The sequence below is a fragment of the Phoenix dactylifera genome, unplaced genomic scaffold, assembly GCF_009389715.1.
Source record: "Phoenix dactylifera cultivar Barhee BC4 unplaced genomic scaffold, palm_55x_up_171113_PBpolish2nd_filt_p 000241F, whole genome shotgun sequence".
In the NCBI taxonomy this organism is placed as follows: domain Eukaryota; kingdom Viridiplantae; phylum Streptophyta; class Magnoliopsida; order Arecales; family Arecaceae; genus Phoenix; species Phoenix dactylifera.
The window spans coordinates 540,397-652,253 of NW_024067738.1; the positions used below are offsets into that span (position 1 = coordinate 540,397).

Genomic DNA, 111,857 nt, shown 5'->3' on the forward strand with positions numbered 1-111,857 from the left:
CCACTCTCCAATCTCTCTCTGATACCATGTAGAATGGCACGCTACATAGAGTAGATCGACTGTGCCAGCCCATGATCTAGAACAAATACCAAATAAAAAATAAAAAAGAGATGCTGGAAGAAAAATAATTAAGAGAAAAAAATATTCTATTAAAAAATTGAGCCGCTCGAAAAAGCTCTCTCATGCCTTACTAAGCAGGACAACTCTTACTCTCTCTCACTCTTTTCTTATGTCACATGGGTGGGTTATTTGATTCCTACGTAAATTTAAAAACCAGCATCCACTAAATGATAAGACTTGATAACCACCAAAGGATTAAGGATAACTATTCTAGAAAGAATATCTAAATAGAATAAAATTAGAAATAAAATTAGATTCATTGTCAAGTCCAATGAATCTCAACACCAATTTTCATTCCAACGGTAGAATATGCTCTGCATGTTTCAAAAGTATGGAGAGTCTGATTGACAAAGAAATGATCTACAGGATGAAGCATGTATGGCACAATAAGAATAAATTGAGGATTTTGGTTCCTTTTTGATATGAATTGTTTGATATGGGTTGCGTCCAAGCCCGAATCCGTTTGAAGCCTAAGGCCCTGTTTGGGGAGCTTTTGGAGGGCCAAAAAGCACTTTCTAGCCCTCCAAAATTACTTTTAGATAAAAAATGGTGTTTGGTAAAATTTTTGGAAAGCTGTTTCAGCTTTTGCGGGAAGCTGAAAACAGCTTTTGGGGAGAAGCTCCAATTTGGAGCTTTCCGAAAATGTTGTTTTCAGCTTTGTCGGGAAGCTCTATTTTTAACCAAAATACCCCCATTTTAAAAATAAATTTTCTCCCCAAAACCTCATCTCACCGCCTGTTCCTCTCCCACCCACGCCCCCACCCCACCCCCCATCCCCCCCCCCGCTGCAGCACCGCACCCCCTCCCTCTCCCCCGCCACCGCAGCCCCTTCCTCTCCCCCGCCACTGCAATGCCGCACCCCCTCCCTCTCCCTCGCCGCTGCAGTGCCACACCCCCTCCCTCTCCCTCGTCACCGCAGTGCCACACCCCATCCGGCACTGTCGGCCACGTGGGAGAAGAACCCTTCCCAGGGGGCCAATCGCGGCCGCCGAGACTGCCGCAAGCGCCGCCGGCCATGGCCCGGCCCCCTCCCGCGGCCGCCGTGGCCTGGCCCCCTTCCGGCATTGCCGACCGCGCGGGAGGAGAAGAATGGAGAAGGGGGGAGAGGAAGGAAGGAGAAGAAGAGAAGAAAAAAAAGAAAAGAAAAAGAAAAAAAAAAGAAGAAAAGAAAAGAAAAAAAAGAGAGAAGAAAAGAAAAGGAAAGAAAAGAAAAGAAAAGAATAAATAAATAAATGCATAAATAAATATTTATATAAATGAATGAATGAATGATAAAATAAATAAGATAATAAATAAATACATTTCAATGAATAAATATTTATATCATAATATATTAATATGTTATTTTAAATAATTTAATATTATGTTATATTATGAGAAATTAATTAATACTAATAATTATAATATTTTATATCTTTATTATTGTATTATACTATAAATATAATATATATTACATTATATCATAATATATTAATATGTTACGTTAAATAATTTAATATTATGTTATATTATAGAAAATTAATTTACTCTAACAATTATATTACCATTATGCTATGCTATGCAATGTCATATTACTATATTATAATAATAGTATTTTATATTACAGTAATATTATACTATATCGTATATTATGTATTAATATATGTTCTATTTTATTATGCTCTATTGTATAATACTATGCAATGTCCTTTATAGTAATTTTGTCATATAAAAGTACTTTCTCAGTTTGTTTACCAAATATATGTTAAAGTGCCACAACACTTTAAAAATATAGTTACCAAACAGTAAACAATTTTTTATAACAGCTCTACTTCAAACAGCTCTACTTCCAACAGCTCTACTGCCAACAGCTCCCCCAAACAGGGCCTAAGACTGGTTGGTGCGCTAGATTTATGGTCCCACATTGGATGTTGAAAAATTTTAATGCTTAATTTATTTTTGTTCAGGAGGAGCGGGCTACTCTGTACCAACATTGTCCTTTCGCCTCTAGTTTTTTTTTCTGTAATTTATTATTGGGAGTTCTTGTTATTTTTGTGAATTCTTGTTGTATATATCACTTGAAATTTTCTATTCCCTATCCTCCGTTATTGATTCGGATTCTAGAACTCTGATGTTCGTAGGAAAATAACCTTTTTTGATAATTGCTTGATGCTAAATCAGGTGGATGATTATTTGACGGGACTCCTAAAATTTTGATGTTTGTAGAAGATTTTTTTTTTTTTTTTTGTAATTTGTTGGCGTTGGTTCATGTGGATGACCGATATAGCTGAATGAATCATGATAAATTTTATTTCTGAAATCGTTTCCTCCATACATTCCAATGTTTGAAAGCTATCATCATCTCTGTATAAGTATTTGAACCATAATAACATTCATTTTTCATAACAGAACGCTTGAAAAACCACCTTTATAACATTCAATAAGTAAGATAAAAAAACATTATACACAAAAGTGATACATGTACTTAAGAATATCGTTTCTCAGTCCCCAAAAGTGAAAGTTTTCTCTAACAGGCACTCTCCCTGCTCGTCAACCCTCTTGTGCTTTCACTCCATTTAGCGTCGCATGCATCATATGTATGCAAACGGGTTCACTGCTCGTTGAAGGTCTTGCTTCAGGAACCACTTCTCCAAGCCTGTGTAAATTCAAGGTTCCTCCTCCTCCCTAACATCTCAACTAGGCAGAAGCATCCCAAAGCCGTAGGCTTCGCACTCACGATCCATAGTGTAACAATCCATGACCTCACCTAAAAAAGTTAGCCGAAAGATATTATTTGAATTCTATATAAATACTTAAGATCTATACAGTGAATAACCGATGTGAGATTAAATACACGCTCGTATGGATTATGACATACTCCTCTCGTTTAAGCCCTAGCGTCCTCATCAAGCTAAAGATTTAAATCCATTCAAATCTAATTGCAAACAGATCAGCTCATAGTCACCTTAAAAATACCCATACTGCAGTATCCACTAGTCTACATAGGTCACGAGCCAGATTTGCTCTGATACCATTTGTAACAACCCATGATCTCATCCAAAAAAGCTTGTCGGAAAGCATTATTTGAGTGTTTTGATCTCCAGTGAATAACTGATATGAGACTAGATAGACATCCGCATGGGTCCTTGCACATAGGTAATGGCATCCACACATCTGTTTTCTTTGTTGCGAAGCCTTGCAAATCCAATATCTGCAACCTTGGGAGAGAAGTTTGCAGTGAGAAGAACATCACCTGGCTTTATGTCATAATGAACTATCTTTTGTTGACACTCCTGCCAGCATCCAAATCCTATAGCTATCCCGATTGCAATCTCATGTAATTTTTTCCCCATTCAATCTTGTGGATCTCATCAAATAAGCATTGCTCAAGGTGATCGCTTCTTTGACGAGTAAATGGTGATTTTGAAATACTGGAAAATTTATTTGACGAGCACTCCTTGCTTATAATGGGAGTAATGCATGGATATCGGTTCTAGAGTACGACTCAATGTGCACAATTCAGCCAGATGATTTAAACTAGCTCGGAAAGCTGGGTAGTATACCTTCCATGTAGAAATGGTCATGGATTTAAATCCAAGCAGCATCCCTACTGTATTTTTAAAAAATAAATAAAATAAAATATTATATGGCATTTCAATTTTCGAGCCTTTACTTTGGCGTCAAGGAACACCCACCTTGACTTTTAAACTTGCATGCTTTTATTACATGCTATTTCAAAGCATCGGGAGGATCGATTCAAACATAAAAACATTCTAGCAAAAGGAAAAGTCAAGTTTAGAAATTTCGTACATCTCTCTTGTGCACCATGTTGACATGGTAATGCCAATATTTTTTGGGGCTAAAAATTATACTCAATTTCATTTGTGGCAATTTTGCCAAGATCTTTTCCTCAATTAAAAGAAAAATCAGCACGAATCAAATTATTTGAGAAATGTATCGAGAGCAAAATTGATATATTTATCGTACCATACCGACTCTAGAACCCTGATTCTTCTCAGAATATGTGCTCTTTTTTGAAGCTTAAAAGGGTTATGGACAATATATAGAATGACCTAGTATCTTATCCGGAAAAGGCTGGCCAGAAGTATTACTTGGTTGTTTAGTTTTGTGCGAGTACCGAAAATCTTCTCCTGACTTCCCCAGGTGCTTGGGGACTAAATGCTTCCATTCAAAACATCTAAGAAGTTCCTGAAGTGTCTCTTTCCGCCCCCGCTTTCCCGACTCTGAAACATGACCCCGCCCCACCACCAGCCGTCCACAGAAAAAGAAAGATAAAATATTAAATTACTGAAAAACAGTCCTGCAAATCCCATGTAGGATAGGAGGCTGTCCACTTTACAAACAGTTAATCATGTTGCCTAGACGAGGGCTTGGCTTTGCACATAGTTGTTTTCATTATAAGATTATACATATACATATATTAATTACAGAGAGGATTGATTGATGGATCACTGACATAGTATTTGATTTGGCTGGATGGTGGAGCTGAAGAAAATTTCTTTTAAAACAGTAGTGTAAATCCATGTTCTATCATCTAAGTTCATTGATTTAGCTTGTGTTGCTGGAAATTGGACCCGGGGGCTACCGCGAAGCCGGGGAAGGAGGAGCTTCGCTGCAGGGACAGTGGTCGGCGGCGCGCCGACTGGTGACGTCCTCCTGGAGGGGTGTAAGTCCTGCAAAAAGCCGGTGGCCGGGCTCCCCGGCGCCGGCCCTCCGATGCTTAAGTCAGAGGGGGCAGATATGTGGAGAGAGCAAGGAAGAGAGTATATGGAGAAGACAGCAGGAATATTTGGATAAGGTGAAGAAGATGAAGAGGATGATATCCTCCATTGTGTCTGTGCTGTTTGCTTCTTTTCACCCGGTCCAGGAGGGTTCTGTCCGGGGCCCCCCCTTCCCTTCTCCCAGGTTTCCTTTTATAGAAGGGGATTATGTTACCTGGGAGGTGGCAGGGAAATTTGTCTCTTTTCGTCATAATTGGGCACGATTTGGCCCATTGATGGCGTAGTGGAGAACGGGACCAAATCAGACCGGAACCAGGGAGTTGTCACGGTCGATCGGACCTGTTGGAGTGGTTGAACCGCCGGCCGTGATGGGCCTGGGGTCCGTGGATGGTAAGTGCATTTATTACCGAATGAACCGACGGTCAGGGAGAGCCATACGCTTTGATGGTTCAGTGATCCGGAGATCGTCTTGAGCCGTGTTCATTAAATGACTGAGTGCATTGGAGACTTGAGGGAGTCTCATGCATTAATGGCAGGTCGTGCCGAATACCTGCGGAGATCTTATGCCTTGATGGCTCGGAGATAGTGGCAGGTTGTAGTAGAGTCGCGTGTATAGCCGCCGGACCTTTCGAGAAAGCTAGGCGGGGAGGAGTATTAGTTAAAGGCATTGGCTCGGCAAGAGTGCCGAGCCGAGCCGGTCGCCCAGAGGGGCGCCCTGTGGCGGGGTTGCTTCTAGTACTTCTGGTCGACGCCCTTTGGGCGAGCACCTTCTAGCCGAGCGCCTCTATTTGGCGGTCTCTGGTCGGCGCTTCCTAGTTCGAGCGCTTCTCTGGTCGGCGTTCTTCTGGTCGGCTCTTTCTAGCCGAGCATCCCTACTTGGGACGTGTTGGTTGGTCCGAGCGCCTCTTGGCGCTCCGGTCGGCACTCTTGGGCCGAGCATCTTTTCGGATTGGCGCTCTCTAGCCGAGCACCCCTCTGGTTGGTGCTCTCTGGTCGGCACTCTTTGGCCGAGCACCTTTCCGGTCGGCGCTTTTTGGCCGAGCGCCTCCGTGGTGGTATGACTTGGGATTTTTCCCCCAACACTACCCCCCGACTTCCGAGTTCCAGTTGGCTACCAGCTGGAGCGCGGGAAGTAGCTTCAGTTGGGCCGTACGAATTCCGAAAATTTTTAATTTATTGCGCATTTTGAATTATCGGAGGCTTCGAGGTGCCTTTAATAGGCGGCGTCTCTTCTTTTCCGAAAAGCCTCATTATTGGGGCACCTTTCGCGAAGCGTCCTCGCGTCGTGGGCTCATGATGGGGCCACACGATCTTCGATTGCGGACGCCTTTCCGCACGATCCGATGGGGCGCTTCAATGTTCGAAGCGTTAGCCCTAATTAAATGCGTCGTTCTGTCTTTTGGACCGAGACGTGTGGTCATCTTAACGGGGTACGGTTTTTCTTTTTGCCGATCGGGGCCGTTGGGGAGGTTTATATAAACTCTCCCCTGGCCCTTCGTCCCCTTCCTATTGCCTTCTGCTTCCAACTTTTCTTCCCCCAGCTTTTCACAGTCCGAAGTTCTTTTCTCCGGCGTCTTCCCCAGGTCGTCCTTCTTTTTTGATTTCTTTTTCTTTTTTGCAATGGGTTCTCTTCCCAGTGAGGTCGAGTCCACCATGAGCATCCTGGAGGTCGAAATGACCGAAGAGTGGTTTTTCCCTCTTCAGGGGTTCCGTTTGGAGCCCGCCAGGCGGAGGGATCGGATAACCGATCCTCCGGTAGGCCGGATTGGAGTGCACCTGGAATCACTCTGGGCCGGCCTCCGATTTCCTCTTCACGGCTTCGTGAATGAGTTGCTGACGGTATGCCAGTTGGTTCCGGCGCAACTCACTCCGAATGCCTGGAGGACAGTGATGGGCTTCCTGTCACTGTGTTTACTGCAGGGGATTCCGACCTCTGTCAACGTTTTCCGGCAACTTTTTATCTTTAAGTCGAATCCGGGAGACGGGGAGTGGCTTTACATCGCCCTTCGGGCGGGTCGGCCACTCTTTCATGGTGCCCCCTCGTCCATTCATGGCTGGAAGGAGAAATTCTTCTTCCTTGGTTCTGCACAGTCCTGGGGGTTTGACCCCCGGTGGGGACCGGCTCAGCTCAAGTCCATCAACAAACCCCCCAGACTTTCTCCACGTGAGCAGGGGATCCTCGACGCCATCCGCAGCCTTGGGGACGGCATCTTACTGAACGGCCTCATATGTGAGGACGCTTTGGTGAACGTGGGCTTGAGCTCGGCACGTCCCCACGGTAAGGGTAGTTACAGTGTCTCTTTTTATTTCCTTACTGTTCTAATGTTCTAATCCTGTTCGCCTTTGCAGATATCGCAAAGATGGTGACGAAAAGCGAAGTCCTCTACGCCCGCTTCCAGAAGAGGGCAGCCGAGCTCTCGGGCGAGCCCACTGAGCCGAGAAAGAAACAGAAGGTCTCGGCGACCCCAGCGCCCCCGGCGCCAGCAGTGACCGAGGCGGGTCCTTCTCGCCCCGCGCACTCCGAGGCGGGGCCTTCTCGCCCCGCGCACCCCGGTGCTGGTCAGAGGGAGGGCACGGATTCCAGGGGCTCGGGCTCCCGGGGAGCTTCAGCAGTGCTCCCATGCCCGGTGCCCCTGGCACAAGTTCCTGGTCGGCAGGACGCTCCAGTTGCCGACCAGGGGAGGAGTCCTGTGGGTCCCGCGCCTGCGCATCCCGCCTCCGTCGTGCGGCAGTCAGATCGGCCGCTTGTCCGACCCCAGCCCCCTAGCTCCGAGCCGGGGAGCAGTCACGGAGCCTCGGGGTCGGCTCCGCCTAGGCCAGCCGATGCTGGCCTTCCGGGCCCATCGGGCTCGGAGGAGCGAGTGCCTCTGGCACTCAACTGGTCGGTGTTCGAGGGCGATTCAGCCCTCGAAAACCCTCGAGTGGCGCGTGAAATTTTTCGGGTCGCGCTGCTCCCGGCCGACCGGGCCCTGATACAGTCCATGAGCTATAATGCTTTCATGGACTCTACCCGCTGCAGCGCCGTCCGGGTATGTAGAATTCATCTGTGTAATCTGTAAAATTTTTACTCGCAGCGTCTTATGTTTTTCTTTTCGTCTCTTTTACAGCATTTGCACGAGACGGAGATGCTGATGCACATCACCCACGACTATCGGGAGCGGGCCCGGAGGTATCAGCGTGGGTATGACGAGGTCCAGGCGAGGTACCTGGCCGCCGAGGCGAGGTACCAGGCTTCCGAGGCCGAACGTCAGGTGCTCCAGGAAAAAGTAGGAGCATCCGAGGAAAGGGTTCGAGCTCTCACCGCCGAGCTCGACGAAGAAAAAGGCGCGCATACGTTGACGAGATCCGAACTGCGCGCCGCGGAAGCTCGTCTGGCTGCCGCCGAGCTGGCGCTGGCCTCCCGTGAGCAGGAGGTGGAGAACGCCCGCCTTCGCCACTTAAAGCTCGAGCGGGGATTGAATAACCTCGAGCGGAAGGCCGCATATCATGAGGCTCGGGAGCTCGAGGCCCGGGAGCAAGCTCAGAACGCGGTGATGCTCTTCCGCGAGTCGGAGGAGTTTCACGACCTCCTAGCAGAGGAGGGCGTGAATGGGCTAATCCAAGGCTTCCGGGATTTCCGCAACCAATTGCGGCGGCTCCTTCCGGATTTTGACGTGAACCTGCTTCAACCGGGAGCAGGGGTCGAGAGGGGTGATGCGGCCGAGGCGATCCCCGAGGTCACCAAGGTCGCCTTCGAGGTCGCTCCTGCTGCTGCCGAGGCCGCCGAAGAGGCCCCGACTGGTGAGCCAGCTACTCCTGGTGCTGCTGGAGCCGAAGTAGTCGAGCTCGAGCCTTAATGTAATTTTTGTTATTTTGTAAAGTCGGGATGGCCCCCCATACTTGTAAGGGCCGAACCCGAATTTTTGTACTCAGCCTATGGGCTTTTTGAAATGAATATACTTTTTTTGGAAACTCGTCTGTTAATAGTCCAAGTTTCTCTGCTCGGATCCATTTTAGGTTCCCAGGATATGGGCTCTAGGGCCTCAGCTTTACCCGCCACAGGGTTTGGTTTTAGGTTCGGCTTGCCGAGCTCCATTACTCGGTCCTTCGACCAGTGGTAAAGCAACGCTTGTGCTCAAAGGATTTGGGCTCGGAGAGTCCTTCCGAGCCTAGCCCAGATTTCGACCAAGCCCTAAAGCGGTCACTGGGACTTAAACTTTTTAGCAAAGTTAGTAAACTTTGGGTCCGAGCCCCACATTGCCGGGGCGGGTCGGATTCTTTTCCAATGAACGGGTTGAATACTCGTCAGCTCGTGACGGGGATTCACCGGGCTTAGTATAATTGTGCTGGTGTCGTGAGTGTTTTCACGCCGAGGCGACTAAAACATTCTGCTCGGAGTCCACTCTTTGAGGACGTCGGCAGAGAAATCCAAAACATAATGTAGAAACATTAAATGAATGGGTACCTTGTACCGTGTGCGTCCTTGCGCCGAGGCGACTGAAGACGCTCCTCTGCTCGGGGTCCGTTCTTTGAGGACATCGGCAGAGATCCAAGAATGGATAAGATAATGTAAAAAATATTAAATAAATGGGTACCTTGTACCGTATGCGTCCTTGCGCCGAGGCGACTAAAGACGCTTCTCTGCTCGAACTCCGTTCTTTGGGGACATCGGCAGAGAAATCCAAAACATAATGTAGAAACATTAAATGAATGGGTACCTTGTACCGTGTGCGTCCTTGCGCCAAGGCGACTGAAGACGCTCCTCTGCTCGGGGTCCGTTCTTTGAGGACGTCGGCAGAGATCCAAGAATGGATAATATAATGTAAAAAATATTAAATAAATGGGTACCTTGTACCGTATGCGTCCTTGCGCCGAGGCGACTGAAGACGCTTCTCTGCTCGGACTCCGTTCTTTGGGGACATCGGCAGAGAAATCCAAAACATAATGTAGAAACATTAAATGAATGGGTACCTTGTACCGTGTGCGTCCTTGCGCCGAGGCGACTGAAGACGCTCCTCTGCTCGGGGGTCCGTTCTTTGAGGACATCGGCAGAGATCCAAGAATGGATAAGATAATGTAAAAAATATTAAATAAATGGGTACCTGGTACCGTATGCGTCCTTGCGCCGAGGCGACTGAAGACGCTTCTCTGCTCGGACTCCGTTCTTTGAGGACATCGCAGAGAAATCCGGCGATGGAGAACGAGCCGAGCTCGTCGGCTGAAGCCGGCGGACAGCGAGCCGAGCTCGTCTTGGTCAATGAAGACCGCATCCCAACGCATTGGGGCATCCCGATAAACCGGGGCATCTCGACGTCTCGAGGCATCCCGGCCGAGGTCGGGGTAGGAGCACGAGCCGAGCTCGTCCGGTCAGAGAGGACCGCTACTCATAGTCGATGGAGCACGAGCCGAGCTCGTCCGGTCAGAGAGGACCGCTACTCATGGTCGATGGAGCACGAGCCGAGCTCGTCCGGTCAGAGAGGACCGCTACTCATGGTCGATGGAGCACGAGCCGAGCTCGTCCGGTCAGAGAGGACCGCTACTCATGGTCGATGGAGCACGAGCCGAGCCCGTCCGGTCAGAGAGGACCGCTACTCATGGTCGATGGAGCACGAGCCGAGCCCGTCCGGTCAGAGAGGACCGCTACTCATGGTCGATGGAGCACGAGCCGAGCCCGTCCGGTCAGAGAGGACCGCTACTCATGGTCGATGGAGCACGAGCCGAGCCCGTCCGGTCAGAGAGGACCGCTACTCATGGTCGATGGAGCACGAGCCGAGCCCGTCCGGTCAGAGAGGACCGCTACTCATGGTCGATGGAGCACGAGCCGAGCTCGTCCGGTCAGAGAGGACCGCTACTCATAGTCGATGGAGCACGAGCCGAGCTCGTCCGGTCAGAGAGGACCGCTACTCATGGTCGATGGAGCACGAGCCGAGCTCGTCCGGTCAGAGAGGACCGCTACTCATGGTCGATGGAGCACGAGCCGAGCTCGTCCGGTCACTTAAGACCGCACTCCGACGTCTCGGGCCATCCCGACGAATCGGGGCATCCCGTTGTGGCGGGGCATCCTGACCGTGGTCAGGGTAGGAGAACGAGCCGAGCTCGTTGCCGGTGGGAGAGCGCGCCACGAACTCACGAACATCTTCAGGGAGCCCGCGTAGGTACTCCATCATCCCGAGGACCGGGGCATCCCAACCGTGGTCAGGGAAGAATAAACCTGATGGCATGAGATAATCAGGAGAATTGGTAAGCTCGGAATAAGCACGCAAACCATCAGTTTATTGTGAAATGAAATTCATAGAATGAAATTCAATGGTTGAATAATGGGGAACCCCTTAGGGTTCTACTGGTGGTACACGTGGAGATTTTCAGAGCTCCAACTCCGCGGAATGGGAGTCCCGTCTAGGGACTCTAGCTTATAAGTCCCGGGTCGGCGGATGCGTGTGACTCGGTATGGTCCTTCCCAATTCGGGGCCAGCTTTCCCTGCTCAGTTGGTCGGGAGGCTTCAGCTCTTCTGAGGACAAGGTCTCCTGGTCTGAAAGATTTGACTTTGACCCTGGCGTTGTAGTACTGAGCTTGTCTTTTGCTGGTACCTTGCCATACGCACTCGGGCGGCCTCCCTTGTTTCCTCGATCAGGTCGAGGTTGCCTCTGAGCTGCAAAGAGTTGGAGCCGGCGTCGTGATGCTCGACTCTTGGAGAAGGAATCCCAATCTCCAGTGGGATGACAGCCTCCGTCCCGTATGTCAGGTTGAAGGGAGTCTCGCCGGTGGGGAGGCGGAACGTGGTCCGGTAAGCCCACAGGACATTGTATAGGTCTTCGACCCATTGTCCTTTGGATTTGTCGAGCCTGGCTTTGAGACCCTGCAAAATAGTACGGTTTGTTACCTCGGTTTCTCCGTTCGTCTGAGGGTGCGCGACAGAGGTGAAGCGATGGTCAATGCCAAGCTCGGAGCAGAACTCCCTGAAGTGGATGTTGTCGAACTGGCGACCGTTGTCAGAGATAAGGATGCGGGGAAGCCCGAATCTGCAGATAATGGATTTCCAGACGAAATCCCGCATCTTCTGCTCGGTGATCCGGGCGAGGGGCTCAGCTTCCACCCACTTTGTGAAATAGTCGATGGAGACGACCAGGAACTTCCTTTGCCCGGTGGCCAGTGGAAATGGCCCGAGGATGTCAATTCCCCACTGGGCAAAAGGCCAAGGGGAGCTGATAGAAGTCAAAGGAGCCGAGGGCCGGCGCTGAACATTGGCGTTCCTTTGGCACTGGTCACATCTTTGGACGAAGCCCATAGCATCCTTCTGGAGTGTCGGCCAATAATATCCTTGGCGCAGAATTTTATGGGCCAATGCTCGCCCTCCCAGATGGTTTCTACAAATCCCTTCGTGGACTTCGCGCAGGGCATAATTAGCCTCCGTTGGGCGAAGACATCTGAGGAGGGGAGAGGTGAAGAATCTCCGATAGAGCTTTCCCTTGTATAGTGTGTACCGGGTGGCGAGGCGCTTGATTCGGCGAGCCTCTCATTCACCAGCGGGGAGGGTTTCGTCTTGCAGATAGCTGATGAGTTCATCCATCCAGCTTGGCTCGAACTCAGTGCAGAGGGTCTGCTCGGGCTCGTCTGTACTGGGCTTTTGGAGATATTCCAGTACTGCCTCTTTGAGAAGCTCGCTCATGCGAGAGGATGCCAGCTTTGATAGCTGGTCGGCCCTGAGATTCTCTGACCTGGCAACATGTTGAATATGAAAGGATTCCAAGATCGAGACGAGATCCCGTACCTTCTGAAGATACTTCTGCATGGTCGGGTCTCTGGCTTCGAAGCCGCCCATAATTTGGTTGACGACGAGCTGAGAATCACTGAAGGCCTTCAAGTCCTTCACTCCTAGCTCTTTGGCTAGCTTAAGCCCGGCGACAAGTGCCTCATACTCTGCCATGTTATTTGAAGCAGGAAATTCGAGGCGCAAGGCTTGCTCGGCAACCACCCCCTCCGGGCTGGTGAGGATAAGTCCCGCTCCGCTACCCCCCAAGTTTGAAGAGCCATCGACATACAGAGTCCATGTCAAACTCGGGGTCAGCTCCACCGGTGGCTCAGGTTCAGGCTCGACCTCATCCGGTATGGTTGCACTCGACTATAAAGTCTGCGAGTGCTTGTGCTTTGATCGCCGGTCTGGGCCGGTACTCGATGTCGAATTCCCCGAGCTCAATGGCCCATTTAGTGATCCGACCCGCACGATCTGATCTCTGCAGGATCTGCTTGACCGGCTGGTCAGTCAGCACAGCCACTGTATGAGCTTGGAAGTAGGGTCGGAGCCTCCGAGCCGAGATGACCAAAGCATAGGCGGTCTTCTCAAGCTTGGAGTATCGGGTCTCGGCGTCCCTTAAGACCCGACTGGTATAATATACTGGCTTCTGGAGTTTGCCCTGCTCTCGGACCAGGACCGAGCTTACTGCTACAGGGGAGACAGCTAGATACAAGTAGAGGAGTTCACCCTGTTGAGGCTTTATGAGCAGGGGAGGGGAAGCCAGTAGGTGCTTGAGCTCTTCAAAAGATTGCTGGCACTTGTCCGACCACAAAAAGTTCTTCGGCTTCTTGAGGGCTGCAAAGAATGGAAGGCAGCGCTCGGCCGAGTGGGAGATGAATCTCCCGAGGGCTGCCACTCGGCCCGTGAGCCGCTGTACCTCTTTGACCGTCCTGGGAGGTGTCATCTCTTGGAGGGCTCGGATCTTTTCTGGATTGGCCTCAATTCCTCGTTGTGTAATGATGAAGCCGAGAAATTTGCCGGAGGTGACCCCGAATGCGCATTTAGCTGGGTTGAGCTTCATCTGGTACTTTCGGAGTGTGGAGAATGCTTCATTGAGGTCGGCTATTTGGTCTTGCGCCACCTTGCTTTTCACCAGCATGTCATCCACGTAGACCTTCATGTTTCGGCCTATTTGGTCTTTGAAGATCCGGCTGACCAGCCTTTGATAAGTTGCCCCGGCGTTTTTCAGGCCGAATGGCATCACTTTATAGCAGTAGGTTCTCCCGTCGGTGATGAAGGCTGTCTTTTCCTCATCTTCTGGCGCCATGCGGATCTGGTTGTATCCGGAAAAAGCGTCCATGAATGCCAGCAGCTCGTGACCCGAGGTGGAGTCCACGAGCTGGTCGATGCTGGGAAGTGGAAAGCTGTCCTTCGGGCAGGCTTTATTCAGGTCGGTGTAGTCCACGCACATACGCCACTTCCTGCTGGCTTTCTTGACGAGGACCACATTGGCGAGCCATTCTGGGTAGGATATCTCCCGGATGAAGCTGGCTTCAAGGAGCTTGCCGACCTCCTCGGCTGCTGCTCGTTGTCGTTCAGGGGCGGCGCCTCGCTTCTTTTGTCGCACGGGCTTGCAGGTCGGCTTCACCTGAAGCCGGTGGACCATGACCTCCGGATCTATCCCTGGCATGTCTACAGGCGACCATGCGAAGACATCCATATTGTCCCGTAGGAAGTTGACGAGGCGACTCCTCTCGTGTTCGCCAAGGCCAGAGCCGACCTGCACGGTTAGCTCGGGAAAGTCTTCTCGTAAGGGAACTTGAATTAACAACTCACCAGGCTCTACCCGCTCTTTCTGGGGGTTGACCCGTGCCTCCATAACTTCAGTTGAGGGCTGGTCAGTCGTTGGGGCAGGCACCTCGGCTGGTTGTCTTGCTTCGTGGGTCGCTAGATAGCATCGTCTTGCCACCATTTGGTCCCCTCGAACTTCACCGACTCCCTGGCTGGTAGGGAATCGCATCAGCAGGTGGTGAGTTGAGACCGCTGCTCGGAGGGCGTTGAGTCCTGGCCTTCCGAGGATGGCGTTGTAAACCGAGGGCAGGCGTATTACAAGGAAGCTCATACCCACGGTACTTTCACGAGGGGCGAGCCCGGCTGTGACCAGAAGGTCGATCTCGCCCTCTACTGGGACTGAATCCCCAGTGAATCCAACTAGCGGAGCATTCATCCTCCGTAGCTGTTCTTTTGTCATCCCCATTTTTACAATAAGCACCAAAATACAAAACATTCGCCGAGCTTCCATTATCAACCAGGATGCGTTTTACATCAAATTTATTTATGATCATGGAGATGACCACGGCATCATCATGGGGAGTTTCGACTCCCTCTAGATCATCATCTGAGAAGGAGATGGCTTCAGAGGTGCGCGGGCGCTTCGAGGAGGCTTCTTCCCCTGAGGCTTCCCCAGCCGAGGTCCCGCCTCGGATAGTGTTGATGACGCCGGCGATGGGCTTGTTGGCATTTGAACCTTCAGGCTGTGCTGCTCCTTCGGCTGGCTTCTTCCCTTCACGCCGGCCTTGCACAAACCGATCGAGCACCCCTCGGCGAATGAGTGCTTCGATCTCATTTCGGAGCTGATAACAATCCTCGGTATCATGGCCGTGATCCCGGTGGAAACGGCAATACTTCCGGACATCACGCCGGATTCTGGTGTCTGGCTTCGGAGGTGGGAGCCGGATGCAATTCCGACTCTCAATCTCCATGAGGATTTCAGCCCGAGGAGCATTGAGGGGAGTATACTTTTCATACCTCCCTTCAGGTGCACGGGCCTGCAGTGAGAACCTCGGGCGGAGTGGTGACCTCTGCTGTGGCGGTCCTCTCAACCGGGGTGGACTCTTCGGGCGGGGCGGATTCTTAGCTCGTCGCGGAGACGGGCTTCTGGGCCGGCCGCGCTCCTCGCGGCGTCTTTTCTTGGGGTTCTGCTCGGTCCCACCCCGCCTAACCGCCACGGCCTCTTCTGCCTTGGCATACTTCCGCGCCCGAGCGAACATTTCGGTAAGGTCCGTGGGGAAATTCTTCTTGATCGAGAAGAGGAATCTGTAGGACCGGGCTCCAGTCTTCAATGCCGACATGGCGATTGACTGGTCAAGCTCCCGGACCTCCCATGTTGCGGCGGTGAACCGGTCCAAGTACTCCTTGAAGGATTCTCCCTCCGTTTGTTTGATATCAAGGAGGGAGTCGGATGTCCGCCGCTGGGGCTGGCTGGCGGCAAAGTTGCCAGCAAATTGTCTGCCGAGCTGCTCAAAGGAAGAGACAGTACTCGGCTTCAGCCCGGTGAACCAAAGCCGGGCTGGTCCTCGGAGTGTCGCCGGGAAAGCTTTGCACATCATGGCCTCCGAGGCTCCTTGTAGGGCCATTAAGACCCGGTAACTCTCCAGGTGGTCAAGGGGATCGGCCTTGCCGTTGTAGGGCTCCACCTGGGGCATCTTGAACCGTAGCGGAACCGGTTCATCTTCAATCTCCGGGGAGAAGGGCGACTTCGTAGTAAACTCAAAGTCGCCATCGCGCCCCGATTTCCTGCCATGGAGTGCCTGGATTTGGCGCTCCAGCTTCTCGACCTCCTGTCGAGTTCATCGTTCTGGAGGATTGCTGCAGCGGTTCGCTCGGGTGCAGGTTGCCCTGGAACCGACTCAGCTTCTGAAGGTTGTGGCCAGCCTCCATGGCCTCTGACGGGGTGCTCTCTCCAGAGGGAGGGCCTGGACTTGAGAGTCCTGACCTCGAAGGGGAAGTCCGCTTGCAGGAGGCTCCGGTTGGACTGGAGCCGGAGAAGGCGGTGCCGTTGGGATGCCCCTGGGTTGCAGGCTTTGGACAGCGGTGGCCAAGGCCTGCACCTGTTGCACCAGGGCATCGAATTGCTCCGGCCGAACTTGATGAACTGACTCAGCCGGAGGTGGTGAGTTCCGGACGGAATGCTCAGGACTGGGTGGAGGACGTCGAGAGGCGTTGGAAGCCCCTTTGCTTCTTAGCTTCATGGCAGCGAACTCGGGCCCTTCCTCTAGCGCCAATTTGTTGCAGGAAATTGGACCCGGGGGCTACCGCGAAGCCGGGAAAGGAGGAGCTTCGCTGCAGGGACGGTGGTCGGCGGCGCGCCGACTGGTGACGTCCTCCTGGAGGGGTGTAAGTCCTGCAAAAAAGCTGGTGGCCGGGCTCCCCGGCGCCGGCCCTCCGATGCTTAAGTCAGAGGGGGCAGATATGTGGAGAGAGCAAGGAAGAGAGTATATGGAGAAGACAGCAGGAATATTTGGATAAGGTGAAGAAGATGAAGAGGATGATATCCTCCATTGTGTCTGTGCTGTTTGCTTCTTTTCACCCGGTCCAGGAGGGTTCTGTCCGGGGGGCCCCCCTTCCCTTCTCCCAGGTTTCTTTTTATAGAAGGGGATTACGTTACCTGGGAGGTGGCAGGGGAATTTGTCTCTTTTCGTCATAATTGGGCACGATTTGGCCCATTGATGGCGTAGTGGAGAACGGGACCAAATCAGACCGGAACCAGGGAGTTGTCACGGTCGATCGGACCTGTTGGAGTGGTTGAACCGCCGGCCGTGATGGGCCTGGGGTCCGTGGATGGTAAGTGCATTTATTACCGAATGAACCGACGGTCAGGGAGAGTGATACGCTTTGATGGTTTAGTGATCCGGAGATCGTCTTGAGCCGTGTTTATTAAATGACTGAGTGCATTGGAGACTTGAGGGAGTCTCATGCATTAATGGCAGGTCGTGCCGAAATACCTGCGGAGATCTTATGCCTTGATGGCTCGGAGATAGTGGCAGGTTGTAGTAGAGTCGCGTGTATAGCCGCCGGACCTTTCGAGAAAGCTAGGCGGGGAGGAGTATTAGTTAAAGGCATCGGCTCGGCAAGAGTGCCGAGCCGAGCCGGTCGCCCAGAGGGGCGCCCTGTGGCGGAGTTGCTTCTAGTACTTCTGGTCGACGCCCTTTGGGCGAGCACCTTCTAGCCGAGCGCCTTTATTTGGCGGTCTCTGGTCGGCGCTTCCTAGTTCGAGCGCTTCTCTGGTCGGCGTTCTTCTGGTCGGCTCTTTCTAGCCGAGCATCCTACTTGGGACGTGTTGGTTGGTCCGAGCGCCTCTTGGCGCTCCGGTCGGCACTCTTGGGCCGAGCATCTTTTTCGGATTGGCGCTCTCTAGCCGAGCACCCCTCTGGTTGGTGCTCTCTGGTCGGCACTCTTTGGCCGAGCACCTTTCCGGTCGGCGCTTTTTGGCCGAGCGCCTCCGTGGTGGTATGACTTGGGGTTTTTCCCCCAACAGCTTGCATTTATAATTAATTGAATTTTCTATAGAAATGGGACTCTACATGTTGGTTTTGGTCCATCGCCTTGTGGCTAACCTCTATCCGATCGTACTCACCCCCACCATCCCAAACAAAAATCATATGAGGTAGGCATCGGAGAAAGAAATATGGAACCAGCTTCTTATTTTGAAACGTTTCCTCTGGTACCTATCTTCGAGAATAAATCTAAATGTCAAAGACTTTTTCCTATTGGAGCCACCAATCTCGTGATTAAAAGAAAGTGTGGCATCCTCCTTCTTCTTCCTTTTCATATCGTGTTTTCAGCCTCTTTATTCCTCGTTTTTAGAACGTGGTTTCATCCTCTTTCTTCCTCGTTTTCAAAATGTGCATTTTATCGGTATGTTCTACATTTTCAAGTGATACACACCCGATAATTAGTTATCTAGTAAGTTAATACGTATCTCTAGATATATCAATACATAATTTTCAGAATATGATATTTACTAGCACACATAGTATACGACCAAGTGATATACGCTTAGTAAATTAAGTAAAACTCAAAAACTTCTCTTATACATAATATGAATCGAGTCAGTTCAGAAATTCTAGCTTCAACCAACCTGAGGAAGAAGCAAAGAAAGAGGAAGAAGGCACATCCATGTTGCAGCACTAACGACAGGCAACGTGATCCTCTTTGCCATTCTCTTTAATTCTCCATCCAGATTATCTTCACCTGAATAATCTATCTAACAGGAATAAGTGTCAATGATGCACCAACCTGGTCAATTTGGAGTTATTTCAAAGCAATAGCAGCGAGAACACTTTTAGAGCAATTGATGGATGGTGGATCTAGTAATGACTTGGATTAAGGGACTGTTAGGCTTTTTTATACTAGATATATACCTTCCAGAGACTTAGGTCCAAACATCATCAAAAGAAACAATTCCCTGGTTTTTCTCCAAAATTGCGATCTTTGGGCCAAACATGTAGCAGCCCATGAAAATAGTTCTCATTATCCTCCTACAATAAATCCATCAATCTCCCATTTCCATACCTCTGCAGTATTCTTCGCCATTAGGTACTCCATAACCCAATTGATTGGGTAATAGAAGAGAAAATCAACCAACCAAAATAATTTCCAAGACTATAGATGTGGGCCACAGGTATGGGATCATCCAAGCAAAACTATATAAGCATATATTCTTCCCATTAGAGAGACGTAGGAGATGGTATGTAACACCCTGAACCAGGGTTAGGGTGGCTTAAGTAATTTTTACCAGTTATTAAGCATCTTCATGATTTTAACCTAGTTTATTATGAGAATCCGAATGCACATGAAAGGTGAGGGAATATCAAAATTTTATGATGCAAATTGGATGGAAATTTTTCAGGAAGTTTGATTCAAAATCAATTCAAAAGGTTTGGAATTTCAGCTGTTACAGAAAATTTTACGGTTCCACGGATTGAGAGTGCAATAACTCTGGATATAGTCCATGAATTTAGGTAAAATTTTAAACACATAATCTACATTGAGTGAGGATTTACTGTTGGAATTTCAGCTCAAATGGATTAGCCTACAGCCTGGAACAAAACAAGTTAGGTGAGTTCCTCGGAAGCCTGTCATTACAGAAAACTGCAAGACCTAGATTTGTCCAAAATTTCTGTGAAAAGTAGGGAAGCATGACGTGGCCTGAAACCTAGTTTTTAAAACCCCTGGGAACCACTCTTTTGACACGTTAGGTATCTGGGAAGCTAACGTGTCAAAAGGAAGGGGGGGGGGGGGGGGGGGGTCTAGCAAGTTTTCAGCAGGCAGCAACTTGTGCTGCTGCTGTTCAACCGTTAGGAGAAGTTCAATTGTTGGTTGTAGGTGCCAGCCCAAATCAGGCCAAAAAAAGCTCCAGAGAGGGAGAGAGGAAGCTAGGGAAGAGAGAGAGATACTTAGAGAATCCAAAGAATTTGTGGAAGAAGGTTTAAAGTAAAGAGGAAGAGCAACTTGCTGTTGGGCTGCAGAACAGAAATACAGAAATTTCTGGCGCACCCAGGCTTCCCAGCGAATTTCAGGTGAGTTTTCCAAACTTTTTAGTGTTTCTAATTGTAGTCCCACCACTACAGGAAAATAGGTCTTTCCCGACGCTTTTTTCCCGACGCTAGGGAGAAGCGTCGGGAAAAACAGGAACGCCGCTGACATTTACCGACGCTTTAATTAAGCGTCGGTAATTCTTAAGAATAGCCGACGCTAATAAGCGTCGTCGTACTCACAGTCTAAGACGACGCTTATAAGCATCGTCCAAAGTCAAATTTACAACCAAAACCAAGCGGCCGGCCCCCTTCTCCTCATTTTGCATTCCGACCGATCGATCAAGCCCTAGCCCCTTCTCCTCCTCCCTTCTCTCCGACGACGAGCGAGCGGCCCTTGTCCTCTCCGACGACGAGCGAGCGGCCCTTGTCCTCTCCGGCGCCGAGCGACGTACGACGGCAAGCTCCTCTCCTCCTCCCTCCTCTCTGGCACCGAGCGACCGTCCGCGTCCTCCTCTCCTCCTTCCTCCTCTGCGGCGCCGACCGGCCGGCCCCATCTCCCTCCGCCTGAGAAAGAGGTAATTCAATAGATTTTTGAGGTAATTTTGGTAATCCACGCCAATCGACTTGGATTTTAGGGTTCTTTCCTGCATTGATGAATTGAGTAGATAACTTTCATTTTAGGGTTCTCCCCGCCACCACGACCTCATCCTCCGGGCTTTCGCCGAGATCTGGGACGAGGTCTTCTCCGGCTACGAGGACACCCCCCGATCTCCTCCGCCGTACCTACTCCTGCTTCTCCCAACCTCGCACTTCTAATAATCATACGTAAATATCCCCCGCTCCTTATCTCTTGCTCTTCTTCTTCTTCTTCTTCTTCTTCTTCTTGGTAAATGATGCTCTTCTTCTTCTGTATTGCTCTTTCCATGAATGAATTCATAGATGGAAGCTATCAATGCTATACTTTGGCTTCTTTTTTTCTTTTGTGTGTATTAATTCTGAAGTCAAATTCTGATGAACATGGATGGGTGGTATCTGGGAAAGTTGGAGTCTTGATGGGGGCAAAGATTTTCTGCTAATTTTGATGCTCAACGTAGGAATTTTGAAGTACTTGGTGGCCATAGTTGGGCAATTGCAGCCGCTGGATCTGTGTGACGGAAAAAATGCTCCGTGTCTGTACTTATTATTGGTTTCCATTACATCGACTCCGTGTTCTGATTCCTGGATTGATTTGCAGCATTTCGTCTACCACCATCGAACCATGCGGCTTTAGATCCGTAGGATCTTACTCTTTCATTTGAATAATAAAAAATTTTGAACTTTAAGAATGATCATATCTGCAATTCTTTGGAGGAAAAAAAGGGGGTTAAATCTGCGTATTTGATTAATACAGATTTGCATGTATGTTTTTTGACATGTTTAATCCATTAGGGGAATTGCTGTTCGCCAAGCACCTAGTGAGGAATTGCTGGGGAAGACCGTCTTACTGTGGATGAAGTGAATGAAGAGGTTGAAATTACTGATTGCTGAGGTCTTATTTGAGACAATTGAACTTAATGCATATCTGGAAAATATATTCCGTTCTGATATCTTTGACCATAATTTTGTTTGCGTCTCTTATTATTGCATCTGGACTTACGTATAGGGGAGGAAGACAATAATGTTGTGGACCATACATAGTCCATGGTAAAATGTTGGTGAAGGTAGGTAGTGGAAGATGATCCATGACAGAGCTACTAAGCATTTTCTAATCATCAGGATGGTGTAACTTGATTTTAATTTCTCCCTTCATCCCATTTCTTTAAGTGCTATGCTAGCTATTCAGATGGATAAAAGGGGTTTTTATGATATCTCCATATTTATGCACTTATCTCCTTAATTCTTTGACATTTTGTTTCTTGAGGAGAATGGGGAAGGCAGCCATTGGAAAGCCAACTGAGCAACAGGTGAAGGTTTATTAAGTGCATATTATTGACTTAAAATATTTAGTCTGTTGTAAAAATATTTTCAGTCTCCAAGGGGATGTCTAATTCTTTAAAAAATCATTCTTTCATAAATAAAGTTTTAATATTTTCAGAGGTTTTTGGTTATTAATTTAGTATGTTGCTCAGGATAATATCAAAAATATCAGCCAGTATTTTCTATTTTATTTCTTAAGATTTCAATCGATATTTGAATTATCAATTAGTCAAATTAGCAGTTCATTCCGGAAATTAATAGTGTCTGGTTTCATTTCATTTTAGCCTCAAGAGAAGTCCATCTGCATTCTTTTGGTACAGCTCATCTCCTAAGACAAAAAAATTAGCGAAGTATGGCGCCATTTCATGGTTCAAACCTGTTAGCTCCACAAGATTTGTTAAATTTTCTTCTTCTTTTTCTTATAAAGAGAAATGGTTCCAACAAAGCATTTAATGTAGAAATGGAACAAAAGTCTATGTGGAAACGGGGTTCTCAGAAACCTACAGGCATGCCTCATTTTTAGTTGTATATTGGAGACTTGCTTTGTCCCCTATTCTGAATGCTCACTTTTAGGAACAGAAACAATAAAGATCAGCACATACAGTGTATTCTTCAGTGGATGAAAGGAGTGATACTTGCCCTACTTGTAAACAGGTATACATTGTTCCCGCACTTATGTGATTACTGATATGTTTCTTCTGTTTCATTAGGTAATGATTTTTGAGAAAATCATTTAGAAAGATTTTATACTTGCTAATTTGCTTTAAAAGATTTATAGCATTAACAAGAACACTAGCACACAGGTCAATACGAAGGAGAAGGCGAAACATTAATAAAATCTTTCATTCCTTTTAGCATCTATAACATCTGTTTCCAACCCTTCTTTCTGAGAAATAAAAGCTCTTATGCAAGAATGAGCTGTGATTCAGAGTTGCATGAATTGTTAACATATCATTAGTAAACAATGGGTAGTGTATCGAGCAGCTCAGCATCAGAAACAATCTTACCAAAGAATTGGTGAGCACCGCAATCAATATTTAGATTTTATTTATTATTTAACTAATATTGCTTCTTTTTGTGTATGCTAGGTAACAACATGCCGCGAGGAAAACGATTCAGAGTTGCAGTCTCAGCTTGAGCATATTTCATCTATGTTACCACGATTTCTCCCTCCTCAGGTAAATAACTATATGTATTTGATGACTATACATAATTATTACTTATTTGCATGAGTTAATAATTTTCATATTCCTAACTTCTAAAGTTTTTTTTTTTTTAGGTTCCTGATACTTCAACAGCTCGCAGAGATGATGATGGGCTGAATGCGGTCCCTGATATTTTTTAGACTGTTATTTAATGAGTTTTATATGTATCTTTCTTATATTTTTCAAAATACATTGTAATTCTAAACTTATGTAAATTTAATCTTATATGAGAATATGAATGTTTCGAATGATCTGTAAGTTTGTCTTGATGTAAATGTAATGCAGGTTCATATTTGCTATAATATCTTTTTTAATACGCTTTTGTTTTTTTTAAAACAAAATCCACTCCGACGCTTTAAAGCGTCGTTAAAAACCCCCCTTTGGCCCGCCCTGGCACGCCATCGCCGACGCTTTAAAGCGTCGTTAAAAACCCCCGTTGACACCCCTCGCACGCCATAGCTGCGCTTCCTTTGGGCTTTCCTGACGCTTTTAAAGCGTCGGGGAATGCTGTTTTTTGCCGACGCTTCTATTAGCGTCGGGGGAAAGACCATCTTTTTGTGGGCTTGCTTTGGGCTTTACCGACGCTTTAAAGCGTCGGCGAATCACGTTTTTGCCGACGCTTACATAAGCGTCGGGAAAGCCCAGTTTTTGCCGACGCTTTCTTGTAGCGTCGGCAAAAACATTTGCCACTCCGGTATCGCCAATGCTTTTGCGACGCTTCTGTTTGCGTTGCGGGAACTTTAGCCGACGCTTATAAGCGTCGGTAAAGAGTATAAAAAGCATCGGGAAGATGATCTTTCTGTAGTGCACGTAGGAGGGTGATAAAGGAAGATTTTAGTTATTTTAGCATGAATTTTTAGGTATGAAAAAGGATTTGAACTATGCTTCCGAAATGGTTGAAAAGCAGTCTGAAATTCTGCAGAAAGTTTGTAGGTTGTGTAGGGATTTCTAGTCCTAACACAGAGCCTAATAGGTGAATTGATTGTGTTTTAGGTGGATTAAATTGTTATTTAAAGCTGAAAGTTTGTAGGTTGTGTTAGGGTTTTTCTAGTCCTAACACAGAGCCTAATAGGTGGAATTGATTGTTTAAGAACCTCCGGGAATTAAGAGGTTTAATTGGCTCGAAAACAGAACAACCAAGCTGAAACAGGGTATTGGAATTCTGATTTATTTTGATGTTAAGTAGTTGTTGGCAGCTGAAAATTTATAGATGATATAAAAGGTTTTCTAGTCCTAACCGAGGGTATCAAAGAGGAGATAAAGCTTGGAAAACCTTTTAGAATTAAGAGGTGTTTATTTATCCTAAAACAAGACAGGCAAGGTAAAATCAGAAGTGAGATGAGGGGTGTTGGATTTCTTTTTGGACATGCATAATCATGTTGCATCATATTAGGTTATAATTTTGATCGACTCTTTAATTGTTTAGGAGGAGAAGAGAGTCCCGGAAGTGTGCCGGGAGTATCAAGCACTGGGTTGGTGCGTTAGCCATCACAAGGTGAGTGGTTTTCTTCTTAACTATGGTAGTTTATTTTGTAATTCCAGAGAAATGAATTGATGTCTCCAAAATTCAGAATGAATATGCTACAGAATGGAAATAAGAAGTATTTAATTCTCATGATTAAATTGCTTTCTATCGTGGATAATGATCTGATTTGGGAAAATATATGCTATGCTTGAAAATATTTTAAATTCATGTTTGTTGATTCGTAAGTTTATGAACTTATTTGGGAATGGATTAACCCAAAGTGACTGAACCACTTAAAACCCCTTATCTCAGCCAAGAGAGTCGTTTCAGTTTGACTCCAAGCTATTGTGAGTCGACCCCAATAGAACAGGAGTCGACCCCAAGCAAAGTATGAGTGACCTCTGTAATTCACGGAGTCGACACCTGTAACTTTAGAGTCGACTCCAAACTCTGTGTATAGTAACTAATATTTGCACTTTTACCTTGAATACATCACATCAGAGTTTATGATATGTGCCTAGTAGGGCAAAGATGGGACACCAGGAGGGCGTAAGCTATGATATGGCCCAATAGGGCAGAAATGGGACGCCGGGAGGGTGTAGTAATGATATGTACTAGTGGGGCAGAATTGGGACGCCGGGGAGGGCGTAATAGTAGCACCATGCATAGGACTGTCGGGCCTACTCATGAGAATGGTGCCTCATTGCGAGTGGCCGGCAGTATGGCTCGCGGGAGCCATGATTTTCAATATTTAAGCTATGTATACATATGACTGAGCAACAAATATATTATTTATAAGCATAATGATTTCAGAACATATGTGAATGTTCTATGTATCAAATTTCTCAGTGAAGGAAAGTGGACTCTACGGTCTAGGAAAAATGACTTGAGCAAGCGATTTTATTTAATGCTTTATTTTAAAGCAACATCTTTATGTCCTGCTAGTTGTAGTACTATTGGCAAATAGCAGATTTCTTATGGTTGAAATCTAAATGCTTTAAAATCAAATGCAAATGTTTCATATGTGACATAAACACGTTATATTTAATGTATGTAAATAGTATCACAGCTGAAACCTCTTATTTCCTCCATGGTTAACAGATTATCCACTCACTGGGACTTAGGTCTTATCCCTCTCTTTTTCTGTAAAATTTTTTTGCAGATCAGCAGAGTCATAACATTATAAAAGTACCGCATCAGTATCATCTAGAAGTTTGTCATAAAAGGTTGGCCATGCCCCTCTGAGTGAAAGGAAAAACCTTGGTATTATGCATGTAGGTGGGTGTGAATGGTAAAGTAACTTGAGACAGATGTAAAGTTTGTTATTTTGAGCTATGTATAGTAGACTTTAAGTTATAAAGAAAGCTTGGGGTTGCTTTTAGTTACGAATGAAGTGAGTTAAATAAATTAAACTGACAGGTTTAGGATGTGTTAATTTTATTGGTTTGGTTGGTTGGATATGTAATTGGACAAGTTTTTAATAGTAACTTGTGAACCGCGGCACAAGCTGCTAATAGAAACTCTGCTCGGGTACCATACCCGACTAACCTACTGTGGGAGGGGATATCACATGGTATCCAGTACCCTGTCACTTACCAACTCAACCAGGTGACGTCCTCACAAAGCCAATCTCAAATTTAGTAAGTATTCATAAACTCACCTAGCAAGGACACAAAGTACACAAAATACAAATTTGCTTAATAATCAAAGGTTAAAAACTGAAAGGGAAAGCCCAAAGTTATCTTACATACCTGCCATTAATTCCACTTTACAAAGAACATCCATTGATAATTTCCAGACCTGTTCTTTATTTAATAAGACAAGGGAATCAAAACCTTGACGAAAGTTGCAATTAATGGAACTAACGTATGACTCAAATTGGGGTTTCAGGAAGATATAAATGACAAAAGAATGACAGTTGATTGAAGCTGATCTTTAAAGACATAACAAAGCAATGGCTTTCCTATAATTTGTGTATAAACCAGCATTTACACAAATATTGGACGCCTAACAACTGAATCAATTTGATAGAACTATGTGGATCTCTTGGACGACAAAAAACAATGGCGTAGTCATGAAATAGGGGGAAGACAGAAGAATATGTAGAATGTGTTTTTTTTCCCCTCAAGATTCTCCTTCACTTATCTTCACTTTGTGTTTGGCATGTCAGATGTCAAGTTCTTCAAAGAGACGCAGTCGCCAAACAAAGATTAAAATCCCTGCGTGGGGCAGTTGGTTGTCGCCGCTAGTAAGCCAACTCTCTTACTCTTTATGCAACTCTCTAATTATTGAATTCTAACACTGCCAGTTGTTGGAGGTGCAGTAATAATTATGATAACTATTCTGATCTAAGATTGTTCAGAAGTCGAAAACACAACAACATCCCTCAAAGGCAAATTTCCAACAGCAATACTGCAACTACACCACTATTCTTCCAAACTTTAGCATGAATTCAAAAAATAAAAATGGAAGCAATGGATAGGTTCCTTAATGACATCATGAAAGAGAAGGCCATGAGATTTACTCCCCAGCATCTAATAAGTTCACTCAGGGTCAGGTAGTTTTGGAGTAGCATACAAGGGCCAGTTTCCCAATGGGTTACAGTAGCAGTTAAGTCCTATGGAACTTTGGATAAGAGAGCTGAGGAAACAATTCATGGCAGAAAATTGGCCACCATTGGCAGAACTTATCATATCAATTGGTGAGGCCTATGGATTCTGCCTTGATCCAACGGTAAGGCATTGGTGTATATGGAGAATGGGTCACTGATTGATACCTATATAATGAGAATAACAGAGCTGAGTGGGGAAAGCTGCATGAGATCGCAATTGGACAGCCAAGGAATTAAATACCTACATGAGGAGTGGAACAGAAGATAATGCACTATGACATAAAGCTGGTAATATTCTTCTCAATGCAAACTTCTGCCCAAAGGTTTCTGACTTTGGATTGGCAAAGCTTTGTGATAGAGAGCACTCATTGCATGCTCACAGGAGCAGAGCAATCCTGGCTATGCCGCTCCAGAGCTTTGGATACCTTGCCTGTGACTCATAAATGTGATGCTTATGGCTTCGTATGCTTTTGTTTGAGATGGTGGGAGGAGAGGAACCTAGATTTGAGAGCCAGGAGTGGTACCCAAAATAGGTTTGCAGAAGTTTGAGCAAGGGCAATGGGAGAATGTAATATCGCTTTCAGGAATTGAAACAAAGTACCGAGAGAAGCAGAAAGAATGTGCAGAGTAGCATTGCAGTGTGTCCAGGATCAGCCAAAAGCACGACCTCAATGAGCAATATCTGTGAGAATTGGAGGAGAAATTGCTGCACCCCTAAACCCATTTCAATACATGAGTACATGACCTCATAATCATATGCCATAAGTTCAACCCTGTGGAGTGAAATACAGGAGTTTCAACTAGTAGAAAGACTGCCAAAGATGACAGTGAACTGGTAGTTCATAATGAAACGCTTGTGTATTCGAACTAATGAAACCATTTTCTAAAGGGCCAGATTGGACATCAGAAAATATAGCTTCTCTTTTTAAACACTTGAGATTCTATTATATGCACTAGATTTGGCACATTATATCGCAGCCATGAAAGTCAATCAATAGGTTTTAGTTTCTTGAACGTGGTATTTGTATATCTTAGATTATTGCACATCCAGCTATCATAAAAAAGCTAGCCTTGGTCTTTGTAACAGATATTTTGACATCAGTGATCATTTCTCAGTTTGTGATATTCTATATTTTATCTCATTGTGCTAGCCGTTATACTACCTTTCGACCTCCAATGATTCTTTCTTTCCTTTTCTCTCCTTTCTATTAATTCTTTAATGCCCATCGACTATAAATGGGCAATAAGGGTATCATGACATACATTCAGTTATTATTTTTTTTTTGCTGAAACATTCAGTTGTTTAATATTGAGAAAAAATAGAATTAAAGAGTTTGAACACAGTTATAGAATAGAATATGGAAGATGAATATGAAAAACATCTTCAGCCATAAATTAGCCACCACTATATAATCAGTCTCATCACATAGTGGTATTATTGTGATAACTATAACTATTTACTTTATTATTATCTCGTTTTATAGCTAGCTACTTTAAATTAGCTCACTTGTAATTATTTTATTATAATAAATTGGATGCTTTAGGAAAAAAGTTATGTTAGACAATCATGATGATGTCAAAGTTAATTTATACTTTATAAGAGGTTATTTTTGTAAGACAGGACCCATTTTCTCTATTTGAATTACCTTGCTTAATTTTCGGTTTATTAAACCTCTATAAGAAGGCTACATTGACAATGGTGGAAAGAAAGCAAGCAAAACATTTGAGATGGACTTCAATGGTATTCATTGAAGTCAGGCATATGCCCCTGCATGAAGGACAGTTCTTGAATTGGAGAGGGAAAGAAAAAAATAAAAAAAAAAGCGAAAAACCAAAAGACTAGCAAACTTGCATGGAGTTAGTGAAAAATTATATGATGAAGCTTCTTGTTTCACAAATTTTGGCCTTGGACTGGGGATCAGTAAGTGAAAAATGAAAAATAGAATTCGATAGGACGAAAAGAAAAAGAAATATACGGCAAAAAACAACCACTTTAACGTGATATATGATCACAACATTGACTCCCACAATGTTAATATACAAACAATTTTCGATATCATCAAAAGTCAAGAATCAGAAAATCCACTATTAATTTCACAAGCATTAAGTTAAAATGGATAGGTTACCTTTCTCATGCTAATTTTTTGCCCTAAGATTTTCTTTTCGCAGGCACTGTACATGGGCAACAGCATCATTAATCACCCACCCTCTCTCATTCCTTCCATCCCTCATCTGAATCCATCTTCCGAGTCCTCGAAACTATCATGGACAGTAACGAGGAAAGAGGGAAAAAAGAGTTTACATAATTTCCTAACTTTTTAGATTTTACTATCATCCTTAATACAACCATTACACATTTTCTCCTATTTGCTGGCCTATCTTAAGCAAAGAAGCCAAGCGATAAAATGACCAGCAATGTTTTCATGGGAAAGCATTTTACATGTGGTTTTGACTTTTCAACGTTTTTGTGAATGATTGACTGATCTTAATGTGGTTTTGATTTTTTCAGTCAGACGACATGCTGTTTTGACTCACAAGGGGTGGGAATCTATCTGAAGCAGAACACCAACAGTGTGGAGGCTCACCTAAAAAATTATATGCCATCTTCCAACGGGGAAGGATTGGCATGATCAATCACAATCAAAAATGGTATTCAGATGTCTAAATAGAGTATTTCTATATACACAATGCCAAAGCAATACTTAATCATTAAGCATCATTTTTGTAGCAATAGCTAATGACTAACATTTCCCTTGAAAATAAGAAATCCAATAACTAACCATTGCATTATTCAAGGGAGAGACAGAGAAACTTCAACAACTTCTTAGATTTTTTAAATGGAATTAGTCCACAAGCACCAGCGGGAAGAAGCCAAGGAGAAGAATAAAGATATACCTTCAGGTGTGATGCTACCAAACACGCAGGCAGGTACCACCTCTATCGCTGTAGCTTATCCTCTATTTTACTCTTCACCTAGATCATCTGATAGATCTAGTCTTAAGTAATCAGATCCCTGCTCCATTTGGAGGATGAATCCAATTGAAGTACTCTGGGATTTATAGATACAACAGCCAAGGTGCTGTTATGCATAATTGAGGTTTGCAGAGCCAATATGACCGAGCTTGATATTCAATGATTTCTTGGCTCCATGGACGGTGGGTGGGTTACCACAGAAAACAACTTGTTGGAGGTTCAATTGTCATTAACTAATATTTACATCCAATTATCTTTCAAGTAAAACATATCAAGTTTAGCAAGCTAGTTTCCATCTTATCTGTACCATAAAATTGTCAACATGTTGTTTTCATTTCTTTACTCCTCTGTCTTCTTCTTCATCATATTCTTTCCCAATTATTGAAGAAAAGAAATGGAGAAAATGATTGCCAAAAAAGAAAAGAAAGAATCATAATATCACAGTTTGTGTAGTTTGAGACAAACAACAGCAAAATACACGGGGTTATTGTTTAGACAGAAGTGGCAAAAGCATATAAAAACAAACTTACTAAACTGTCTGTAGGAAAAACTAATTAGGCACTGCCAGGTTTTTTATTGTGGTTATCTTACTACTACTACTATATACTTGTCAATGAAATCTGCAATGAAGGGATGACACCTAATTTACAATTCAAATTGGTTTTGATGGAAATGAATGTTGAAAAAATTGGGGGTTGTATAAAACTGATACAATAAGATTATTCTGTGAGACTAAGATTGTTCATTTGGATAAGTAGGCTTCATTCAGAATAGAACAGTGGTAACAGAGGATGAGAGAATTCATGGAGCTTTTCTTACTTTTGGTATGCTCCTTTTTCTTACTTTGAGTTTGATTCACCTTGTTAGACATTGAGATCAAAACTGCATAATATCATCTAGGATACATAAAATCCCAGCTGTGGCTATTGTTGTTGCCACCAGTAAGCGAGCTTCCTTACACTTGATGCATTTCTTTAAATTCTGAATTCTCACTCCGCCAAATTTCTTTTAATTTTTCACAGCTTCAATAGTTGTGGGAGTTGCAGTGACTATGATAGCCATTTTTGATCATCAATGTATTCGAAAGTCTAAAATGCAATCAGTCAATGAGCTGAGTCGAATAATTAGTGGGCAAAACTGCAACCAGACGGCATACTCTTAAGTGGAGCCACACTCTGCACAGTGAGAGAGGAACAATCAGTTGGTTCCTTAACAACATCATGAGGGAAAGGCCAATGGGGTTAACTACCCAGCATTTGATAATTTTCGCCTATAACTACATGGCTAAACTGGAATCAGGTGGGTTCTACAAGGGACAGTTCCCCAGTGGAATGCATATAGCAGTTAAGGTCCCTCCATGGGACCTTGGATAAGAGAGCTGAGGAGCAGTTCATGGCAGAAGTCAGTAACAATTGGCCAGAACTTACCATATCAATCTGGTCAGGCATTGGAGAATGTAATATTTCTTTCACGAGTTGAAACAAAGCATAGAGAAAAGTCAGAGAAAATGTGCAAGGTAGTTGCTTGGTGTGTTCATTGTCATCCAGAAACAAAGACATTTCAAATGAGCCCTGTTGTGACAGTGTTGGAGGGATGACGAGGATTATGATGCACCTTTAAATCCATTTAATACATGACCTCATTTCATGCAGGTTCAACTCCCCGGAGTGAAAGTATGAGAGACTCGATGAGCCGTTGGACTGCCCGAAAATGATCGTTGAAATGTTCATCATGAAATATCTGTGCATATGTAATTACTAGTACTATTTAATGTCTTTCCACAGGGTATATTAGATTTAGATTAGAAAAAAAGGTAGCAGCTTGCATGCCAAAAAGTACAGCCCCCTTGTCCTCTTTTTCTCCCTCCCAGTGAAAAACTTCATGTTTCTATATATAATCATTTGTTTGGCATTGATGGCGCACGAATCCAAATTGGTAGATTTTAGGTTCTTTCAAGTCATAATCATACATCTCAATTTACAAATTTTGATTTAAAAGCAACTGCTAAGCAACACTTCAGCCCAAGCCTCACCGAAGATGGTCTTCAATTTATACAATAGATGCATGCAAATTGGACAGAAAAACTCATGAAAAAACCAAACATAACGACTAGGAAATAATTGTGTGAAGACTTTGTAGCAAACATATCACTTCATGATACAGATGACATTTAGTTAAAATTGGATAGACACTTGAAAGTTGAAGCAATCTTAAACTCATAAATTAAATTTATCATCTTGATATTTTCTCTCTTCAAGGCAGAAATGTTTGACTTAGACTCTCCTCTGGTTCGAAAGTATCGTTTCAACGCTTGTGTTTTTGCACCATGAGGACACTAATTTTTTTTGTATATCCCAGAAGAAAAAGATGGGGCAGATCCCTTAAGAAGGCATTCATGAGGAGGGGTGGTTCGCTTCGGAGATAAATCAACATAAAAATTAAGTTGAAACAATTACTCTCCCACAAACCTTGGACATTCTTAAGGACTGATGTGAGAACAAGATTCAGAAGACCAACACTGACAGGACAAAGCTTTTATTGTTTATGTCTTGCCCAAAAAAAAAAAAAAAAAGTTCCCTCTGAAGTATCAAGCTCCCATCATCTACAGATTACCAGAAATTACCTTGATTGAAGTTCTAATTATTAAGAAATAACCAAAGAAATCAAGGAACATGCTATTAAATGCACGTACTAAGCCGAGAAAACAAATAGTGTTTAAAAATAATAAGCAACGGACATAAAAATTACGACGATCCCGGAGGGGCAGCACAAACCCTAACCCAAGCAAAAAGGATTGATCACGTTACCTTTTCTCCTGAGGTTGGAACCGGTGACGTTCGGACCAATCACGAAGCTCACAACCTGTTTCATGCTGGCGTTCCAAATCTCTCCCTCTCAATTCCTTTTCTTTTCTTTTCTTGTTGGTTCCTAAACCCATCTTACGGAGACGTAATTACAGATTAAACCCATTTGAATAACCGGACCAATGAGTCGTAGCCAAGTGCTAAGTTTTGTATAATTAAGCTCACACAAATCAAAATTTAAATGGCCTCAACAAGAGATGACAAAAACACTAGATCAAATGGTCAAGTCTAGGCCATAACACTTGCAACAAATCTAGATTCAACTCCTGCTAATCTCAAACCTGCCAAGCGATTAGGTGATGACCTCAAGCTGGCGTTCTCACAATGCTATGCTACAAGTTAACCATTGTATCCTTTCCACCAATTTTAAATGTTGTATTGCAAGCTGCAAGTTATTGCTCTAAAACAATTAAAACTAGCTCTAGCGATGTCCCATTATTTAGTCTTATAGCCCAAAACATGTAGTCAAATTGCCGGCACTTGATGACGAACGTGACGACAACAAGCATACTCTCAGAGCGCCCGATTTCAAAGCGCCCGATCTCAAAGCGCCCGAGGTCCTCGGCACCGACAATCCCAGAGCTCACGACCCCGATCTCAGCATAACCTCGGCAGGCATGGTCTCGGCAGAGTTAAGCCCGATCGACCTCAAGGCCAAGTAAGACTCAGTCAAAGGGAGAAGCAGACCTCCCCACTCCATCGAAAATCAAGTCCTCCATATCCGGGATCAAATCCCGCGATCTTCGCCTCAACAGCTGTCAACATTTGAATGCACACGATCTCAAGGGATCGCCAACTAGCTCGAAATCTCGAACCGTTTATAGTAACTCATTGATCCGCGCGATCACAGGTAACCGCTGCACCCCCTCCTATAAAAAAGGGGAGAGAAGCTCAAGGCGGGGCTCTCTTCTTCCTCCCCGGCCAAAAATGCATCCTTATATCATTCCTCTCCATTACTTCTCTCTATTAAAATCTCTCTGACTTAAGCATCGAAGGGCCTGCACCGAAACCTCCGACCACAAGCTTCTTGCAGATCCGCCGGAGACAGCCGTCCGCCACCGCACAACCAGCCAAAGCTCCTCCTCCTCAGTCCGCGGTCACCTTCGGATCCAATTTCCAGCAACAATACACATTAGTGCTGGGTCAAGTTTAATTTGTCAACTCTAAACCGGTCATGCGGGGTCCATGTGCATAAGCAACAACAGATGAGGGATGGTATATCCATTGTTGCTCCCCCGAATGAACCTAGATGATGTGTTTGTTTTCGAATACAATATTTATCTTTTGTTATGATATTTCTTCTTCAATTTCAAAGATCGGGCAATCTCTAGGACTTCTCTGATCAAGAGCCAGTCTGTTGACTAACCTCGGCTGTTGACCACCTACATCGAATTAGATGTCACCACGCATAACATTTACACATCATGACCAAAAGTCCAACGTCAAAGCTACATAGAAAATTTGGGACAGGTGATATCGGAGAAAGTCATCAGCAGCAATTAAAAGGACAAAACTAGCTTTTATTAATAAAAGTCCATCGACAGTCTCAATCGTCAGGACGTAACCACGTCACATCAAACCTAATACAAGGGGATCCGATCAACTTCCTATTATTTTTTGTTCGGTTCTTGGTTCTTTTCAAGAAGCTGCTCAGAAACCGAGAAAAACTGCGGAGGCTATGAACTCCGGTTGTTCAGAGGAAACCCGGGTAAGGCTTCGGCCGGGTGGTGTGGTTGTCAGAGGAAACCATAAAAGTTTGCGTGCTTTCGACGGGCTCCACAAGGTAAACCACAACACTGATCAAGGTACTCGAGCATTACAGAATTCTGTTACCTTTTTAATTGAGAACATACAGATGGCTAATATCTATGCATGCAACATTACAGAATTCACATATTTCTGAATACGAAGTTATGCTTTACCAAGCTGGCGTTTGATCATCTGAACTTCAACCAGAATTGAACTTGTGAATTAAGTAGATAGCAGGAGGGAGGAAAAAAACACGCAGGTAAGCCTCACTAGAGTCACTTCCCTTGCCATGGCTCTCAACCTACCATCTCTTCTATCAAATTACACTGCAAATATCATGCACAAAGTAGAGAACATAGAATGGAAACATTTGGATTTTCCTTTTTCACTTAACTCAATCCTAGGATGGAGTAACGAGCTATCTATAGTCCAACAAACAAGAAGCATTTGCACAGGTGAGTTTACATCTTTTTGGAAAGAGTTCAACCAAGATCTTGTAGTTCTTCTTAATATCGTTCTACTTGACCATCCATCACCAAAGTTAATAAGAAAGTAAGTTGATGAGAAGGGGAGGCAATAGTGTGTCCTGATTTTGAAGTTTTGGAGTAACAGTTGTTTAAGGCAAGAACTTTTCCATTAATTGTTCTGAAAAATCTATCTGATAAGTACTTCTAAATAGCTATTTAATATTTCCTTCTATCCGGAAATAGTAATAAATCATAAATCATCATCATCTATGTCTTTTCCCAATGATTTGTGATCGGCTGGATGGTGGTGTAAATTCAAATTTTATTTATTTATTTACATACATATTTACTTATTTATTTATTTATTTACTTGAATTCAGTGACTCTACTTTTTATTAAACTATCACCATAACTTTGTGTTTTTTATCTTTTTTCTTTCTTGCCATCTTCTTCTCATCTTCCTAACTGACTTAAGTAAATAAAGAAATGGAAAATCCTCCAAACCAAATAAAGTTTACAAATATCAAAATAATGGAAAATTGAAGTTACAAATATCAATTTATCAACAACAGAAAAATTTAAGAAAAGGCACATGGAACATAACTTAGTAAGACACAAGCCTGCAGCGATCATCAAAATGGAGAAACTGAAAAAAAAAAAAAAAAAAAAAAAAAGGGAAAAGAAGCTCAGCAATTAGTTCAGGTATGCAAAGACTTGACCCTTTTCAAATAGTTAGTTACATGCCTAACAAATTGGTTGTTGACTGCTTGCCAGTTGCCTTCTAAATATGCCACGACATCTAAGTGTTCTACCCTAAATCTAACGATCAACTGTTTCTAGTCCTCCCTAAGTTCTGAAAGGGCTTCCGTAGTCATATGAATCATTTTCATATTATGTACACAATTCTTTGATCAAAGTCTTATCAAAATTTGTAATGAGTTACTTGAGATTTGATAGTTAAATATTTAAGTGGGTTCACAAAGACGCTTATCTTTAATCAAATACAGATCATTCATGGTCATAATTCCTTGAGATAGGATATAAAGACAATATAAAGAGAGAATCATGCAACACAAGGACATTCATCAATCCCAGTACCACTACCACTAGGCATAGCAATATAGCTAGTTCTACTTTTCCCATCAAGAAATGTAAGTCCTTTTAGACACACAAATTACTACAGTACAAACGTTCAAGTAGTGAAAGGAAGAAAAGAAGAAGATTTTTTACTCCCCCCACATTGGTGCCACTAGTATACTTTCCATGTGTTTTAACCTAACTTTGGTTCTATTGCTGCAGATTCCAATATTAAACCCCTCTCCTTTCTTTTCACCCTTTACAGATATGGCTGGCCCTCCTGCAGGCATTTCCATCAGTAAGCCAACTCTAATTCCTGATGTAATCCTCACATGAATACTTCACAATGTGTCAAATTCTCAGTCACATTTCCTTCGATTCTTTCAGTTGCAATACTTGCAGCGGGCATAGTGGCAATTGCCGTAGCCTATTTTATCTGCAAATGTGTCGAGATAAACAAAACAAAATTGAACAATGCATTGATGCAGACAAGAAGAGACAACACTGCAATATAGCAATATAGCTAGTTCTACTTTTGCCATCAAGAAATGTAAGTCCTTTTAGACACACAAATTACTACAGTACAAACGTTCAAGTAGTGAAAGGAAGAAAAGAAGAAGATTTTTTACTCCCCCCACATTGGTGCCACTAGTATACTTTCCATGTGTTTTAACCAAGCTTTGGTTCTATTGCTGCAGATTCCAATATTAAACCCCTCTCCTTTCTTTCCACCCTTTACAGATATGGCTGGCCCTCCTGCAGGCATTTCCATCAGTAAGCCAACTCTAATTCCTGATGTAATTCTCACATGAATACTTCACAATGTGTCAAATTCTCAGTCACATTTCCTTCGATTCTTTCAGTTGCAATACTTGCAGCAGGCACAGTGGCAATTGCCGTAGCCTATTTTATCTACAAATGTGTCGAGATAAACAAAACAAAATTGAACAATGCATTGATGCAGACAAGAAGAGACAACACTGCAACTACACCACTTGCTTCTACCTTGAACATGGATTGGAAGATTGAAATGGAATCAATCAACAGGTTCCTTGATGACATATTGAAAGAGAAGCCCATGAGATTTACTCCTGAACATCTGAAAGACTTCACTCGAAACTATTCAGAGAAACTAGGCTCAGGTGGCTTTGGCGTAGTCTACAAAGGACGATTTCCTAATGGCGTGCAGGTGGCAGTTAAGGTCCTCCATAAAACATTGGATAGGAGAGCAGAGGAGCAGTTCATGGCAGAAGTGAGCACCATAGGCAGAACGTATCATATCAATCTAGTCAGGCTATATGGATTTTGCTTTGAGACAACAGATAAAGCTCTGGTGTACGAATACATGGAGAATGGATCGCTTGACAAGTTCTTATTTGATGAGAACCACAGCATAGAATGGGCGAGGCTACATGAGATAGCAATCGGGACTGCCAAGGGAATCAGATACTTACATGAAGAGTGTCAACAGAAGATAGTCCATTATGATATAAAACCAGGAAATGTTCTTCTCACTGCAAATTTCTCTCCCAAGGTAGCTGATTTTGGGTTGGCAAAGCTCTGCAACAGAGAGAGCACTCATGTCACGATGACAGGAGCCAGGGGAACTCCTGGTTATGCCGCGCCAGAGCTGTGGATGCCATTGCCCGTGACTCATAAATGTGATGTCTACAGTTTTGGGATGCTTCTGTTCGAGATCTTGGGGAGGAGGAGAAATCTCAATTTCCAGAATACCGAAAGTCAAGAGTGGTTCCCAAAATGGGTTTGGGAGAGGCTTCAAGAGGGGCAAATGGAGAGAATACTAAAAATCTCTGGAATTGAACAAAAGGATGGAGAGAAGGCAGAGAGAATGTGTAAGGTGGCACTGTGGTGTGTTCAGTATCAACCGGAAGCAAGACCTTCAATGAGTAGCGTGGTGAGGATGTTGGAGGGGGAAGATGAAATTATGCCACCTACAAACCCATTTGCTCACATGGTCTGGTACAATGCAGGCTCAGTTCTACGGAGTGGAAGTACAAGCTGTTCATCTGGGTGAGCAGAGGCTAAAGAAGTTAGTGAAAGGAGTAAGTAAATCATTGTGAAGTGCTTGTACATTTAAAATTCATTGTTGTACTAAATATTCCAACATTACAATATTAATTTGGTGATGGTTTGTGCTACACAATTTTCTCTTCTCTCCGGGAAATGTGAATTCCGTTCACCTACAGCAGTTGATCATCATGAAAGAAGGATCATCTTGACACCGACCTGATATCAGTACCATAGTACTGGCACAATATCCATATATTTAGTACGGTGCCTACTTCACAGAGATTTGGTTTGCCCTTCGTACTTCGTACTAAACCTCGGTTCAATAATAATGTGGTACGATATGCCCTATAAAATAGTACATAATAGTATAGCAAACTTTTGGTGCAATATTATAGATCTTACCTATGAACCAAAAAAAAGAGAAATCTATATTAGATTTATCACCTGGATAACACTGCTTGGGTTTTCCAGGGTTTCATACAAAACAAATCTTTAGATATATTTGTGGAGTGATTGATTATACCCCTATTTGATTTTGATGAGCTCAAAGCATTTGAGTATATTTTATGTTGCACTAATGAATTTAATCTAGTGTTTCAGGCAAATATATGTGAATTTCTGCTTAAGTGCCTCGAGCCTTGGTTCAAAGTAATTTGGCTAAGTATTGAACTCAATTTGAACCAAAGTCTGAAGCTCGAGTCGACTCCGGAAGATTACGAGTCGACTCCAAGTGTTTCAGAGGTTCTGGCATAAGCTCGAGTCGACTCTGGTACACTACGAGTCGACTCCAACTGAGAATAGACAGAAGGACAGAAATATGAATTTCAGACCCTGTCACCGAGTCGACTCCAACAGGTTTTGAGTCGACTCCGATGCTTGTCGAGTCGACTCCCGACGGTTCTGAGTCGACTCCAAAGGGTAATAGACAGAAAGACAGAACGATGGTTTTTTTAGACCCTGTTACCGAATCGACTCCAGAAGGTTACGAGTCGACTCCAATATTTGGAGAGTCGACTCCCAGTTATATCCGAGTCGACTCCCAGAGGAAAGCAAGTCTGAAAGACAGAGAACCATTTTCGGAGACCCTGTGAACGAGTCAACTCCAAGTGCTCCAGAGTCGACTCCCAAGTCAGCCGAGTCGACTCCAATAAAGTGCGAGTCGACTCCGAGGCAGATCAGATCAACAGACAGAGAACCATTTTCGGAGACCCTGTGAACGAGTCGACTCCAAGTGCTCCAGAGTCGACCCCAAGTCAGCCGAGTCGACTCCAACAAAGTGCGAGTCGACTCCGAGGCAGTTCTGATCAACAGACAGAGGATCGGCTTTTCGGACTCTGAGAGCCGAGTCGACTCCAAGAGAACCCGAGTCGACTCGAGAGAGAAAAGCAGATAAATGGATTTCTGGAACCCTGAGAACGAGCCGTCTCCAAAAGTGCCGAGTCATCTCCAGATATTGGCGAGTCGACTCCAGGACGGGACAACACTTTAATTCAAATCCTGAACAGTGTGCGAGTCGTCTCCAGTAAAGCATGAGTCGACTCAAGCAACAGCCGAGTCGACTCCAGATCGAGTGAGTCGACTCCGACCCCAACGGATACATTGTCAGGATGTGCAGACTGTACAGAACGGGTACAAATCAGTCTCCAACGACTATTTTTCGTAGGGAACAGTTTAAATAGCCAGAGTAAACAGTAGTAGATAATAAGTGAGTTATTCCATTCAAGCAAAAAGGCATTTCCACATACCAAGAGCTTCTTAAGAGTAAATACAAGAAAAAGAAGGAAGAGGTGCATTCAACTCAATCTAAGAAGTAATTCCTTCACATTCAAGGCTCTACTACTGTCCTCCAATCTTCAGTCCTTTCAGAGGAGACTCAGAAATCGAGAAGCCCCCTACTTCCCCAACTAAACTCTGTTTGAGGGCTTCTAACTTTACTTTGCATTTATTGTTTTCACATCTGCTTTTTTAGAAGCTTTCTTTGTGAAATCCCAAACTTTGTTTTTCTTACTTGATTCAATCAGGGGATTGAATCAAGGGTTGTAAGGTTTGTTGGTGAGCCGAAGGAAAAACCAACGGTGTAAGGTTGTGGTTGGTGAACCGGGAAAAACCAACTGGGTTTGATTGTGAACCCGGAAAAACAATCGGTTGGTTCTAGTCGGTGAGCCTGGAAAAACCGACCGAGTTCGTTGTGATCTCGTGAAAACAACAAGTTAGGTTGTGAGCTTGTAAAACAACCGGCTGTAATTCTAGGGATTATAGTGAACTCCCAAGTGCGGCTTGGGGAGTGGATGTAGAAGCAAGGGTTGGCTCCGAACCACTATAAATTTTACCGTGTTTTGTATTGGCTAATTGTCTCTTTCTCTCACTTCACTCACTGCATCTAGTAATCTAACTATTCTGCTTGCATTAGATTTAGTTAATTACTCATTATACTTTTAATTGGCCAAGATTTAATTAAAACCCAATTCATCCCCCCCCCCCCCCCCCTTTGAGTTGTCTCCTTGGACAACAATATTACATCTAGGGGCTGGAGGGAGAAGAATTTTCATGTTAGAAAGAAACAAAAAATACCTATAATAACATGAGTTGGAAAAATAATACCTATCACTAAAGTGGTTTTCTACTTTTTAGGGTTTAATATGAAACAGTGTGTTAAGAGGCGTGCTTGGTTTCTCTGATGTTAGACCTTGTACAACTCAAAAATTTCTAATCAAATCTAGGAAAGTAAGAAATATATACATAGGGACCTTGATAAAAAGAGAGGTACAGCTTACCGTAATCCATGAGATTAATGCCATAAGCAGAGTAGCTCAGTATGGTTTGACTTGTAAAAGATTATATGAATCTCATACCCATCCAAGAAGGAGAAGAAAGAGAGGACAAAGATGGTGCCAGCAAAGCTTTACCCATAGTGTAAAAGATATATATTGCAAGCCTTTTTGATATATACCTAGCAGTGATTCAATACACACCTCTAGATAAATTGATACACAGTTTTTAGAATATGCTTTTTATCAATACACACTTCATAGCTAAGTGATACATATCAAACAAATTAGTCATCTAACAAGCCAATACACATCTCTAAGTAAAATATGGTGTTCATCATTACTAGATGATTAATTTACTCAGTATATATTATCTAACCATATAGTATATACCTGAGAAATGAAGAAGAAAGAGGTTGCTATATATTTTTTTTTAATCACGAGACTGGCGACTCTACACCCCATATGATTTTTGTTGGACATGGCTCTTCCCGCTTACACCACCTCAAAACACTGTTCATCGAAGGTCTTGCTTCTGGCTGATATTGAACACACCATAATTCTACTTTGCATGTTCTATCTGCCTTTCCCTCGATCCCTTGTTTGGATTCCAGAATGCAACATTATGGTTTCCATTTGCCCCATTTTTGGAACCACTCCTGACTCTTAAGCCTGTGTATCAAGGTTCCTCCTTCCCAAGATCTCAGATAGAAGAATGCCAAAGCTTGAGACATGGCACTTACGAGTCACAGGCAATGGCATCCATATCTCTGATTCAGCATTGCCAGGAGCCCCACTACCTCCAGTTATTGTGACATGATAGTTCTTTCTATTGCAAAGAAGGCTTGCCGATCTAAAATCTGCAACCTTGGAAGAGAAGTTTGCAATGAAAAGAACATTAGCTGGCTTTATGTCATAATGGGCTATCTTCACTTGACCCTCCTTCAGTATCTGATTCCAGTTGCAATCTTCTGTGACCTCCCCATTCAATCCCCTGGACCTCATCAAATAAGTATTCGTCAAGTGATCCATTCTCCATGGACTAGTATACTAGTGTTTTCACCATTTATTGACACCGAATCAAAAGAGCCTGACTAAATTGATGTGATAAGTTCTTCCAATCGTGCCAACTTCTGCCATGAATTGCTCCTCAGCTCTTTTATTCAAGGTTCCATGGAGGACCTTAGCTGCAACCTAGACCCCATCAGGGAACTGTCTATCCTTGTAAACTGCTCCAAAACCACCTGAACCCCATCTCTCCGCATTAGTTCTGAGTGAAATTAATCAGATCCTGAGGTGTAAATCCAGCAGGCTTCTCTCTTTGGATGTCCACAAGGAACTTCTCAATTGGGGCCCTTTCAAGTTTGAGTCCTTGTACACAGTAGCAGTCAGTTGTTTTAGCGGTGATGGTGACGCTGGCTGTCTGCCTTGAAGCATTGATCGATTGCATTCTGATCTTTTAACTTTTTTTGTGAAAAAAAGAAGAAGATTGCATTCTGATCTTTTGGACACAAAAGATCATTATTGGCTACATCATATCAGCTAGTCTTGCAGATTTGGCTCATTTTTTATGGGACATTTCTTTCCTTTGTTTTTCTTTGTTCCCCCTCTTTTTTTCTATTCTTCTTCCTCTTTATTTTTTGCCCTCTACTTTGGGCCGTTCATTTCATGATATTTGCTTTAAGTCCTCTATCTTGAACCATCATGATTCCATAACTTTTGGTTTTCTAGTCCATCAAGAATTCATCAAATTTAATTAATAGTAGAAATTTCAGCACCTCATCATAATTAGCCTCCTTTAATCTTCATGGCACAAGACCTGCATGACTCGACTCAGATAGCATTCTTTTAATTCACTACTCTGATTCCAAAAAAAATTTCAAGTACTTATTCCTTGACTCAAATGGTTTTTAGCCATTGCGAACATCATAATTGTCCTCCATACAACCTTTGCATTTTCTTGCCAAGTCCATTGCCATGGCGTCATGACATGGAGCAATTGCTCAGTCATAGCTTTACCATATATCTCCATACATATCTATTTATGTTTGATATCAAAGACCTGGATCGAGTCTGAAAATTAACAAAAAACCACATCAAGGAAATGGAGAATGTTCAACTAAAACACCTCTAACTAAGAGGACAATTCGGTAGCCTAGCCTTCATTATGTTCTTACTCTAACCATATCAGAAGCAAGCAACTTAGGAGGAGATATTTTAGCTTGAAATGCCATACGTTGCATCGCGGTGGCTCGATTCTTATGAGCTAACAAAGGTCTCATGCAGCAAACTATCAGGGAAAAAAAAGGTCTGATGTAGCAAAGTAATGTTTCAGCTACACCAATGTCTAGCAAAATTGTTCCTCTACCTTTGTGTCATATTCTTTTTCTTGCTTCTGATGGTAATGCTTGTGTGAAATTAGTGTGAGTAGCCGATATACAAAAAAAAAAAAAAAAAAAAAAAACAACAGAATGCTAGCAAAATATTACTTTCCATTATAAAAGAAAAAGAAAACGGTCAGCCTTTTAGAGAAGAATTGAACAACAGCCATTTTTTTTGCAATTCAGTACTCTTACGTTTATTTAACAATAAAGTAGAATGCTACAGTGTTTGAGATTTGCCATTATAAATTTATAATGGGGAAAGATGGACAAGAACACAGAATTAACAGGACCGTTTGATGAAAAAATTTACTCCTAAGCTTTTTTTTTTCTATTTTTTTACAACCAGCATAAAACTATAAGAAAATAATATCATATATGGATGGGCAAAAAAAACATCAAATAATTGGTGGCATATAAACATTATTTATTTGTATATTGAAGACTGGATCAAGACGAGGTTGTATTCTTGATGATAACATTAATAGTAACGATTTGTTTTAGAATTTTCATTACTAATTTTTTTATTTTGAATGTTGAATAAATAGTTTTCTTTCCTCTCATCAATAATTGGACACTGAGAAAGACCAGCCCAACACAAACAATTATGGCTGGCCCGGTCCAGCTAAAATGACCCAACTAACCTCATTTTTTTTAAAAAAAATTGAGCCGCCCGATCTGATTACTTATTTCTCCGTCGTCCCTCAAGCATCCTGCGGTCCTGATCCGATTTCGGCTTCGAACGAACCGCCTCGCCGCCACGTGCCGTCATCCCCGCGTATCCTTCATTCCGAGACGCCGCCCCTCTATATATGTAAAAGGGTTTTTCCCCTGGACCAAAGGTGTCCTCAGATTCCTCTTCCCGCATCCTCTGGAGACTGACGTCGAATAAGGAGGAGAGAAATCGAAGAGGAAGAGGCAGGAGATCGAGATCGGGATCGAGATGCCGGTTTTGACGTGCAACGCGTGCAACAAGGAGTTCCAGGACGAGGTGGAGCAGAAGCTTCATTACCGATCTGAATGGCACCGCTACAACCTCAAGAGAAAGGTAGTAAATCCGTACATCCTTGCTGCTAGGGCTAGGGTTTGGTATCTTTCGATTCGCTTCGATCGGGGTTCTCGATTTTATAAATTTCTTCTTTTCCTTCGACTTGTTTCATCGGGTTAGGGATTTGGGGGTGTTTCCAGCTTTTAGCCAATTAGGGTTTTTCTTTACGTCTTGTATGCGAATTAAGTGGGTGTGGATTGATTTCCGGTTGACATACCTTGTGCTCGCCGGAAAACGTAGCCAATCCTTCGCCGGAATCACAGGTAAGAGCCTTGATCTTCTTCTCCTCTATTTCTTTGTTCATAAGCCTTGTCGCCGGCCCACGTTTCGCCGGAAAAAATTGTGAAGAAAAAGCCCTGTTTATCCTCTGTTTTTAGATCCGAAAATCCTTATTGTTCTTCCTGTTCCGGCCTCCTCCGCTGCCGGCGTTTGTCGCCGGAGATGGTGACTTGTCCCCTGTGCCCCTTTAGGACATCGCCGGAGCCCCACCATTGGGTTTCAAATGTCAATCCTCAATTTTTCTCCTTAACTTGTTTGTGGCATCAGCTGGACTGGAAGAGTGCTAAAATTTTACTAAGCCTGAACTTCGATAGAATATATTCCCCCGGTCCGGGTACTGTTATCTAAGACTATAGACTTAGGAAGGCTGATACAGTCTAGAAGCATCTTTTGACCTCATTGAGAAAATGTGCAATGAAATGATAGAGTGATTTTGGGAGTTTTGCCACTCAACTCTTGACATGGATCTTCATGTTCTGCAACTTGATGGTCAAATACAATTGTAATTATTGTTTTTTGAAAAAAAAAAATCCAGTACAGAAGCTTTATGACAAAGTTACTCCATATAATCGAGGTAAATGTAAATGTACATGGTATTTCTAAGTTATGCTTTCATGAAATATTTGATTGCATATTGCATTGCACATTATTCAAAATCATGAACAGGATATATGCACGCTAACCATGAGTGAGAAGTTAGAGATGAGTGACTTCTTTTTGCGAATTTAATGGTTATTGTTAGCATCTTCTGCGATAAGCTGAAGAACTTTGCCTGCTATTCTTAGGTTTGCCCTAGAGGATGTTGGATTAAAGTGCATATGTTCATGTGTACATTTATGAGGCCATCTACTCTTACTTTTACATTCCTGGAATAATTTTCCCTTCTCAGTTCTCATTTCTGCAAACCTGCTGCCATTTTCCTGGCACTACAATGTATATAGATTCTTGGTTTCATGCTGAGAGTTCCAGGGTCCCTGCTACTCTGTATTAATGGGGATCTTTTTCTTGATTTCCCCTTCTTTATGCTTAGCATGTTGCTTTTTCACTTGACTTGCAATTTAGGATATCTTCGGGGATGTCATGACAATTGGGGAACTCATCTCTCTTCGGATATTAATTTTGTAACCAGGGATACAGAATAATGTAACTGAACTTCTCATGCTGTTCGGTTTTCTTATATGTTGCATGAGCTGTCTCCTGGTAGTGTAAAATTAATGAGATAGATAAGTTTTTGAGTTGAAGAGCAGAGATAACACTTGCAAAATTTTGTTTTAAATACCTCTTGATTATCTGAGCCTGCTACTGTCATGTGACCATGATGATGAATGTTTTCTTCGTGTCAGGTTGTCGTTATTGCTACTCATTAGCTTGTATAGTCGGATGTTGCCAAATTGCTCTATTTTAGATCTTTGAACTTCATTTTGCTATCAGCAGCTTTCTACTTTTGTCCAGCTGCTGGCTACAGCCTGTCAACTGTAGTAATGGGCTCTAGGGTTCTGAATCTGTATAGCTGAGAGTTATTATTTAGGGGCCTTGTTTAGGCTACATCATCTGACCTTGTATTACATTTTAATCTAAGAATTTAACCTCTGTGTTTTAATTTTTGTTCATAATTGGAATAAACAAATCATCTGACTGGTTAAGGAAAGATGGGATGCTTAGTTGATACATTTGTCACATGATAGTATGATATTTAATATTTATAGGATGAATTATTTTATTTTGGAAGCCCTTGATTATCATGTTCTTTTGCAGTTATTCTTGTTTAATGGTTATATAGGGGTGCTTCAATTTGCTTTTCTTACAATATTATTGGTTTTCTCACAAAGAAAAATTTCATTATAAATTAACTGTTTATTTGCTTCAGGTAGCGGGAGTCCCAGGGGTGACTGAAGCATTATTTCAGGCTAGGCAGTCGGCCCTAGCTGAAGAGAGAAACCAGTTGAGTGCAACTGCAATGTTGTATGGTTGTGCTCTTTGTGGGAAGGAGTATAGGAGCTCCAAGGCTCATGATCAGCATCTCAAATCACGAGCTCATGCTATGAAAGCTTCTCAAGAATCAGATCCTGCAATTGCAGGAATTACCATAATTAAGCCAATTACTGGGCGCATGCCAAACAAATCAGCATTGCCAAGCCAGTCCTCCACTGTGAGAGAAATGGATGACGAAGAAAGTGAAGAGAGTGATGATGAATGGGTGGAGGTCGACCCAGATGACGAGTTGGAAATGGCATCTGAATCTCTGACTAATCTGCATGTAAATGAACAAAATTCTGGCTCTGGTGCTGACCAATCTGATGGCATGGATGAAGTTGAAGACTTGGACCCTTCATGCTGTTTTATATGTGACCAAAAGCATCATGGCATAGAAAGCTGCATGGTTCACATGCATAAGCTGCATGGGTTTTTCATACCTGATGTCGAGTATCTGAAGGACCCTAAGGGCCTCCTTACATATGTTGGTCTTAAGGTAACGAGGAGACTTGCATCTTTTGAATGTTGTACTTTGGAGATCTTGTTTATGAAGTCTTGCTGACTGAAACCTCCAATTGCTTCTTTTCCCTCCCCAGGTGAGGAGGGACTTCATGTGCTTATATTGCAATGAGAGATGCCATCCTTTTCAAAGCTTGGAAGCTGTAAGGAAGCACATGATAGCCAAAGGTCATTGCAAATTACGATATGGAGATGGAGGTGACGACGATGATGGGGACTTGGAAGATTTCTATGATTACAGCAGCAGGTTATCTTCAAAACTTCTTGACTTTTAGGTTTAAACAAGTATGGAATCATCTTCTGATAGTCTTTCTTCTTTTTCTTCATCAGTCATATGCAAGTTAACTGTCTCATAGATTCGGATTGTTTCTTTCGATATTGTTAGTGTTGGGATCCAGTTGTAAATAATGGAGGGGGCAGATTGGATTGGATATGGATTAGATCATGGATCTTGAGATCCTTGCTGATTTCTTTCAAAAATGCCAAAAATATAAAGGGATGTGAACAGTGTAGAAGATTTGGTTTGTTATCATCGATGTTTCTAGGATTGGGATCGAGTTGTAAAATCATGAAGAGGCAGATTGGATCATATCTGGATCAGGTTGTGGATCCCATTATTCTTGCTTATTTCTTTCAAAAATATTAAAGTTATAAAGGTGTATGAAAGTGGTAAAATTGAGACAATTGTAAAGTAGATGAATGAAAATGGAAAGTACTACTTGTAAAAGTCTGGTTTCCACTGTCATAATCTTAAATATAGCATGTCTAACAAGACGAACATCATGTCTGATTTTTAAAGGTGAAACACACTAGCATTCAGAATATAATCAATGCAGTATCTTTTCAGGAAGAAATTTTTATTATTTTCCTAAAAAAAGAATCGAATTTAGAAAATGATTGTAAAATTGTGTGGGTCTTCCTTGTCCTTTTAGTTCCACAAACTCTAATATCTCTTTTTCTTTAATTTCTATAGTTAAATACCCTAATGAGCTTGCTACTTTTTTGTGCTCGGTGTTAGTGCAAGATGAGTAATTGTAAATGCTATATAGTCAATTTAAGTTTGAGAAATGGGCTTTCGCATGGTTTACTTGAATGAGATGATCTAGTTTGATCATATATCCCTGGAGATTATATGATACATACAGAAATTAATTTTATTGTCCTAACTGATCCGTACCCAAAATTAAGATCCAGATAGTTTAGCGCCTTTGTGATTGGGATCATAAGATCCAGATGAATAGGTCAGATGTGACCTCGGTAGCATTTGCGAAGTAGATGCGTATAGACTCTTATTGTTGACTGTGCTTTAAGGGACATGTCACTCATGAAAAAGTCATTTTATTTCAAAACGAGTGCAATTGTATCATGGTAGTGCTACATGGGTAGTACCTGAGCCTCACCTCATCCTTGTTCCTGGAAGTACCAAAATCACATTTTAAACCTCTGCCCCCTGATCCCTCTAGTCTGTCCCTTTTCCTTCTATCAAGCATATGCATTTCACGTGTCCAAAACTGGTAGATAATGCTGCAAAAAGAGACAAGGAATTCAATTATGTTGATAAATGATTTTGCTTTTTGTGGATAATTTCAAAATTTTGTGCCGTTCTGATTGCGTAGAATGGTTATGGTTTTCTTTTGATAGCTATTTGGATGCGGATGGTAAGCAGTTGGTGGCTGCAACTGATATGGCTAATAGCATTGAGCTTGGAACTGGAGGATCTGAGCTTATTGTAAGACAAAGGACTGATGGTGGGGTTCTTGTTCGAACTCTTGGATCTCGGGAATATCTGCGTTACTACCGCCAGAAGCCACGACCTTCTCCTGCAAGAGATATTGCTCTAGCCATTTCATTAGCTTCAAGGTACGTGACCCCTCATTTTTATTTTAAATTATCATGGAAAATTGCATGTCGTCGGTAGTCTATTTTCTAGGGTGAGGAAATGATGTTTGTGAATCTCTTTGCATGCAATCTACAGCCCCCTGTTGATGATCAGATTCCTTTTTTTCTTTCATGTGTTGTTTTGGGGGTTGCAATATAATATGTACATCTGGATTGAACATGAACCACGCATAGTTGAAGGATTGGGATTTTCCTTGGTCGGTTCCTACTGGCTCTTATGTTCCCAATGAGGCCCATCACAGGAACTATCATTATCAACTGTCTCCATAAATGCCATGACTGAAAGTTACTAATAATACTATAAGTAAATGAAAATGTTTTATGAGACCTGTGGTTATGGATTTATTATAAATCTCACTTTGATTCTTTTCTTATTTCTCTCTCTCTTTTTTTCTTGTTTTTTTGTTAGTCACGGCTCTAAACAGTGATCTTCTGTCTTGCAGGTACCGAATTCTGGGGTTGGCAACGGTGCAGTCAAAAGAGAGGATTGTGAGGATGAAAGTTTTAAGGGAGATGAATCGGAATGGGGTAGAGGGTATGCGCTCAAAAATTGGAATGAAGAGCAACGTTATCAGAAATCTTCCAAATAATGTCCCGTATTAGCCCTGTTGCAGAGTTCTTGACCTGTAACAGCAGGTCTCTTCATCTAGTAGAATGGTGTGTAGTAAAAGCAGTGTATGGTTAGTGAATGAGATTGCCGCATATAAATTTAATCAGGCTGGTTATTTATGCATTCTACTTAGAACATGGTCGCATGATGCTGTTCTCATTTCCCAGCACTTTGTTTTGTTATCAGAATAGTTTTTGTATGTTCAAACTCTTGATTGCTTTTTTTGACGTCTGCAAAAGTGGGGTACAACCCATAAGATGCTGGGCACTTATATTGCCTCTTTTTGTTTAATTAGATATATATTTTGAAGTTGGATGGTAATAGGAAATGATGGAAAGAAACTTGTTTAAGCCAAATTGGACGGGGTCGGATTTCTTTTTCTTTTTTCAACAAAGAATTATTTAAAACTTTATGTTTCTTGTCTCATTTTGTTTTACCTCTACATGAGCAGGGGGACGACCACCCTTTCTGACTGCACAGGTGAAGTTCTGCATGGTCTTCTTTTTTTTTTTTTTGGTGGTTTGATGGTGTGCTTCCAACTTTCGTGCTGTCATTCTGTATTTGCTAGCAAGTCTTGCAAGTTGCAAGACTAAACTGATTGTGATAATTAATTACATCTGAAAAGTACTTTGCAATCAGGCATCAGGGTGTCTTGTTTGATAAATTGTAGTCAAATGTTGCATGTTTTTAAGGCAAGATAAGACTTGCTGCTAAATAGTCAAGCAAGAGTTGGCATTATTTCATCTCTGCAAATTTGGTGAATACTGGATCCTTGTAGACAGTCTTTTTCACGCTTTATTATTCATTCAAATAATCAATTAAACCCCTACGCAGTTAATCATCTGTGAAGTACGGTGTGTGACATGTTTAACCTTCTGCGGTCTGTGGCCTGGTCGTGATATTTGGTTGTGCCTATGTCATGTATTAACTCAAATGTGACTTGCCTAGTTACCTGCTTTTTGTTTTTTGGGGTCCAAGTCACGGGCCACTCTTAACGACCTTGCCTAATTGATCAATCGGTAGGTAAAGGTTTGGCTTAAACCACTACAGTTCCTTGCCTTCTCCACGATGGACCTCAGGGTGCCCTTCTGTTTTCGAAGACTTTCTCATTTCTATCAAACTAGATGTGATAAGCCAAGGAGATGATAGTAATATTTCACCTAGCGGTACTCGGGGATCATATGGCAGACCTTACGAGCCGAATAAGATCTCCAGCTGATACAACAGACTCTGATAAGGGGAACGAGGCCCTCCTCCAGATCTGTGTGGCCCGTGAGCACTCAAACAAAGCATGGCTAATGGTCTCCATCGACTCCGGGCAGTCTACGCACAGCGGAGAGACCTTGACCTTCCTCTTGGCCAGCAGACTTTTAGTCGGCAGACAATCCCAAGCTACCTTCCAAGTGAACAGAGCCATTCGGAGGTATACCCATATCTTTCAAATCCATCCACCATTAAATCGCCTAGAGGCCTCGCCACTCATCACTGCACGTAGGTCCGCAGAGCGCACCTTGGACCTCCCTATGCCCATCCAAATACGCATGTCTTCCAAAGCACCCTGAGGTAGGGGGATAGCTAGGATCCTCTCGGCAAGCTGCATTCCGAACACCTCCTTGATTAGCACCTCGACCCACCGGCCCTCTTTAGGGATGAGCAAATTGCTGACTCCGAGCCCAACCATCCTCGCCGCATCGACCATCATCGGCACTCGACCTAGTGGTAGCTCCATCATCCATCTATCCTCCAGAACATCAATAGATTGTCTATCCCCGATCGCCCACTTGATCTCCAATTGTACTAACGAGGCGTGAGAGCAGATCTCCCTTCAGATGAAGGAGCAGTGATGCCCAGCTCGGAACTCCGCCTCCGCTATGAGCACCCCATATTTGGCCCTCAATAAGGTGCTCCACAGGTTGTCCTGCTCCAACTCTTTGGTTATAGGCTTACAGTAACATAATTTATTAAAAAAAAGAAAAGAAAACCAACTCTTTAGAACATAAAAACTGGTTTAGATCCAAAAGTTGTTGGTGCCTGCTTCAATTTTATCCAAATTAGAAAGAAAAAAAATTCGGGCTTTCTTGGGGGGACGCCCTCGTGATCAAAAAGGGCTCCGTATGATCTCTTGGGACATTGTGTATGCCCGGACAACCAGGGGGGCTTGGAGTTTTTTCCGTCAAGTGATTGGGATAATTGTCCCACGATCTAGTGAAATGATATTTAGAATTGACCACATGGTTGATTGGGAATGGACATGCAGTTAATGTGCTTGAGGACCCTAATATTTCTAATATACCTATTATTCCTGAGATGATGAACCAGACTTAGTTGCATTCCTGTAGCGCAAGGACTCTGGTCTGATCAGCTTGTTTGGGCCCATACGAAGATCTCTTATCCTTTCTTTGTCAGACATGTATAATCTGTGTCCACAGCCACAGCACTCGGGTTTGGGTTTAAATTTCAATTGGATTTGGGAATTCAAGTAAAGTTAGCTCTAGATACTCTGTTAAGGCACTAGGTTAGTAGTGTCTTGCAACAGCAAATACAAGTTAGATCTACTAAATATGTGTCTTGGTTGCCCCCTCCTTATGGAGTTCTAAAAATTAACTTTGATGCTGTTGTTACCCTTGATCAAGCAGCAGTAGATTTTGTTATAAGGAACCATTTTGGACAAATGATCAGAGCTGGAGGTAGAAAATTGGTGGTCTCATCCATTCCTTATGCAGAGCTTACTGCAGCTTGGATTGGTCTGAAGATGGTTGTGATTGATCTTAGTGCAGAACAGGATTGGTCGGAAGGGGATGCCTTAACTATAGTCATTAATGTCCACATATTCGTATCTTGAAGAACCTACTGATTTGGAAGATAGCCTGTTTAGTTTGAGTGGTGTCTGTGTTTGTAGTTATATTATATCTTTCCTGATCAAGAGTTTCTAAGTTCCATCTTTAGGGACTCTATAATACTTTATTTTATAATCAAACTGCTGGTCCTCTTTCTACCAAAAATAAAAAAGCAATTTCCACTTTGAAAAAGAATAAAAATATCTATTTTTATAGAAATAAAAATATTTGCCACTCAAATAGCGTGTTCGATTGGTGAATCAGGGCCAAAGACCAAAAGTGCTGCTGACTGAATTGCCTCCTATGTTTGGCACCATTTGAAAGAGTTTTTCTAGGAGAGTCTCGAGTCTGTTTCTTTCTATCTCCGTCAACTTTTTCTTTTTGATCTTTCTCAGTGGACTCATGCGTGTTTGATGTAAGTCGCCATTCTATCAAAAAAAAAAGTGGATAAGAATGGACATGTGGGAATATGAGCAGTTAACCTTATTTTACCGTTTTCTAATGGAATAGTTATATCATGTAAGTGGAAACTTATTTTTCTTAACTACTTTTCTGTCTTTATTTATTTTTTAATCTAATAAAAAATGGAGGATAATTTTGTTTTCTGATAGAATTTAAATATGCTATGAAATTTGATGCACTTTATTCTTTTTATACGTATCTCTTCAACCAAACACTAAAATCTTCTTTGTTGTTCCATGATATATATTTCTATGCAATTTTTTCTCGCCCTTTCAAATTTTATTCTGCAACATTACCTAACTTTGCAATATAATTAGAACTGCACCATATCAGACATGTTTGGGATCATTTTGATCTTCTTTTTTTTTTTTTGAAATGATGAGGATTTTTGAAACTTGGGTTCCCGGACAGGCTAAGCCACTGCTCATGGAATCAGGAAATCATTCGGGCGTTATAAAGGTGTCTTCAAATTCTTCTTCCTGCATCCTCTAGAGACTGACGTTGAATAAGGAGAGAAATCGAAAAGGAAGAGGCAGGAGATTGGGATCGAGATGCCGGTTTTGACGTGCAATGCATGCAACAAGGAGTTCCAGGACGAGGTGGAGTAGAAGCTTCACTACCGATCTGAATGGCACCGCTACAACCTCAAGAGAAAGATAGTAAATCCGTACATCCTTACTGCTAGGTCTAGGGTTTGGTATCTTTCGATTCGCTTCAATCGGGGCTCTCGATGTTTTAAATTTCTTCTTTTCCTATGACTGTCTCATCGGGTTAGGGATTTGGGTCTGTTTCCAGCTCTTAGCCAATTAGGGTTTTTCTTTATGTCTTATATGCGAATTAAGTGGGTGTGGATTGATTTCCGGTTGACATATCTGTTTTCTTCTCCGGTTCTCCCCCTTAACGAATATGCTATGACCGTGTGGGCTCAGCCTCATGGGGCCGGCCTGCCGGCCCGGCCCAGCATCCAAATGGCGGCCTGAAGGGCCCTGGTAGAACACGGCGAAGGAGAAACGGACTCCTAGCCTCCACTTCTATTTAAACACCATCGACCCCCCCCTAGTTCTTCTCACTGGAAGATCCTCATAGCCACAGCCATTCTTCTTCTCTTTCCTCCCTTGACTGCCGACGACCTAGGCTCCTTGTGCTCGCCGGAAAACGTAGCCAATCCTTCGCCGGAATCACAGGTAAGAGCCTTGATCTTCTTCTACTCTATTTCTTTGTTCCTAAGCCTTGTCGCCGGCCGAGGTTTCGCCGGAAAAATTCGTGAAGAAAAAGCCCTCTTTATCCTCTGTTTTTAGATCCGAAAATCCCTATTGTTCTTCCTTTTCCGGCCTCTTCCGCTGCCGGCGCTTGTCGCCGGAGATGGTGACTTGTTCTGTTACATATTTGAGGCCATCTACTCTTACTGTTACATTCCGGGAATAATTTGCCCTTCTCAGTTCTCATTTTTGCAAACCTGCTGCCATTTTACTGGCACTACAATGTATATAGATTCTTTGTTTCATGCTGAGAGTTCCAAGGTCCCTGCTATTCTGTATGAATGGGGGATACTTTTCTTGATTTCCCCTTCTTTATGCTTAGAATGTTGCTTTTTCGCTTGACTTGCAATTTAGGATGTCTTCAGGGATGTCATGACAATTGGGGCACTCATCTTTCTTCGGATATTAATTTTGTAACCAGGGATACAGAATAATGTAACTGAACTTCTCATTCTGTTCGGTTTTCTTATATGTTGCATCAGTTTAGCATCTCCTGCGGATCTAGTCGCTGTCGCTGCTGCTGCTGTGGCCGTCGTGGCCCTCGCCATGCTTCTTCTTCTCCTCCTCCTTTTTCTTTTTTCTCTGTCCATGCTCATCTCCGCCGTGGCTCTTCTCCTTGATCTTTTCGACGATGCCCTCCTTGTGCCCTTCCTCCTTGTGGTGGTCCTCCTCCTTGGGGTGTTTCTCCTCCTCCAGAGAAAGAAGAAAGCCAGTTCGAAATCGACCGGGAGAAGGCCCGGAAAGCGCTTCAGAAGCTCGACCAGCAGCTCCAGACCCTCTCTCAGCGGGAATCCCTTCCGAAGAAGCGGCCCTCCTCCCCTTCTCTCTCCGGTATTCATTTTATTTCAACTTCTCTCTCTTTGCGGTGGGCTTCTTTTGGGCCGGAGCCTCAGGCGACCGCCTAAGTCGCCTAAGAGTTAGACCGGCCCTAGGTGTAAAATTAATGAGATAGATAAAATTTTGAGTTGAAGAGCAGAGATATCACTTGCAAAATTTTGTTTTAAATACTTCTTGATTATCTGAGGCTGCTACTGTCATGTGACCATGATGATGACTCTTTTCTTCAATGTCAGGTTGTCATTATTGCTAATCATTAGCTTTTACCATCAGATAATGAACTATGTTGCCAAATTGCTCTATTTTAGATCTTTGAACTTCATTTTGCTATCAGCAGCTTTCTAATTTTGTCCAGCTGCTGGCTACAGCCTGTCAACTGAAGTAATGGACTCGTGGGTTCTGAATCTGTATAGCTGAGAGAGCATTCTATTGTTATTATTATTTAGTCTACATCATCTGGCCTTACATTTTAATCTAAAATTTTAACCTCTGTGTTTTAATTTTTGTTCATAATTGGAATAAAGAAATCATCTGACTGGTTAAGGAAAGACGGGGTGCTTAGTTGATCCATTTGTCCCATGATAGTATGATATTTAATATTTATAGGATGAATTATTTTATTTTGGAAGCCCTGGATTATCATGTTCTTTTGCGGTTATTCTTGTTTAATGGTTATATAGGGTGCTTCAATTTGCTTTTCTTACAATATTATTGGTTTTCTCACAAAGAAAATTTTCATTATACATTGACTGTTTATTTGCTTCAGGTTGCGGGAGTTTCAGGGGTCACTGAAGCATTATTTCAGGCTAGGCGGTCGGCCCTAGCTGAAGAGAGAAACCAGTTGAGTGCAACTGCAATGTTGTATAGTTGTGCTCTTTGTGGGAAGGAGTATAGGAGCTCCAAAGCCCATGATCAACATCTCAAATCACGAGCTCATGCTATGAAAGCTTCTCAAGAATCCGATCCTGCAATTGCATCTGAATCTCTGACTAATCTGCATGTAAATGAACAAAATTCTGTCTCTGGTGTTGGCCAATCTGATGGCATGGATGAAGTTCAAGACTTGGACCCTTCATGCTGTTTTATATGTGACCAAAAGCATTATGACATAGAAAGCTGCATGATTCACATGCATAAGCTGCATGGGTTTTTCATACCTGATGTCGAGTATCTGAAGAACCCTAAGGGCCTCCTTAAATATGTTAGTCTTAAGGTAACGAGGAGACTTGCATCTTTTGAATGTTGTACTTTGAGATCTCATTTATGAAGTCTTGCTGTCTGAAACATTCAATTGCTTATTTTCCCTCCCCAGGTGAAAAGGGACTTCGTGTGTTTATATTGCAATGAGAGATGCCATCCTTTTCAAAGCTTGGAAGCTGTAAGGAAGCACATGATAGCCAAAGGTCATTGCAAATTACGATATGGAGATGGAGGTGACGACGATGATGGGGACTTGGAAGATTTCTATGATTACAGCAGCAGGTTATCTTCAAAACTTCTCGAGTTTTAGGTTTTAAACAAGTATGGAATCATCTTTTAATAGTCTTTCCTCTTTTCCTTCATCGGTCATATGCAAGTTAACTATCTCAAAGATTCGGATTGTTTCTTTCGATATTGTTAGTGTTGGGATCCAGTTGTAAATAATGGAGGGGGCAGATTGGATTGGATATGGATTAGATCCTGGATCTTGAGGTCCTTGCTGATTTCTTTCAAAAATGGCAAAAATATAAAGGGATGTGAACAGTGTAGAAGATTTGGTTTGTTATCATCGATGTTTCTAGGATTGGGATCGAGTTGTAAAATCATGAAGAGGCAGATTGGATCATATCTGGATCAGGTTGTGGATCCCATTATTCTTGCTTCTTTCTTTCAAAAATATTAAAGTTATAAAGGTGTATGAAAGTGGTAAAATTGAGACAATTGTAAAGTAGATGAATGAAAATGGAAAGTACTACTTGTAAAAGTCTGGTTTCCATGGTCATAATCTTACATATAGCATGTCTAACAAGACAAACATCATGTCTGGTTTTTAAAGACGAAACACACTAGCATTCAGAATATAACCAATGCAGTATCTTTTCAGGAAGAAACTTTTATTATTTTCCAAAAAAAAGAATCAGATTTAGCAAATGATTGTAAAATTATGAAGGTCGTCCTTGTCCTTTTAATTCCACAAACTCGAATATCTCTTTTTCTTTAATTTCTATAGTTAAATACCCTAATGGGCTTGCTAATTTTCTGTGCTCTGTGTTAGTGACAGATGAGTAATTGTAAATGCTGTATAGTCAAATTTAAGTTTGAGAAATGGGCTTTCACATGGTTTAATTGAATAAGATGATCTAGTTTGATCATATACCCCTGGAGATTATATGATACATACATAAGTTAATTTTATTGTCCTACCTGATCGTTATCCAATAATAAGATCCAGATAGTTTAGCACCATTTTGATTGGGATCATCTGTGCTTTAAGGGACATGTCACTCATGAAAAAGTTATTTTATTTCAAAACTAGTGCAACTGTATCATGATAGTGCTACATGGGTAGTACCTAAGCCTCACCCAAGATCCAGATCATGGTTTGTAAGAAATTAACGGCTATAGTTATCATAGTTTTGGTAATATAGCCATGTCTGGAGCATAAAAGCTTATCCTTGTTCCTGGAAGTACCAAAGTCACTTTTTAAACCTCTGCCCCCTGATCCCTCTAGTCTTTCCCTTTTCCTTTAATGAAGCATATGCGTCTCACATGTCCAAAACTAGTAGATAATGCTGCAAAAAGAGACGAGGAATTCAATTATGTTGATAATTGATTTTGGTTTTTTTGGATAATTTCAAAATTTTGTGCTGTTCTGATTGCGTAGAATGGTCATGGTTTTCTTTTGATAGCTATTTGGATGCGGATGGTAAGCAGTTGGTGTCTGCAAATGATATGGCTAATAGCATTGAGCTTGGAACTGGAGGATCTGAGCTAATTGTAAGACGAAGGACTGATGGTGGGGTTCTTGTTCGAATTCTTGGATTTCGGGAATTTCTGCGTTACTACCGCCAGAAGCCACGACCTTCTCCTGCAAGGGATATTGCTCCAGCCATCTCATTAGCTTCGAGGTACGTGACCCCTCATTGTTATTTTAAATTATCATGGAAAATTGCATGTCGTCGGTAATCTATTTTCTAGGGTGGGGAAATGATGTTTGTGAATCTCTTTGCATGCAATCTACAACCCCTGTTGATGATCCGATTTCTTTTTTTCATGTGTTGTTTTGCGGGTTGCAAGATAATAGGTACATCTGGATTGAACATGAACCATGCATAGTTGAAGGATTGGAATTGAACGTGAACCGCTTTTATTATAAATCTCACTTTGATTCTTTTCTTATTTCTTTCTTTTTTTTCTTTTTTTTTTGTTAGTCGCGGCTGTAAACAGCGATCTTCTGTCTTGCAGGAACCGAATTCTGAGGTTGGCAACGATGCAGACAAAAGAGAGGACTGTGAGGATGAAAGTTTTAAGGAAGATGAATCGGAATGGGGTAGAGGCTATGCGCTCAAAAATTGGAATGAAGAGTAACGTTATCAGAAATCTTCCAAAGAATGTCCCATATTAGCCCTGTTGCAGAGTTCTTGACCTGTAACAACAGGTCTCTTTGTCTAGTAGAATGGTGTGTAGTAAAAGCGGTGTATGGTTAGTGCATGAGATTACTGCATATAAATTTAATCAGGCTGGTTGTGTATGCATTCTACTTAGAACATGGTCCAGGATGCTGTTCTCGTTTCCCAGCACTTTGTTTTGTTACCAGAATAGTTTTTGTATGTTCGAACTCTTGATTGCTTTTTTTGACGTCTGCAAAAGTGGGGTACAACCCATAAGATGCTGGGCACTTATGTTGCCTCTTTTTATTTAATTAGCTATATATTTTGAAGTTGGATGGTAATAGGAAATGATGGAAAGAAACTTGTTTAAGCCAAATTGGAGGGGGTCGGATTTTTGATTTTTTTTTTTAACAAAGAATTATTTATAACTTTATGTTTCTTGTCTCATTTTGTTTTGCCTCTACATGAGCAGGGGGGTGACCACCTTTTCTGACTACACAGATGAAGTTCTGCTTGGTTCTTTTTTCTTTTTTTGTGGTTTGATGGTGTGCTTCCGACTTTCGTGCTGTCATTCTTTATTTGCTAGCAAGTCTTGGAAGTTGCAAGACTAAAATGTTCACGATGATTAATTACATCTGAAAAGTACTGAAACTTTGCAATCAGGGAGTCTTGTTTGATAAATTGTAGTCAAATGTTACATGTTTCTAAGGCAAAATAAGACTTGCTGCTAAATGGTCAAACAAGAGTTGGCATTGTTTCATCTCGGCAAATTTGGTGAATACTGGATCCTTGAAGACAGTCTTTTTCACCCTTTATTATTCATTTCAAATAATCAATTAAACCCCTATGCAGTTAATTATCTGAGAAATACGGTGTGGCATGTTTAACCTTCTACGATCTGTGGCCTGGTGATGCAGGACAACTGCAGGAAGGAGAGGGAAGGGGGAAGAAGAGGAGGGGAAGAAGAAGAAGGGAAGAAGAGAAGGGGAAGAAGAAGACAAGGAGGCTAATTTTCATTCATCATTCCCTAAACATGAGGATGGACCCATATATATAGGGTCACAAAATAACAAATAACCCCTACAAATAAAATAATTCCAAAAAGCTCCTAAAATGACAATATGCAAATAAACCCAAATGACAATATGTAAATAAACCCAAACAACATAAAATAAATCAATCTAAAATAAAATCAGACTGGCAGAATCGGCTGGAACCCGCTGAGCTGGCTGGATCCTGTGGCGACCGGCTGACCTGGCACTGGTGTCCGCACCAACTCTCCTCGGGTGGAAAGAAGTCGACCTCGACGAAAGCGGCTCGGTAAAGCCCCGGTAGTACTCCAACAAGTCCGGGTCAATCGGCGGTATCTCCTCGCGCTGGATCCAAGTGTAGCCGGACCTTGGTCGTCCTCGCCAACGAACCAGGAAATGTTGGATGCCTCCATCACTGGTAAAAACTATTTGCTCGGCTAAAATAGAATCAATATACTCTTTTTGTGCTCGATGGAGGGTAAAAGGAAACGAAGATGGCATGGAATCAATAATAGGATAAACATCAGGCGCAGGAGAGTGTGCAGCAAAAGAGTCATCAGGGATTGCAACCAAATCTTTAATATTAATAGTAAGGCTATGACCGAAATCAAATGGAAAGTCAATGGCATAGGCGGCAGTGCCATCCTTGTGCAACACCCTGAATGGTCCAATACTAAGAGACTGCAATTCCTTAAGATGGATCATTACGTAACCCCAAGTTTGAAATTCTTTAGCACGGAAATCAGCTTGCATCGTATACTGAGCAGTACATGCATGAACGCCCTTATGGATTTCCTGATACAACTTATGAGTGTGTTGTGTAAATGCATATGCAGGCTCAGAAATCCTAACATCAGTTTCGATGGGTTGTGCGGGGGCATAACCAACTACACTCATGGTAGACTGGTCAAACTCGTTATCTGACTGTGCAAGCGAGCTAGGTGGAGTGTGGGTGCATCCTAGGGTTTCAGGTTTGTCATCACACTCTTCCTCAATGTCCTGAATGTCATCGAGGTTTGGTTCATAGATTTGCTCCTCTAAGTCATCTATGTCACCTCCTTGCTTTTGCTGAGCAATAACGAAAAATTTGTTCGCACATTGGGAGGTAACGTGACCAAAACCTTGGCATTTGTAACACCGAATTTTGGAATGTGGTTTGGGAGGCTCACCAAGCATTTCCTTGCCATTAGTGTCTCGGCCTGTGACATGGGCAACAGGAGGGGGCCTATGAGTAGTGGACCCTACAGAAGGTTTGGACCCTAAGGAATTAAGGCCGGTGGGAGTGCTCCGTGTGTCAGGGCGCCTTACAAATGTGGACTTAGTGTTCCATCGATTTAGGAGATCGTCTTGGTAGTTAAGGGGCAGGTATTTTTCTTTAAGTCTCTCTTTCATCTCTACCCAATCAGTTACTTCATGTTGATGTCTCCTAGCTAACAGATGTTCGGTACTTTGCCAGAAAAGTTTAGCTCGACCAATGAGTTTCATTCTAGCGAATCGAACTTTTTTGTTCTCAGACAGATTGTACCACTCAAAGAAGTGGTCCATTTCGTGTAACCAATCGGAGAAGACTTTCGGGTCAAGACGACCGTCAAAAGTGGGGGCTTCAACCCTAATGCCTCGCATTACATTTTCATCAGGGTCACGAGGTTCTCTGGGTTCTACGGTATGTCGGTGACCTCTATCAATATGAGGAATGGGACCAGGTCCTCTAGGGCGAGGGTAGGCATAATGGTGACCTGGAACATGCCTATTATCAAAGTTGTTTGCTTGGACTTGGGCTTTGGTATATTGGACTTGAGCATTAGTTTTTTGGACTTGGGCATTAGTGTTTTGGACTTGAGCATTAGTGTCTTGGATAGCTTTTAATAGGGCTTCGATTTTGGAATCCATGCCTAATTGGGACTCAGGATGAGATGCGTCACGACCACTACGTAGATGCATAAAATGAATGTCAAAATGTATGATCCGACCAACTATAAATGTTCCTAAGTAGACCTAATGCATGAAATGAATTCAAAATTGCAAAGTAGATACTCAATATAATCGGAAGCTAACTCAAGCAATTAAAATTGGCTTTGAATTACGTAACAAATTCAGATAAGTAGTTGCAGTCAAATAGTACTAGTTTTCAGTGTGTTGCAGGGTTGCACAGAGCCTCAAAGAACTCCCAAAGATTAGGTAGCCCTACAATTAATAACAAAGATAGGCTACTACTAGGATTTTGGTGTCGTTTGGAGTGGATGTGTTAAATTTTCAGGAGGCAATATCAATAGAGCACTTAAGAGTTAATTAATTCTAAATTTAGACAAACAAATAAAATTTGCAGTAAGGAAGAAACCTGACCTGGGTTGGGGTGACGACCAGAAAACCTGCACAGTAAGTAGGCTTGTCAAACGGCTCCAGTTGGGGTTGATCTCAGCAACACGGCAGGTCGAAATGGGCTCTGCAGTGGCGTTGCAGGCCGACGGGCTTGGGCCTGTGAGGAAGAAATCGGATTGGGCCCGGTGTTTAGGGCCTGAGAGTCGGGCCCGGTGGATTCTTTGGGAGTGCGGGCGCGGGCCCGATGAGAGAATCGGCTAGAGAGAAAATGAAGGTGGGGTGGGTTCGGCCGTGAAGGAAGAAGAAAGGGGAGGAGAGATGGGGTTATCCTTGATCCCACAGAGGGGAAGGGGGGGGTGCGATCAGTGGAGGCGGAGGCGGTTGCAGCACGGGGGCGGCACTGCGGAGGCGGTTGCAGCACGGGGGCGGCACTGCGGTGGAGGCGGAGGCGGTTGCAGCACGGGGGCGGCACTGCGGTGGAGGCGGAGGCGGTCGCAGCACGGGGGCGGCGCTGCGTGCGGGCGGCAGAGGAAGAGGGCGGCGCTGCGTGCGGGCGGAGGGGAAGCGGCGACGTCGGAGACGGAGGTGCGTTGAGGTGGGGCGGCGTTGTGCGCGAGCGAAGGCGAAACAGCAAGGCGGCGAGGGCGGTGCTGCACGAGAGGTGAAGTGGCGACGGATCTCAACGGTGGCAGGGGCGGCGAGGCCGGAGGGGCGGCGGCTGCAGCGGCTAGGGTGGAGCGGCGCTTCACGGGCGGCGGCGACGGCGAGCGAACAGAGGGAGAAGATGAACAGAGGTAAGTTTTTTTTTTTTTTTTTCTTTTTTTCTTTTTTTCTTTTTTTTTTCTCTTTTTTTTTCTTTTTCTTTTCTTTTTTTTTTTTTTTTTTTTAACCCGATTGGGTTCGGGTTAGCGGGTTGTGGGCTAACGGGTGTGAAGCTTACCCGTTAATCAATTTTAAACCTCCCGACGGTTCGAGAGGGTTCTCCGACCCTTGCGGCGGCGGCTGCGGGGCGGGGCTCCGATGGCCGTGGCGGAGGGCGGTGATCTCGGCTGCGGCTCCGTGTACCGCGGCAACGGGCGGCGGCCGGTGGCGTGAGGGACCTTCTCCGGCCGACTGTGGACCGCGTGGTTGGAATCCTTGGCGGCGTTGCTAACGGGGGAAGGGCACATCCCGGTGGTGCTCAGTGGAAGGGGAAGTGGGGTGTTCGGTGGAAGGAGAAGCAGCGGCCGGCGGTGAGACAGAGGAGGTGGAGCACGGCGAAGGGTACTGCTTGGCGGAGGCGAGTGGGGTGGTGTGGCGGTCTTCCTCTCCCGTATCCGGCCACAGACGGTGGCGGCAGGTCGCGGCCGAAAGGGCTTTCCGTCGGACCAGGGGCGGCGGGTCTCCGTAGGTCGCGGTGGTCTCCGGTGGTGAATCGGCCGCGAGCGTGCCCTCTTCCGGGTGGGGCGGCCACGAGCGGGCAAGGGAACAACAGGAGCAGTGGAAAGGCAGGCCTGCTAGAGGTGTCGGGCTTTTCTCCTCTGGAAAACAGGAGGGTTTTCTTCTCTGCTTTTTTTTTTTTTTTTTTTTTTTTTTTTTTTTTTATAATCTGATGAGAACCGAGAGGGAGGGAACGTGGGCAGTTGAGGGAGGAGAGTGGTGAGGTGAGGCGGTGCAGCAGGCCAAAAGTGGAGGTGGCGGAGGTGATCCATTCTAGGATCTCCGGGCTTTGGCGACAGAGGCAAAGCCGAGGCTCTGATACCAAAGTTGATGCAGGACAACTGCAGGAAGGAGAGGGAAGGGGGAAGAAGAGGAGGGGAAGAAGAAGAAGGGAAGAAGAGAAGGGGAAGAAGAAGACAAGGAGGCTAATTTTCATTCATCATTCCCTAAACATGAGGATGGACCCATATATATAGGGTCACAAAATAACAAATAACCCCTACAAATAAAATAATTCCAAAAAGCTCCTAAAATGACAATATGCAAATAAACCCAAATGACAATATGTAAATAAACCCAATCAACATAAAATAAATCAATCTAAAATAAAATCAGACTGGCAGAATCGGCTGGAACCCGCTGAGCTGGCTGGATCCTGTGGCGACCGGCTGACCTGGCACTGGTGTCCGCACCACCTAGTCATGATATTTGGTTGGTGCCTGTGTCATATATTAACTCAGATGTGACTTACCTAGTTACCTGCTTAAAGGTTTGTCTTAAACCACTACAGTTCCTTGCCCAATAAAGGTTACAGGCTTACAGCAGCATAATTCATTCAAAAAATTAAAGAAAAGAAAACCAACTCTTTGGTTACAGGCTTACAGCAGCATAATTGATAAGTGCTAAATAATGCATGAATTAATATTTTTCTTCTAGCACTTATCATTATTTTAATTCACATATTTTATAAATTTAACCAAGAAAATGTGTTACCTTCATTATTACATATGAATAAATTATTAAAAGTAATTCGAGTTTTACTTATTTATTTACTAATTGAGCTCACGAATCCAAGCCTTATCCGAATCCCCTGTTCCAATCAGGATCCGTTCGTGTTTGTTCCCAGCAACTGCATCTCAGCCGGATCAACCCCATCCGGATTTGCTCCCAGCTCATCTTTTTTGTTCCGAGTTCATCCCTTCTCCCATGGATCATTCTGCATCTAAAAAACAGGCCAACCTCCCTCCGAATCACATCACCCAGCAGCGTTGGTTTCTCTCGCTACATTTCCACCGCATCCAAGGATCAAGGAATTTGCCTTATCCTGTTTCCATTCATCCTTATCTCCCCTCAACCGTGAGCTCTGAAGGGATCACCTCAATCTTTCCATCCTTATCTGGCACTTGAAACAGAAGAGGAGGGAGGGAGAGCCTGCTGCTTATAAAAGGGGAGACGCCTCTTCTTCGGGAGCCAACACTCTTCTCAGGAGGGAATACCACGGAAATTAAAAAAAAACAGAGGAGGGAGAGAGGTTTGGATATTTGGGGAATAACTTCCCATATAAAAAAAAAAAAAAGAAAAAAGAATGAAGTGCTGAGGGAAAGGAAGCCGATCATGATGCAAATGGAAGCCCGTTGCTGTGCCACTACTGCTGTCGCCCACAACTTCATGGAAGGCTGATATCCTCTCTAGGGCTGGATGCAGCCCTAACAAAGGGACATGGGTTTTATATTTTTTTATTTATTCTTAGAGTTGTATAAACCTTATTTTGTTCTTAATGAATATTTTATTTCATCTCATATTTAATTTCTGTGATTTTAAATATGACGTTTATACAACTGTTCTTCATGATCACTAAGTTAATAGAAGATCACCCATGCTTAGGAAAGATGCAGTGTCCTGCCACATTAGTTTAGGGTAGACATTTCATGCCGACCGAAAATGGATGTTCCTAAATTACCTTTGTAAAATTTTTATTTGAATGCTTATTAGACTTGTAGTCAATTTGCATATTAATCCAAGAATAGATTAAAATACAAATAACCCTTGTTCCGATGTTAGTGGTGAATTCCTTGCCCTAGGTTCCCTCAAACTGATAACATTTTAATTGCATTTTTTATTAAATTTCTTAGTTTAATTTTCTTCACAAACTCTTCCTTTTAAATATTTTTAAGAAAAACAACTGTACCCCAATCCCTGTGGATCGATACCCGTAATCACTATCCTACTAGATACGTGCTATTGCGTGGTCTTCAAAGTTGACTATCAATAATTCATTCAAAAAAAGAAAAGAAAAGAAAAGAAAACCAACTCTTTAGAACATAAAAGCTGGTTTAGAACCAAAAGTTGATGATGCCTACTTCTATTTGTTCCAAATTAGAAAAAGAATTTCGAGCTTTCTTGTGGGATCACCCTAGTGATAAAAAAGGGCTCCATATGATCTCTTGGGACAGTGTGCATGCCCAGACAACCAGGGAGGCTTGTAAGTTAGCTGCCCAAGTCATCCTACATCCTTCTTCTCTTTGGCATAATTGTCCCACGATCCAGTGAAATGATATTTAGAATAGACCACATGGTTGATTGGGAATGGACATGAAGTTAATGTGCTTGAGGACTCATACGAAGATCTCTTATCCTTCTTTGTCAGATATGTATAATCTCTGTCCATAGCCACAGCACTCAGGTTTGGGTTTAAATTTCAATTGGATTTTGGAAATCAAGTAAAGTTAGCTCTGGATACTGTGTTAAGGCACTAGGTTAGTAGTGTCTTGCAGCAGCAAATACAAGTTAGATCTACTAAATATGTGTCTTGGTTGCCCCCACCTTTTGGAGTTCTAAAAATTAACTTTGATGCTGCTGTTACCCTTGATCAAGCAGCAGCAGATTTTGTTGTAAGGAACCATTTTGGACAAATGATCAGAGCTGGAGGTAGAAAATTGGCGGTCTCGTCCATTCCTTATGCAGAGCTTACTGCAGCTTGGATTGGTCTGAATTAGATGGTTGTGACTGATCTTAGTGCAGAACAGGATTGGTTGGAAGGGGATGCCTTAACTATAGTCATTAATGTCGACATATTCCTATCTTGAAGAACCTACTGATTTGGAAGATAGCCTATTTAGTTTGCTTCATATCGCATGCATTTCGAGAGGCAAACCAAGCTGCAGACTATATTGGCGCATCCAGCTTTGCAAGGGGACATAATCTATCTCTCTCAGTTAGCATCTATCCGGAGGATTCTCCAGCAAATCAACTGATGGTTACTTCATGTGATGGTAATTGTCAAGGAAGGAATTACCTGGGATGTTACGTGTTTATCTCAAGGAAGGAATTTCTTTATGTGCACCATATCGTACTTTATTGTTATTTCAGGAGGCTGAAGTATTCTGCATAATATTTAGTGGTGGAGATAGAACCTGGCTTTCTTTTCCAAGTTTTGACTCAGAGCTCCTATAGATGTTTGGTCGCCTGATGTGTTCAATTCAGGAATTTCAGGATGTTCTAAAAATATCTCCCTGCATTCAGGTCTCAATACAAAATCGTGGTTTTATTTGGCTCACTACACCCACTTGAGTAGCTGGTGTTATCTATTAGCAATTTTGTTAACTGAGTGGCTGATATAATATTCCTAGTTTCAGCTGTAGATTGACTGGTGTCTTTGTGTTTGTAGTTATATTACATCTTTCCTGATCAAGCTAAGTTCCATCTTTAGGGACTCTATAATACTTTATTTTATAATCAAGCTGCTGGTCCTCTTTCTACCAAAAATAAAAAAGCAATTTCCATTTTAAAAAATAATAAAAATATCTTTTTTTATAGAAATAAAAATATTTGCCACTCAAATAGTGTGTTTGATTGTTGAATCGAGGCCAAACAGCAAAAGTGTTGCTGACTGAATTGCCTCTTATGCTGCACACCATTTAGAAAAGTTTTTTTGGAAGAGTCTGGAGTTTGTTCCTTTCTCTTTCTATCAACTTCTTCATTTTGATCTTGCTAGGTGTAGTCATGTGCATCTGGTGTGAGCCGCCGTTATATCAAAAAATAAATAAAGATACAAGAATGGGCGTGTGGGAATATAAGCGGTTAACTCTATTTTACCATTTTCTAATGGAATAGTTATATCGTGAAATAAGTAGAAACTTATTTTTCTTAATTTTTTTTTTGTTTTTATTTACTTTTTAATCTAATAAAAAGTGGAGGATAATTTTGTTTTCTGATAGAATTTAAATATGCTATAAAATTCAATGTACTTTATTCTTTTTACACTTCTCTCTTCAACCAAACACTAAAATCTTCTTGTTCCATAGTCTATATGCCTATGCAGCACAAGGTATAATTTTTTCTCACCCCTTCAAATTTTATTCTGCAACATTACCCAACTTTGCAATACAATTAGAACTACATCATATCAGACATGTTTGGGATTATTTTGATTTTTTAATTTTTTTTGAAACAGTGAGGATTTTTGAAACTGGGTTCCGGGACAGGCCAAGCTCATAAAGGAACCGTTGGCTACTTAGAACCAAACCCTCAACTCTTGCTTGGAGGACGGGAAACAATACCATCTTTCTTGGAATCCGGCAGAAGAATTGAAGCTTTACCCATCTTGTGTTAACCGCCAGGTTTGGCATCATGTTCGCATCACCCGCCAATCCATTCCGTGCATTCGGTGATTCCTTTGGAATTAATTCATAACCGTTATGCTTGTTTTGTGCTTTCCACGCTCGTAAATTTATAAGTTATATTTTGGAAATATGCATCAAAATGTTCTTCCCAACGGAATTTTCGTAACAGGCAAGCTATTCTCTACCCAAAGGAAAAGGGTACAGTGTTATTGATCCTCACTAAGCTTTCTATCCTATGTGGCAGATGGGATTGGTGCAACAGAGGAATAGAGGGGTGTCCTATTGGAGGATAGGGCAATCAGAGGGGTGCACTTTAGCATGTTTCAATTTTTTTTCTTTAAGATTTGAAAAAATATATATATATATAGCTATCTTGTTTGTTTGTCTGTGCGCTTAAAATCTGAGTGGTATGCCTGTATTACCAGGTGAATGTTCTAGGTTTTCTTTCGCTAGGTGTTGGTGAGGGCAGTTATCGCCGCCAAAATTCGAGCTAAATAGACCGAACGGGCTAGACAACTAGCGCGTGGTATGTTGTGCTCAGATGGTTGTACTTGGGTGAAAAAGTTTGCTCGATATTAGCTGTCGGACTTAAAAACAAAGAGAAGAAACACCGGAAAATTGTTGGTGTTTGTTCGACGGAAGATCCTTCTATGCCTAAATCAGGCAAGAATTTTCAAAAAACAACATAGATTTGAAAAAAGTGTGAGTAGCAAAATACAAGTAAAAGCAAGTGTATTTGGAGATCCTCAAGATGCTATTTATATAGGATGAGGGTTGGCGCCCGTGATCGAGTATGGGGAACGTGCCCTTTTAAGTGCTCGGTTCTGCATGTTACGACTATCGCAGGGCTTATCTACATACATATAACCATCGCCCGCTGGAGAAGCCTTAAATTGCTCTATGGCGCATTTTAGTAGGAGCCATGTGGCAAGTTACTATTGGTTGATTAGATGACATCGGAGGAGGTTGGATCCAAGATATATCAGGAGTATTTTGTGATAGGCGTGGAATATCATCTTAGCGCTCGTGTTTCATGTTGGTTCGCATGGTAGGTAAAGCTGGTCATCGATCATACTTCATCTTGACGCCAATTCTCTTCGCATGGGATCATTTCACATAATGGTTGTCACAATCGCTAAGGATTAAGATGACAGGGCCACCGGCCACCGAGCTATTAAATCTTCAAGCATAGAATAGATTATTGAAACGGCTGTGCCTGCCGTCCTATCAATGATGTCATTTGATTATTTATATTGGAAGAAAAAGTAAGCAGAAACAAAACCCAATGGTCTTTCTTCGTGTGCTCTTCTTGTCATATTGTGATGTTCATGATTCGTCCATTCTCCTTTTCCTTTTCCTTTTTCTTTTAAAAAAAAATGGTGGGACACGTACTTGATCTTAGAAAAGGGAATGCATTTGCATTTGCAGCATTTCCACGGAATCTTAGCAGCTAGCTATATTCCCATCTTTTTTCTTCATCTCTAGTGTTCGTCTTATTAATATCTTTTGTCTTGGTCTCTCGTTTACACACAAAAGAAAAGAAAAGAAAAAAAAAACAGCAAGACTAGAACTTGTTCTGAGCTAAACGCTCCACTGAAAACCAACAAAACCTGTGATAATTAAGGCTAGATATCGGAAATTTCAACTCTACCTATCTTGACTAATATTAATTGATATGCATGTCCCAGTGTATCAGTCAATATGTTTTTTTTTTTTTGTTAAACAATTTGGCATCAATAGAACAAAAGAGGTTCTACAATATTTCTTTTGTAAATTTAGAAATATTTTTATTAAATAATTTAAAATTATTAGTATAATTTTAGAAATCACGCAACAATTTGCATCATTTATAATATTTTTTTAATAATTTTATATCAACCTATATTATTATTTTTTTATTAGCATGTTCTTGTTAGAGTGCTTTAAGGGATCACATAACAACTTATATCAGGAAGTAATATTTTTTATTGTTAGTATGATCTTATATTAGCCTATATTATTTTTCTTGTATGAAGTCTATACACAAGTATATATAACCTCTGAGATGTACCAAATATGACAAAACAAAAAATTAAAATCATTTTTTTCTCTTTTTTTTCTTTTGTTTTTCTCTTATTCTACAAATATTTTAACAAAAATTATCATTATTAATATCTAAATATGAAGTAATCTCGGTTACATTATTTTGCTTGATATTTTGAAATTTCAAAGCTTGCTATCTTGGCTAATATTAATTGATATGCATATCCTATGATATAAGTCAACATGGTTATTCTTATTTTTTTGGTTAATTTTGGGGAGCTTTTTTTTTTTTTTTTTTGAGATTCTGAAATTTTTGTTCCACAAAATTAGAGATATTTTTATTTGCCATTAAAAATCATAATTAATATCGCAAAATATACACCATACTGATTGATATTTACTTTTATTTGGTCAAGGTCTCAGAATATTCTTTCCAAAATTCTCCCAACACCAACCGAGTATTGGCCACCTACCTAAGATGGACAAGACCTCAGGTTCCTGGAAGAACCCTTAGCTTGACTTGGATCACAGGTCCATTCAGCGCTGCAATCACACGTGCGTCTCACGTGAGTGATTACCGAAGTCAGCAACAGTTTCTCTTGCTCTTTTTATCCCTTTAAATTATTAAAGAAAAAGGATAAGATTGTTCCACGTAAAAACGACTTTTGGGGGCCTCCGAATCCGGAGAGCAGCCATTTTTCCCAGGCTCTTCGCTTCTTTATTCTATTGCTTTCTTTCTTTTAAATATAATAATGATAATATTAATATTAATTACTTTTCTTCTCCGACTCTCTCTCTCTTTCGATCTCTGTCCTCCTTCCGTTCCGTCTTTCTCTCTTCTTTCCCTTTCCTGCACGCCATAGAGATCTAGGGTTAGGGTTTCGTTCAATTCTCTTCCAAGGTTCCGACCCGCAATCCCCCGTTTTCCCTCCCATGTGGGAGTTCTCCAAGGGTGGAAGAAGGTTCGTTCTCGCTTCCTCTGATGGAAAACCTATATTTTTATTTTTTTTCAGTTCGCTCTAGCTTTTTCTTCGTTAATTCGGTTCCTTTTTTGAGAAGTTATCAGTGATAATTGTTTGGACTTTGATCTTTTCTTTCCGATTCTAGGGTTTTCATATTCTGTTTGCTATTTGTGGGCTTTCTTGGCTTGGCGGGCTACCTTGGCTTTACGGCTTGGTTTTGTGATTTGAGGAATTGAATGATTGGCGATGCTGTGATGATGATTCGATTTTGGATTTGTGTGCTTGTGTTTGTGAATTCGTCAAGTAGGATTGCCTTTTGTTTTGTCTTGATTTATCTTGCAGTAATTTGTAATTGGAGTATTGAGGTGAATTACTTAGATTATGTGTCAAGTGGTTTAGGCAATGCTCCTAATTTTAAATTGCATGGATTTGATTTAAGGATATCTTCAAGTATCGAGTTTGAAATAGCGCTTGCTGAGTGATTGATTAATTTTTACAGTACTTCATCATGGAAGAATCAGAATTAGATTAAGACCAAGCTATACTCGTGTTGGTTAATTTATACAGCTCCCTTTTGCTCGTAAATTTTGTTGGCACTTATGCATCGGCTTTTCTTGCACGTGTGTGGAAGCCTAATGGCATGAATTATTTCTGCTATAGTTTTCAGTTGGAACTAACTATTCTATGTTACTGAATTCTTGTTACATGCTGGATTGTGCTTTTTACAGTGAGCTATGTTTTAACCAAGTGATTCATGTGCATACACTATACAGAGGACATTCCTTTTTTCCCTTTATAACTAGCAAGGGTCCTTGTCACTTTATTAAGCCTATTTGAAGCAATGATATATTTGGCATGTTGTCATTTTAAATTTTTTTAAAGCAAGTCCTTTTTATATAATGAGATGATGTGGAAGGATATCCATGAGTGTGAACTTAGGGTTGCTGATAAGGTTGTTGAGTTTCTGGGGCTTGCAGATTTGCATAGAATGGTTGTTTGGATTGCAATATCGCCTATCATTTCAAGAAAGGAAGAGCATAGATGGTTGTTTGTATTGAAGTGAGGGAAATCGATGTGTTTAAATTTGTCTTGAGGGCACCTCTCATAACAAAGAATCAGCTAGCGGATAGGCAAATTTTTCCAAGACAGGGGTGGGGCAAGGTAGGAAAATGGGAGTAATTGAAGCATGAAGTTAGATGAAATCTGATATGGTAGAGAAAAGTTCAGCAAAATAAATGGCGGGCATAAGACAATTGACAATTAGAATGTCTAAAAGGGGAGATGGATTTAGGGCGGAGCAATTTTTAAAAGAAGATGGAATGAGGACATTATTGGAAGGGGAAGGAAAATTGTTCTGTAGCAATGAAATAATCCAGAGCACTAATTGGAAGGAAATTAAAGGGTTAAAGTGATCATAGTACCAGGGTACCGGACATTATTAATCAGGTAAATAATTGAATACTTCTTGACATTCGAGGGACCTCTGAAAGGTACTATGTGATAATATCATATCGATTGGAAGGGAACAAAATTGCAGATGGTGACTTCAAATTGCAAGGGAAACTTGGATGCATGGGTATATAAAATATGATTGATAGTGTTTGGTGGCTACAAAATGTTTAGTGGGTAGAACAGAACTGTTTTTAAGGACTCAGGAAATCCCACATGCATTGGACGTTTCTTTTTGAATTAACTGATAATTACACTTTGAGTGAATGTAAATACCGTCTGTATTTAAGTATACTTTAACATAGGTTTCTTTAAATGGTCATCTTAGGTGGTTATTTTCCTTAAGGTCGCTTGCCATGCAAACACTTGGATTCTTGGAAACTTGGTGCTTCTGAAACAACTTCTGAAGGGTATAGCATGAACTCATGTTGAGATTGTAGTTAACTTCCCCTAGTATGCTATGTCCAAATTTGTAGTTTTCTGCATGAGAGTACAACTTGTTATCAGTCATGGCACGTGTCACCCTAAAATAATGTTGCATAATGACATTTTTCTACCTTTCCACTCTTTTAACTAAAAAATTTCACATCAAAAGCATATAAATAATGAGAGAATTTAAATTTCTGATAGGGGGAACAGCAAGGCTTCATCACCTTATAGAACCACATCCTCACTTCCTTTTTTTAAAGAATCTTCACTATGATATAACTTGGCCTAAACACCAGTTCTTTGCTGTGTCAAGGTTCAAATCCCAGAGTCTCCTTATGCCATTATCAGCTTCCTTCAAGACTTTAACATGTTCTGCTGCCTAGCCTAGCCACCTTTTCCTACCTTTCCTCTTTTCACAATTCTGTCCTTAACTTTTCCAATTTATTTGGTATGTTACCAAATAGAGACGTAGCATGCTATATAAAAATAGCAGCAGTAAACTAACAATTATGTAATAAAATTAAATATATTGGTAAAATAATAGACTAGTTACAGTATGGGTACAATCTTTATGTTTATAAGTCACTTTCTACACTTTAGGCATGACGGCGAACGCCTAATATTTATCAGTCCTAGACAGCCACTTGCTCTTTGGACAAATTAAGAGGATAATACCAAGGCAGCTGCCCTAGACTCATTGTCTGGAAACTCGTGCATGAAAATTATGCCCCATATTTCAAATAGCTCTGTGGTGTGAAAGTTACATGCTATGTCACAAGCATATTCATGTATAATACAAAGTTGTATTGTGTGATTTTGCATGTTCCAAACATGCTTGTGCTCTAATTTGGAGATGAAAAAAACCGTAGCAGCAAGAATGGTGTAAAGAATCTGTTCAGCAAAATTAGTTATTTCATTCACTAGTTGGAGTAGTGCTGACACAATCTTTTTTCCATGTTGTGAATTAGTTATTTTTGAATGGCATTTCATCCATTTCCAGTAGTAATCTTGAAAATGATCCTTACAAGTGAACTTTAAAAATAGTAAATTTTTGTCTAAGAAAAAAGGAACAAATTCTGCTTAAGCATTATGTGTTAGTTTGTTCACCTATTTGTATCCATGAAGCTCAACAAGACAATCTTTATGTAATATCTTTAGTATTTAGTAATAAATACAGATAAGTTAGATATTTTATATGCCACTAATAATCTACTGCATTCATGAAGATTTTGTTTAATTTGTTAAGGTCTTTCTTCAATAACTTTTTTTTTGTGTGTGTGTGTGTGTTGTGTCTGTATGTTTTGCTTTGCTTTTCTTGTTTCTCCCTTTTTTGGGGGTGGGGGGGGGGGGGGGCGTGACCTTATTAATCATCATCATTATTATTATCAATAAGACTTTATCAGAAAATAATTGCAACGTCAACAGGTTGCTTTTGTTACATAAATTTGTTAGGAGTGTTTCATGGATGAGTGGTGAATATTTCATGAGTAACTTCTGAGCAGTTGAATAGCTGGTGAACAATTTGATTGTTTAAGAATGATTTGGAGAATCACTTGGCCAGTGAAATATCACGAAATTAGAGACTTTTTTAAAGTTTTGAGGAATATTCCATCTATCTGTGGAAATCAGTTGGCACATCTTACTTCCTACGAGTAATAAATGGTGTTATGGTTTGATGATTTAACATTTTAACTCATTTGAAAACTATCCTTTTATTTAGTTTTTGATATAAATATATCTGGTGGATTAATCGAGAAAATAGAGGAAGTCTCCTTTTTTTTTTCAAATTAAAGTGTAACTTGCACTTGATAGATTGTTGATAGATGTTGGAGAGGATTTTTAACTATCAAATTCGATAAATGCATGTAAGTTCTTACTGATGGAAGTTGATGATATATGCTGTGTTTAATATGATCGCAAGGAATAATTTTATTAAGTGGATATTTGGATGTTGATGTGTGCTTGAACATTATCTGTGGTATAGTAACAAATCAAGTCATCATCGGAGGAAACTTGGTGTGTACTATAAGATAGGTGTTTCATAAATAAACATATTTTAGATGGATTATTATAATTTTTTGTATCATATGTGAGCAGGAGTTAATATAATCTAACTAAACTAAATTTTAACAATTAATAAAATAGGATGACTTTTACTTTATTGATGATTGTTATTGTATAGGTTGTAATTCAGCTATTACAGACAAAAAGGTATACGAGTGAAAATGAAACATCAGACTATTGCACTGTATAGCATGCTCACCTTAAACTTATTCAAGCTGCACTTTCATGGAAGCTTGCAATGAAATTCAGGCAGACTCAGATTGTTTTTTGTGTTGAAAAATCATTGAACCAGTCCTTCCCTTTCATGCCATATGGTAAGAATATTAAGTAGGTAATTATCATGATATTAAGTAGAAAACTACCTGGGATATTTGTTGGTGATGCATACCATACAAGTAGCTGATTCATGATGGAAGAAGCCTGGGTAAATTTGACATGCAACTGATAGCAAGGAGTTTTACCGTCACTTATCCAGCTTCTTCATTTTGCATCTTGTGAAGCGGTAATAAAGTGACTCACCAGGTTGGAATGTTCATTCTTTGTAGATCAAATACATGGTCATACCAATGAGTATATGATATATAATTGCAACCATTTAGTTATCAGTAAACTCTAGTGCTAATAATGTTTTCTGAAATTTTGTATATGTAAAAGATTGAATTCTTATTATGACCCTTGCTATTCAAAGACTTCACAAGTCTTTTTGCTTGATTTCGTATGCAGGTTCATCCAGTCACATTTTAGCCAAATGTACTTTCCATGGCAGTAAAGTTTGTTTAAGAAAGCTTTGTATGGCTTCAGGCACTAGTCAGAAGAGAGGTATCAAGCAGAACTCATTGAACCTGGAAGACATACAGTTGGATGGTAATTGGGAAGATGTGACGTGCCCAATATGTTTGGATTTCCCACACAATGGAGTTTTACTGCAGTGCTCCTCATATGATCAGGGGTGTCGACCATTCATGTGTGATACAGATCACACCCACTCAAACTGTCTCAGTCGTTTTAAGAGCGCATATGGGTTGCCTGCCGTGGCAAAAGTTCCATCAACTACTAATGAGACTTCTCTTGAAAGCTTTCAAGAGATCCCATCGAGCCCCAACAGCCGACCAACCTGCCCACTGTGTAGAGGAGATGTAATAGGATGGATTGTACTTGATGAGGCCCGTCTGCATCTGAACATGAAGAAAAGGTGCTGCCAAGAGAAATACTGTTCATATGCTGGCAACTTTTTTGAGCTGCAGAAGCACGCTCAATTAAAACACCCCCATTCACGTCCTTCTGAAATAGACCCTGCAAGACAACAAGATTGGGAAAATTTTCAGCAGTCCTCAGAGATCATAGATGTCTTGAGCACCATACATGCAGAAGTACCTCATGGTGTGGTTTTGGGGGACTATGTAAATCGAGTATGGAGATGAAGAGACAGGAGACGAGTATGACGAATTCCACCGGAATAGACGCAAGTGGTGGACCTCCTGCATGTTGTTTGCAAACTGTAGGGCTTCAAGAAACCGACGGAGATCAGGAAGGAGTGAAAGAAGTGAAAGGAGAAGCAGTCGCCGATCAAGCTCTGATGGTTCAAATATGGATGAGGCTTCTACAAGATCTGTAGACATAAGAGAATACAGATTTGATGAAATCGATGACGAGTATCTAGGAGCCGCCAGTGGTGGTGGTGGTGGTGCAGCATCCAGAAGAATCCCCAGCCATTACAGGTTTGTTTAAATTTCTTTTTGTGTTATACTTTAGGCATCGATTGTGCTGGAATGTAAAGATAGTCTTTCCACTGCAATAATTTGATTTGGTTCACTGATGAGGCACATGCCAAACCAAATTGAGATGAAATATTGAGTTTCTGTTATGCATCTTTAATCCATCAACCCACCCACCCCCCATCAAAATGCTTGTTTTTTCCCCTCCAGAATTCAAGCATGGCAAAGGATCAGTAATATAAAGATTGATGGATTGGACTATTCTCTGCGGTTATGACTCTATTTGTTGGTTTCTAGTTACTTTGGCTGATATTTTATGTCTTCTGCAAAATCTTGAACAGATATGCAAGGCGCAGATCTCGTTTTTATGATCCTTGACGAGCAAGCGTCCAAGGCATCCACAGCATCCAAGGCGTCCACTGCACTGTGGGGTCTTTCTTTTATCTTCTTACATCCAGATTTCATTCTCTTTTGCTGCTATAGGATGTCTATGACATTTGTTTGTGCATATGAATATGCTATTGTATTGTATGCAGTCCTCAGCAAATTTAGTGTCTACAATTTGTCGACTGTTTCTCCTTCCTTTGTTATTGTAAGCCGAATCTCTGAGTTAAGCCGATGGAAAGATGGATGGAGCTCCCCCCTGCATGCGAAAATTCTATTGGGAATCTGAGACTCGCAAGGCAATACTGGAGAAGCTGGTTAATGGCCGCTGACTTGATCCAGACAAATTGGGGAATTAAGACATGATGCCGGCTCTATAATCAAATTGTGCTGCACCATATTTCCCAAGTGCGATGCGATGTGGAATTAAGGCATGATGTTTTGTTTTTATTTGGGAGAAAATTATAATGAGCTCATGTGAGATCGTACCGCATGGTAAGTTCGGGTCCGCCCATTCAACCCGACGGCCATTTTTAGTAGCCTGTTAGGACTCCGGTAATTAAAAATTAAAGAAATTTCTAGCCTCATTCTTGTTCCACAAAAATAAAAATAGAAGAGTCTTGTGTGGTTGGTCATGTCATGTGGGGGCTGTCTATGCCTGTCTCTGTCCGCATCTTCTTCTTTCTTCTTCTGGAAAAAAAAAAAAAAAAAAAAGGGGAAAAGGTGGAGGAAGAGACAAGCTTATTTCTGCGTAGCAGCCTTCACTCCGTCAGAAATATTTTCGATGCGGGCAGAAATAACTTGGCCGATTTTACTCATATCCTTTCCATCCATGGGTTCGACTTAGTTACTCTTCTGGGCTCCGATACGAATATCATGTGTGAGTATGTCACATCTGGCACCATCGAGGCTACTAGAAGAACGATACGTTCTTTCAGATCTCGTGTCCGAGCAGAAAGCATCCGTTCGCCACAATTTAATCGATGCCCGTGTGTTTCGAATCCGTAACAACTTGGTTGGAAGTAAGGCTACGCTCTTACTAGGTTACCACCTCAGTGGCCTCTATCCGTATCTTCAAAAAAATGGTTTTAAAATGCTTCTACTTCATCATGGTTGTCTAATAAATTAGTAGGATTTTTTTTTACGAATATCTTTTTAATAATTTACATTTATGTGAATATTTTTTTAAAAAATTATATTTATTTCTGTATTTTTATAAAATACTATTTTTTACAAATATCTCTAATACAAAATTATATTTATTTTAATTAAAAATAAAATAAAATTTTAAAATTAATTTCTTGTTTTCTACCGTTTTATGAATATTTTTTTACATATTTATGCATTAAAATTATTTTATTATTTTAATTTGAAATTGTTAATTTTTAATGATGCTAGATTCTGTAAGTACATATAAAAAATAAAAATAAAAAATAAATAAAATAATAAAATAAATATTATATATATTAATTTTTTAAAAAAATATTTATGTAAAATTTGATATTTAAATAATAGAATAACATTCTACTCCACTCGAATAATATCATTACCCTGTGTGATAATGGTGACAATTTAAGTACTCTACTATGGAAAGCAATTGGAATAGGCCGTTATAAGATTTCTTTGGGCCTGACGGTTTTGGCAGCCAATGGGATTGTCCGACCCGCGCGGCTTGTAACGGCCCGCCATGATCCGGGCTCCGTCGCTTTTCCCGCGCCTCCCAGGCGCCCTCCCGGTAACCGTGAAGCGGAGCGCCGAAGCCTACCATGCCAGAGACGACAAGTCCACCCTCACCGTCAATAGCTCAGAAATCGCCGGCGTAACGGCATTCTCTCCTCCCCGCTTCTTTCTTCTCGGAAATCCTTGACCCTAACCCTAATCTCCTTTTTTTTTTGCTCTTGGTGCAGGTCGAGCTGCTGCAGGTTGGGCGACACCTCCTTCGCCCTTGACGACGGCATGGGGCGGATTGACATAAATAGATGGTGAGAAAACCTTTCGCCTGATAAAATCTGTTGTTTGCTTCATCGTTCTCCGTCGAATGCTCACTGGTATGCATCCCTCATTCAACCAATTGCGTAGGGTAAATGAAATCTCAGATGCGAATGAAGTGGTTGCTGTCTAGTAAGCGTTGTTGATTGGTGCTTTTAATTGATTGGTTCCCGATATCTACTTTCTTGATCGTGCTTTGATGGATTTGCGCTGTTTGGGTTTTCTTTGAGCAATAATAAAGAGATGAGATATATGTTCGAGTCAATGCTCATTTGAAGGGTTTCAGGGCAAAAGACGTGCCTTCTCTGTCAGGTAAAAAGTTTGATTTTTTTGTTTTCCTGCTTTTTTGTTTCTTTAGTTTAGGTTGGAAAGTTACTCTCAAGTTGATGTTTCCCTAATTAGAAATTTTTTTGGGGAGTATAATGTTCCAGTTTAACTTATTTCTTTCAATTAATATGCAGTTTAGTACCTTACGATTTTTTTTTAATTTCAATTAAGGCGTGTCAGGTGGCGTGGCTAAAACCTGTTTTGTTCACTTGAAAATTATCTTCTTCATTCTGTTCAAAGCTCTTGCTCTAAAGAAAATTTCATTGAGTACTTTTTTACTTGTTATTTTGGTGCGCAAATTTCAGTAAGAAGCATAGATTTGGCACTAGATATGTCCCAACTATCATCCTTTCTAAATGTGGCCCGAGTGCCTCCTTCAGGCATGATTGGTGAGGCAAACCTTGTTTTTTCAGGAGCCAGTTTGATGTGAGTAGGGAATTAGCTTAACACCTTATAATTTGGCATCGACTTCAGATCTTATGTGTCTGTTCATTACTTGATGGCATTAGCACATATTCTTCCATTAATGTTGTTTAAATGTTAAAGTGTGGAAGGTCATAGGGATTTATATTTTAGAAATAAACTTGAATAGGAAATTATGAAGTTGGCTGCTGACTGTAAATAACTTTCATGACTTTTTAGCTTTATGTGTAGAACTGACAATGTTGAGGAAGTCTGAAGAGCTCATGATAGCCACATCTGGAATGTATTATTAGTGGCTTTTAAACTAATTTCATGTTTTCAAGCTCTAGACCAAGATGACCGGATCGATGGTAATTCAGCACCAAAAGCAGCAGCAACAGCAATAAGAACTATGACAGAGTGAACTTAGAGAAAAATATCTTTCATTCAATTACTCATGTTATGTCAAACATTTATTAACAGATCGGTTAATTTTGTGTGGACATTATCATTTAACAATTATTCAATAATTTATTTTTATCAAGACTCTGTTGATTTTTAATGTTCCATTGTTCATTCCCTATTAGCATTCCCGGGAAAATTATTTCTTCAAACCTGAAGAAATCATTTCTTGTTCCCATCCTATGCTAAAATTTTAAATAAAACAAACTATGTACTTCAGCCAAATATTAACATTGTAATGTGCTAGTCTGTATCTTAGAAATTGTTATGATCAATCGGCGGGAAGTGTGCGAACACTAATTCAGAAGGATAAGAGCTATTTGTTTACTGTGAAAAGGAGTAATTCTGATAGATGAGGAATGCTACTATGATCCAATATCTTTATGTGTTGAAGTTATGCTCCATGATGCTACAATGCTGTGAAAAAAGTGACGTTGGTTAATGATTCTATATGGGACAAACATAAAGATACTTCTTTGTTTCCATCTGATAAAAATTATGTTCTTGCAAGTTCTATACTGATCAAAATTATATTCTTGCAAGATTCATGCAGTGTGACAGAATATGAAACTCTCTACATTAGATCTGTGTCAATGTTCTGGTTTCCCCTGAAGAAGATTTCTTGTGGCTTCAAGTGTGTATTGAACTATATATAAGGACCAAATATCACTTAGAAAAACATGGATCCCTGTCAGTCATATTATTTTCCTCTGGCAATAGAAATAAATTTGGTTAACTAGGAAGAATTTACCCTTAAAAGTTCAAACACCAGTTTGATACTTCAAGAGCAATAGATTGCTTTTATGCAGCCTGAGGAAGATTGTTCTAGTTGATTGCCAGAAATTTTTGCAGAAATTTTCAAAATTATACTGTTCTGGGCTGAGAATATGAGTATACAACTATTTTACTGGAATTTAAACATTGCAGATCTTCAGAATTGTCTATGTTATCCAGGTATGAGAATTTTTGAATCTTGTAAAATCTAAATAAATGTTATTTATCTGAATTTGCTAGAGTTTTACCCCTGCTCTAGGGCCTGCATTCTTTTTTTTTTTATAAATATTCCACATTAGCCTGACTAGGTCAAAAGGACTCACGAACTGTTATTTCATCATTGTTCACTGTGGCATCATAGCATGTTTCCATTGTGGGGTTATGCCACATATACATTGTCTTGGACTAATATTTTCAAAAAATCTTCCTTTCTGTGGACATGCCTAAGCCTCAGTGACTAAATATTCACCTAATCAACCAAGTTGGAACAGCCAGTCAATTCGGACATTGTGCTTTGTATGATGTGGAGCAATTGGTTATTGCAATCTTTAGAACCTTAATATCATATCTGTTTTTTTGGCCCAATTTCTTTCTCGGAGATATACCATATATGTTTTGTTGACCCAATTCTTTGAAAAGTATGGTACATCTGTTTTTTCAGGTCTGTGACTGACTCCACTTCATTGAATGCATATATGTACATGTCAAAAACGCTGGAGTGAAGGTACTTGCATGTAGAGAGGTGCTTTATATATCTGTACATAAATTGCCCTTGCATTTTTATATGTGCAAACAGTGTAAAAAATTAATAAGCTCGTGTTTCTTTTGTTTTTTCCTTTTAAGGTACAGAAAGGAGTTCCAGCTGAAATCCAGACAAATCCAATCATGGGAACCACTTTTTCTAATGGAGTAAAAGGAGAGCATGCTCTTCGTACAAATCAACTAAAGCAACCATGGAATTTGTTTCTTTCTCTTCCCTCTTCATGGTGACTGTGTGAGCTAAGTTGCCTATTTAGAATCAAAAAAGAGCTATGTTATATGGACAATTGGTTGATAATCTGCAATTTCGGTCTTTCCTACTAGTCTTTAGCTTATGTGAGCATGGATAAATCTGGAAATGACATGTACAACTTGGTTCTGGGAGTTTTCCAGGAACCATCTAATATATGCATACATACACATATTCACAGATACATATAAGTATACAAGCAAGCATGCATGCGTGTTTGTTGAAGGATAATACCTGCTACACAAATGTGCTTGGTCTTTTAATTTTATCTTCTTTTCCTATAGTGAACCTCCCTTTAGGTTGTCAATCCTATGTCGATGAGACAATGCTTGTCTTTAGTGCTGTTTGAGTTCCCACATATGGTTGACCTGCTCTCCTGCCTGTTATCTATAATATTTTAGCATTTCTAAAGACTTGATTCTTCTTTTATTTAGTATGGTTAGTGCAGTCTTCAAGTTTTTGTTTGTTAGTGCATTGTGGCATCTGGGATAAGGAAGTAAATTATATTAACACTAAGCAGTTGCATTTATCCATATAATTATATCAATTATGTAAACTTAAGGTAAAAGTCTATTTCTTGAACATTGATGTTTATCTGTCGCTTGCTAAAGGCCCACCAGTTTGGAACTACCTTCATGCACTTAATAGTTTATGGAGTTATTCCATCTAAGATAAATTAATGCATCTTCCTTCTATCTTTTTCTTTTTTCTCTTTCCTTTTTTATTTATATGTCTATTTTTTATTTTTTTAACTTATCATGTATAATATCAGTCAAAGAGCCATTTCAAGACCCCTTTTTTTTGCATTACTCTAGATAAATGCTTTAGTATACTGGGATTCGAAAACATGATGTCATACCTCTCTCTCTCTCTCTCTCTCTCACCCGCATGCGCGCGCGCACACACACACAGAGAGAGAGATATATGTGTGTGTGTGTGTGTGTGTGTGTGTGTGTGTGTGTACATCTATGTATTATGGACATTTACCTTGCTCCTATGTACTAGGGATGTACTTAATAACCATGTCGATGTGGGCCACATCTATTCTACTATAGACAAATATCACTTCAAGGCTGTGTGCAATGGCTGACATGCACCAAACTAATCTTGGAGCCAAGCAATTAAAGGTTTGAGGAGCAGTTTTTCACAATATGAACATTTTCAACAACTTGGCAAGTAATACCAATCGGCCAAACTATTTTTCCTTGGAGCAAAGGTTTTTTAATTTTTACCACGTGAACATTTTTGGCAACTAGGCAAGTAGTTTGCTTATTCAGTAAGTTTTTGGTATTTGGTACAACCTGGGCCCCTTATGAATGCATATGTATCAAAGGGATGATGAATTGATGATGGTATGATCGCCAAACTCCAAATGCACGCTAAAAGTTTCTTGTGTATATAGGTCAGTGTAATTAAGTAGATACCTCTGTATTCTCCGTTTTTAGTAGTTAGGGTTGGTTTTAATCATCTTCTGATGCAATGTTCTGTCCTGTTCTGCCAGCAACTAGGATTTTTTCGGACGGCTGTCGTGTAAAGATAACATTGTACAGAAAACGTTATTAAAGGTTGCCTGAAATTTTTTGCGGTTCTTTTTGATTAAAACTTTCAGTGTCACTATTTTACATGCGATGGTTCCATTCTGTTGTGCTTCAGGGGTTGAATTGTTGTGACCAATCCATTTGTATTACGTGTTGTATTGCATTCCAGCATGCACCGATAAGTTTCTGATGTTTTATTGCATTCTTTGTTGATGGGAAGGAATTCTTCGTGAAGCTAAAGCAGACGTTGCTTGGATGTTTCTGTTGCTCAGAAGGAAAGAAGAAGGCAGAAGTGCGCAACTGGACGAAGGCAAGAGGTAAGAGTGGAACCGGATGAGATATTTGGTACCAAGGTGCTATAATCTATGATGTTCGTGTTTGATTGGGGTCTTGAGTACGTTCTGCCGTATTGGAACTTTTCTTTTTCTTTATTTGATTACGGAATAAGTGGAAGATATCCCCAAGTAAGGGGATATCCTCTCAAAATCTTGCCAAACTTCAAGAAGTTGTGTCTTATTCCTTGTGGGAGATATCCCATCTTATACTAGAAAATAGGCTTGTTCTTATTCCGTTTCAGTTATCATTTTACTCTTAACAAACACTGAAAATGTAAGGGGGCAATTTGGTCTTATGAAAAAAAACTATTTCATGAAACAAATGCTAATCTTGGTAGTGCAGATCCTAAAGATTTCCAATCATCTGTCAAAACTGAATAAATAATTTGGTCAAATATTAAATAGAAGTCTTCAATCAAAACTATATCAAAGTTTTAGATAATAAGAATTATCTGCTTCAATAAATTTTTGTTGTATGGTTGTAGACCCTCTTGGAGAAAGACTGCATTTACAAACCCTATTATGGTACCAAAAGAGCGTTCTATATTGTTATTGGTGCAATGGTACCAAATGATCTCTAAAATTGTGCTAGCCTTAGGTCATGTTCGATTGTTGTTTGATGTATGCCAATTGGTTGTAGAGAATTAGTAGTTAAATTAGGAAAAAAAAAACTCGTCCTTTTGTAAGAATGAACTCAAAAAAATCATTCAGAAAAGTTACCCAGATGTTTTGTACATTCATTTTGCTTCATTAAATAGCACACTCTAAGATCCCAATTCAAAGGGAATAGTGAGAATACACCACATTGGCTGAGTTATTTATTTGAGTTACTCAAGCTTTTCTGTATTCAAACCTAATCCTCTCTCACATTGAGCCAAATAAAATTATGCCGTAAGAAATAAATATATTTCATAAAATAGCTCCTTATTCCGCCACCCGGGCTAACTTAATCTAGAATCAAGACACATCTCAAGACTATATAGAGCAATAACTTTTGTCAGGCAATACATATCATGTTAGAGCATGTTTAAGTAATGAGGATTTGGATATACTTTTGGACAAAATTTATTCAAATAAGGAGAGCAAAATTTCCAAAGGCTCACTAACACTTCTGCCTTGTTAGCTATAGAAATTTATTTATTTGTTTATAAGCTGTCTTCTACGGGAGAAACTTCGTCGGAAGCACGACTGGTATAAGGCTTCGCCGTTTGAGAACCCCTTCTTTCACCTTGGTGAAAGGAGGCAAAGTAAGGCTTCGCCATTTGAGAACCCCGACTTTTACGAATGTGAAAGGAGGCACTAGTTTTATAGGCCGAGATGGAAAAGAGTGAATGAAACTGAAACCTAAAGATAGGGTGTCTGCAATTATTGAAGAGATTAAGCATAGGGAGAGTTTGTCACTCCCGGCTGATTCAACACGAGCAATTAAAGCTACCGACTCTAGAACAGCGGAAACAGGGCTAATTTCTCCTAGCTTCATAAAGAAAAGAGAAGGTCAAGGTTTGAATCTCCTACGGCTAACCTCTTCTGGAGCTAGGGCAGTTCGGTCTCCGAAACCGCCGATCCGCGTAAAATATCCGGATAGATGGATGGATCTATCTTTCTATTCATATATATTTTGCAAGAAGCCCCAAATCCTTGATTTGGCCAGGAAACAAAGCACTGCTTTGGGCCCAGGAAGCGAAGGGAATGAGCTCGGCTGCTTCTCCTCCACACTTATATCAGATATAGTAACTAAGTTTGATATATTTGTCTCATACTTCACTTTTGTCCTTACTATCACTAGGGACATTTTGATGGATAAGTAGTCCATCTCAAGCCAATTCTTTTTCTCGTTCTCAATATCAATAGTAGGTTTTATGGACAGGCTACGATCCATAGTTTTCAGCTACTCAGCTCGCTTAAAGTAGGTGCAAGCTCTGGTCCTGTGATTCGTCTCTTTTTTTTTTTTTTTTGGTAAAAACTAGGAGGGGGGACCCCACCCGCGTAGCAGCCCTCCTTCTTCCAAGGAATGTTCGACATGGGTTGCAAGTTTCCTCGTGCTCTCTTTAACCCGTGAAAAATTCCAGCTGGGCCATCCATATGTGAGTACGTCACTCCAGCGCCACCTCAGTACTGATAGAAGGAAAGTATATCCACACAGAGCCATCCGAGCGTGAGGCATGCAATTCTCTGATTTAATCGACGCCTGCACGTTTCGAATTTGGATAACTCAGTTGGAGTCCAAGCTTTCTTACCACCAGGCTACCACTTTGATGACTTTTTTCAAGACAAAAAGGAAGACACTCGTCTGAAATAAGCAGGTTATCATCACCATTCTGAGGGCAAGCGTCGGTCCGAATCCTGGAGGCTTCATCTGCCTGCCTTCATTTAGGTCAGATATTCCTCTTCCATGGGCAAAGAACCAATGCCATTTCCCAGTGTTGTCTACAAAGATGCGTCTCTAAATGCCCTCTCTGCATCTCTGTATTGCCTGTTACCAGCAGTTCAGCGGCCACACACCCAAAGGCCTTCTTCTAAGTTCTAACCTCAACAACCACCAACCACCACCTTTGAGAGCTAACAGAGCCAGGAAGAGCTCCAAAAGCTAACCAACCACCTTCTTTCTCCCCAACCCCACCTCATATCTCCAGTGATTTCTGGACTTGCCTCAACTACTCGGTTTGGATCATGCATTTAGATCACTCGCTTGTCCTTGGTGCACTCAAAGCTAGAAACTAGTCTACCTGTCTCAAACTACCAACTACCGTGAGAAATAAAAGGCTGGCGAGTGATGTCCTTGTGTGCAGACTAACCCCACCAACATCCACTTGGCACTCGACAGGCCGAAACCTTCCTGCTATGGCATGTGCTTGCTGCCAAAATTAACAGAAGAGCACCCTGCCATAAGCCCACCATCATCACAACTGCATACCCACAAACAAAAAGAAAGAAAGAAAGAAAGAAAGAAAGAAAGAGAACACCACGACAGACTAGTGGTGGCAGGGGCCGGCGCACTCTCGGTCGGACTGTTATTGAGGCGGAGCTCCAGGCAGCATGAAAGGGCATCTCTTATATGAAGAAGGTAATGGGTGCAAATAGGATATATTTCAAGGGAGACTCCACTACGATGATTTATTGCATACGAAGAGCTGACCGATACGGAGACGGTCACTCACTGATTCGTAAGACTCATAGACTGATCAAGAATTTGGCTTCTTTCCAAGCAGTGCACGTGTATCGAGAGGCAAATAGAGCTGCGGACTGAGTTGCCATCCATGTAGCTTGGTATGCTGGAGAGATTTTTTGGACTAGTGTCATTGAGATTCCCTCTCATTTGTATCATTTTGTTGCTTTTAACTTAGCAGGTTGTACTCATGTAAGAGTCATATGAACGTTGTTTTTATTATATAAAAAATAAGAGAGAGAGAGAGAGAGAGAGAGAGAAGGGCCTCGACCTATTAAATCACGTCCATATACAAATGGGCAATATAATCCCATTTTGCTACAACTGAGTAGTTATGTACATTCTCTCCCTCCCCCCCACTCAAATGGGGTTAGGATATTAAGAGAGATTATCTAATACTAGTTACGGTTGGGAGCTTCTCGTTGATGAAGAGGATGATGGGGTATCACATTCATCCCATTCATCGTCGAGATCATCGAAGCCCAAGAACTCATCTTCCTCCTCTTCCTCTTCAGGCATCTTCCATCGATCTTGTTGCAGCATCTCGCCATCCTCCAATAGTTCCAATACCTGTCGTCATCCATGTTCTATTAGCAACAGTTGTGTTATATGAATATGATACCATGGGATGGTTAAACTATTACTGCACTCAAACCTCTCTCTTAGATTTATATATATATATTGGGCATGGCATCTTCTGAAGCTTTGTCTTGACTTGAGATTTCCAAACTGCCAAGCAAAGCTATTGCAACCGCAGCATCCCGTGAGTCACGAGAGTGCAAAAAATGGGGGAAAAGGCAAGAACTGCTCATGGTATCCAAGGTTCCTACACTTCAAAGTAGAGGGTGGAAGGTCTCACTGAATATAAACGACACATGATAGATTTGTCAGGACACCACAAGTTGCATTTTTATCAAACAGTAGACCCGGTAAAAGGGTGAAAGAAAGGCGTGCCATCAGGACACTGTTTGATGATAGTAACTTTCACCCTTCTATCTTTTTGGTGCTTGCATGGAGCCCATTCACGCAAGCTAATATGGTATACGGATGCTCTCTAATGCTTGCGACTTTCGATTATTTGATATTTGTAAGAATATATTATACTGCAAGTTGCCTTTGAGCATGGTCTATTACCAAAACTCTCATTTGTTAAATAAACATATCCCTGTAACACTCTGCTTTTGTCATGCACTGGTAATTACATCTGGCAGAAGAATCAAGAGGAGATTTAGGAGCTAGTCAAGGAAAAGAGAAATTAAAGATCCAGAATTACGCAAGGCAAAGCTGTATATTACCAAACACACTAACAAAGTGATTCATGTCTTGGAACTAACTCTGTCTTCAAGGTGGCAAGATTATTAAAATGCAGTTTGATACTAGAATCTGCGACTAGTTCCCCGATCAAGACAAGTGAAGGCTTCACGGCAGCTAAAAGAAAGAACTTTTTGATGATAAAATAAGTATGTATGTCTGTATACAAGTAGATAGTTGAAACCTGTGAGACTAAGAAATACAAAAAAATATCTTTCGCTTAGCCTTTTTAAGTGAGGTCCTTATGACAAAAACACAAAAAGCTCACCAGCTTGTGAGGTTTCCTTATTAATTCTAGGGAAACATTGCTGAACCTTTCTTGTTCCGTGCCGATGTTGATGCTACATTTAGTTGGCTTTGTTGATCTTTCACAACTTTTAAGCATCATACTACCTTTTGCTATATGTTTCTCTGATAATTATTTCAGTACATGCTTATTTTGGTAGATTATTATGTCTCTTCAACCATGTGGTGTGCATCTTTATGAATACGAGGAAGATATCTAGACATGCTGTCAGGAATTATTAGGCAAGTTACTTGAAACAACCACAGTACCTCGGTCATCGATGGACGCCATGTCGCAGTCGCCCTGATGCAGAGAGAGGCTATGAAGGTAAGCCTCTTCAACTGTCCCATGTCGTAGTCCTCTTCTAGTCGCGGATCCACCAGCTTTTGTGTCGTGCCATCACTTAAATAAGGTTTTGCCTGCGACAGGATTGCTAATTTAGTGGAGAAGATGCGCCCTTCAGTTTAAATTTAAAAGAGATGATCCATGAGGATATAGGATGAATCCAGGTTTGGATGAGATATTTACCCAGCTAAGCAAGCTCCTGTGAGACCCGTCCACTGGTTTCCTCCCTGATATGATCTCCAAGAGGAAGACTCCAAAAGCAAAGACATCAGTCTTCTCATCAACGACCCCATGCATGAAGTACTCTGGTGCCAGACACCTAGCAATATCACAAGCTCCATAAGATGCTGCTTGTATATATATATATATATATACATATATATATATATATACCATTTCACGTAAAATGTATACATATATCATCAAAACTTGGGAGAAAGTTTCATAGATCACCAACCCGAATGTCCCTTCAATTGGCGCCACGGCGCGGTGAGTCCACTCCGATGGAAGCCACTTCGCGAGCCCAAAATCTGAAATCTGAGATGGCGAAAGTTAGCCTGAGGATCAATTGAGGACGGGAAAGAGGGGCCCTGCCTGGTACCTGAGGTTCGAAATTCGCCGTCAGAAGTATATTGGAGGCCTTGATATCTCTGTGAATAATCCTTCTTTGGCATCCCTTGTGCAAATAATGAAGCCCACGAGCAGTACCCACAGCAATGTTGTACCTGAGCTTCCAGGCCATTGGTGGCGAATTCTCATCTACAACAGCAAAAAAAAAAAGAAGATGGGGACCAGACTCGAATCCACCTATACTTGGATCTTGTCAAGGAGAATGAATTTGGAGAACAGACGCAAGTACTGTTGGCTTTTATGGTTAGATTTGCTACCATGCAGATTGGAGGAGACGGAACCATGCGAAGAGAACTCGAAGATAAGATGAAGATCACGGTCGATGCAGCAGCCCAGGAGGGACGAGACATTGGGATGCCGGACATGGCCGATCGTCCCAAGCTCCTGCAAGAAGTCCTTCTCCTTCTGCTCATCGGTCGAAGCTCTCGTCAGCCTCTTCACCGCGATCACCTGCCCGTCCTCAAGCAGTCCCCGGTACACCTCGGCGTAACCCCCTCTGCCGACCAGATTATCTGCTCGATTCCAATGCCAGAAGAACATAAAGATTAGAGAAGTGCTGAGAAAATGTATTATTCTCGTTACAATGGAGAGGGGGGAGGGCATAATCGCAGACCTTGATGGAAACCATCTGTTGCTTTGTGGATTTCTTCGTATGAGAAGCATCTCCAACTCGGCTTCTGAGGCGGCTTCTCGTCCTGCGATGGCTCCATGGATTTGCCTTCATCCTGCCCAGGCGAGCCACGCTCCTCCGGACTTCCTTCTACGCTTCTCCTTTTTCCCATGGAGACAGAGAGAAGGCGCTTGAAACTTCTGCTGCCAAGACGCAAGTGCCGCATTCTAGGAGCAGCCAAATGCTCTGCAAGAAGATAACCAGGAGACAGAGGGAGGGAGAGAGAGAGAGAGGGAGACAGATTTTACTCCCTCTTTTATCAGATGTTCTGTTCGAAAATGTACTTTGGAAACCGAAGGGGAGGGAGGGAGGGAGGGATTCAGGGAAGGGAAACAGCAGAGGGGGAGGGGGGAAGGAGGAGACCCAGCCGGTGGGAACCAAATGGGCGATTGTGGGAGGACGGCTGGGAGCGAGTTTTAATGGCATTAAAGGCCCGGAACGGCAAAAGACTGTACGCTAACGGAAGCTTTCCAAAGCAATAACATCAGGTATTAATTTTAGAAGGGGTATTTGAAAAGGTACCATACGAATCAAGAGGTGTTTTATTAGCCGTTGGGAAGAGAGGGGGGAAATTGAAGTATGGTAGAATTAGATTAGATCCCAAAACTATTTCAGAGTCTGATGCAGTGCTTATCATTGATCATGCATTAAAATATTGGAGACATGTTGCACTTGGCCATCAAAAATGGTCTGATGGAAGAATGTAAACATATTGAAGGGACCCATCGGCGAGAACTATCTCATCCAGCCATTGATGACATGTTTTGTATCACATTATGTGGTGTCCAAGGTGCTGTATTTAATAGAGGGGCCAAAGCCCTTAGTTGTTTTCGGGGTAGGCAACTAATTAGAGGTGCCAATGGGTTTGGTCGCGTTAATTATGCAAGTATCCGATTTTTTTTTGAAATAGCCATGAGGTGCAAATGGATTAGGTTGGTCCTGCTCTAACAGCTAAAGCCTATAATATTCGTACCTAGTTACATGTGGTGGTGGGATCTCAAGCTCAGTCCTCGCAATTTAGATATCACCCAACTACGACCAAATGTAACCCTATTAATTCCAAAACTAATAATCAATTTAAATGAGTTAGACCTAAGTGCAAATCCTCTTGAAAAATTAAAACCAAACCAAATACCAAATAAGTAGCAAATCTAATGATACCCGTCAATTTAACTAACCAACAATAATGCAAGCTCTTATCTACCAATAATATCATCCATAACATCTTCAGATGCATCCGAATGATTGCTAAATGTATGCTAAACTTTAGAACGTAGTTCGGCTGACCAGCTGGTTGAGCAAAGCTGATTTCAAAAGTCAATAGCCATTAAATTTGCGAGGATTTCTATAGATACGTATTTAGTTTTATATTAGTTACTTGTTAAAAAATTTTTAAATATTTACATAAATTTTTAAAAAAATAGATAATTTTTTTTTAAGATGAGATTTTAGAAGTGGGCGATCCTGACAGATGGATGCTACAGTGCTGCGGTTGCGTTGTTTGCTTGATTACGGACAGAACGGCAACAGGGGCGACCACGTATTAAAAGCCTGTCGTAGTAGGTGGAATGTAACGACGCCGCCTCCTCGCTCGCTCCACCGTACGACACTACGATTGATTTACTCGTAGCCTTTTGCAAGAAGCGGCCGGGCTTGGGAGTTGGGACCCGGATGGTCCCTTCTGGTTCACCCACCGCTGTCCATGATGGGTCCCGAAAACTAAATCAACGGTTGGAACTCAACAGTAGGCCGGGGCCCAGTTCCTGTTCCGATCACCCACCTTTCGTAGGTGATGCCCCACCCAATTGACGGCGGTGGGTGACAGCTGGACCGCCCGCCCACTCGAGAGACCCGTCTTATTTTTTACATTTTCTTTTAATAAACGCTCTCTTTAAAATTTAAATTTACATAGATATCTTCTTAAAATGTATATTTATTTTTATATTTTTATAAAATATTATTTTTATACAAATATTTCTAATATAACGATTTTTTTAACACCGTTAATACAAACCATATTTATTTTAATTAAAAATAAAATAAAATAATTTGAAATTATTTTTTTTGTCTTGATCGCCTTATAAATTTTTTTTTTTACATCTACCCATTAAAAATATTGTAGTCATTTTAATTTAAAATCGTTAATTTTTTAACGGCATTAGATGGTATGGATACTGATAGGGGAAAAAATGGATCGTTCAGCCCATAACTAAAAGGTCGTCCAGTTTCGGCCCAGTAAACATCAACGACAATCAGCTGAATCTTCACTTCAGCCTAGGGTCAGCTCTTCCATGGGACTCTGCCGAAAGCTCCACCAACTTCAAATATTTGCCGGCTCCCCCGACTAAGCTCGGGGCACATTCGCCGATCCGCCCCAACCAAGCTCGGGGCGCTTACCCCAGCAGTACGCTCCGATTCTTGAGCTCGGAGGGCTCCACCGAGCACGCCTTGGGATTCGGAAAGCCGAGCTACTCCCAGCATCCGCCAAGCCGACCCCGTCAAACGCGTGACGCGACTACTTAATGAGCTCGGCCCCACCAAAGACCGCACCCATGTGCGGGCCTACGCCCACCTACATGGCCGTACTTCACTACACTACCGTGTCATGTCTCCATAACCGGCCTACAGTAGTCAGACGGTACCTTGACTACTCCGGCCATACCATGCCGTGACTGTTAACACCCTACTGTTCTCAAGAACGGGCAGTACTGCATGTCACCAGCCAACCTAAGCTGCACGCCATCCGGCTTAGAGCCACGCCTCCTCATGATGATAGCTGACAGTACATCTGCTATCTGGGCTACTCCACCGAGGCTATAAATAGCTTGCCCAGGTAACTTCTAAGGAACTTTTGGCTGAACCAACTTTATCCCACTCTAACTTGATTGTCAGAGGGCCCTCACCGAAAATATCGGTGAGGCTTTGTGCAGATCCGCAGCCGTCGTACGGGAGGTGGCTTCTGTCTTCTCTTTCCAACCATCGGCAGCTCCCTCGGCTCTACTGGCGCGGTCACTTTCGGGCCAAATTTGAACCACAATATGTACACATACAAAAACAAAGTGTTTTATGAAAATATGCATGTCAATATCAGGTGCTAATACAAAATTTGATATTTAGAGAGATATTTATGTAAAAAAAATAATTTTTTTATTAAGAAATCCAATCGAACGGCTCAAAAACCAAAACCGAGATTATTGCATGCAAATTCCCTTTAAACCGATCCGCGTCTGCCGCTACGCCTTCCCGCGACATATTTTATGAAGAAATTTGGAGAAAAGAGGAGGGCGCTCGTAACGGTGATGGGTTGCGTTTACTCGAAGGTCTCACGAATTCCTCGGTTCGAATGTTTGATTTGCCTTTTGTGCTCGCCGATGCCGGCGGTCTTCTCTCCGTCTAAAACTGCGGTAAGTAAAAAGAGAAGGTAGCAGTTAATAAATGAGAGCAGGAGTAACAGAGAGGGTGGGGGTAAGGAGGAGCGCAGGAAATTTATTGCTCGGGCCGCCGGCCGAGGCGCACGCGTGTCTGCTCGCATGTGAAAAATTTAAAGCTTCGGGTAATTAAATTAGAAAGGAGTGGTTGCAATCACTCCGCTTGGATAGCCCAGATTTTCTATGTTTCTGCAGGCTTGGATTAGGTTCGAGTCGGTTCCTAACATCCACGCGTCTCAGTTCTCCTTCATATTCCATCAAAATGGTGCCTGAGGTGTTGCTATAAGAATGGTACTTGTCATTAAAAAAAAATCCTTCAATTATTATAGATTGACCATGTTAATGAAAAATTATCCATTTATCTATCAATTGTTTGAAGAACTATAACGACAGCAAACCAACTCTCCTTTTTGTTGCTTGTGGCGCCTCCATGAATGTATAAAAGACATTGATGTTTTATCATGTTTTGTGTCTATTTTCTTATATTTTAATTATTCAGTTATTTCCGAACTTTTTTTATATATATTTGTGTATCTTTCCCTCTAGCCTAGATATTCGACGCTATTTCAGTGTTGTTACTTAGTATATGCTTCATGCCGGTGGTATTAGCCTTCTGGACTGGCTTGTGATATGTAAGCTTGAGTTTGTTCGTATTTCGATTGATCTGTCTAGACTTGATATGTTGCTCCATGAATTAAGACCAAATCAAATAGGAACAAATATTTGAACATCCACTCAACTTAGGACTAGTTTTACTTAATATTTCGCAATTTTAAAAGGTTTTAAAGTAGTCCTGAAGTTGATTAAATGGTTAAATATAGTTCCGAACCTTATTTAGTACCCAACTATTGATTCCCTTTACATGTCTATTCAATATATTTTCTCCCCCTTTTTGTCATCATAGCAAAAAGGAAGATAGCACACCACAAAAGCAATTAGAGACAAAATTTGCACAATATTGAAGAAAAATGTCTACTCATTGTATTGACGTAAGTTTAAGTACACTTGTAGATACAATCAAAAAGTAAAGCAGTAAGTACATGTCAAAAGGAAAAAGCAAGCTAGGATTTCTTTGAGGTGGAGGATGTGGCTCCCTTGCTCAGTCTAGATTGTTGCATAAGTAGACTGACCCCATCTGTGATGTTTCCTAGCTGCCTTATGATCTCCGAGGTGGCCCTACTGTGGATCGAGGTGAGCTCAGTCAGATTCTCCTGAAGGGTATCCAGCTTGAAGATCAAAACATTTGCTAGACGCTCGGCCCCCTGACTCTGGCTGCCTAAGTCCTGTCGGATGTCATCTCGCATCTTTCTTGTGTTGCTTGTGACATCGCTCATATTTGAGAATTGGGCTTGTATAAGGCTTCTGACATTGTAAATCTCTTCCCTCAGATGAGCCGTCATCTCGGTCACGGCTGCCAATGAAAGAACCAATGCAGTAGAGGGGGCAGTCGCTGGACCTCGGAGCTCCCTCAGTAGGTCGTCCCGAAGATCCCGCACGATCTCCTGCCGCAACTCCCGGAGCTGCTCAGGAGAGATCCGGACCTCCTGTGGCTGAGAAGGTGGTGCAGTGGAGGGTCCGGCTGAAGTGGATGGTGCTGAAGTGGAGGGATAGGCGGAAAAATCGGAGTCATGATCAGGGCTGGGGGAGTGTCGAGTAGTAGGGTCAGTAGGTGTGGAAGAGGATGGTTTCCGGACCCAGACTCCCTCAACCTTATCAAATCCCATCCTGTGAAGGGTTCCCTCACCCATGCAATCTGTGTATCGCAGTGCGCGAGAGGGTTCCCCCTCAGGAATGGGGACCTCTGACTCCCTAAAGATCAGGGTATACAACATCCCATAGGGAAGAGTAAGCCTAGGTTTGTCTAGAGGCTCACATAGGTATTTGTAGATTAATTTTGGGAAGTTGATTGGGGTATCCTGAAGAATGTAGAACATCAGTGCTAGGTCCCTCTCAGATACAAAATCAAAACGGCCGGTCTTAGGGAAGAGGGTCCTAGATATAATACTTAAGAGGAGCCGCATTTCAACTGATAGCTGACTTGCGGACACCTCATCTAGGGGGGACTGGGGTGGACTCCCTAATATGGCCGTAAGGGCCTCAGTCCTATCGGCTGGGTGAGAGAGAAACACCCCTACTTGGGGAAGATGAAGGATTTGTGCAATAAAATCCTCTGAAATAAATAAAGGGACACCCGCTACGGTTTCCTGTATCCCACCATGACCCCTGGCTACTGTCCCGTAAAACTCCCTAACTAGCCCCGGGTAAGTAGGGAGATCTAGGGAGCAAAACATCTCTAATCCTTGGGCCCTTAACCTATGCCCTATTGTGAAGCCTTTCCGGGAGAGGAAGTCAAAGTTGACATACCTCCCGGTGGAGACCGCCTTCCCGGCGCACGGACGCGAGGGAACCGGCCTCGGCGGGGAAGGAACCGGAGGTTGTGGCCTCACGGGTTCATTCCGAGCCTTGGACCGTCGCTCGGCGCCGCTTGCGGATTGGGGCCTCTTCCGGCTCGGGACAACTACTTTCCGAGGCATCCTAGACCTAGAGAGGGGAAAAGGACGCGAGGAAGGAAGGAAACTCGACGGAAAAGCCCTAATGGAGGTCGGAGACGAGGTCGGAGACGACTCTAGGGTTTTTGAACAGTGGAGGCGGTGAATAGAAGTGTCGATTAAACGCTTCGATTAGGGTTAAAACATCGGATTTCCAACCGCGAGTCGACTCCAGTAAGTCGCGAGTCGACTCGACCTCGAGTCGACTCCAAAATATGCGCGAGTCGACTCCCCTTATGATGCCATCGACCTCGAGTCGACTCCTATCTATTTGCGAGTCGACTCCCCCTCATGAGCCGACTCTGAAACGTATCCGAGTCGACTCGAACTCTGGCACGCACCTAAAAATCATGTTATTTTCATGCCAAACGAGGGATAATCACTAAGTTTATGATCTGATTTGATAATCATAGATGAGAAACTCTATATTTAACACAAGCTAATCATCAAAATCAATGAACTAGAAGAGAACATCACTAGGATGGATCAATCACTCCTAATCCTCTCCTAAGCACACAAAATCGCTCTTCACTCAAGGGTTTTGTGAAGATGTCAGCTAGTTGATCATCAGCGCAAATAAATTGAAGTGTAACATCACCATTCAATACATGATCTCTTATGAAGTGATGTCTTATTTCAATGTGTTTGGTTCTTGAGTGCTGAATTGGATTCTTAGTTAAGTTAATAGCACTTGTATTGTCACAATTAATGGGAATTTTATCTTATTTAATTTCATAATCTTCAAGTTGTTGTTTGATCCACATGATTTGAGCACAACAACTCCCGGCAGCAATATATTCGGCTTCAGCAGTAGATAATGCAACCGAGTTTTGTTTCTTGCTAAACCATGAGATTAAATTTTCTCCTAAGAATTGACATGACCCGCTGGTGCTTTTTCTATCAAGTTTACAACCAGCAAAATCTGAATCTGTATATCCTATTAAGTTCAGGCTAGATTCTTTAGAATACCATAAACCTATATTTTTTGTTCCTATTAGGTATTTAAAGATTCTCTTGACTGCAATTAAATGAGATTCCTTAGGATTAGATTGATATCTAGCACACATGCATACACTAAACATGATATCAGGTCTACTTGCAGTGAGATATAATAAAGATCCTATCATACCTCTATACATCCTTTGATCTACTGATTTACCTGATTCATCTTGGTCTAGTTTGCATGATGAGCTCATGGGTGTGCTGATTGACTTGTTTCCCTCCATATCAAACTTCTTAAGCATCTCCTTGATGTATTTAGCTTGATTGATGAAGATCCCTTCTTCAGATTGTTTGATTTGAAGCCCAAGGAAATAGTTCAGCTCTCCCATCATGCTCATTTCAAACTCACTCTGCATCAAGTCAGCAAATTCTTCGCAGAGGCGATTGTTAGTAGCACCGAAAATAATATCATCAACATAAATCTGTACTACTAACATTTCTTTGTTTTTCTTCTTTAAAAACAGTGTTGTATCTACATTTCCCCTAGAGAACTCATGATCTAGTAGAAATTTGCTAAGTCTTTCATACCATGCTCTAGGTGCTTGTTTCAAACCATAAAGTGCTTTGTTTAGTTTATACACATGATTGGGGTATTGATGATTTTCAAAACCAGGAGGTTGTTCTACATACACCTCCTCATTAATATACCCATTCAAAAATGCTCTTTTTACATCCATTTGAAATAATTTGAAATCCTTAGAGCATGCAAATGCTAGTAACAATCTAATTGCCTCAAGTCTAGCTATAGGAGCAAAGGTTTCATCAAAGTCTATACCTTCTTCTTGATTATAGCCCTTTGCTACTAGTCTAGCCTTGTTCCTAATTACAATTCAATTTTCATCAAGTTTATTTTTATATATCCATTTGGTACCTATAATTGAATATTCAGAGGGTCGTTCAACTAGGTTCCATACCTTGTTTCTAGTAAATTGGTTTAATTCTTCTTGCATTGCATTTATCCAATTTACATCTTTTTCAGCTTCTTCTATGTGTTTAGGTTCAAAATGTGAGACAAAAGCTAGATGATTATTTAAGTTCCTAAGAGATGCTCTAGTCCTAACATGTTGAGATGGATCATCTAAAATTAATTCCTTAGGATGCCCATGAGCATACCTCCAAGCCTTAGTCAGGCCATGATCCACAATTGCCTCTTGGCTTGATGATGCATTTTCAATTAGTTTTTGTTCATCTTCTTGTAATGTCATCTCATCAATCTTTTCTTCAAGAATTTCAGCATCACCATCAAGATCAACTCTCTTGCTAGAAGAGATATCACTAGAATCATCAAAAACAACATGTATCGACTCTTCAATAACAAGGGTTCTTTTATTAAAAACACTATAGGCTTTACTAGTTGTAGAATACCCCAAAAATATACCCTCATCAGATTTAGAATCAAATTTACCTAGGTTATCCTTTCCATTATTATGAACGAAACACCTACATCCAAAAACATGAAAATAGTTTACTTTGGGCTTTCTATTTTTCCAAAGTTCATAAGGTGTTTTCTTTATAATGGGTCTCAATAAAACTCTATTTAATATATGACATGAGGTATTAATGGCTTCTCCCCAAAAGTACTTAGGAAGGTTACTTTCACATAGCATGGTTCTAGCCATTTCTTCTAGGGTTCTATTCTTTCTTTCCACAACTCCATTTTGTTGTGGTGTCCTGGGTGCAGAAAAATTATGAGTTATCCCCTTTTTACCACAAAATTCATCAAATAGATGATTTTCAAATTCCGTTCCATGGTCACTTCTAATAGCTATGACTGAAGCATCTCTAGCATTAGTTACTTCATTATGAAATTTCTTAAATACTGAAAATGCTTGATCTTTTTGAGCTAAAAACATGACCCAAGTATATCTAGAAAAATCATCTACAATAACAATACCATATTTATTTCCACCTAGACTTGTGGTTCTAGTTGGTCCGAATAGATCCATGTGTAGTAGTTCTAGAGGTCTAGAGGTAGAGATACAATTTATGGATTTAAAGGAGTTCCTTGATTGTTTGCCATATTGACAAGCTTCACATATTTTATTCTTCTCAAACTTTAGTTTTGGCAAACCTATCGCGGAATCTCTTTTAACTAGTTTTGATATTGTATCCATACTAGCATGACCTAACTTACGGTGCCATAACCAACTTGCATCATTATCCTTAGTTTCATTAACAACTAAACAGGGGTTATGTTTGGCAAGATCCTCAAGGTCTACTACATACACATTGCCACGTCTTATTTCTTTAAAAACTAAACTGTTGTCATTTGAGTTGGTTATGATGCATAAAGATGGTTTGAACAAAACATCAAAACCTCTATCACACAATTGACTAATGCTAAGTAGATTATGCTTAAGACCATCAACATATCGAACATTATCAATAAAGATTGAAGGGGTGATTAGTACTTTACCTATACCAATGATGTGACCTTGGTTATTGTCTCCAAATGTCACAGCACCTCCCTTCTTAGGCTCAAGGGTGAAGAATTGGTCTTTGTCACCCGTCATGTGTCTTGAGCAGCCACTATCCAAGTACCAACAATTTTTGTCGACCTTGGCTGCAAGACACTCCTACATAAGCAAATCATACAATTTTAGGTACCCAAGTTTTCTTGGGTCCTTCATGGTTAGTAATGTTGGTTCCTTTTGGAACCCAAATCCTTTTAATTTTTCTTTTAGTTTTTTCTTTTCTATAATCACACACATTAGCTTTATGTCCTAATGTTCCACAGCAAAAATATGTTATTTTCTTAGTTTTGCTTTCCCCTGCTTTTACAAAGAAATTACTAAGGAGCTTTTGCTTATTTTTAGGTTTATATCCTAAACCAGCTCTATTGAACACAGCTCGTTGACTATTAAGTATCATTTCCAATTTTTCAGAGCTATATGTAAATTTTTCTACAAAAGGCTTGTACTTTTCAAGTTCTAGTGCCAACTTTTATTTTTCTGTTTTTAGTCCATTTAGGTCTTTTGTGAGACTCTCTTTTATGATTTGTTTATTGTTTTTAAGTTCTAATATTTCTTTGGTCAGTCTTTCGTTATCTTTAATTAAGGCATTAGTCTTTTGAATTAACATTTGGTTGCTTGTCTTAAGTTCTGAATTTTCTTTAATGATAACATCTTTATCCTTAACTAATGTATCGTACTTACGGAGGTGAGTTTGGTTAGTTAGTTTCAATTCTTTGTTCTTAAGGTTTATTGTCTTATACTCGTCCATTAATTCATTGAAAGCATCATATAATTCATCGAAGGTAAAGTCTAAATGTGTTTCGGATGTTACCTCATTGTCGTTAGCCATAAAACATAGGTTGGCCTTTTCTTCTTGTTCCTCATCCGATGATGATGATGATGTATCGGAGTCCGATAGGGTGGAGACGAGAACTTTCTTTTTCTTGTACTTGCTCCCCTTCTTCAGCAAAGGACAATCAACTCTGAAATGCCCCGGCTTCTTACACTCATAACATCCGATCCCCTCATTTTTCCTTTCCTTACCTTTATCCTTGTGATAGAAACTTGAGGGGCCTCTCCTTTGATGAGAGGACTTCTTCCGGTTGATGAATCTATGGAATTTTCTTACAAGAAGAGCCTCATCATCATCTCCCTCATTGTCTTCCTCTTCACTGCTACTGCTACTGCTGCAAGACAAATCTTTGTTAGTAGAAACAGATTTTAGGGCTATTACCTTTTTCTTGTGAGAGGACTCTTCTTCATTGTGTTGTTTCATTGTTAGCTCATGCGTCATGAGGGATCCAAGTAGCTCCTCGAGTGGCAGCTTGTTTAAGTCCCTGGCTTCTTGGATTGCCGTTACCTTGGCTTCCCATGACCTTGGTAGACAATGAAGAATCTTCCTGACAAGTTCACTGTTAGTATAATTTTTGCCAAGGCTTTTTAGGCCATTGACAATGTTAGTAAATCTAGTGAACATGCAAGTGATTGTTTCATTAGAATCCATCTTAAATAATTCATACTTATGAACTAATATATTTATTTTAGATTCTTTTACTTGATTTGTGCCCTCGTGGGTCACTTCAAGTCTATCCCAAATCTCTTTTGCAGAAATGCAAGTAGAGACTCTATTGAATTCATTTCTATCTAAAGCACAATAAAGCACATTCATGGCTTTGGCATTTAGTTGTGCCTTCCTTATGTCATTGTCATCCCAATCCTTTTCAAGTTTGGGTATAGTGACACCCTCTACAAAAATGGATGGGATGTATGGTCCATTCAGTATGGTGGTCCACATCTCATAGTCTTGGGCTTGGATAAATATTCTCATCCTAGCCTTCCAATATGAGTAGTCGGATCCCGATCCCGATCCCGATCTCGATCTCGATCTCGGTCGCGGTCGCGTTCTCTATCCCGTTCTCGGTCGCGGTCTCGGTGGCCGTAGAGGTCTCGATCTCGAAGTTTGTCCTTCTCTCTTCGCCTCTCCGCCATATCCTTCCCTCTCTCCCCGCACTGCCGCGGTGTAAGCTCCCCTACGGAGAGAGAAAGAGAGAGAGAGAGAGAGCGCGCTGGAATCTTGAAGAGGTTTACCCAGGCGGCATAGCCTGCTACCGCTGTGAACCTACGAAGGAGGGCTTCCGTGCGATGAGTTCTTTAGAGGATTCAAACCGTCGATTTCATTGAATCCAGACGCTAGAATGGGAATCGTTCGGCCGGCTCTTTCTCTGAGCACAAAGCACGACACGAATCAAATGGATGGATCGCCTCTCTAACAAACCTGGCCAATTGGAATCGGGTCGAGCCCCGCATTCACAAGACCGATCGATCGCCTTCTGTAGCGCGAGCCCTCGATCTTTCATCAAGATTTGTGATATGTGCGGGTCACCTAGGATGCGTGCGCCGCTAGGTTCCTGTCTTCCATGGATCCATCTTGGGGGCGTTCGGCAGGCGATATAACCCGAGAAATAAGGCACAATAACTAAGAGCTCATTTGGTTCGCGGAAAGCATTTTTCATCCTATAAATATGATTTCTGCGAAGCAGATTTTTAGAAAGAAGTATTTTTGGAATATTTGGTTGACTATAAAAAAATAACAGATTTTCAAAGTACTTATGTTTGGTTGACCATCCACTTTTCTATAAAGTTATGTATAATTCCTATTATGCCCTTAATAAAAATTAAGTTTTTAATACCTCTTTAATGCTTCTTTAATATTGAAGGACCTTTTTGGAAAAAAAAATAAAAATAGAGTGATTCCCGTGGAAAAGTAACTTTTTCGTTACTTTTCCATGTTTCTCATGGGAAAGACTTTCCCATTAAGGGCTCGTTTGGTTCGCGGGAAGTATTTTCCCTCCTACGAATATGATTCCTCGGAAGCAGATTCCTAGGAATACGATGCCTAGGAAAGTACTTTTGGCATATTTGGTTGACCATGGGAAATTGACAGATTTCCAAAGCATTTATGTTTGGTTGACCATCCACTTTCTTGGAAAAGTTACGTATAATTCCTATTATACCCTTAATAAAAATTAGGTCTTTAATGCTTCTTTAATGCTGAAGGGTCTTTTTGGAAAAAAAATAAAAATGGAGTGATTTCCGCCTCATTGGAAAAACTTTCCCATTAAATATGGGAATTATATTCCCATGGAAATACAATTTTTCCATCTCTCTCCTTTGAAAACTCCAACCAAACAAGAGGCATCTCATTACTTTTCCGTTGACCACACTTTCCCTCCTTCTTTTCCCGCAAACCAAACGAGCCCGAAATGTAGAAATCATATTTTCATGGGAATACAACTTTTCTATCTCTCTTCTTTGAAAACTCCAACCAAACAAGAGACATTTAATTACTTTCTCGTTGACCACACTTTTTCTCCTTCTTTTTCCGCGAACCAAACGAGCCCTAAGAAATGGCCTACCTTGTGAAGATATAAGGGGGGCTAAACACTATATTTCACTAAAATAATAGAATAACGTTGTACCATGGAATAGAAGGAAACTTATTCCACTTAATAACCTTTTTATTCTTATGTCTTCTTTAATTTAATCTAAAAGTAGGAGGGTAATTTTGCCTTTCTCACAAAATTCAAATATATCATGAATTCTAATGCATTTTATTCTCTCTGTACTTATTTCTTCAACCAAACATCAAAATCCCACTATTTCATGGCATGAATCCCATTCCTCTAAAATACAAGATATAAGCCACTAAATTTTTATTCCACCTTGATGAATAACCAGAGCAGCATTGATGTCAGTTTCAATTTTCATTCTGAGTCTAACATTATTCTGTATGAATTGGGGTTTGCTCAATGGCAAAATTCTTTTGCGCAGCAATCAAAAGTTCTTGATTCCTTCTTGGATGTGCTTAATATATGCGAGTCTTCCTTACCTCTTTCTAAAAAACTATAATATTAAACATTCATACAAACAACTAAATTCTAATTGAAAAAAAAAAAAACAAAAAGATAAGATCACGCAGTTTCTATGAGAACATAACACATTTATTAAGTTATTATCCAACGCACTTGTGAAAGATCTGTCTGCAAAAATGATTTGTCTTTGTGTAATGGGATATTGGGCTCACAATAGTTTCTGTGGGCTTGGCCATGTTGATGTTTGGGTCTTCAATCAGGCCAAGGCCTATGATTAATGAGATAACCCAATTTAGCCCGGCCTGAAATTTATATAGTGTGTAATATGGACATATATGCCAGGCATACATATTTCACATATATGGTAAAAATATATGACATTGTTGCATGTTATACAAGTAAAGGATATTAGTTGTTTTATGAAGTATTTTTTTTTAATTAAGCTTTGTATCGATTCATATTTGGAACTACAAATATATGAAATGAGGAATAAAAAAGCATTCGTCGTTGTGAATTTTAATCTATTATTAGAAACAGAATTCTAAATTTCTTCTGTTTTATTTCATAGATTTTAGAGAAGAGGTAGAGGAGGTATTGGAGGAGGAGATGGAGGGAGAGGGTGGGGCTTTGGTAGGCTCAAGACTATGTTAGATAAAGAGAAAGAATGAAGGACAAGGACAGTGACAAAATCTAGAGAAAGAGCACGACATGTTGGAAGAGAAGATGGCGGTTGAAATAGATGGAGCTCAGATGAGACCGGGTTAGATAGAGAGGAGAGGTAAGACGACGGTGGGGTTTAGAGAGGAGAAGAAAATGTTATAAGAGGAGGAGGTGGTAGGAGTGGAGAAGGATGAGAAGAGGAGAAGAGAGTGCATTTTTTAATAAATAAAGTATTTTTGTGATGGCAAAATTATCCTTTATGATGCTGTCTTAACAACGTTGGTGTTGCCCAGATAGACAACCCAAGAGGGGGGGTGAATTAGGTTTTAAAATAATTATTGCAATTAAAAGGTTTGTGAATAACTAATTAATACTTTTTGCAAGTGGATTAATTAGATGCTATGTGCAGTGAATGAAGTGAAAGTAAGAGACAACAAAGCAATCACAAACACAAGAAAATTTATAGTGGTTCGGAGCTAACCCTTGCTCCTACGTCCACTCCCCAAGCCTCACTTGGGAATTCACTATAACCCCTCGGATTACAGCCGGTTGTTTTACAAGCTCACAACCTAACTTGTTGTTTTACGAGATCACAACGAACTCGGTCGGTTTTCCTAGGCTCACCGACTAGAACCACCCGATTGTTTTTTCGGGATCACAATCAAACCCTTACACCGTTGGTTTCAACCTAGGCTCACCAACAAACCTTTACACCCTTGATTCAATCCCCTGATTGAATCAAGTAAGGAACAAATGGTTTGAAAAACAAACAGAAAAATAAAGCTTCTTAACAAGCAGATATTCAGCGATATAAATAAGAGAGAAGTTAAGAGCCCTCAAACAAATTTATGAAGATGTAGAGGAGGGCTTCTCGAACTCGGGGTCTCCTCTTGAGTGTCTCGAAGACTTGATGACTGAAGGAGACTTCTTTAATGCTGGGAAGAGTTGGTTGGATGGAGTTTAATGCCCCTCTTCCTTCTTTTCCTTTGAAATCCTTTGGTAGGTGAAGATTTCTTGTTTTCTTTGAATGGAATGTCACTTCTCTACTTTGCTACAGTTCTCTGTGGCTATTTAAGCCATTCCCCACGGAAACTAGCCGTTAGACACAATCTCCTAGCCGTTCTGCACATTCTGCACATCCTGACAATGTTTTCGTTGGGATCGGAGTCGACTCGCGCGATCTGGAGTCGACTCGGCTGCTGCAGGAGTCGACTCATGCTTTTCTGGAGTCGGCTCAACAAATGTTCTGGATTTGAATTAAAGTGCTGTCTCGACTGGGAGTCGACTCGACTTAACCCGGAGTCGACTCCCCAATGTCCGGAGCTGACCTGGCACTTTTGGAGTCGACTCATTCCAAGGAATCCAGAGATGTATTCTTCAAGTTTGCTCACTCGAGTCGACTTGGAAATTCTGGGAGTCGACTCGGCACTCAGAGTCCGAACTCCCGATTTTCTGTCTTTTGACTCGTGCCGTCTCGGAGTCGACTCGAACTGTTTCGGAGTCGACTCGGCTCTCAGTATCCGAAAAACAGTCTTCTGTCTTTTGGGGTTGCGCTGCCTTGGAGTCGACTCGAACTTTGCGGGAGTCGACTCGCCTCTCAGAGACGAAAATACCGTTTTTTGTCTTTTTGTCTGTTACTCCCTGGAGTCGACTCGTACTACCCTGGAGTCGACTCGGCAAGCATCGGAGTCGACTCGCGCTCTTCAGGAGTCGACTCGTTGACAGGTTCTGAGATGGATCTTTCTGTCCGTCTGTCTGTTCTCAGTCGGAGTCGACTCGTAATATACAGGAGTCGACTCGAGCCTGTGCCAGTGCTTCTGATACGCTTGGAGTCGACTCGTAATCTCCCGGAGTCGACTCGAGTCTCAGACTTTGGTTCAAATTGAGTTCTTTACTTATCCAAAATGTATTGAACCAAATCTAGAAACACTTAACCATAAATTTACAAGTATTTGACTGAAACACTAGATTGAATTCATTAGTACAACATAAGATATACTCAAATGCTTTGAGCTCATCAAAATCAAATAGGGTTATAATCAATCAAATAGGAGCCACATCCTCCACCTCAAAGAAATCCTAGCTTGCTTTTTTTCTTTTGACATGTACTTACTGCTTTACTTTTTGATTGTATCTACAAGTGTACTTAAACTTACATCAATACAATGAGTAGACATTTTTCTTCAATATTGTGCAAATTTTGTCTCTAATTGCTTTTGTGGTGTGCTATCTTTCTTTTTGCTATGATGACAAAAAGGGGGAGAAAATATATTGAATAGACATGTAAAGGGAATCAATAAAAAGAAAACTTTTAAAACACACAATAATTTGTTCTTAGTGGATTCGATACCTCGAGGCTCATTATCTCTCTGTTGGGGCTCCTAACGGAGTAATCTCCAGAATCTATTCAAGGGATATTCGGAGATTAGTTGAATCATACTCAAGAACAAATTGGCAGATTTTCCCTCTAAAAACCAAAAATTTAAGTTCAAAAGCTTCAATACACTAAAAGAAAATTCAAAGAATCAAAACAAAGTTGAATGCATGTGTTGAGGGGGAGAATCTGAAATTTTAAGAAAGCAAACTCATTAAATATAGATAAGCCAAACAATTGATTGCATGACATGAAGGCTTATATAATTCCAAATGAAAGGGGGAGCTTTAACTTCAAAATTTAATGTTTCACACCTTTCAGTTTTGGATAAATTAAATAACTAGACACTTGAATTCATTTTAAAATTTTACTATAATCTCCTTGTTTGTTGAGCAATTCACTTTACATATACTCAATGTTTTGTCATCATCAAAAAGGGGGAGATTGTGGAGTGATTGATTATAACCCTATTTGATTTTGATGAGCTCAAAGCATTTGAGTATATCTTATGTTTTACTAATGAATTCAATCTAGTGTTTCAGTCAAATACGTGTAGATTTATGGTTAAGTGTTTCTAGATTTGGTTCAATACATTTTGGATAAGTAAAGAACTCAATTTGAACCAAAGTCTGAGACTCGAGTCGACTCCGGGAGATTACGAGTCGACTCCAAGCGTATCAGAAGCACTGGCACAGGCTCGAGTCGACTCCTGTACATTACGAGTCGACTCCGACTGAGAACAGACAGACGGACAGAAAGATCCATCTCAGAACCTGTCAACGAGTCGACTCCTGAAGAGCGCGAGTCGACTCCGATGCTTGCCGAGTCGACTCCAGGGTAGTACGAGTCGACTCCAGGGAGTAACAGACAAAAAGACAGAAGACGGTATTTTCGTCTCTGAGAGGCGAGTCGACTCCCGCAAAGTTCGAGTCGACTCCAAGGCAGCGCAACCCCAAAAGACAGAAGACTGTTTTTCGGATACTGAGAGCCGAGTCGACTCCGAAACAGTTCGAGTCGACTCCGAGACGGCACGAGTCAAAAGACAGAAGATCGAGAGTTCGGACTCTGAGTGCCGAGTCGACTCCCAGAATTTTCAAGTCGACTCGAGTGAGCAAACTTGAAGAATACATCTCTGGATTCCTTGGAATGAGTCGACTCCAAAAGTGCCAGGTCAGCTCCGGACATTGGGGAGTCGACTCCGGGTTAAGTCGAGTCGACTCCCAGTCGAGATAGCACTTTAATTCAAATCCAGAACAGTTGCCGAGCCGACTCCAGAAAAGCATGAGTCGACTCCTGCAGCAGCCGAGTCGACTCCAGATCGCGCGAGTCGACTCCGATCCCAACGGAAACATTGTCAGGATGTGCAGAATGTGCAAAACGGCTAGGAGATTGTGTCTAATGGCTAGTTTCCGTAGGGAATGGCTTAAATAGCCACAGAGAACTGTAGCAAGGTAGAGAAGTGACATTCCATTCAAAGAAAACAAGAAATCTTCACCTACCAAAGGATTTCAAAGAAAAAGAAGGAAGAGGGGCATTAAACTCCATCCAACCAACTCTTCCCAGCATTAAAGAAGTCTCCTTCAGTCATCAAGTCTTCGAGACACTCAAGAGGAGACCCCGAGTTCGAGAAGCCCTCCTCTACATCTTCATAAATTTGTTTGAGGGCTCTTAACTTCTCTCTTATTTATATCGCTGAATATCTGCTTGTTAAGAAGCTTTATTTTTCTGTTTGTTTTTCAAACCATTTGTTCCTTACTTGATTCAATCAGGGGATTGAATCAAGGGTGTAAAGGTTTGTTGGTGAGCCTAGGTTGAAACCAACGGTGTAAGGGTTTGATTGTGATCCGGAAAAACAATCGGGTGGTTCTAGTCGGTAAGCCTGGGAAAACCGACCGAGTTCGTTGTGATCTCGTAAAACAACAAGTTAGGTTGTGAGCTTGTAAAACAACCGGCTGTAATCCGAGGGGTTATAGTGAATTCCCAAGTGAGGCTTGGGGAGTGGACGTAGGAGCAAGGGTTAGCTCCGAACCACTATAAATTTCCTTGTGTTTGTGATTGCTTTGTTGTCTCTTACTTTCACTTCATTCACTGCACATAGCATCTAATTAATCCACTTGCAAAAAGTATTAATTAGTTATTCACAAACCTTTTAATTGCAATAATTATTTTAAAACCCAATTCACCCCCCCTCTTGGGTTGTCTATCTGGGCAACACCAACGTTGTTAAGACAGCATCATAAAGGATAATTTTGCCATCACAAAAATACCTTATTTATTAAAAAATACACTCTCTTCTCCTCTTCTCATCCTTCTCCACTCCTACCACCTCCTCCTCTTATAACATTTTCTTCTCCTCTCTAAACCCCACCGTCGTCTTACCTCTCCTCTCTATCTAACCCGGTCTCATCTGAGCTCCATCTACTTCAACCGCCATCTTCTCTTCCAACATGTCGTGCTCTTTCTCTAGATTTTGTCACTGTCCTTGTCCTTCATTCTTTCTCTTTATCTAACATAGTCTTGAGCCTACCAAAGCCCCACCCTCTCCCTCCATCTCCTCCTCCAATACCTCCTCTACCTCTTCTCTAAAATCTATGAAATAAAACAGAAGAAATTTAGAATTCTGTTTCTAATAATAGATTAAAATTCACAACGACGAATGCTTTTTTATTCCTCATTTCATATATTTGTAGTTCCAAATATGAATCGATACAAAGCTTAATTAAAAAAAAAATACTTCATAAAACAACTAATATCCTTTACTTGTATAACATGCAACAATGTCATATATTTTTACCATATATGTGAAATATGTATGCCTGGCATATATGTCCATATTACACACTATATAAATTTCAGGCCGGGCTAAATTGGGTTATCTCATTAATCATAGGCCTTGGCCTGATTGAAGACCCAAACATCAACATGGCCAAGCCCACAGAAACTATTGTGAGCCCAATATCCCATTACACAAAGACAAATCATTTTTGCAGACAGATCTTTCACAAGTGCGTTGGATAATAACTTAATAAATGTGTTATGTTCTCATAGAAACTGCGTGATCTTATCTTTTTGTTTTTTTTTTTTTCCATTAGAATTTAGTTGTTTGTATGAATGTTTAATATTATAGTTTTTTAGAAAGAGGTAAGGAAGACTCGCATATATTAAGCACATCCAAGAAGGAATCAAGAACTTTTGGTTGCTGCGCAAAAGAATTTTGCCATTGAGCAAACCCCAATTCATACAGAGTAATGTTAGACTCAGAATGAAAATTGAAACTGACATCAATGCTGCTCTGGTTATTCATCAAGGTGGAATAAAAATTTAGTGGCTTATATCTTGTATTTTAGAGGAATGGGATTCATGCCATGAAATAGTGGGATTTTGGTGTTTGGTTGAAGAAATAAGTACAGAGAGAATAAAATGCATTAGAATTCATGATATATTTGAATTTTGTGAGAAAGGCAAAATTACCCTCCTACTTTTAGATTAAATTAAAGAAGACATAAGAATAAAAAGGTTATTAAGTGGAATAAGTTTCCTTCTATTCCATGGTACAACGTTATTCTATTATTTTAGTGAAATATAGTGTTTAGCCCCCCTTATATCTTCACAAGGTAGGCCATTTCTTAGGACTCGTTTGGTTCGCGGAAAAAGAAGGAGAAAAAGTGTGGTCAACGAGAAAGTAATTAAATGTCTCTTGTTTGGTTGGAGTTTTCAAAGAAGAGAGACAGAAAAGTTGTATTCCCATGAAAATATGATTTCTACATTTCGAGCTCGTTTGGTTTGCGGGAAAAGAAGGAGGGAAAGTGTGGTCAACGGAAAAGTAATGAGATGCCTCTTGTTTGGTTGGAGTTTTCAAAGAAGAGAGATGGAAAAATTGTATTTCCATGGGAATATAATTCCCACATTTAATGGGAAAGTTTTTCCAATGAGGCGGAAATCACTCCATTTTTATTTTTTTTCCAAAAAGACCCTTCAGCATTAAAGAAGCATTAAAGACCTAATTTTTATTAAGGGTATAATAGGAATTATACGTAACTTTTCCAAGAAAGTGGATGGTCAACCAAACATAAATGCTTTGGAAATCTGTCAATTTCCCATGGTCAACCAAATATGCCAAAAGTACTTTCCTAGGCATCGTATTCCTAGGAATCTGCTTCCGAGGAGTCATATTCGTAGGAGGGAAAATACTTTCCGCGAACCAAACGAGCTCTTAATGGGAAAGTCTTTCCCATGAGAAACATGGAAAAGTAACGAAAAAGTTACTTTTCCACGGGAATCACTCTATTTTTATTTTTTTTCCAAAAAGATCCTTCAATATTAAAGAAGCATTAAAGAGGTATTAAAAACTTAATTTTTATTAAGGGCATAATAGGAATTATACATAACTTTATAGGAAAGTGGATGGTCAACCAAACATAAGTACTTTGAAAATCTGTTATTTTTTTATAGTCAACCAAACATTCCAAAAATACTTCTTTCTAAAAATCTGCTTCGCAGAAATCATATTTATAGGATGAAAAATGCTTTCCGCGAACCAAATGAGCTCTTAGGGCTCGTTTGGTTCGCGGGAAAAGAAGGGGGGAAAGTGTGGTCAACGGGAAAGTAATGAGATGCCTCTTGTTTGGTTGGAGTTTTCACAGGAGAGAGAAGGGAAAGTTGTATTCCCATGGGAATGTGATTCCCATATTTCATGGGAAAGTCTTTCCCATGAGAAACATGGGAAAGTTACTTTCCCATGAGGCGGGAATCACTCCATTTTTATTTTTTCCCAAAACGTCCCTTCAGCATTAAAGAAGCATTAAAGAGGCATTAAAAAACTAATTTTTATTAAGGGCATAATAGGAATTATATATAACTTTCCTAGGAAAGTGGATGGCCAACCAAACATAAGCACCTTGGAAATTTGTCACTTTTCCATGGTCAACCAAACATGCCAAAAGTACTTTCCTAGGCATCCTCTTCCTAGGAATTTGTTTCCCAGGAATCATATTCCTAGGAAGGAAAATGCTTCCCGCGAACCAAACGAGCCCTTAGTTATTGTGCCTTATTTCTCGGGTTATATCGCCCGCCGAACGCCCCCAAGATGGATACATGGAAGACAGGAACCTAGCGGCGCACGCATC

General features: G+C 41.4%; 5 protein-coding genes, 2 long non-coding RNA genes and 1 pseudogene across 15 annotated transcripts; 6 read left to right on the top strand and 2 right to left on the bottom strand.

Moving 5' to 3' along the window:
• The first annotated feature begins 20,986 nt into the window (after positions 1–20,986).
• Positions 20,987–23,284, top strand: LOC120105256. 5 transcript variants are annotated; one of them, XR_005507652.1, is made up of 4 exons: positions 20,987–21,815; positions 22,402–22,482; positions 22,917–23,006; positions 23,108–23,284. It is a non-coding gene; the product is annotated as an uncharacterized LOC120105256 (long non-coding RNA). The 5 variants fall into 5 exon arrangements; XR_005507653.1 differs by having other exon boundaries at positions 22,408–22,482; XR_005507654.1 differs by having other exon boundaries at positions 20,987–21,146; positions 21,301–21,815; positions 22,402–23,006.
• Positions 23,285–37,093: 13,809 nt separating this feature from the next.
• LOC103696942 (rust resistance kinase Lr10-like) lies at positions 37,094–38,372 on the top strand. Its single transcript, XM_017840550.3, has one exon. It carries the CDS (start codon positions 37,198–37,200, stop codon positions 38,272–38,274), a length of 1,077 nt encoding a protein of 358 aa, XP_017696039.3. The 5' UTR covers positions 37,094–37,197; the 3' UTR covers positions 38,275–38,372.
• A 3,332-nt stretch (positions 38,373–41,704) lies between these two features.
• On the bottom strand, positions 41,705–42,070 carry LOC103696941 (rust resistance kinase Lr10-like). The gene has a single exon (XM_008778670.2). The coding sequence runs from the start codon at positions 42,068–42,070 to the stop codon at positions 41,705–41,707; it is 366 nt and encodes a 121-aa protein (XP_008776892.1).
• Positions 42,071–44,231: 2,161 nt separating this feature from the next.
• On the top strand, positions 44,232–50,104 carry LOC103696940 (cytoplasmic 60S subunit biogenesis factor REI1 homolog 1-like). Its single transcript, XM_008778669.3, has 5 exons — positions 44,232–44,467; positions 46,614–47,216; positions 47,317–47,486; positions 48,881–49,099; positions 49,582–50,104. The coding sequence occupies exons 1-5, from the start codon at positions 44,363–44,365 to the stop codon at positions 49,739–49,741; spliced, it is 1,257 nt and encodes a 418-aa protein (XP_008776891.1). The 5' UTR covers positions 44,232–44,362; the 3' UTR covers positions 49,742–50,104.
• Positions 50,105–54,108: 4,004 nt separating this feature from the next.
• On the top strand, positions 54,109–59,109 carry LOC103696939 (cytoplasmic 60S subunit biogenesis factor REI1 homolog 2-like). The gene is made up of 6 exons (XM_008778668.3): positions 54,109–54,231; positions 54,789–55,137; positions 55,910–56,356; positions 56,456–56,625; positions 58,032–58,250; positions 58,588–59,109. Exons 2-6 carry the CDS (start codon positions 54,853–54,855, stop codon positions 58,745–58,747), a joined length of 1,281 nt encoding a protein of 426 aa, XP_008776890.1. The 5' UTR covers positions 54,109–54,231; positions 54,789–54,852; the 3' UTR covers positions 58,748–59,109.
• Positions 59,110–70,795: 11,686 nt separating this feature from the next.
• On the top strand, positions 70,796–77,406 carry LOC103717117 (annotated as a pseudogene).
• Positions 77,407–78,630: 1,224 nt separating this feature from the next.
• Positions 78,631–85,062, top strand: LOC120105257. Of its 5 annotated transcripts, XR_005507659.1 has the most exons (6): positions 78,631–78,968; positions 79,057–79,131; positions 79,229–79,450; positions 81,765–81,845; positions 81,947–82,097; positions 83,871–85,062. It is a non-coding gene; the product is annotated as an uncharacterized LOC120105257 (long non-coding RNA). The 5 variants fall into 5 exon arrangements; XR_005507655.1 differs by lacking the exon at positions 83,871–85,062 and having other exon boundaries at positions 81,947–82,266; XR_005507657.1 differs by lacking the exon at positions 83,871–85,062 and having other exon boundaries at positions 81,953–82,266.
• Positions 85,063–87,405: 2,343 nt separating this feature from the next.
• LOC103717114 (probable receptor-like serine/threonine-protein kinase At5g57670) lies at positions 87,406–91,045 on the bottom strand. The gene is made up of 7 exons (XM_008805377.4): positions 90,337–91,045; positions 89,981–90,235; positions 89,695–89,852; positions 89,551–89,630; positions 89,277–89,412; positions 89,018–89,167; positions 87,406–87,721 (listed from the first exon to the last, which is right to left on the bottom strand). Exons 1-7 carry the CDS (start codon positions 90,557–90,559, stop codon positions 87,554–87,556), a joined length of 1,170 nt encoding a protein of 389 aa, XP_008803599.1. The 5' UTR covers positions 90,560–91,045; the 3' UTR covers positions 87,406–87,553.
• Between the last annotated feature and the right edge of the window lie 20,812 nt (positions 91,046–111,857).

Coding starts and splice junctions, on each gene's coding strand:
- LOC103696939 (XM_008778668.3), top strand. CDS start 54,853: ATGCTTCTTCTTCTCCTCCTCCTTTTTCTTTTTTCTCTGTCCATGCTC. Junction 56,357..56,455: donor TTAAATATGTTAGTCTTAAG/GTAACGAGGAGA, acceptor TTCCCTCCCCAG/GTGAAAAGGGACTTCGTGTG. Junction 58,251..58,587: donor GCCATCTCATTAGCTTCGAG/GTACGTGACCCC, acceptor TCTGTCTTGCAG/GAACCGAATTCTGAGGTTGG.
- LOC103696942 (XM_017840550.3), top strand. CDS start 37,198: ATGCAGACAAGAAGAGACAACACTGCAACTACACCACTTGCTTCTACC.
- LOC103696940 (XM_008778669.3), top strand. CDS start 44,363: ATGCCGGTTTTGACGTGCAACGCGTGCAACAAGGAGTTCCAGGACGAG. Junction 44,468..46,613: donor GCTACAACCTCAAGAGAAAG/GTAGTAAATCCG, acceptor TATTTGCTTCAG/GTAGCGGGAGTCCCAGGGGT. Junction 47,217..47,316: donor TTACATATGTTGGTCTTAAG/GTAACGAGGAGA, acceptor TTCCCTCCCCAG/GTGAGGAGGGACTTCATGTG.
- LOC103696941 (XM_008778670.2), bottom strand. CDS start 42,070: ATGGATCACTTGACGAATACTTATTTGATGAGGTCCAGGGGATTGAAT.
- LOC103717114 (XM_008805377.4), bottom strand. CDS start 90,559: ATGCGGCACTTGCGTCTTGGCAGCAGAAGTTTCAAGCGCCTTCTCTCT. Junction 89,413..89,550: donor CCAATTGAAGGGACATTCGG/GTTGGTGATCTA, acceptor TGATATTGCTAG/GTGTCTGGCACCAGAGTACT. Junction 87,722..89,017: donor GGCGTCCATCGATGACCGAG/GTACTGTGGTTG, acceptor GGATGACGACAG/GTATTGGAACTATTGGAGGA.